General features: G+C 42.6%; 1 protein-coding gene across 2 annotated transcripts; it reads left to right on the forward strand.

Annotated features, from left to right (window-relative positions):
* Positions 1-17,681: 17,681 nt before the first annotated feature.
* Positions 17,682-117,631, forward strand: LOC137882471 (junction plakoglobin-like). Of its 2 annotated transcripts, none has more exons than XM_068724799.1 (17): positions 17,682-17,926; positions 69,966-70,020; positions 71,073-71,306; positions 82,956-83,209; positions 83,292-83,530; positions 87,785-87,986; positions 88,078-88,222; positions 88,414-88,517; positions 91,232-91,351; positions 92,963-93,181; positions 102,992-103,144; positions 103,445-103,564; positions 104,354-104,504; positions 105,842-105,963; positions 108,169-108,211; positions 114,982-115,121; positions 116,357-117,631. In XM_068724799.1, the coding sequence occupies exons 2-16, from the start codon at positions 70,005-70,007 to the stop codon at positions 115,116-115,118; spliced, it is 2,259 nt and encodes a 752-aa protein (XP_068580900.1). In that variant the 5' UTR covers positions 17,682-17,926; positions 69,966-70,004; the 3' UTR covers positions 115,119-115,121; positions 116,357-117,631. The 2 variants fall into 2 exon arrangements, with proteins under 2 accessions (XP_068580900.1, XP_068580901.1); XM_068724800.1 differs by lacking the exon at positions 17,682-17,926 and adding an exon at positions 17,938-18,134.
* The last annotated feature ends 9,612 nt before the right edge of the window (positions 117,632-127,243 follow it).

Raw genomic sequence — 127,243 nt, forward strand, 5'->3', positions numbered from 1 at the left:
GTCATAAAAACAACATCATACCAACAGTCAAACATGGTGGTGGTAGTGTGATGGTCTGGGGCTGCTTTGCAGCTTCAGGACCTGGACGACTTGCCTTAATTGATGGAACCCTGAATTCTGCTCTCTACCAGAAGATCCTGAAGGAGAATGTCGAGCCATCAGTTCGTGACCTCAAACTCAAGCGCACTTGTGTTGTGCAGCAGGACAATGATCTGAAACACACCAGCAAGTCCACCTCTGAATGGCTCAAAAAAGCAAAATGAATGTTCTGGAGTGGCCTAGTCAAAGTCTGGACTTAAATCTGATTGAGATGCTGTGCCATGACCTTCAACAAGCGGTTTCTGCTCCAAAACCATCCAATGTGGCTGAATTAAAACAATTCTGCAAATAACAGTGGGCCAGAACTCCTCCACAGCGACGTGAAAGACTCGTCAGTTATCGCAAACGCTGGATTGGAATTGTTGCCCCCAAGGGTGGTAAAACCAGTTATTAGGTTTAGGGGGCAATTACTTTTTCACATATGGCCAAGTAGGTTTGGATAGCTTTTCTCCCTTAATGAATTTAATCATTTAAAATCTGCATTTTGTATTTACTATATAATAAGAAACCAGGAAGGGGGCAAATACTTTTTCACAGCACTGTAACTGTAACTTTGGGTTGGACGGAAAACAAGCATATTTCCCTAGAAATGTTTCTCCTGGTAGATCTTCAGCACAACAGCCTACGGAATCTTCCAAGCTGCTTTGAACTGTGTACAGACTACCATGACTCATTTCAGCTGCTCTCCAAACTGTTCTCACACGTGAAAGATTAGCTAAAAAGAGACCTGGTCGAATCCCTGATATTTCAGCATTTTAACCGAAAACTGCTTTTCTTTTCTGCAGCACCTTGCTGAGGAATAGAAGCTGGGATTTCCTCTCAGCAGCAAACACTTCAGCTTCTATTCCCTGGAATTACACAGAATGAAGGCTACACACACACACACACAGACATTATATATATGTATATATATGTCTGTGTGTGTCTGTGTGTGTCTGTGTGTGTGCATCTTGTGTTTGATATTTCCAAATATCTGCAACAACTGCTATTGGATGAATTACCATTAAGTTTGGTTCAGATAGTCACGGTTCCCAGAGGATGAATCCTAATGACTTGCATGCAGGGGTGAAAGTAGGTAAGAAACAACCGTCTCAACCAAATCTTAATGTATTTCTTCATTATCATTTTAGTATTTAGTGAGTGTATGCTGCGTCTTTGTCTGTGTCCTTCAGAATGACGGACTAGTGTGAGTCACATTTTAGATTAAGACGCATGGCTAACAAGCATTTGTGTGCTTTTGACTGAGGTTTCCATGACCCCAATAAAGTGGTATTTAATAATTAGGATTTGAAAAAAACACTTATTAAAATGTACACAGAAAACAATGATCATTATGAACAAATTGATTGATTAAGTCATGAACAATTAGAGCGACAGAATAAAACATCTATGAGATATGACAACAAGCCTGTGCTCTGCCCCGTTCCCCAGAGCTGACCCACGTCCTGCTTCAACTCTACTATTATACAGTTATAACTCCTTCTGTTTTGTCTTACCACTAGTGCAGTGCCCGTTCTGAGGAGCGGGTGGCCGCTTGGAACAATAGTGCCCGTTTGGAGTAGGCTGATTGTTCGACCACCAGAAAGGCTGCTTGCATTGTTGCTGGGAACCCACCACTCATTGCTCACTGACTCCAGGGAAGTGAAGGAGAGTCTGGTTGTAACGTTAGTACATCTAACAGCCAAAGGTAACCGCAGTCAATGGCTACGTCCAGACAGCAGGCAAATCCGATCTCTGACACAGACCGTCAGCACTGTTATTTGCTAGTGATAAGATTTGTGTGTTCAGACATCACCAACCTATCTGCATGGGATTCTGTGGTAACGACGTAGGCCTCTGTAACTACAAAGCTATGATGATGACCGTCTTTCTAATGAGGAAGCATTCGCCTTAGAAACAACGCGCTGTCAAGTTGCGGTGCTGGTGCGATAGAGGAGCTCTGCGCCGCAACATGACAGCACTGGTAGGAGGAATGTAATCATTGTGAGGGGGAAGCAGCAGAAAGTGAAAGCAGAGTGAAAGACTTCTCTTCCCTTGTTCTCCATAGTGCTCTGCTAGCATCATGGACTCTACTCAGCACTTTGAACTGCAGTTTGAGCATCCAGAGCGTCCGGACAGATGGATTTGAGATGGCAGTCTGATCAATGCCGAAGAACTGCAGTCTGTAAAGCCCCGCTGCGGAAAGTGGGCTTGACTCAGTACAAAGTTTATTAATATTGAACATGTAATGTGTCAAAACTGCACCAAATTTGAATTGACGTAGGATTCCCTTGTGTCCCCATCAATACACCCGCCAAGTCTGAAGTAAATCAGATGAATGTTTCTTCAGACATGCAAAGGACACACATATGTATAGTCAGATGTCCGGTTCAACGGTACCGCTGAAGCAACTTGTAGAAATAGATTTCCTGTTAGTTGGATGTCATTTCAGTTATCTAATAGTTTTCATTAGGGTTCATTTCTTTCACGTTTTCTGTAATGTCTTCCCTTCTCATTTCACATAGCTGTGGATGGGAGTCAGCTCGTTGCCTGAGGTGTGTGTCATGGCTTATGTTTTCTGCGTACCTCGGTCTGCCTCTCTCCCAGGTCAGTGTGTTCTCTCTGCTGCTGCTGTGCAGCCAAGTGACACACGTTTTGAAGTGTGACTCTTTTTTGCTCCAGCAGGATTATTTTTAACTGTAATTACTGAGCTCTCAGCTCTGGAACACAGCCTCTGTAGATAACAAGAACATGAAGGTGCTTGCAAAATGTCACATTCTTCATCTTTAGATAGCATAATACAATTGTCAAATGCATTGCAATATCTTGACAATCACTGTCAAGGAATAAGAGCAATTCAATTCAATGTTCAAGTCAATTTATTTTGTACAGCCCACAAATCACAAATTCTCCTCAGAGGGCTTTACAATCTGTACACATGTGACATCCTCTGACCTTTGACCCTCACATCGGAACAGGAAGAACTCCCCCCCCAAAAAAACCTTTAACGGGGAGAAAAGGGAAGAAACCTTAGGGAGAGCAACAGAGGAGGGATCCCTCTCCCAGGATGAACAGAAGTGTGATAGATGTCATGTGTACAGAATGAACAATATGTTACAACACATTCATTGGACATGACCGAAATAGCATGGAGGTAATGCCTGCTACAATATTTAGTGCTAGTGTTTCTCTAAATTAGGAACACATTCCCCATGAGCACCTTGTTTGAGACTATCCTCACCAGAAGAAGACAACAGTTTGCAGTTTAACAATAAAAAAAAATATGCTTACTTTTTCCTGACAAGCGACCTCTTGTGGTTATGTGAAATATTAATTTTGTCTCTGTAAAGCAAAGGCTAAAGCAGTGTTACACTATAGCATGGGAAATCTAGTATTTGTGAACCCAGATGTAAAAGAGCCAGAGCTGTATGTTAAGTATAAAAGTGTCAGGCCATACTGGTAATAGTACCAGACATCTCATGGTTAACCAATGGGAGCTGATACATAGAAACATAACAACGGTCACAATGGGGAATAGGTATGTAATTCAAAGCCACTGTACCAGGTGAGGATCACTTTTGACATCAAGCTGATGATAGCGTTAATGAATGGACACACAGCTCTCTGACCCCTTAGACTTGTGGGATCGACCCAGCCCACTGCCCCCTTTACTGGAGGTGGGTCCGAGCTGGCCGGGTTGTCTAAGTGTGCTTTGACACTGGGCACTATGAGGCGTCACACTAGGATCCAGTCGATTTGACCAAAAAGTTTAGTCTCCTTCTGGTTTCTTGTGGTAAATGGACTCTTTTCTAGTCTTCCGACCACTAAAAGCTCTTTAACACTACATGGCTGCTGATTTAAGGACGACCCTGCTCTACCACTGAGCCACAGTCGCCCACTGCACCTGTGCATTATTGTCTCTTTCGTGTCCCCTTCTGTCCCGTTGCCCTGTTCCAAGTAGACTTCTTTAGTCGTTGGGACACAGGTGATGTGTTTGTTGCAGTACCACATCTAGGCCACTGGGATAAACAGGCTGTTATCACCTCTTTATGGCCAATACATCTCTGACCTATCCTCAGTAGGGAGATCAGAGGTCAGCTTCCCTGCCACAAATAGAAAGTGAGTATTGTGACCGAGGAAACTAGAGCAATGATTGTTGTTGTCAAAGGCCAAAGGCCAAATGTAATTGGAAGATCTCCCTACTGCTATGTAACAACAGAAAAGTAATTTACCATTCCTGCTGCTGCTGAACGTTTTCAGCTGTCTTCACCTTCTAGTTGGTCAGCGTCCTCGGCTCCCAGCTCCATCAGGAAGACAGGCTCTGTAAATAATGAGAGGATAAAGGCAGCTCTGAGAGTAGAGAGGTCCCCTATGAGCAGCAACACTGCTACTAATTCACTCTATTCCATTCATTGAAGATCTGCCAACAACTGCAATGGAGAATAAGTACAGGCGGTCCATAGCTTAACAGGATTGAGTTTTGGATCTTTGAAGTTTATATCATGGTCATCCACTACAGTAAGCAATGCAGTGTCTCATCCTTACTCAGGACTTGATTTGGCAAATGTGTTTTAAAAATCCATGGACTGCATTTTAGCTGAATGCTTTTAGTGTGAAGGGGCAGCAGTTTGGACATAACTGTAGAGTGAGATCAGTTCATAGTACATAGTAACATAGATGATGTTTTTCAGTGCATCTTTTGTGCATGTCTTGTCAATTGTAGTCAATTTGGATCACCTTATTTTACACCTTATTCTTATTTTAGACACTTTATATTTGCACTCTTCCACTAGCAATACAAAGCTAAAATATGCAAAACCTCTCTAAACAAGTTGCATATCTTATGATTATAAACTGATCATGATTATTATGCGTTGATCGTCCAGATGTCTATTTCTCTTTTTCTTTAGTAAATGGTTGAAAACAGACAGATGTCTCACTGTAAGACTGACCTGACCTGAGTTGCATCTCTTCAGACGCTCCGCCATACTGAAGATGTCTGAATGTGACACCACTGGATATTAAATAATAGGCTCCACCAGTTTGAGTTGTGTTGTCATTCATGCAACTCCAGTAATTAAATGCTTGTCTGCTGCAGGTAGAGAATGTCCACACTTTCCATATGGACAACAGTATGACTTAGTAAAGCTAAACAATTGGAAGTGGAAAAGTATTTTTCCTGCACTTAGACCATGGCCCAGACTCCTGGGAATTGTTTTCATATTGAACCATTTTGCAGATTATGTCCAGAAGGAAAGATTAGATTTAGTATTAGGGATGCCCCAGTTTGTGCCTCTCATGTATTTCATTCTTCTTCATTCTCTCACCATTTTATTCCAATCATAGAACTAAGTATATAGCCATAAAGACGGCGCCATAAAGACAGCAACAACATCAAAGATACAGCTACAAGCGGTCAGTCCTGGTTCCAGCTCTTTTCACTCAACAGAAGGAAGCAGCTCAACTGCCAAAATCAAAGCCGCAGCAAGTGAGTTTCAGGCTTCACAAAGTTGAGCGAAGTCACGTCAGCTGATTTCATTCTGTCTAAAGGAATGAGACCAATCACACCCTTGTTTCATCATCCCAATGTATGCAGCCAGTTTGAGCACTCAAAGTCCACCCAGTCATGTGTCTGTTGGGAAGATGTTTCAACAGCTTAATTCAAAACACCCTGAAGGTTTGGTGATGGCGACAAACTGTCATTGATTTACAGCTAGATTAGCAGTAGGCCCATGATCGGATCTAGTGGCACACACTTGTGTTCCAGTATTGAGCGACTTCAAAGTAGTTTACCATACCTGGTTCAACATTAGTTGAACCAGGTAGTCAACAGCGGTTGTTGACTTTGAACTAGTTTTGGGCTGAGCCTCGCCCTTTTCAAGTCCATTGGTCAATCTCTTGAAAACTGAATAAAATGTAAACAGGCTTTTGAGAACTTGTGATTAACTTAGTGCAATAAAACAGAAATGTTCCGCAATCATGTTTTGAGGAGTTATTACAGTGCCACCAGGTGGCCGATCGGAGTCATATTTCTTGAGAAGCACTTGCACATCATTTCAAGTCTTTGGGCCAAGTTTCATGTTACTACCGCATTACACCACACAGGAATTTGAGTCGTGTAATAAGAAAATGAATACATATAATATAATTAAAAAGCCTCCTCCCAGCACGGGGAACATGAAGAGCAACAGGAAGCAGAACTTTCTGTGCATAACATGATTGTTTAATGTTATGCACCATCCACCTAGTCAAATTACTTGTATGTGCAACATACTTTGGCAAATAAACGATTCTGATTCTGATTCTGAAAAACAGTAGAACAATAAAACAGCAGCAATGTCTACTATACGGTAGACTTGCAGAGCAGCAATAAGACACAAGTCAAATACGATAATCATAATGTTGATCCTCATAAAAATGTTCTGCTAGCTAGTTTCACAACAGTCATGCTAATGCTGACGTACTTGTAGGCCACCTAGAAGCTCTGACAGGTCAGAGAACACGCCCAACATGTCAAACTAAAGATCTGATTGGTTGAAGACTATGACAATCAACAATATCGTCCCCATTTACTTAAACTGTAAAGAGATTGAAATTCTGAAGGCCTCCGGGCTGATTTTTAAAACTGCACAAATTAAACTATATCAGCCGGGCCGCTAGCCGACTTACCGGGCTTAATCTTCTTCATCAAGCGGCTTCTCCTCTCGTCTCATGACTCCCCTGCTCCGTTTCCCTCCTTATCTTTTGTTCACCTCCCTGATGAGGAGATCAGGATCAGGTGTGTCTCTTCCCACACCTGCTCTCAATGCTCTCCTGAAGGAGTGGGTGGAGCCTTCTGGCTGGAATGTAGGTTCCAGCCACTACCCTGCCCCTCAGGCCTTTACACTGTGCAGGTGTTTGTTAATATTAATACATTTTATTTGTATAGCACTTTAAAGGTACTGCAAAGGCATTTTACATGGTAAAAACAGAAACAAAATAAACAATTACAATATAAACAAGACAGAAAGACGATATTATAACAGGAAGAGACAAAACAAAAACATACATAATAGCATCACAGGTTAAAAGCAGATTTAAATAGTTGAGTTTTATGTGCAGTTTTGAAAGTGGCAAGTGACGGAGAATGTCTGAGGTGTTGGGGGAGGGAGTTCCAGAGGGAGGGGGCAGCGATGGAGAAGGCCCTGTCCCCCCAGGTCTGATGCTTGGACAGAGTAGGGGGGGTAAGGAGGTTGGCAGCGTTGGATCTGAGGTTGCAGTTTGGGAGCATGTCGATGCAGGAGGTCTAAAGGTATGAAGGGGCGAGGTTGTGAAGGGCTTTGTATGTGATGAGGAGAATCTTGAACTGGATTCTTTGCTGTATGGGGAGCCAGTGGAGGTTCTGAAGGACTGGGGTGATGTGGTCTCTGGTGGAGTGGGAGAGCAGACGGGCAGCTGAGTTCTGGATGTATTGTAGGTTGTTGATGATTTTGGTTGGTGAGCCGTACAGGATGCTGTTGCAGTAGTCCAGTCGAGAGGTGATGAAGGCGTGGATTAGTGTTTCAGTGGTAGTGGAGGAGAGGGAGGGGCGGAGACAGGCAATGTTAAACAGGTAACACAGAGAGAAAACACCTTCATCAGAAACACTTCATCGCTTGACTGGGTGGTTGGGTTGGACCAGGTTGGCCAGCCACTTGCTCTTACAGCAATGATGCGAAGCCGTCACCCAATGTTCGTGGCTAGCTCCGTGGGGAGAGCCTTGCGCCTGTCAGCTCATCTGTCGGCAGTGAATCCTGATGGTCTGCCCAGCTGCTTCAATGTGAAGCGTCGTGAAAGCCTCCGCTTGGGGCCGCATCTCTTCCGTAGGCAAGCGAGCGTATAACCAACTAGCGGCCTGCGGGGGTTAGCCGCTAGCTGGCCCAATGTAGAGAGCACTGAGGCAGCTTTCACTGCTGGGAGGAAGGTCCAGCGGCAAGATAGCCGATCCGGTAGCCAATACACACATTGCTAGACCCCAACATTATCTTGATCTCTACTATTTCCAATTGTTGACTTCTCGAAGAAAAATTGGAGCAGAACTATGGTTGCACGGCTAATATATGTAACAAGTGCAGACATGAAGGGGCCAGTGCAGGGCTTAAAAAAACTTCTCACAGCTGTGCATGTAAGCGCGAATGAACCAAATATCATCAGCTCTTAGAGGGCAAAGCCTATAGATATGATATAGAGCATCCAGTATATTCTGTTTCTAGTGGGAGTTAGCAGCTAGTATGAAATCAGACCCGGGTACATACACCAAAATCATGGTTGTCTGGGAGAACTCTTGGGGTGAATAGTGCAGTCTAAATGACACAGTATCAGTTTATAGTTACAGCACTCAGGCCATGTTCACACTACTACGTTTCCATTTGAAAACACATATCTTTTGCTACGTTTACACTGAGCGTCCACACCAGGCCAGAGTATCAGGGCACTGAAAACGGATAAGTTTGAAAACGCTCCATAGGACAGATAAGTTTGAAAACTCCGGAGTCTCCTAGTAGTATGGACGACGTGAACGCATAAGTTTGAAAACGATGACGTAGAAACACGTGTTTGCTACTTGATTGGTTCTTAGCAGTCACAACGTGTCCTTCCCTGATTCGTCACGCCCCTATCATGTGACATTTTCCCGGAAAATCACAAACAACAGCCTTGATTATTGATCGACTACCAGGTTAATTTAACAAGGACAACTGATTACAGGCGTTGCTGACCTTGTTGTTTTTACTAGCAGCTGTTGTCCAGTTAAAGTCTGGATTTTTGCGGCGGAAGCAGCTGTTATTGGAGCGATTAGTGAGCGGCGTGACCAGCGGCGTTGTCAGACCTACTGAGTGGACGTCTGACGTCACGGTTATCCGCTTTGAGGAGGACGGACACAAAACAGAGGACTTTCCTTTCCTATTGACCCATAATCTAGTAAACTTTTATGTGTAAGCATTCATTTTAAAGTACATTTTATGTGTGTGAGACAGAGAGCTAGAGCAAAGCAAGGACCTGCATGTCCAGTGTACGTGAATAGCCATATTCGTTTTCAGGCTTGCTAGTATGGATGGAGATCGTTTCAAAAACTGTGTTGAAATGCCGTGTGGACGGAGATCGTTTTCATTTAATACTATAAGTGTGGATGTAGCCTCAGTCTCACTCACCATGAAGTTTGATGCTTTTTGTTGGCAGCTATACAGACAGAGCCCGCCCCAAATCGACTTCTGTGTTTTCCTTGTGTCATTGTCAAAGTGTTTGATGTAAAAACCATCCAGATGGCAATCTGCTGCATCCTCAGAGAACCATATCTCTTTGAAGCAGAAAAGACTGGCTTGTCAGGAGTCCGAGTCGAACTTTGTGAAAATCCTTGAAAAGTCTTGTTTTGATGTGAGTGATGGCAGGTAAAGATAGTCAGCTGCCCCTAACGTAGTGGCCCATTTCTGCAGTAAACACCCAAACCTTTCAATCCAGCGTATGTCTTACTGGTTACGCTGTGCTGAATTTGAATGACAAGCGCTTTTGACATATGTAAAGTATTGGTTGGGACAATTCAACAGCACTTTGATATTGGTAGGAGCATGTCCTCTTCTCCATACCCAAATATACACCTATTCTCAAAAGTCTCAAAAACTAGATTTTGGACCACTAAGAAAGATCCACAAGTACAATGAAAAGACTTATTTTGCACTTTGTTGTGCAAATTCACGAACAGATTTACAATTGAACTAATTACCAAATAAACGAACACACTGGACACAGGGCTTGTTTAAGCCTGTGGGGGTCACGGATCCCTTTCATAAACCTTGTAATCCAGCATGGAACAACAGTGTGACTTAGTAAAACTGATAAATCCAACAATGAATATCTTCTGGGATTAGTTATCCATTGATCTGTGTTGAAAGGAGGCGCTGTTGTTTTTAGAGGCGCTGTTGTTTTTAGGCACAATGTATCACACGATGCATTGGGTGAAGTCCGTCGACAAAAAGGAAGCTGTGCGGTTGTGTGCATAACAGTGCTGATCTCAGAGCACAATGGCATAACATGACATTCACCCCATCCTGGTATCATGTAGATCTGTGCAGTTAGGGCCGCAACCAGAATAATGAGTAGCAGAATATATAACGTGTAGATTGTCCTTTCACACGTGGATAGTATTGTAAGGCCCAGGTACATTGAGCAATCCAAAAATATATGCATAGGTGTTATTTAGTTTTTATACATTTTATTTGTCTGCTTGATATGCAAATGTTCAGGAAGTGACATCTGAACAAAACCATCCCGAGACAAATAATCAATATATTTGGAAGAGCACATCTTTGGCGAGGATGTTTGTGCTCATGGGATCAACTGTTCATTTCTTTATATTTTATTTGTACTTTTCAAAAATGGCATCAAGGCTTGAATGCAGCACAGAAGAATCTCCTGCACTTATTCTGGAAAGTGTACATGAAGGAGAACCAGGAGCAGAGAATGTTCTCACTAATGAAGCTTATCAAGAGGGAATTGATCCTACATGTTCACATGTATAGTTTTTTTATATGTTAGTACATTTGGTCAGATCATTTGGGCGGAGAGAGTGTTTTATGATTTTATTCAAGGTATACAGTTCAGTGAGTGGGGTTGGACAATCTGAGTGTCTCCATAAAGGGATGGAGTAGAGTACACTACAGGTTTCAGTGTGGGGGGTTGGGGGACATCAAGCAATCTTAGCCATTGTCCTCATTTCATATGAAATGATTGTGCATTACTGAGGTTATACATGCATTATTAGAAAAGGAGACCAAGCAAAAAGCAACAAGATTCTATATGAAATTGATAAGAAAATGTCTGGTGTCCATTGAGCAGTTTTTGTCTTTTGGTGGCCTCTGGACTTAAACTATATAATGTAACAATCTAGGAATATCCAGAGTGACTCTCTGGATAAAAGCATGTAAATACCTGCATTGCTAATGCTAAATGATGGTGAGATTGCTGTGAAGTAGGCTGGTGCTTTCTGAAGCAGTCACTTATCAACCTTTTAACAAAATCGCTGCATGTTGTAGAAGCTTTTATCTAAAGCCTGTGCAGTGCAGTGAGTGCAGTCAGTCAGTGGAAATCCAACCTCTAATCCAACCACTAAAACGCTGTCTTCATCCAACCACTGAAGAACCAGCAGCCCTCAGGAAAGGAAGAGATCCGTGGAGTCTTTGGTACAATTACTGTGAACCAAACAAAGAGTGGCTGAGAAGTCGGTCTGCGGTGGAGGTTCTGTCCTGGCTCTAGGAATATTATGCAGCGTTACGTCAAACCACTACTTTGGACTGAAATTAATTAAAAATAAGAAATGGATTATGATATTTTGTTGTGCCAAAAGCAACTCACTCCATATAATAGAAGCATACTAAATGCACAATCCCTTTCATGGCGTTTGCATGAATTCAAATGACCTGGATAATCAACAGTTAAAACACGGTGACACTTATTTTAGAATGCTTTACAGAACAGAAAGATAACTGGAACACCAACATGTCTGTGTTCATTACACAGACAAGAAGCAGAGCAAGATTGGCTCACGTGCATCTTATCACAGACAGAGATGAGAGACGACATTACAGCCATTACGTATGCACATCTAGCGATGCACGCTCAACTTGTGTTGGACTCATATTAGACAGCTGTCACAGATTCATGTCTGGTCGTCCGTTATCACACACTCCGTCTGCGCAGTTCATCCACTTCACTGATGAACCGTTTAGGTTTTCCTCTCTTTGGTCATTTGCACACATCTGTCTCACTCGCCCACACCAGGCTCACCTTTTATTTCTCTCTCTCTCACTCCGTTAAATGACCTTTTACCATGAATACAAACCCCTACATTTGAATTATTTTTTATAATTTAAGAGCTGCAGCAAATCACGGAACATGGTCTACTGCACAGCAGCAGTGTCTCTGCCCACACTACAGTTAAACGGTATGGATGCTGTAGCCTTTTAGTCTCTTTAGTCAGTGAAAATTCATCATCACTGATGGTGTTTATAGTGGAGGTGCTGCAGCCCCTCTCCACAACTATGTGTCGTATGTATTTACATGCTGTATTAACAGAAATGAACATGTATCTCTAACCCTGTGTGCCTTTGATAATTGTTCCACTGTCTCTTAGTATATGTACGTAAAAAGTGAGTATTTATATCCCTACACACTATGCGGACTTCTGCAGCCGGGCTGTCGACCAAACCCAATGTGTGAATACGCTGCTTTTACCTGTGGCATGTTTTACTGGACGTCTTTGAAATTGGGCTCTCTTTTTTCTTCTGCCCTGTTTTACAAACTGCAAACATGTCATTGATTGATTGAAAACCAACCAGGAGGCTGTGAATGGTGATGAGCTGCTGCTGCTGCTGCTGTACTGGACCACACCAGTGAGCTGTTCCAGGTGTCAGGTGTGAGTGTGACCCTGTCTCTACAATAGTAGACCATCCGTTCTTTGAGCATACTGATCTCGGTGTGGTGCTGTTCTACTTGTGCGCCTCTATACCACTGAGCAGCCGTCTGCCTGCCTGCACGCGGTGTGCTTGTGTAACAGCTCACGGCTCCACATTCTTTCTGCTTGCGCACGTGTAAATGAGATGGCGCTGAGAGGACAGTTAATTAATAGCAGACAGTCACGGAGACTTCGCACATCCTTTTCAATCACTTGGCTACAATTGCTTCTCCGTGTTTCTGCTTCACGATCATTCGCTCTCTGGAAGCGCGCTGCGGGCGGACAGCGACAGAGATCCTCTATGCTCGAGAGGAAGGCTCACTCGGTGAGGCAGGGACGCTGTAGAGAAGTGATGGAGCGGAAGTCAGACTGTGGCGTCAGCAGGAAGGTTGTTCCACAGGAGGGACACGATAGGAAAAGAGCCTGCCTTCTTATTAGAGGACAGACAGGGGCCCTGTATTCTCAGACCGGATAGTCCTGATTGGACTGTAAGGTTTCAGAGATCACAGGTGAGACAGGTGCAACTGTGCAGGTCATCAGGAAGCAGTTTAACCCGAGACTGAACCACAAGTAACCCTGAATTCAGGGAGCGCAGCTCTCTAGTAGGATAATATTGTACTATAAGCTCCTTAAGATATGATAGTGCCTGACCAATGAGGGCTTTGTAGGTAAACCAGCTTAGTGCGGTTCCTTTAATGCCAATCAAATGTTCTAGTCTCCGTAACAGGATGTAATGGTCAATGGTGTCGAATTTGTAAACATCTTTGGTCACTTTTAGATGATTTCGACATTGTGGATGAAGTCTTTGAATTTGATGGGCTTCTTTCAGGTTCTTTCCATAATGTTGTTATTATAATACCAACAAGCTCTTTTACTGGACATAATGATACATTGATGCTGCTCACTTGCCCTCGCAGCTCATTTCAAGGCTGTCGTCCACAGTGTTCTCCCTCAATACTGACACTTTCAGAAAATGTCCCTATTAGTCACTTAGACACAAGAACAACCGAAAAATCCATTTGGTGTCCCTTGTGTGGTAAAAGTTTGACATTTCTGAACACGGCATGTTTCATATAATAATACAAACATGTTCTGCCGTCTGCTTTTCTCTCTTTATATGTCAGCTCTTGGCCAAATTCTCCCCAGTCATGGAATTCATTTCCACTGCTATACTGAATGTGATCAAACCACCAACTTTGTGGTTATAAAACGACCCGCTTTACCCACTGAGTCACAGCCGCCGCAACTGGAAAAGGATGTCACAAAATGTCCTGTTATAAGTTATTATAACTCCGGTTGTAACTTATGATAAAAACTGAGCTGCTGGTCCGTCCTGCTCGACATAGACACCAGTTTGATGGAGTTACAGTAACTCTACAGCTCTGAGATTTCTCTCAGTTTGGTGTTCTTTGATCATACTCTCTCTTTGGATCAGCAAATTGGGTCTTTTCTGTCCTGATCCTGATCCTAAAGCAGAGATACTTTGTTCCAGATCCAGGCTTGATTGTTGTAATGTTGTTGTCATGGCCTGCCTCCTGCTAGGGCTACACATCTTCAAATGGTTCAGAATGTAGGACTAGGACACACCAGTTTTAGCCTCCCTTCGTGTCGGATCAGACTTTAAAAAGTAGGATGGGAGCCAGAGCCTTCAGCTATCAAGCTCCTCTCCTGTGGAACCAGCTTCCAGCTTCAGTCCGGGGGGCAGACACCCTCGTCACATTTAAGAGTAGGCTGAAGACTTTCCTCTTTGATAACGCTCATAGTTAGGGCTGGCTCAGGTTTATAGTTAGGGCTGGCTCAGGTTTATAGTTAGGGCTGGCTCAGGTTTATAGTTAGGGCTGGCTCAGGTTTATAGTTAGGGCTGGCTCAGGTTTATAGTTAGGGCTGGCTCAGGTTTATAGTTAGGACTGGCTCAGGTTTATAGTTAGGACTGGCTCAGGTTTGTAGTTAGGGCTGGCTCAGGTTTATAGTTAGGGCTGGCTCAGGTTTATAGTTAGGGCTGGCTCAGGTTTATAGTTAGGACTGGCTCAGGTTTGTAGTTAGGGCTGGCTCAGGTTTATAGTTAGGGCTGGCTCAGGTTTATAGTTAGGGCTGGCTCAGTTGTATAGTTAGGGCTGGCTCAGGTTTATAGTTAGGGCTGGCTCAGTTGTATAGTTAGGGCTGGCTCAGGTTTATAGTTAGGGCTGGCTCAGTTGTATAGTTAGGGCTGGCTCAGGTTTATAGTTAGGGCTGGTTCAGGTTTATAGTTAGGGCTGGCTCAGGTTTATAGCTAGGACTGGCTCAGGTTTATAGTTAGGGCTGGCTCAGGTTTATAGTTAGGGCTGGCTCAGGTTTATAGTTAGGGCTGGCTCAGGTTTATAGTTAGGACTGGCTCAGGTTTGTAGTTAGGGCTGGCTCAGGTTTATAGTTAGGGCTGGCTCAGGTTTATAGTTAGGGCTGGCTCAGGTTTATAGTTAGGGCTGGCTCAGGTTTATAGTTAGGACTGGCTCAGGTTTATAGTTAGGGCTGGCTCAGGTTTATAGTTAGGGCTGGCTCAGTTGTATAGTTAGGGCTGGCTCAGGTTTATAGTTAGGGCTGGTTCAGGTTTATAGTTAGGGCTGGCTCAGTTGTATAGTTAGGGCTGGCTCAGGTTTATAGTTAGGGCTGGTTCAGGTTTATAGTTAGGGCTGGCTCAGGTTTATAGTTAGGGCTGGTTCAGGTTTATAGTTAGGGCTGGCTCAGGTTTATAGTTAGGGCTGGTTCAGGTTTATAGTTAGGGCTGGCTCAGTTGTATAGTTAGGGCTGGCTCAGGTTTATAGTTAGGGCTGGTTCAGGTTTATAGTTAGGGCTGGCTCAGGTTTATAGTTAGGGCTGGTTCAGGTTTATAGCTAGGACTGGCTCAGGTTTATAGTTAGGGCTGGCTCAGGTTTATAGTTAGGGCTGGTTCAGGTTTATAGTTAGGGCTGGTTCAGGTTTATAGTTATGGCTGGCTCAGGTTTGTAGTTAGGGCTGATTCAGGTTTATAGTTATGGCTGGCTCAGGTTTGTAGTTAGGGCTGTCTCATGTTTATAGTTAGGGCTGGCTCAGGGTTATAGTTAGGGCTGGCTCAGGGTTATAGTTAGGGCTGGCTCAGGGTTATAGTTAGGGCTAGTTCAGGTTTATAGTTAGGACTGGTTCAGGTTTATAGTTAGGACTGGCTCAGATTTGTCTTAGACCAGCCCCTAGATAAGCTGCTATAGGCCTAGACTGCCGGTGGACTTGCTAGGATACACTGAGTTCATCTCTCCTCTTCTCTCTCTCCTTCTGTATGAATTCATATCTCATTAATGCTCATTACTAATTTTGCTTCTTCCCCGGAGTCTTTGTGCTTTCTCTCCTCACAGGTTTCCATGGATCGTGGTTATATCTGGACCGTGGTCCTGCCTCCTGCTGTGGTTCTGCCTGACACCTACTGCTACTATCTCTATTATTAGTAGTATTATTAGTTATTGCCGATACCATTACTGCTTTTGTTATCATTGTTATTTTACTCCACTTCTGCTGTTATTATTAGTAGTCGTAGCTTTTCCATCATTATTATGCTTACTACTCTCATTATATGAATAATTTCTGTCATATGCATTGAATGTTGTGTTCATTCTGGAGACATGACATCTGTTGCACTTCTGTCCATCCCTAAGGTTTCTTTTTTCTCCCCATTAAAGTTTTTTTGGGGGGAGTTCTTCCTGTTCTGATGTGAGGGTCAAAGGTCAGAGGATGTCACATGTGCACAGATTGTAAAGCCCTCTGAGGCAAATTTGTGATTTTCTGCTATGCAAACAAAATTGAATTGAAATTGAATTCATTGGGATTTAATATATGAATATTTCACTACTGACTCTACAGAAGTAGTTTGAGTTAAGGAACTAATTTTACATCAAATCAAATCTATTTTTCTGCAAAACAAAATAAAGAAAATCTAGAGCCATATATTAAATGAATGCATTAAAAACCTTAAAGTTGAAATGAAATAAAACAACAAGTAATTCATGATTGTATAATTAGTTATTGAACGCACTGAGCATGCAGCAAACCAACGCAGATGTCGTCTGACCACAAGCTGAAGGTAGAAGTGTTTTTAAACTAGCTCAAATCAAGCTATCTGATTGGCTCATGTGATATAAAACGCTGCTTTGACGCGTCACAGCAGAACGACGCCCTTTAGCTGTGATATAATCACACCTCGACGTATTACTGAGTTACATCTGTTCCAAATGGGCACATCTAAGAGAAACAAAAAAGCTTCTGTTCAGTGGCACTAGGTAGAAAGTGCACGCTGTTGAGCAGTTACGAAGCAAGCACACACCATATGATCGTCTCGTCACCTGATCAAACAGAGACTTGACATTGGACAATTCGAGCTAACTTCTAACAGAAGGTGCGTCTCCTGGAGCTGCCTCTACTCTCGGTGAAGCAGCCTCCTGGTGGAGGGGACCATGAGGTCAGGGTGCATTTCACTGTGTCGTCTCTGCCGCTGTGGATTCAATCCAATAATCAAACTCAAACATACCAAAATTGTACACGGGCCATGGATGTATCACTTACAAGCTTTCTACGTCCTCTCATGTCGGACTGAGGACGGATTGGACGCTGCACTGTCTCCATCCTTCTTTCAGTAGAAATATTTTGAATGTTTTAAACTAAAATTCTGTCCAGATTGACACATTGCACCTTTAATCGGTCCACATAGAGAAACAATAAAAGAGATCCTCACACACAGAGAACAGGCTAAGGTCTGCATTAACCAGACAGGACCGGGGCTGCATCCTGTGACAGTTACCCTGAACACAACAGCCAACGCTTGTTGCACAGTTAAACATTCCAGAGGTAGTGTTGCAATGCAACATAAACCCTGATATCTGGTTTTGGAAACTTAACAAAAGAAACGTCTAACCCAGAACATGTTTTTGGAGAGGCAGTGAGTCATTGCAGGTGATACAATAGAAACTGGAATTGTCCTTTCCTAGTGAACACCTGGAGCTGATCAGGTACCACTGCGTTGCTTGGCAGCAGTGACCGAGAGGGAGGCGTGGAAACCACTTGTCTCGCCATCAGAGTGAGACCTCCTCACATCCCCTCCTCTCCAGTGACGCTGAAGCAGCCGAGCCGCCGGTCCGCTCCCCTCACTCCGCCCGGCTGGCTGCGTGCTGCACTCCGCGTTTAACGGGAGACATAGCGAGACACAGAGGGCACACACACACACACACACACACACACACACATACACACACACACACACACACGCACACACCGGTGACCGGACCACAGCAGCGGATCTGCACCGGAACTGTGCGGACTGTGGATTTAAGCAGAGGGAAGACGGACGAGTTGAAGCCGTCACTGCTGCGACAGGGAGCCGTGAACAAGGTAACCAACCCGATGTTTTTACGCATGGTAACCAGATAACGAGCTCGGTCACCACAACGACGTGGTAAATACAAGAGGCGCGTGAAGAGTGACCTGCAGTGGGTGGTCCTCATCAGACAGCATCCACGGCCGTCATTAGAAATACAGTCTGTGAACTGCATCCTCTCTGTCCTCCTGAAACTTCACCAGTCTGATGCTCCTCTCCAGGGTGAGGGCTACACACACACACACACACACACACACACACACACAGCAGCGAGCTGCATTCATGGTTTGACCATCAAACCATCGCATCCACAAAGAGATTTTTTTAGGGAGCTGGAAATGTGTGCCGCTATAGGTGTAATAATGTGTGTATTAAATATATAAATATGGAAAATAACATCCTGCAATGCTCAGGGCTTTGGCGTCCCTGCATCTTGCACGTGTGTATGTGTGTGTGTGTGTGTGTGTGTTTGTGTGTGTATGTGTGTATGTGTGTGTGTGTGTGTGTGTGTATGTGTGTGTGTGTGTGTGTGTGTGTTTGTGTGTGTATGTGTGTGTGTGTGTGTGTGTGTGTGTGTGTGTGTGTGTGTGTATGTGTGTGTGTGTGTGTGTGTGTGTGTGTGTGTGTGTGTGTGTATGTGTGTGTGTGTGTGTGTGTGTGTGTGTGTGTGTGTGTGTGTTTGGAATGAGACTGTTTGGAAACACATTGTGCGGTTTGTTGGCTTTCCATGTCGCCTCCTGTCTCAGTGTGTTCTGCCCCTGCATGACACATTCCTCTCTCTCTCTCTCACGCACACACACACACACACACACACACACACACACACACACACACACAAAACAAACAAATCTTCCACGTAAAATCAACATTTCTGCTCAAAATCCCTTGATTTCTTTCTCTCTTTGCACATGTACGTTCACATGCGTCTGTGTGTGTGTGTGTGTGTGTGTGTGTGTGTGTGTGTGTGTGTGTTTTCCTGCGGGCAGCAGAAGCGTCTCATTCCCAACAGATGTTGAGGATGAAGCTGAGAGATGCATCTGTAGTGAGATAGAAAGAGTCTTGTCATGTAATTGCCACCAGATATGTCACACACACACACACACACACACACACACACACACACACACACACATATTTCCACAGTGTCTCTGCCTTTCTGCTTTTGACTCCACATTCTTTGGCTGTGAACTAGCGGGTGTAGCAGCCAGAGAGCTTGCCAAGTGTGTGAGTGTGAGCAGCGGTGCATGTGATTGGGTGGATGCACTCTTTGCTCTTCTTGTTCAATATAGTGTGTTCTGCTCACTGTGAACCTGTGTGTGTGTGTGTGTGTGTGTGTGTGTGTGTGTGTATGACCAACGGTGACCAATGGGGTGCTTGACCACTTCCACCTGTAACACACCTTATTCACATGAATTACCTTTCATATTCTTATTGCTGTTAATTAATTAAGAAACAGTCTCAGGAGTTGTCACCTGTTCGTCCAACAGACTCCGCTGGCGCCGGTCCTCCTGCAGGTTTCTGCTTGTGTGTGTGTGTGTGTGTGTGTGTGTGTGTGTGTGTGTGTGTGTGTGTGTGTGTGTGAGAGATAGTAGATTTATCCCCTTCCTAACCATCTCATCAGGTGAAGCCTGTTTTTTCTCTGAGGGGACTTCAGCTTTCAGGCTCTGTTTGAAAACGCTGACATGATAAAGATTCATTGCTGATATGACGTTAAAGGTGGAGAATGGCTGGATGGACAGCAACATACTGGAGACATTGTTCTGTTGAGAGTTCATAGAATGAAGCAACTCCCTTTGTACAGTTGTGCCACCATTGTATTGTGTGTGCTGTCGTTTGTACATGTGAGGTAGTGTTGTCACCACTAAAGCTGTGTTGACAAGACTGGAGATAAGACACGTATCATGACACAGCGGTTATGATTCAACATACTGCGATATATAGCAATATTGTAAGCAAGGAGATATATTTATACATTCAAAGAGTGCAATCAGAACAGTGAGATCTGCATTTGCATTCAGCAAGGTAACATCCAACATCAGAGCACTACTTTCTGTGTAATCTGAGCCGCCGTCTGCCACCAACCTCTGCATGGAAACTACTCATTTAAAGTCCACCTTACACCCTGTTCTTACACCCTTAGTCATGACACCAAAATGATGAATTTGATAACCTACCTAAATATCTCAGCCCTGATACTGAAACAGTAAGTACCACAGCAAAAACCTATCAATACAAGAAGTATTGTACCATAGTGTGTTCAAACATTTTAATATCCAATCAGGACTGAAGAAACTTCATTAAGATCAGCTACACGTTCTCATGTCACACTGCTGCTTGTGACCGGTTCAATCCTAGCAGAGAGAAAAATGAGCAAATCCGTCCGCTGGTTCAATCTTCTCTGTGGGAGGAGAGATGCTGATGTGCATCTGGTGGGATGCAGAAGGTCAGTAGTTTGATCCCTGCCAACGGCAAAGTCGAGCTTTAGGGTAAGGGTGTTAAAAAGGGACAAAACAGTGGGGATGGTCAGCAAATAAAACAGTTAACAGTGATTTATTGTAAAGAGTAACTACAGTAACTTAGTAGGTAGACTATGGTTGGTAGGAATGCTAATGTGTATAACACTACCAGAAATAAACTAGATGGTTATATGATGGTTCACAGCTGTATACTGTTGCACATCTGTCTTTGTCTCTTCAGCTGTGTGGACTACATGTGCTTTAGAGAAGCAGCTGGACAGCCTGAACTTCATGGTCCACACTAGCATTGAACATGCTGCTCACATTCGAGCTCCTCTGAGAGCATTAAAGTTCTAATGAGATAATTTCGTCTGTTTTTGGTATCATTCTGCTCATTCAAACATCTTCTCTGTTGACTGTAATGTAATGTAATGTTGATGAAGTTACTATTTGCTGACATGTTTGTTTGTTTTTAATTTTTTTTTCAAATTTTGCAAATTTGACTAGATTGTGACCTTTGACCACTTAGTGTATCAGCAGCTCATCATGTAAAAATGTACAGCTATTTTTGCACTAATACTATCTTTATGAAATTATCTTTACTATCATAATCTGTAAAGCTTGTTTTTAAAATATATATAATCAGAAATAATAAAGGTTCCAAACAACCTGCAGATTACAGACTTTTATTTTATTACAAAAATAAATTAAATTGTCAAAGAAAACTGTCTTAAATAATAATAAATAAATACTAAGGAATAAATACAGAAAAAAACAAAACAATAAAATGTCCCTCATTGCCCCCCCTCGTGTTTCTTCTTCAATTCCTCCCCCACTCCACAGTTTTCCCGCCGACAGATGTGCAGTATGCCACACCGCAAAGGCGAGTGTAGCCAGCATTTTGGGCTGACCACACTTACTGCAGATATACTGCATCGTGGGCTGGCAGCACTGCCTTTCTGATGACGCTACAGATCCAAGTGGTCGCTGGGTGGAGATGGCATCCACCAGGTGACTGGCATTGGGCCAGTTTGCAGGGTCCAAGTTCAGTCCAAGAAGACAGCTAAAAGAGTCATGCAGAGCAAAGTGGGGGATAATATACAGCAGATATTTACTAAAGGAAACATTCATGTTTGAAAAGAGTCTTACCTTTGGAGACTCTCCTTGCCAGGACAGGAGGTTGTCCTTCCCCTTCGTTGCCTTGAACCACCCCTGAGGTTGCCTCTCCACGTATCTGGGAGGGTAGACAACTCACTATTTGTCCTGCTCTGGAATCGCTTGCCAGGACAAAAATGAGTCTTGGTACAAGTCTCTTAATTGCATCCCCGTTTCCCTCACTTGCATCTTTTCCTTGCGAGCCATGCGAGGAGAGAGGAAACAAGGACATATGTTTTAGGAGAAATGAGACGTCCTTTCCTCAGTTGCGTCACTAGAAGCGACGTCTGTTTCTGATGAAGTCAGATCAGCTGACCATAGCTGGATCAGCTGTCAGTCGGCTTTAACACAGCTGGAGAGACTTTTGAGGAGTTTGTGTCTGCACACATGATCACTGTACATTTTTACGAATAAAGACACGTCATCACTGCCAGAGTAGAGATGTTTTCTTTCAACTTCATTGAGTATTCATACCGTGTTCTTTGGAATTTATACTGTGTTCTGTGTCCTGTTTATAAGCGCAGGACTGATTTCTACCGATGGAATGCATCGGCTTTCAATGCATTGTCTTATTCATGAATAAGAGGGGACTAATACTTAGTCCTGAACCTCAGGGGCCTCAGGAGGGGCATCTTGGTCAGGGGCGGCCGGACCGGACGGCTCAGACAGTCAGCTAGATCACCTGACTGGGTTGCTGCTGTGTTGGTAGATGGGGAAATCGGGCTTGAAGATGGTAGGGTCCTCAACATCTTCCACGATACCCTCACTCTCCTCCACGAGCGACTCGATGGCAGCAGCCTCCTAGCTGACATTCTTAAGCACTCACTACGTCTGCTGGTACAGGTACTCTACGCCAATGAGCTCCCCTGTCATACAGCAAACATAAAGCAAAGGATTTAGTATTTGCTCATTTTACTCTCAGTTATAATGTTGAAATAAAGTGTTTTCTTATCACATACCTGTATACTCAGCAGACTTGGGGAAGTCCTTAACCATCTGAAGACCAAGCACTCTTTGGTGAAGGACGTGCTTGAGGTGGCCACTGTAGGAGTTGAGAGGTCCCACCTGTCCCTCAGCTGCAAACGGTGGTGGTGCAGCTTCTGCTGTGCGGTCCTCGCTCCACCTCATCCAGTCTATCAACCAGGAACGCCGGAAAGTGCTTGGCATTAGCTCGTGGAGACTTCGGTTCTGTGAAGGTGTCGAGGAGCTCCTGGATGAGGAGTGCCAATTGCTCTGGCCAACGGGTCCTCCAGCGACAGTGGATCCTCCACTCCTCCCTGGAGCTCTTCTGGATCACCTCTGTGACAGTAAGGCCAACCATCCCATGTTTCGCCTCCAGATGGGACCGCTTAGCCTCAGTGAGACGGTGGGCATTTCCGGGGTCGACCTCGAAAATGCACTGAGACAGCTGCCTCATGAGGTGGGGTACAGCTCGTGGCTCTTTGTGGTGACACGTCGTCGAGCACAAGCCCAGTAACTGCTCGCACATGCCGAGGTACTGGATCGCTCTCCGCATCCAGGCATCTGAGTGTTGCTCTCGCAGGGTGTTGTACAGCCGATTTGCACTGTTGCCAAGAGTGCGAGACCTCAGCTGCACAACCAACCTCATGTCACAGGACAGCCTAGAACCACAACACAAATGTTATGTACAGCTTTGTCACCACAGAAATACATCAAACAGGATGTTCAATACAAACAAATAATAAAGATATTCATTTAATTTCTTACTTGTACGTAAGTACAACTGGAAATTGGCATCTGTAGGTGTGGGACAGCTGCCTTATGATCCCCTGTGACCACCTTTTCCATACATCGACGGAACTCCAGATACTCAATGACCGCGAGGTACCAGCCATCGATGTCCAGAACACCCGACATGCAAAGAAGGGGTCAGGCGATGCGGGAGGCAGGTTGTAGACCGGCCGGGATTGGGGGGGTTCCACCAGAGATTCAGCTCACTGATGAGCTGAGACCTCCCCCTGCTGTCCCTGGTAATCAGCACCCGACCGATCCACCGCTGCTGCTCGACTCAGGCAGCAACTGGTGAGACAACAACACAAACATCCGGGACATTTTAATATCTAAGGACAGCACTTCATTAGGAAGGGCAGCAGTGACACCTGAGGCCTCATATTTTAGACAGACAGCCTTACCTCAGCACCGCCAGCAGGTGGTGGGGGAGGCAGGAAGGCTTGACCTGGCCACTCCTCCTGTTCCTCCATGGCGACGACCTGGCACGCTGCAGGCGGCGTCGGTGTTGCAGCTGCAAGCGACGGTGAGGGAGCTGGTGACTGCAGGCTGAACCGTGACGAGGGCTGCTGGAAGTTTTATCAGGTCGTCTTGGTCCAGCACGGCGTCCAGCAGCTCCTCATCTGTGGGCTCGTCCAGCACAGCAGAGACACCAGGCCCCTGATGTGGTGCTGCTGAGGTTGTGGTGGCAGGAGATGCTTGTGGCAGGAGCTAAAGAGGGGCCTGTACATCTGAGGCTTAAAGAGAAATAAAATGTTTCAGTAAGATGAAAGGATGAGATTCTTGTGTTAATATTGAGAGACAGACACACACACACATTGAGCCAAGCTGCATATAAAAACTACAGGAGCACAGAAGGTGGTTTTAAAGAGAGAAAATGATGACAACAGATTAGACGTGTTGATTAGACATGTTGAGTGAGTGATGCAGGCAGCAGAGTTACTGAGGTGACTGGGGAAAGCATGGTGAAGAAAATGTTACTCTACAGATTAGTGAGTTAACAGGTGGGTTAATGATCGGATATTTGCGCCAGGCAGACATCAGATAGTTTTTAATTCAACCCAAACGGTCGTCTCCTTTCCTCCTCTGATTATAGAAACATTTTAAAGTAAAAAAAGGGTCAACAATGAATTTAAGTCTTTCTGTTATTAACAAATTGTTACCTGAATATAACTCTACTTTTTACATACACTTCTCCAAATCAACTACCGCCTTGACCAGCTCTTCATCTGAAGGCTCCTCAGACCTGGAGGAGGACAGAGCTGGTCTGAAGGGGCTGAAGTGGGAGGCTGTAATCACACGATGACAAAAAAGAAACAGTGAACTCAGGAATTTCAATAAAGTAGAACTAACTCTGTATATAATTTAGGCTGAACTATGTTGGGGCCACCATCTTCTGCATTTCCACCACAGACAGAGAACACCGCCCAGAGCCAACGGTTGTCTAAGTGCTGAACCAAGAGGCCAGCACTTATAAGAATAAATGACATGTTCTGCTATGAGACAACATTTGTTGTGCTATGAGACAACACTACAAATACTAACATTTCTTCAGGATGGTCATCCAGGTACATCAAAGTCAAAAAGCTTTACAGTAAAACACGTACTGTGATGCACTCTTGGCTCTCTGGCTTGCGGCTGAGACAGAGGCTGTCCTGCTCCTGCTGCTGCACTGGAGCGAGAATCCAACATGGCGGCTTGAGATTTCACAATTGACACAACGGAGCCATCTGATTGGATGCCAAAAACTTGGATAGGTGATTGGCTCCTCAAAGTTGACACAGAATTTGGAGTTGTCTTATTGGTCCCTCAAAGTTGACACACAATTGAGAATTTGACACAGAAGAATGGGTTCCCGGAGGCGCAATGACAAGCAAATTTGTGAGGTATTTCCACATTTTGATTTGTCCGTGTTTCCCAGAGCTAAATTCCTGGCGTTCCTCGCCGCATCTCGCAGCCACAGTCGCAACACGGTGAGTGCCTCAAGCAAGGAAGTAACACCTTGTCAAGAGGACATAGTGAAAGAGAGGAAACTCTGCACCTAAGATTCCCTGGCAGCCCCATGCGGGAATGGCACATGGGAGAAGTTTGCCTTCAGGACTTTCTGCCAGAAAGAACTACTTATATCCAAAACCATGATATTTTGCTAAACCTAACCAAGTATGTTTGTTGCCTAAGGAGATTTCAGTCAGTATGCCCTGGAGGCAAACTTCCCCCATGTGCGCGATAAGGGGCATGTGAATAAAGGCTTCCTGTGTGCTGTCCTGAGTTATTGCCGGCTACGTACAAAAACAATGAGTCCGACAAACTCAACTTGATACTCAATAATCTATCCAAGGCAGTTATTGGCTGAGCCTCAATTCCAAACTACATCTTTACCCAAGCCAAGGACAGAAGGCAAAGTCTGGCTCAGTTGTCTATTTGCTGTGGCACCCCCTACTGCCTACCAGATAAAGACGGCAGCAAAAGGTGGACAACAAGGGGATTAAAGGTGTCATTCCCACAATAAAGGGCTTAAAGGTGTCCCAACGTGCTCAGGATAACAGATTCGACATGACCAACTTGACACAGTGTGGTTCATCTCACTGCTGATTACAGAGGGATGCTCAGAGTTTGCCAGACAGGCTCACAGTTTTTCTGGGGGTGTGTCTTAGGAGGGGACTGCTTTTGGCCCAAGTCCAGCCCCCAGGCAGAAAGGCAACTTGAGTACCGGTCCGCTCACTGTCTAGGCACTTTTGAGTTTATTCTTTTTGTGGATTAAACAGTCAGATGGAATTAACCGGCACTCTAGACAAATTACAAACACATTGCAAACACACCGCTGTGAAGGTGTCGTTCTGACAACAAGGGGGTCAAATAGTAGGCGGCACAGGTGAGTCAATGTGCTTGCTAAGGCAGCACATATATTAAATTGGACTCGTCCTTAAAATGTTGGGGAGGAATGCTGCAGACGACACCTATGCAATTATAACATTTTACACATGGATGTTAACTGCAACTTGTTCAATCCGGAGAGACAAGTCAGATAAAGAAAAAATAATTGTTTATTATGACCAGATGATATGTGATAATAAAGTCTTCAGAGTCTTTGGCGCTTGGACTCTACAGGGAGATTTGTAATTGAGGGGCGTCTGCCCTGAGCAAGATAAATCCCTCCATGGAGTCCAGACACTGGTGGTGGTGGTTGATGAGGCTGATAGAATGATGAGTTGATGAAGCTGCGAAGATTGGGCGGAGATGGGGAGGTGGAGGGGTGCATAACAGCAACATGAACGTACTGAAGGTAGAGAGACAATTATATTTAAAAAGAGACAGCAACAAGATGATAGGCTAATGATGTCATTGTGTCGTTGTGCTATTGGATAAAGGAGACTAGCTGATCTATACAACTGATATCATGATTGACAGCCCTAAACGATGAGAGCAAGGAAATAATGAGTGTGCATGCATGAGGAGTGATTGTCAGATGTATAAGAAATATACTACGGGCTTAGGCATGCAAGAATCTAATCTTCCTGACTGAACTCACGCTAGAGCTTCATTTGGTGGAGGTTAACAACCATGAGGCTGTGATTCTAGTTTTATTGCCAAAAATAATTCCCTCCAGTGTTTCATTCATTCATTCATTTGTGTTTTTGGCTGAGTTATACCAGAGACTCTCCAGTTAAAACATATCCTCGTGGCTGGAAGTGATGTAACATGAATGTAGTTAACCAATGCTTTTTATGTAAATTGAGCACTGCGTCAGACTGTGTTTAAAAAATGCCTTTTAAATGCTATATTTTTTTCTTAGCAACTGGTCATATGGTGACTTTTACGGCCATTTGGCCTTGTGTGGTCTAATTTGCTTTTAATGAAAACTCAACTCCTGGCATTTGCTCCTGGTGTTCTCCACCACTGGTTTGGAAGAAGGCAATAACAGGAGAAACAAGAGAACCAGCTCTAAAAGTGACTTATTGTGGATCTGATTTATGCCAACGTGAAGAATGCTTCATGTGGATTTCAAAGAGTGACTGATAAATATGTGGAAAAGTAAGCCACAGCAGTCTGCCTAGAGGACACACACTCCCCAGACACTGAGCTCTGTTCAGAAGAACAGACTTCTGGGGACACACATATAGAGGGTTCCTTTATAATATGTGTTCATTAGCTGTAGCTCTGCTTTCATGAGAGAAGTAAACTCAATGTCTTTGTAGCAACACAAGATACTCGGCCTCAAACATATTCCTATTAAGTTGTCTAACATAACTATTATTCATCCAGACAAGCTGTCTAAGAACAAATTCTTATTTATTTATTTCCTGTTTGCAGTAACTGCCGCAGGGGTAGTCGAGGGACAGGGAGAGGTTCCACACACACACACACACACACACACACACACACACACACACACACACACACACACACACTCACACACACACACACACACACACACACACACACACACACACACAGGCTGATTTGACAGGTGAAGAACAGCACATTTTCCGCACTGGTGACGCTGCAGCTACGGGGCTGTATGCAGCAAACCTCTCAGAAACATCAGAGGTAACAAGGTTTGGCTTTGGTTGCATACATTACGAATTGTGTTCTCTTGTTTCAGGGAACGTGTGGAGAAAACCATTTTACGGTGCATTCTCTTGCTTCTCTATTGAGGCTTGGCTTTGTGACCTCTGCAGTGTTTCCCCTACCATTATATTAGGGGGGTGCCCCGCCCCCCCCTTGATGGTCAATTTAATTTTGTTTCATTTTATTTTCTATATAGCGCCAGATCACAACAGAAGTCATTTAAGGTTCCCTTTCCTATAGAACGGGTCTATACCTTGTTCTTTTATTAAACAATAGCCTTATGTTATTTATCTTATTTACAGTCTCTACATGGTCGTGCGTTTCCGAGTATTTTTTCCAGTTTAATCATCATAGTGTGTAATAAAGTGTTACTGCTGCTGTTCCTTTTCAAGTAAAAAGTCCCCGAATATCCACGCAGAGTGTCAGTGATCAGATATAAAGCAGTAGTGAGTTCACGTGAACGGAGCGTGTTAAAAGCATTTAACGGTGATAGTCATGGCGAGAGAAGGAACTTGAGAAGCCCCCGTTTAAGTCACAAGTTTGGGAGCATTTAGTCTTCACCGTAACTTATAATGACGGGATGAGGGTGGTGGACAGAACCGTTACAGTATGTAGGCGTTGTTTAAAGAGAAAGACATACGACAACGGCAATACATCGGACTTGATGCTGTAGAGACTGGCTGTTTCTTTCTTTTATTGATCAAAGGACGAGGGTGTCAGCGTACCTCATGGTGCACTTAAACTGAACAGAGTTGAGTATTCTTGTTTCTTATGTAAGACTATAGCCCAAAGTTCTTTGCTTTAAGTGTCCTTGAAGTTCTGTAATTAACAAATGGAAAGCAAAGTTATATTTGTCACCTCCCCTTTTCTTTGCCGATCCGAACCGTGAGGTTTGTGATCCGTTGCACCCCTAATGTCGCGTTAACTACCTGAAAAGCAGACAACAATATCTGCGTTTTTTAAACGGCCTGCAAGGAGACCATCTTGCAGCCTAGCCTGCATGCGGATCTCGATAAATGGGCCAGACGTTTCTGACTTCCCATATCGAGAGGCTTTGGAAATATTCTTCCAGAAGCCCAGAAAGATACACTGCAGTGACAAAAGCTGCACACTTTGTGGATAATTGTCATAAAAAGAAAAGCTGTAAACCTAGGGGAAACACTGCTCTGTGATACTTTTCCCCTTCACTTCACATTGTCACAGTTGTCTCTGTATTCACAGCTGAGACAAGTCCTTAACTCTGCTGTCCATCATGGTTAACTGCCCATGAATCTGAGTGAAATAATAGCAAACAAGATGCTCCTCATAACTAAGAATGATCACGTGTTTAAGTTTTTATCAGTAACAAAGTACTCAAGTGATCCGTGTCTGTACATCCAAACATGAACTGCTAACAGCTAATTTGATCTATATATATATATATATATATATATATATATATATATATATATATATATATACACTGTATATATCTTTTAGTCTGATTTAGTCTTTTTGAGGCTCTCACCAAGAATGCTGCTCCACTCATCAGACTAGTTTGGATGGTGTGACTTAATCTGCTTGGTGATACATGTATGCACATTAAGGAGATTGATTGAAATCCCACATTTGATTTAACAGTAATATTAATGGGATACTTTTTATATTAAAATAGGGAGAAACCAAGCAGATCTAAGTAAAACCAGACATTCAGCATCCCCATATAACCCGAACAGGAGGATTCTTTGTTCCATAACCACATTTACCTGATGACTCGACTGTGAGACAGGCAATAGCATCAAGGTCCTTATATTGAATTGTTGAATAGGCGACTATTCTGGGTCACCCCTTGGCCATATTTAACAAGTGACTACCAGAGCGGCACATCTCTACATAGAGACCCCAAAACCATAGTCTAACTTCAGCCAATGGTTGGCAGTGTAATGGACAGAAGAAACATAACTTTACTGACAGTGCTCTTTCAATCTGCATATCACAAATCACCACAATAGCTAACAGAACCGTGTAAGTCCCGGATGGTTGCATAAGGCTAGCACCAGAAGCTTTGGAGAGGTTGGATTCACATCTCCTGGAAATCCTGCAGCCAAAAATGCTGAGTCGCCTGCAGTGTCATGGTGCCACCACCTGACATGAGATTTACAAACTGGTCTCCAGAAAACCAGAAACAACTAGAAAGAGAGTGAAAACTAAACAACTTTTCACTTTGTTCCATTAACGAGTAAATGTAATTTGTTACTTCTTCCCACAAATTTACTTGCATCTTATTGTTTGCTGATCTGTAACATGTTAAAGAAAATGTACTTCATTACTTTCCACCAGTGATTAATACCATACTCTCCCCCAAAAAAGGGTGCGACCAAATCATGTGCTGGTGCAACCAACTGAGGAAATGGAAGAAGTGAGTCTGGAGCTCTGGTTGTTTCTTCTTTTCCTGTGACATTGATACGTCACTTCTTTCCAATATGGTGGAGCCCCAGAGGGCGATTCACCGTACCGCCGAGTGCCTCCATCTACTCTACACCTTACAACACAAAGCACATACAGACACTTTAAATAGGCAGCCAGACAGTCCCATATGTCATGAAAATACACACACACACACACACACACACACACACACACACACACACACACACACACATACAGACATAATATCCACCGATACACACTGCCTATATTTCATTGAGAATAATAGTTTCTCTTGAGAAATGTGAAACTTTACTTCACACACACACACACACACACACACACACACACACTTTGTGCTGCCTGTTATCAGGTCGGAGGCAGCCTGTGAATCAGTGTGTGTGCTTGCAGGCTTGGCAGAGCGACCCACAGAATCTGGCTCTGTGGTATTCTGTTATCTCGCCAAGCTAGAAATTGGCATGAATCTCACCTAAAATGTATTCTAACGTTTCACTTTGTGACACCAGTTTCATCTTTCACTCCTTCAGCTGGTCTTTAGTTATCCCCCAACACAAACTCCTACTTTATCAGCTGCTAATGTCTCTCACACAGACCTCTGTGTCGTTAAGCTGGCAGGGATCTCAAGAACACCTTGTCAAAGACAGTGTTGCTGAAGAGACTTTCTAACAGCCTATGTTGAGGTTGAAGAAGGGTCTCTGCATAGTTCTTGTGCCGGTGGTGGCGCTCTCACACGTTCACCAGACGCAGACGCAGTGATGTAGTTCAGTTTAATTCCATTCTAATTTATTTGTTTAGATCAAAATCACTAATTTGCCTCAGAGGTCTTTACAATCTGTAGGTCAGACGACATCCTCTGTCCTTGGAACCTCGCATCGGAACAGGAACAAGAAACATCAGAACGACAGACAGACACTGCTCAGACCTCCTGAAACCTGAGACACTGAAGTCCACGGTTGCACTCTGAAACGTAAAGTCATGAAATAATATGGAATGTAAATACCCAAGTCAATTACAGGTACTTTTAAAGTACAGTACTTAAGTAAACACAGTTAGATACTTCCCACCACTCATGTCTCTCGAGAGGAAAAAAACCCCCCAATCATTTCAATACAAAACCAGTTGCCAAACCAGGCAAAAGAGGGTCAGACTGCTTAATAAAGTCGTTCACTTCGACTGACATATGATGAAGAGAATATAAAACATATAATACACTACACTACAGACTTAATACACACCTATTCAGAACCTTCAATCACATTCTCAGTCTTCATTCAGTGTCCACCAAAATACAGGAGAATGTCATGAGATGAGATGCAGTTAAAGGTTCCCACCTTTGAGCTTAGATTCTCTTCACAATATGTGCAGATGAAACCAGGATCAGCTACAAATGCTCTTTTACGTTCTTCGTTGTCTTGAGAATATTACAGCAGTCGGCTCTTCTTAGTGGCCGTTGTCCCTCTCTGATGTGAAGGTGTGTTCCTGTGTGTGGAAGAAAGGGATCAGTAAAGGAAGCACAATTGGAGGCTGGCTGGCCGAGGAGCTCGCCTTGAGTTGGCCTCAGCAGGCAGCCCACAAATAGTTTTCACCAAGTCCTTCGTCAGGGAAGTTGTGTTGTATGAGGTTGGTCCAGAGAGGAAGCTAATGTGGAGGCCGTCTGTGTAACGAGGCTCAGAAAGACAGGGCAACAGGTGTAGGCTCTCTCTCAACAGAGTCGACCAACGACGCTAAAACGCATGAGCACTTCATAAGCCCCGCCCACCAGCAGACTGTTTTCAGTGTCTTTTTAAATGCTTTTGTGTGCAACAGTGAAAGTATTGCATTGATTTTGTTCCCCACTGCAAAATATCCTGAAACAAGGGTTTGGCTGATATCTAACAAAAAGTTCTCCTACAAATGTCCAGCAGCATCAAGGACCAGTGTACCGCCTGTCTTCTGTTACTGATCTCTGAGTTTACAAAGTATGTGTAGTGACAATATGTAGCCTTACTTATTCAGGTCACTTTCATGCACTGCTGAATGTTACATGTGCGTAAGGCTTCAGTTTCAGTCCGTGCAATCTCCACACTCACCTTCATGGTAAGCTGACAGACTTAGTGAAGTTAGGGTCCAGGACCCGAGTCTGGCTACGTGTTTCAAATAAGGTGTTAACAAAGAGAATATACAAAATATATACATGGATATGAGATGCATTGAATTGTATTCACCAGAGGTATAAAATGTGTTGCTTTATAATAATAGTAATAATAATACCACACTATCGTGTGGGAACTGTTGCTGGAGAAAGCTAAATTCCTGACAAAGACTGATACGTTTGACTTCTCTGACGACATACATGCCATGTTTATTCTATACATTTTAAAGTGGATGATTCAACATTTTCCCATGATCTAGTGTAAAAAAAAGGGACCAGATATTGCAATAAAGCATAATATTGAATCATAATACTCGTAGAATTGAAATACTCCAAAAATATCTTCGTGAACTTGATACTAATAATTAATACCTGCTGTTTCCTCACAATATACTGACTCTACATAGACTTATATGTGTATATATATATATATATATATATATATATATATATATATATATATATATATATATATAGTATAGTATATATACATATATGTCACATGTGTAACTCATATTAGATAACTGCAGTACTAACAGGCAAAGCTTCAAACATAACAATGTGTGGCTGTATTATTAATCAGCATCACAGGATCATCATGATGACTTATATGTCATATATATTATATATGTCAGTTGTTAGCTTGTTTTGTTTTAATTGCTCAAACATCCCTACAGATGTTTGTATGTTTGCAAAAATATCTACACAATTCGTTTGTGGATAAGCATTAATAATTCTACACGGAGAATAAAGAACTGAGTCAAATCCATTGCTAAATGTATTATTATTATTAATATTTAGTTTTTGCAGCTTTTTACTGTGATCTCTATGGTAACTCTTATAAATATATCTTTTGAGGATTACATGACATTCTGCTGTAGTCATTTTGGAAGACAAGATTAAGTGATGTCATCAACATGTGTATGTGAGGTACTAATGACTCAAACACTGACAGCATCCGTGTTTACAGCGTCACATGCTAAGCAACATCAGTGTATAAGAAGAGAGGAACGATGTGAGTTTAGGCAAACGAGACACACACACACACACACACACACACACACACACACACACACAGATCGCTGGAGAGTGTAGATTTAGGAGTGGCATCTCTACAACCACTACATTGATTTTCATGTCGGCTCGTAAAACATCCTGCAGCATTACTCTTCTGGCTGTCCTCTGTGAGGAACAGGCCGCTCTGTCACAGCTGCTGCTGCCGGGCCCAGTTTACACATCTGACACCTTTCAGGTACAACATGAAACAGATTATTCTGTTATTGAAAATGTTTGGTCATGATGGTTGAGACTAAATTACAAAGCTGGCAGAGGTATATATATATATATATATATATATATATATATATATAATTCTAATTCAAGTCAAATGCCTTGATGTAAATGTGAGTGTACCAGCGGTTGTCAGTGCTGGAACCAAAGCACAGACTAGACAGCAGATTGAGCAGAAAGGGATGAAAGTCCAAAAATGGAAAGGACCAATAAGCAGGTTACAAAAAACCCCACATAAACTAACCGGACCACATACACAGGTGGGCAGACACGAGGGCGGGCTGACAGCTGATTGGTAAACAAAGGGAACAAAGCAAGCCCTGTTCTCCGTGTGAGGCGCCTCACATGTTAACATGTAGTCCCTTTCAATGGAACTCTGTCGCCTGCTGTTTGGGGAGTTGTGAACTCAGTCGTCGTATTCTGGTTCAGACCAAGATAACCGGTCCGAGACCATGCGGCTATCACGAGCGGTTTGAGATTCTTGTTTCCAAGACGACCCTTGAGCAGTTTGATTGCGGTGGGAACATAATGTGAACCAAGAGGCAGGCTTCCTGTGGGGGCTGTAGTTGGTTGACAGGGTTCACGTGAGTACAGAGGACTGACTGGATGAGACAGAATATGCTGGATAAAGTTGATCAAGTCATTGGAGATGAACTGGAGGAGAAGGCTCGGTGTGCTCAGTAGATCAGTGAGTCAAAGACAAAAAGGTCCTCCCTGATAATCATGTTATGCAGCGCCCTGTCTGAGTCCACTGTCTCCTCCATCTCTCTCACATTCTTTTACAACTTCGTAGTCTCAACGCACGAGTCGTACTAAAGGCGATGGCGTTGCACACAGAGTGATCGGAGTACTTTCACTCCAACACACCTGCCCAATCATTGCATCAACTTGTCTGCTTGAGTGGGAAAGGAGTACTTGACAAATGTGTTTGCTCTGCTCACTGCACCCAGACCAGCTAAGACATTCTGATGACCTTATGTAACTTCCACTATTGGCACAGACCCAGTCTCACTCAGTGATCACAGAGATCCCATTGCATTGAAGATTTGGAGAAAACCCAGACAGCATGGTTTATTTTTTTAACTAAATCCTACCATATTGACTATTCAATATCCACATCCAAACGTCTTAATACTGACAAATATTGCTGTTGGAATTACGCTTTGGCTTTGTCTCAGTGATTGACACCTTCTCCACCTGGTATCACATCCAAACCCAAATCAGTGGTGAACCGTCCGACAAGCGGAATCCTTTGACCTCTCTGCTCAGTTGTTTTAGGGGTCGATCACACCGAGACGCGGCGCAAGAGGCACGGCCGCTTCAGAAACGCCCCTTGGCAAAGTGAGTCGGGCAAAACAGCTGATTAGCTGGTGGAGCGGCCAACTGATCACATGTAAATAGCCTTATTCGAGATGAGCCAGTCCTGATCAGTATCGATCATTGGCGGTTGGCGCACAATGCATGCTGGGTAGATTTGTGTCCGACTTGATCCCGACTTGCTCTGACGTCGTCAACACGTGGGCCACGATGACCTCACGAGAGTGAGGCGGCCGCAGATTTTAGAGCCAGGCACCGCAGTTGCTCTCCACCTGACTGCATGACCCAATGCATGATGGGAAATGCCTGGCTGTTGCCGGATCAAAGAGCTGATTGGCTCTTAGATTTGACAACAAACACCACGTTTTGTAGAAAATCCTATTTTCTGTTTAATTGTAATATTTAATGCTCAATTGGTGGCATGTTGAGCAACAAAGGTTTAATCTAAAAACATATCTGATAATAATAAGGCTTATTTATCAAAAACATATCAAAACGAGCATCAAAGTGTTTCACAGGCAGACATTAAAAGAACAAAGGATAGCATACAATGCAGATACATGCACATTTCCACAGAAATATACAGTATACTTACAAACACATGAATAAATCTGAACGAGGTCTGTAAACCACAAGCAGCCTACAGATCGGCTCTAACAGGAAGTAACTGTTTCTGTGACTTCCTGTTTATTCTTTGAAGGATGCTGAAAACTGTACGACTTGACCTCAGTTTATTTGACCCCCTGCTGCTGCCGCCTGATCTCGTCCACTTTCCAGGCGAGCAGCTCATCTCGAACGAGCCTAATAACTGACAAAAAATGACTCTATGCAGACATGGAGCTCTTGCCATTGCTCTGCTGTTGAATGAGGAGGAGGGGAAAATTATATAGTTCATTGTAATTAACTATCGCTAATATAAATGTCCATTCCTTCCACATCTACCGGCATATAATCAGTGGTAAATCAGTCAGTGGTAAATAGTAAAGCCCGCCTCTTGCTTGATTTGATTGGCTGCCTTGCTCAAGTGTGACACTGACGAGCGATGATACTGCACCCCTCGGTGTGATTGGCCCCGTAGAGACTCCTCGGCTCTGATTGGTTGTTTTTCTTCAGGCGGAGTCTTTTTCATGTCATTAGGAGCACTGAGAGGAGGCACAGGAACCCGATTGTCAGCCTCATGGATGTCATGGAGACAGGATGTAGTGACAGTTTGATCATATATGAAAAAGTTATTTTTATTAAAGTTACCAGTCGTAGCTTTAATGGCATGATGGGAGGGACTGGAATGGAAAAGAAATAGCCCAGTGTTACACTGATATCAAGTAGAGATGACTGTATTAATCTGGTTGTGTGTGCAGTGGTAGTGAATCTGGGGTTAAAGCAGGATGCTCCTCTCCCAGGCTCAGAGCACTCTGATTGGGCGAGAATGAGTCACAGACATGTTTCCTAATCAGCTGACAGGCCACATCAGTGCTCAGTGTGTGTATACAAGCATATGAAGTCATGCCAATATGTGCACATGTCTCTTGCCACCTAAAATGTGAGTGTATGTGTGTGTGCGTCTGGCCATGTGCATGAGTGATCGCCCCTCAGGGCCAGCCGAGTATTGAGGCCAGTTGAAACAGGACGACATCAGAGGTATGCAGATCACATACACCAGCAAGACACTCTTCTCTCTCACACATTTGAATTTCACTACAACCTTCACGGAAAGATTTCTTCCTGGTTGTGCCCAGCTCTCCCTCTTCATTATAATTACATGATGGTTGACTGGTGAACTGCACTGCTGGATATATATATATATATATATATATATATATATATATATATATATATATATATATATATATATATATATTAGTGCTGGGCAACGATTACAATTTTTAATTAATCGCACTATGCGCAAATTTCAGTAATGAATTTAAAAGTAGTGTAGTGCGCACTTTTATTTTAAAAGTACTGCTATATGAACAACAGTACAATAACATTTGGTTTGAATCACTTTAAACAGATCAGGTTATTTTTAACAGCAGTATACTTTACACATTATCAGTTATATTTCTTCACTATCTGTGCTCAGTGTGTGACTTTATTTAAACATTCCACTGCTGTGCAACATGAATAAAATGTTCCACACGTTTCATCAAAAGGTCTGTCTTCTGTTTTCATAACAGTCAGAGCATGTGAACGCAGCTCCCACTGTTCATCAATATAATGCACTGTTACTCCGAGGTGATTATGTTTACCCAGCGATGTCCAGTAGTCTCCAGTGAGAGCAACAGCTGGTGCACGTTGCAACGCCGTCGCTTTTGTAGTCCTCTCCTTTTCATACAACTCTGATGGTGCGTCTCGAGAGGCTCATACGTGCCGTCATTCGTTGATCCTAAGAACGTTCCTCAGACCGACATCTTCCACAATATTAATCGGCCTGCAGCTGCACTGGAAGCAGAGCAACTGAGGAAGACAGGAGCTGTTCAATGAGAAAATAAGCTAATGGGGAATATATATATATATATATATATATATATATATATATTTATGGAACCAGTCCCACGCTTATAGAACATGTTCTCACATGTCAGCTATGTAATCTTTTATTCACATATAACCACAGCTCGGCGTTCACTTCTCAGTCAGACATGTTTGTGTTGTTATTCTGTGGGCTAATAAGCCATTCTACATGGTAATTGATGTGTTTTCAGTAGTAATGAATTATCCAATAGTGAAGACATTCATACACTATAATTCTTTCGAAGCGTTTGCATACTGATAATGTTCTGCTGTATGATTACTGGTGTTGTGCAGCTGTGGAGCCCGCCTGCATAGACAAACTGAACACATTTAGTGATGATGGAAGTACGGATGTTTACGTTATTAAACTGCTGTGTGAAATGAGATTACAGTATTTGGGAAAATTAAGACACAACACATTCTACAATTAGAGCTTGAAGACTGGGTGTTGGATCCTTTATGTAGTTGATACAAAAGAAAAGATTAGGTCAGTACTGACCCTTTTTTTATATATATCATTGACACACAACAGTGTTTGGAAAAATATATCTAAACTTAATTAACTTACCAGCTGACCATCTCAGTCTGACTGTGAATGTAGAGAGAATTACTCTCTTGCTTTTCATTATGAATCAACCCTTAAATGTTTAAATGTTTTGAAATCAGAAGAAATTCAACTAAATCGATACCAAAAGTCTGAAACGTTTTTCTCCAATAATCTACTGAGGGTCAGGGCTCGAGACTAACGGCTTCAGGAAGGCAGAACATTTCCCTGTTAAAGCTACATCAATGCTACATCAATGCTACATCAATGCTGAAGTACAAATCTGGGAGGAGAGCTAGCTAATATTATCTGTTAGCTGTTAGCAGCCAGTGGGCAGAATATTTCTGCTTGGCTAAATAACAGAGCAAATGATAAGTTATGATAAGTTCAAGCTCAATTCGGTAAAAATTTGTATACATTGTTATGAGTGCTCAATTGTAACGTTGTAAGGTTTTGGTGAGGAACTTGAACATTAGGGATTAATAATAAATTGGGTATGGAGAATCCTGGGACCACGGAGTTCACGGCCCCAGGAGGGGGGAGTGCTGTAAATCCGACACAGCTGGAGCCGCTTCTCTTTCTCTTTGCGAGTCAAACTTGAGCCTCTGAGGAGGAATATGGTGGGCCGCCACAGTCAAGGAAATACTAATTATAGAATAGATGCATTTGAGTGGAACATCGTGGTGACGTAAAGAGTTGACGAGGTCGATCTGTTCCGACTGAGAGCCTTCAGTCGGTCGTGACTCCCTCCAGCATCTCGTCCTGTTTCTGCTGTTTCACCTTGAAGCTCTTCAGGTTCATCAATCCAGCCACTCACACTGATAATCGTCATGTTGGCACCTTGCCTGATATGCATGAGGCCTTAAAGCAACAGTCCCCCATCTCCAAAAGCAAAGTGGCGACTACGTTGTCTCAAAGACACTACAGGAGGTTCACAGGGAATCAAGCCTGTGACTCTTCTGACCGACTAAAAAGATTCCTAAAATGTTCCTATGAATGATTTCGCAACAGAGAGTTGCTCATTGCCATTGTTGTTATTGTTGTGTGTGTGTGTGTGTGTGTGTGTGTGTGTGTGTGAGTGTGAGTGTGTGTTAGTGTGTGTGTGTGTGTGGATGTGTGTTAGTGTGTGTGTGTGTGTGTGTGTGTGTGTGTGTGTGTGTGTGTGTGCAGGTGAGAGAGAGAGAGATTTACAGACAGAATCCTCTCTTTGCAATGCTCACTCGTCCTCTGTGAGCCTCAACCTGTGCGTGTGTGTGTGTGTGCGTGTGTGTGTGTGTGTCTGAAGCTTTGTGTGCACTTGGATGTTCACACCTTTTGGTGTGTGTGTGTGAGAGAGAGAGAGAGAGAGAGAGAGAGAGAGAGAGAGAGAGAGAGCGAGAGAGAGAGAGAGAGAGAGAGAGAGAGAGAGAGAGAGAGAGAGAGAGACAGGAGAACTGGGGGCAGGTCTGAATGATAATGAGTTGTGAGGTGTTGGGCTTTACCTTACACACACACACACACACACACACACACACACACACACACACACACACACACAGTGATAGCTGCATTATCCTCTCCCTCCTCTTTTGCATTTCCTCTTCATCCCTCGTCTCTTGTATTCTTTCTCTTTCCCTCTTGTTTTTTCAGATTTCCTCTTATCGTTTCTGTCTCGGAGCTTAGCCCTTTCTTATCTTCAGTCAAGCATGACACACACACACACACGCATTTATACAGTATAAACACATGCATACATTTCTCTTGGATGCACACACTGCTCACTGTGTGTGTGTGCGTGCGCATGTTCTCCTGTCAGATTGGCCTGCTCTAGATTTGCTGTGTGCCCAAACCACATACTGTACACAGTCCACCTCTCTCTGTCATGCAGTCCTTATCGCTGCCTCTACTTACAGTTTTATGTGTCTGTATATGTGGGTGTGTGTGTGTGTGTGTGTGTGTGTGTGTGTGTGTTTGTGTGTGTGTGTATGGTGGGGTGGTGGGGGGTTGTAGAATAGGAGTGAAGGGGGGATAAAGATGGAGACAGAAAGAAGGGAGGAAGGAGAGGAGAGAGATAGCCAGCGGGGCAGGATGGATATGTGTGTGTGTGTGTGTGTGTGTGTGTGTGTGTGTGTGTGTGTGTGTGTGTGTGTGTGCGTGTGTTTGTGTGTGTGTGTGCGGTGGTAGTGTTAGGAAGTGCAGCCAAGTGTAAAGAAATAATCTTGACAAAGCCTGGAAATGCTGCAGCTCAGCAGTGGCCAGAGCCAACACACAGCTGTACTGTTTGTATCTCAGTGGCTTACCTTAATGAGTGTGCTCGGCATAGTTTTATTTCTTAGTTCTTATCAGATAACAACAAAGAATACCGTTAATCATCATGTTTTATCCACGTGCTCTCAAACTTGTGCTTCAGCTGAACTTCGACGCTACCGGCAGCCATTTTCTCCAGACTGTCCGATCTAGTGAGGCGGTTCAAGTTCAGGCTCAGATCACATCTAAATACAACGCAAGTGTACCAACGTGGTTGAAAATCAGTTGTAAAACAGACAAATAGAAGACTCAGTTCTTACCTACTCCCATCATTGGCTCTGGAATTTTTTTAATTTGATCTATTTTTTTTACCACTTGCCTAATGGGGCAAGTCAGTTGCAAAATGTACTATTGTGACGTGGCATTCAACTTGCTCTGGGCAAGCGGGATCCTCATTGTTGAACCCTGCCTTGTGTTGAATTATAAACCATAATGCCATGAAGACATCCTCTCCTGAGTCAGGGCCAGATAAACAGATATTTCCACAGAAAAGTTCAGAAATTTGCCCCAAAAAGGCAAAAGTCATGGATGAGCTCAAAGCTATTGTACAGGTTGTTGTATGTGTACTTACAGAAGTTAACTTGTGGAGTTATCTGTTAACAACGAAACACATATTGTGTATCCCTGAGGTGTAACAAACACTGCCTGCAGTTCTTCTTTGCAAATCTGATTTTTTAAAAACATCTGAAATTGTGCATCATTGATATCCTTTTTCACCAGGTCGCTGCCTCGGTTGGCACGATGCTGCGTTTCTTCACCTTTTTTCCACCTGTTGTTCAGCCGCATAACGTGACTCCAATGGCAGGAATGTGCACTGTTTCGACCAGATACTTGGAAGCATAAAAAACAATACCTCCAAAAGCACCTGGAAATCATGGCTCATTATTGATGATTTGTTAACAACGCTGTGCAGTCAGTGTTGAGAAGAGAGAGGGTTTTGAAGAGAGCAGTTTAACGTATACAATTATACAGCAGTGAGGGGATTCTTCCTCACCTCTCCCTCTTATTGTCGTAACTACTCGCCCCTTTCCCTCCTTCCATTTCTCCTCCTCTCTTTCTTGATTACACCTGTCATCTTTCATTCTCCTCTTATTTCCTACATCTTCCTACCCAGACATTTTCACTTGTTGTCTGCTCTCCTGTCCTCAGTGTATCAGGATGACCAGACGTTGTCGTGGTTGACCTCTTACTACAATAGATAATGTGTTTGGATTTGGTACCTTCCCACTAGTCCTGTGTTAAGATTATTCAGATCATACCACAGGCAAAATCAAACAAATATAGAGCAGTGTGGAGATGGTCAGTCGTTGGTTGGTTGTTTGGTTTACCCAGAGTAACTATCCTGAGTCAACACATCCTCACTCCCGACTGGTCAAATGCAGACGCTCTGTAGGTCAGTTGTCCCACACTTCAAACTATGACGCTCCCTCTAGTCCATTTGGACGTGTCTGGGACAACATGTCAGTATTCACGCCAAAATCCGCATGAGTAGAGGCACATTCACAAAAACAGGACTCAACTCAACAATCAGCACTGACAAAAAAATATAATGTATTCATTTGCAACTTGTATTTGAGACAGGGCATTGCTTTTCCAATAGCATTTTCAATAGAAACTTGGATTGTTGAAAGGCACTTCAAACTTTATTTCTATGTTATTTTTTGTCAAAGCCTCAGGGAGCCGCAACCGAGGGGCTGAAGAGCCGACCCCTGTACTAAGACATGTCATTAAGATCTGTTTTAATGTTGGAAAGAGGTGGGATGGAGCTGCGGTTTGACGATCCAATAAGCTCACCAGGAAGACGAAGTGTGCAATGCAAAGTACAGGTACTTGTATAGGGAGAAATCCGACTAGTCGGTATGGAGCACCGGCCCAGTTCAAGCACTGATCCAGAGTCTGATGTCAAACCACCACCCATGTGTAAAAGAAGGAGCTACCGCAGAGTGGTTCAAACTGGCTGCAGGCTGCACAGTGGAAATGAACAACAAAGTCCATGAAGTAGCGCTGGAGAGAGAGAGAGAGAGAGAGAGAGAGAGACGGAGAGAGACGGAGAGAGAGAGAGCCTGGAGAGGAGAGAGAGAGAGACAGAGAGCCTGGAGAGGAGAGAGCGAGAGGGGGGGATGATGATCTTTCTCATAGAGGGAGGGAGAGATGAGGGGAATGACAGAGCGAGCAACATGATTAGATGTTTGTAGATGGAGGAGGGAAGAGAGAGAGAGAGGAAATGATGTGCTGTTATGTGAGAGCACATCACACTAAATAGGCCTCAGAAAAATACTAAGCTTCTGTGTGTGTGTGTGTGTGTGTGTGTGTGTGTGTGTGATGGGCATGTAGGAGGACAGAAATGCCTGTCCTCTTTTTTTACCCTCACACGCTCGTCTCCCTCTTGTTATCTCCTTTCTCTTCAGCTTCTCCTTCTCTTTTCATGCTCTTCCTCACCTCTCCCTCTTATTGTTGTAACTACTCGCCCCTTTCCCTCCTTCTATTTCTCCTCCTCTCTTTCTTGATTACACCTGTCATCTTTCATTCTCTTATTTCCTACATCTTCCTACCCTGACATTTTCACATGTTGTCTGCTCTCCTGTCCTCAGTGTGTCAGGATGACCAGACGTTGTTGTGGTTGACCTCTTACTACGATAGATAGGTGTGTTTGGTTTTGGTACCTTCCCACTAGCCCTGTGTTAAGATTATTCTCAAGTAATCAGATCATACCACAGGCAAAATCAAACAAATATAGAGCAGTGAGGAGATGGTTTGGTTTACCCAGAGCAGGGGTCGGCAACCCGCGGCTCCGGAGCCTCATGCGGCTCTTCGGCCCCTCTGTTGCTGCTCCCTGAGGCTACATCCACACTAATACGATTTCCTTTTTAAAACGGAATGATCTCCGTCCAGACTAAAACGCCTGAAAACGAATATCACATGACTCTTCACGTACACTGGGGGTGCCGGTGTAAACAGGAAGTAGATTGGTTGCTTAGTTAAAAAAATAGGACAGAGTAATAAAGTAGTATTGATACTTAAGATCTTCCTCTATGAACTCAAACAGACACATTTTATGGAAAGTTTCATTTTTCAGACTCAGTTACAATGCTGCAGGTGTTGCTATATCTGTCTCTCTCACATCACATTTACTTTAAAATGAACATGTACACATAAAGGTTTACTAGATTATGGGTCAATAAATGAGGTCAACACGCGTCTCTCACTCGTAGCTCTGCTGGTGGCTGAAGTCTCTGTCGTTCTGAAGAGCAATCGATGTTCAGTTCCTTTATAGTTTATGTGTGTGGACTTCACAATAGTTGAGAAACAATAATAAGAAAAGGAAAGTCCTCCGTTTTGTGTCCGTCCTCCTCAAAGCTGCTAAAGCACTTTCTCAACTGCTGCAGCACATACACACAATGTCAAGAATTGTCTTTTGTCTTGTTCTATAATTTCATAAATACAAAACTATATTTTTTGTATGTATAATATAACTATATATACAACTTTATAAGCTGTGATATCAAAAAGCTTTTGTGACTTGAGACAAATTTTATTTAGTGACAAATAGGGCAAAACGGCTCTTTGGATGGTAAAGGTTGCCGACCCTTGACCCAGAGTAACTATCCTGAGTCAACACATCCTCACTCCCAACTGGTCAAATGCAGGTCAGTTGTCCCACACTTCAAACTATGACGCTCCCTCTAGTCCATTAGGACGTGTCTGGGACAACATGTCAGTATTCACGCCAAAATCCGCATGAGTAGAGGCATATTCATAAAAACAGGACTCAACTCAACAATCAGCGCTTACAAAAGAATATAATGTATTCATTTGCAACTTGTATTTGAGACAGGGCATTGCTTTTCCAATAGAATTTTCAATAGAAACTTGGATTGTTTCAGGTTTCATTAATTTGCTCTTCTCTGTTCCCCCAAGTTAATCTATTTTGCCAATATGGTAAAAAAAGAAAACCCTTGAAATGAGCAGTTTAGATGCAGACAGCGGCTCAGGTCACACAGAAAGTAGTGCTCTGATGTTGGATGTTACATGGATTCATTTGAATGTTTTGATTAACATTCTACTTTCCAGGATAGTGTTCACTGCTTTATCTGGTGTACAGTGGTTCCTCATTCATTGATTGATCACGGCATTCATTCATTTATCAGTGTGTTGGGTAGAAGTGTTAGAGTCGCTGTTCACGATCCAGGAACCTGCGTCACCTCCAGATGATGTTGGTGACTCTGACGTGGCAGAGCTTATTTTGTCATTGTCACGTCGTCATTATTTGTATTCTAGCATTTATTTGTCAAATGAAGCTCTAGCGTAAGTTCAGACAGGAAGACTCTCCCCTCATGCTTTGGCTCGAGGGCCTTTCACCCATACGGCTCCCTCACTAGCAGCACACACTCTATTCCGGCTGTCACTGTCAGAGGCCTCATAGACTCTATCAGCTGTTTAACAGCTGGGTCGCCCCCAGCCAATAGCGCTTAGGCACACCCTCTTCGTTAGCCTATCAGCTTGCTGCCATCTCCTTTTAAAGGTGCCGTAACCCCGCCTCCAGCGTTCTGCCGCTGTTTCATGTTCATTGTTTGTAGGAAGTTTGAGCTTAAGGTAAATGTATGTATGTACATGACTTCAAACCTAAAATACTACAAACCATTTTACAAACATTTTAGCAGCAATTCTAAGGCTTTTTGGCTTGCGTGTCTACTGAAGACTACCAAATTGTCAATTCATAGTCAGTAACTGCACAAAAAACAAGGGGAGTAATTCAATGGCAAACTTTTCTTTCTCTCTCCAGTGTTTTTTTCTACCACTAGCTGGTCCTCTTCACAGGGTGTCAGCCTGCATGTGTGTGTGTGTGTGTGTGTGTGTGTGTGTGTGTGTGAGAAGGCTCATGTACATAATCGTTCCACTCGGCTGTTTCTCCTAAGCTAGACAAACACAGATAAGACCTGAAACAAACACACACTTGGTTCAGTGCACCGGAGGCTTGTGCATCTATTTCTCTCTTCCTCCAGAAGCCTTGATGTGTTTTCTTGTCCTCTCTCTCTTTCATCCCTTCTTCTATCCACCATTCCCCCACTTTTTGTTACGTTAACTCTGCTGTCTCCAACCCTCTCATCCAGCTCTTCTCTCCTTATCGTCCTCCTCTCCCTCCCTTCCTCCCTCCCTTACCTCCCTTGTTTTCTCCTTCCTCACTTGCTTTAATCTGTAACCTTCATCACCACACATCTCTCTTTCTGTGCTGTTCACTTTTTAATCTTTCTAGTGAAAGACTAATTGAAAAAAGAAGACAGTGGGAGAAACCATGGGAGGGGAAAATCGAAAATGTGTGCAGTAGTATACGTTTTATATTCCAAATACAGAGAGAAAAAAACGGAAACATATACAAAAAGAGCTTCTGGCATAACTCAAAACGTATGGAGGAAGGAGATGGAGGTGAAGTGTGACAAAAGACAAGAGCAGATTAACTGGGAGGAAGATAGATGAAGAGATCAAAAAGAGGAAAGGAGGGAGAGGAGCTGAGACAAATGGAGAGAGGTTTAGAGTCATTGTGTTCAGTAAAGCAAACCCAGCATTAAACCTGCAGTGAGGGGGAGAGAGGAGGAGAAGATGAGTCACAGGACCTGAGTGTTCCAGAAAGAACCTTAGAACAGTAATTTGGTCCTAGCCCAGTAAGTGATATAGACCAGCATAGCAATGGGTTTTGAAGTTGGCGGGGCACAGAGTTTTAGATGTCATACAGTGTTCCCCACAGGCTGTGGTGGGTGTACCTTGTGCTCCCCCCCGGAGTTTAACTTTCAAGTTGAATGCCTCAATCTTGTGTTCTTTATGTGACCATAAACACATAGATATGAATGGTGATGACACAAAGCCTGGTAAACAAGACAAGGTCCGTGTCAGGACGGGTCGTGGGTTTGTCACATGGCGTTGACACACTGAGGACTGTCCACACCGGTTGACAGTCTTTCAGTCTGAGATCAACGGATGGATCATCTAGTCAAGACCATGTTTGGACAAGTATACCCTTACTCTATATTATTGAGACGATAAAAGGCTCATGCTTCACAGCAACAGGTGCAACATATCATCTGAGTCCTGATGAGAGGAGCAAAGCATCATCAGCCCTTCAGAAATACAAAGACATCTCAACACCTTCACATGGCTTTGCCTAAGGCTGGGTATTGTTTCAAAAATTGCAATACCAGTACGAACACCAGTACTTTTAAGTGATACCTGTACTAAGCGAGCACGTCATTTGATACTCATCGCCATTGCCGTAACCTCTTCCACCTTCCCCTCTCCCGAACATAGAGCCGGTTTTGTCTTCCTAAGGGGGGACGGGGGACCTTTACAGGTCAACAGTCTACAACACATAGAAGTAGTGCACACATCACCTGGAAGCTGAATCCTCCTGCATGTCCAGGTGAGCCAGGCCAGTGTGGATGATAGTGCTGAGGGAGTAAACCATTATCTGGATCTGCTAACCCAGCCGAATAATCTGTATCTGTGTCTGTGGGTGACAAGTGGAGAGCAGGGCCGCCTTTCAATCAGAGGGTCGGTGGTTCGATCCCCAGCTCCTGCTCTGCTAGTCTCATGTCAATGTGTCCTTGAGCAAGACACTTAACCCCAAAATAGCTAACAAGGCCATAACCAAAAATTGTTATGGCCTTGCTGATGTAGTTAAACTAAGAAGTAAGACCATATAAATAATTGAATCCAAACCAAACCTTAATCAGAGTGGTGGCAGATCAGAAAACACTCGTTTCTGTATCTGGGAATTGTTTTGGTATTAGAACGACATCCTGCCCATGCGGGCGCCAGATCAGAAAACGCTTTTGTTGTGTGTTTTCAAAGATTGACAGCACCAAAAGGAAGCAGCGAGTTTAGAGAGATTAAGAACTCTATATACGTAGGGCAACAGCAGTCGTAACCCTTTCACTTCATCACTGGTGGCTTGTATTGTGGTGGCAGAGATACAACTCCAGTGGGGACAGTCATGAACGCTCCTGCTTTTGTAAACCAATGACGGCTTCACCTCCTCCTGCAGTGAACATGAAGGCTGTGTTTTCATTGTTAACAGGATGTCTGGCATAGTTACACATGCTTGTGGCAGTTTGAATTGACAGTCCTTGGCTCAAAGCTCAGTTGGTTTAAATTGGTTGTTTCTGCCAGTCATCCCTTTGTCTTTTCAGACATCACTATTAATGCTGAGTTGATTTGATGGCAGAAGGGGTTCTGCACCTCTAAGGTGGCTGCTAAGAAGCTACTGTAAACACGATAGCATCCATTCAGTGACGATAAAGTGTTATCAGCTTTGCGACCTGTTCTGACCGATAAGGCCTTCATCCTGACTCTCTGCCTCCTGCTGTGTATGTAAGCAGAGCTGAACCTGCACATTTAGCTATGCACTGCAGGTGATCTCAAAGTCATCCACAGACTGGCCATCCAACTCGCTGTATGTGATCTGTGTGTGTGTGTGTGTGTGTGTGTGTGTGTGACGGCATGGATTGCCCTGTGTGGGTGTATAATTATAATTATAACAGGCACGAATAAGAGAGACAGAAGAATGGCAAAAGCAATGAAGACCATGAGTGAGGGATGACGGGAAAGTGGAAGAGACCCAAACAGAGAAAGCTAACGATGAGCAGAGACAGAGACAGATGGAGAAGAACCAGGCTGAGGGAACAGGGTGAGATGAGACATGACAGTAAGAGACAGACTCAAACGCCTGGTGATTAATCACCACAGATGGAAGTCGTGGGAATCAAATGACTATCATTTCTAAAGTATTACAATGAATTCTCAAATATAACCAGTGTTCTAATCATGGAAGAGTCTAAAATAAGAAGGCCGTGAACATTGAGTGGAAAGAGTAAACGATGTATATATTAGAAGTCATGTCATAATCACAAATCTGCAGATTTTTCCCCAGAAATATTGTTTTCATTCAATAATTAATACTAATATCTTCCACTTTTCTGTTTCCTTTTTCAGTCATAAGTTGCTGCCAATGAAACTCAAGCAGAAACAAATGTTTTCTCATTAAAAGCCAACTGATGGGAGTGATTATGTCCTTTGAGAAATTAGATTGAGTTTGGTGGAATTTATGCTGTGCAAATGAATGTTATGCTTTATGGAGGCATCAGGTAAACATGAAAGCAGTTCAACAGCAAATAAAAACGATGAGCAGGTCAGAAAACCACAAACACACGTTTTACTGAAAAGTGATTCAATTCAAAAAGTTTCAAATAAAGGCCAGGCCCTCTGTACTGAGGTTGATGGAGGCCCAAGCCAACGTTTGAGAAGTTACTCATGTAATTCATGGAGCCGTGCAAGTCACTGCGTCTTCCACAATATTGTCCTGCTTCAGAATAAAAGCCTTGACAATAGGAAGTGTTTTTCCCCTTTGACATGTTCTATACGTACAGACATTGAAACTCTAGTAATGTTGCTATGATGTCAATATACTGTCAATATTTCACTGTCAATTTTTTGCTGTGAACCAACATAAATAGAGGCGAGCCGAAATCACTCGAGGAGACGCAGGTGACACATGTAATTATATTAATATTAATTAGACAATAGCACTTGAGATGAGTAATCTATAAAGAAAAAATAGTTGAAAATAGCATTTTTATATTGTTAAATGTATTAAATGAAAGCAGTGCTCCTCACATGTGGCTTTGACTTACAACAGGACATTTAGCCCACTCCATAGAAAACACAGAGATGTTATCGTGTATGGCAGAGATACAGTATGTCCACAAAGCCCCGCCCCACTGACCCCCTTCTGTTGCACTACACACAGAACACGCTACCTCCTGCATTGACACAAATACAAACCTGCAGGTAAATCATGCAGAATCATCCAATATGGACGTAATTCGACTGGGTACTGGGCGAGAAAAGGAAGAGCTCTCCATGAAATGACATGTGGTCTCTTGCACCAGCTGGCCAAGGGCCCCCCTGAACTAAAGGGACCTGCCAAGATGTCCACGTCGGCCCCTTCTTCTCTCTCATACTGCAGTGTGAATGCAGTATGAGATTTGATGACAACAAGAAGAAAATACAATAACATCAAAGCCTTTAAATCCTGTGTTCACACTCACATCGCACGAGTCTAGTAAAAAAAATTGCAGTAACACTTCCTTTGCTATTCAAGGATCATCTATGTCACTATGCAACACAACAAAACACAGTTATAGTCCTGTTACGCTATAAAAGAAATTGGATTTGAATGTAACTTATAATCACATTGTAATGCATTATAACTGGGAGTTATGCTACAATAAAATATCAATGAATGAGCAGCAGTAATGAAGTATTATGAGCCGTATGGTATAGAGAGAGTGCTGCTGTGATTCTATAGAGAGTTGAGGTTCACCACTGTTGCTGGCTTCGTTATCCGTCCTTTGGCCAGAGAGCAGCTTACTTGCATTTTGTTTGACAGGAGGAAGGTTTTTGTCTGCCGTCCATGGAGTCTAATGTTAATAAAAGCATTAACTAAAGCATTAGTTTTCCCCTGTTGTGTCATTTATCAGTTCATCTCTGCAGGGAACGCCATCAAAACACGCTCCTCTGTATTTATGAAAAGTCATCAAACGATCGTCACATTCATTTCACATCTTCAGCTGTCACCAAGACAGCGCGGCTGCGGTTGCATTCTGACGTGTTTGATTGGACAGCCCCGTGATGACATCATGACAGCGGAGAAGTTTGATGAGAACTGGGACAGAAGTTGCTGAGAAAATGAGTGTTTTTTTTTTCTTTCTGGCGCATCAGTCGTCCCTCTCCCTCTCTTTTCTTCTCTGTCTTTCCCTGCAGTGCTAATAGTGCCGGATTATCCATAGTGAAGATGAAAAGGGTTTCATTTCCCTCTGAGCTTCTTCTTCTTCTGTGTGTGTGTGTGTGTGTGTGTGTGTGTGTGTGTGTGTGCGTGTGCGTGTGTGTGTGTGTGTGTGTGTGTGTGTGTGTGTGTGTGTGTGTGCGTGTGCGTGTGCTAAGAAGGGTTATTGTGGTACATTGTTGTAGATGAAAATAGCAGCCAGACAAAGTGAGTAATTATCTGCTCTTTCTCTCTGTCTTGCTGTCTGTCTGGTTTCTATCTCTCTTCATCTTCCTGTCTTCTTGTCTCACCTACGTTGTCCCTTCTCTCTTTTTTTCAGACGCATTTAGCAGTCTCATTTGAAAACTTGTCAAAATGACGCGCTGTCAAACGAAGGAAGAAGTCCATCCCACACCAAACTTCCTGGACTTTACTTCTTCTTTGTCCTCTTTCGGGTGGTAAACTGCACAACTGTGCATCCCTACAACATCTGATAAGAAATGGGACGGATACGAGGATAGTTGTTCCCACACAAATCTTGATGACAGGCATTCATCACGCGTGCAGTATTCCAAGAGGTGGTGCGTGAAAAAGCAGTCATACTGCTTACCGAGCACTTTTTGAGACAAACCTGGTCCTAAACACAAAGCTGTAGCTCTTTCTGGGTTTCTTTTGCTAGTGAAACAACTGGGTAAATATTGGGTATCGCTTCCGTCTTCTGATAGAATAAAGATGATAAAAAAGAGGTCGTCTTTGGGGACTGCATAGTTCTCTGCAATGAATCAGTTGTATTAATTCAAACACATTGACTGTACACACAGTTCCCACCTCATGAGGTCCATCCAGCTAAAACTAATGCAGACTAATTCAACAGTCCTGCAATAAATCCTCCCTCATGAAGTTTGTAATGTATTTTGTTTGTTTCTCTTTTAGAGTTTGCCGATTGCGGCTAAGATTTTATCAGACCATCTCACACAGAACAACATGCATTGATCACTGTCATCGTCAGTGTGTAGGGGCCCTGAGTGCCGACATCCCTTCTTTATCTTTTGGTTATTGCTTGTCTCTGATCTCTCACTTATTTTCTCACTTTGTTTCTCACTCTGTCAATAGCTTTGTCTCTTTCCTACCAATTTTCCTTTCCACCTCCATCTCTGTCTGTCTGTCTCTGGGGCTGCTGTCTATATTCAGACAGGCTGAGTGCTTGACTTGCCACGTGTTCTTCTGCAGATAGGCGTTAATGGGATTCCTCATTCTCCTCAGTGATCAGCCGGCCTCAGAAAAACACACAGACTCACCCATACAAGTGACTTCACCCACTGATTTGTTTACTACTGTTTCCAAGACTGGATTTTGGCCGTAGCCATCTTGTTGTGTGACCATAATTGGACAAAAGGGTGGAGCTGGGGAAGAGAAAGGCCCGGCGGGGCCAGGTACCTTTAGAAGCTAACGCTTCACCCGTGATTAAGTTTAGCTGCGTTTTTAATTGGGATGCTAATTTTGGCTAGTGGAAAACAAAGGCTTGTTTGGAATGTAGTAACTGAATAAAATGAACAGCCAACTCCTTAAAGTGTTTTTAGTTCAACCGAACACCGAACAACCGCTTAATAACGAATCTGCCCTTCTTTGCATGACCTGCACCGCAGCATTGTTCTTGACAAAAAGACAATCAATAGTTTTCTTCATGTAGCATTAGCGGAGTGTTTTTAGGTTGTGATTGTGCTAAAGTAGAAGTACAGGGCGGTTTCACCAGTGGTGGGTCACCAGGGCCAGCGAGGCCTTCTCTGCTGGCCTAGTTGTTGATTGTCATAGTCTACAACCAATCAGATCTTTAGTTTGACTTGTAGGGCTTATTCTTTGACGTGTCAGAGCTTCTAGCTGGCCTACAAGTGGTTGTAGAAGCTGTACCTGGAGGGTCTTAGGACCCAGGGGAATGTAGGTGAAGGAAGCAGGAGGAGATGGAAGACACGCCACACAAACAGCTGTTCACCGCTCGCTGCCGGCCGGTTCATGTGTTAAAAATGTCCGCTTAATAATTAAGATAAAATCATTTTCGGCGTTAATTAGTTAATGCGTTAACGCGGAAAAAAAATACCGTGATATACCTGCTGGAGCTGTTGTTGGTTGTTGTTGGTTGAAGATGAGATACCGTGAAACCGGTATAATCTTACAAAATACTGTGATATACATCTTTGGTCATACTGCCCAGCCCTAAGTAAGAGTTAAAGCTTAAAGATATGTAAGACGTTTTTACATGACATTACATTTTTTAGCGTTTTGGCATGTTTGGCGGTGACAATCCCAACATCTACTGCCCCTGTGGAGCAAACATTTTCAGCCCTCAAACACATTAAAACGTATTCAAGAAGTACAACTGGGGAGACTCCACTGTCATCACTGAATCTAGAAGGACCTCTTGCTGGAACTGAACTGCACCGATGTTCTGTACAACCGTGGTATTGAACTCTTTGTAATCAAAGAAAGGAGGATGGACTTTGTCTTTAAGTGAACAGCAGCTTTGGTAAGTGAACTGCTTTTGTGTTTTTACATCTGCAGTAGCGTTACTACTGTGTTCATTTATGTATCGTGTCGTTTTTGTGATATGGTTAATATTGTTCCCTGTTGTGAATAATATTTGACTGGTGCTCTTTAGTGTGCGGTGGAATTTGTGTTTCAGCACCGCAGTTTTGCTGGAATGTGCAGAGGCCTGTTGAATCGTGTTATTTGGGTTCTATGTTATTCTTCCTGCTTTGTTGTCATTTAAATATGAGTGACTGGTTCTTGTGAGTTTGTTCTTGTCATTGGGTGAATTACATTGATTTTGACTATATGCATTGGCTGTTAATGACGAAGCATCCCGCCATGCTGGAGCATAATGAGGTTATTAGGAGGCGGTTCAACTGTAGAAGGACAGCACTGAAGACCCGCCACTGGGTTTCACACATGCATTACTATGATACACACACACTGACCTGTGTGTCTGTGTGTTACATAGCCAGTAGTCTCGTATTGGCAGACCTATCTCCAGAAAGACACTTTGTGAGGCCACAGTGTGCGGACTGAGATGCATCTGTAGAATCCTATTGGAATCACATTTCATACCACTTGCAAATGTGGTTTGGATCCAATTTGCACTATCTGAACGCATCATAACTCAATCGTGTTGATTTCGACATGGATTTGTTGTTGCCATAAAAGTTGACCTCTGTGTAAAAAGTCTTTAGTCTTGTTAAATGCTGCTGCAGAGATTTCCTGTATTTGTATTGGTAGCCAGTTCCTAAACAAAGCCTCATCTTCTACTCCTCTTCATAAACAGAAGCACTTTTTCTTCTTCAGTATTACACTGATAGCATCCCCATCGTCCTAATGGCCTCATCCGTCATCATAACAGTCTCCAGTCTGCTCCTCACCATCGGCTAACGATTAGCTAACTTCCTCTCCTCCGGCTGCTTTCATCGATTAACCTGAACGACCATTCGCTTTTAATTAAAGGCATATTTCCAGTGTTAACACCAGTGGTTTGCATTTTGAGATGGTTAAAGACTTTTGTACATTTCCAGTTCTTTCACATGTGTTTGACGAGTGTTCTCTCAACTCTGTTGAATCATGTACTAAATGATAATGCTGCAACACAAATGCTGTCTGGTTATAACATGATTAAATTAAGAAGTAATTAACTAATCTAACTTTAAAGCAAATCAGTCTGTCTGTCTGTCTGTCTGTCACACTGATCACCTGATCTACTTCACACTTGGCGGGTGTATTACTGAGGAGTCGAGGACGCTGTGTTGAATTTGGTGCAATTTGGACATGAGACACATTTAAAATGAATAAACTTTGAGTGAACAAGCGACAGCGCTCTGTGCAGCAGCAGGGGGCGGGGCTTGTCATGGACGTTGAAGATGTTGAAGTGGAGGCTTTGGCCTGGTGGTGGTGCTAAAGGAAACTAAAAGGTTCATTATTATCATGACTCAGCATCTTATAGTTATGAGATCCATAACCATATGATGATGATGATGATGACTTTGTACCTTATAGTTACAAGAAAATACCTCACAATGAAGGAGATGTGTGTCTCAGGACTGAAACCGCCTCATAATTACAAGGTCCTTTCTCAAGATATAAGAAAACCACCTTATAATTCTGAGGTGTGAATATTACAATTATTAAATCCATTGTAGGTTTGACATCTTTATTATTTCAAGTTTGATCTTGTAATTATCACATCCAAATCTTATAATTACGTATAATTGCACATAATGACATTTGTGTCTCGTACTTGAGAGACGTTTATGTCATAATAATTGAATCTGTAACCATAGAAACAAGACTTCTTCCCAAGAACAACGACGACGTCAGTCATTTCAGAAATTGCACCAAAAGTGACAAAGCCTTCTAGCAGCTGTAGTATAAGGTGACGTTGTCATAGCGATAAAGTCTGCATGGGGGGGGGGGGGGGCTTAAACACCTGAGAGGCTGCTGCTTCTTTCACGTTACTAAAACAACCGACTACATCACTTCTTATGGCTTGATTAGATCCAATGATATGATAACAAGCGCTGTCACCAACAGACTTCAATGCAAAGTTTGACGTATGATATTAATTATCATAAGAGCCACTTCAAACATCGTCATTACTGATGATGAGCTCCAGTGATCGACCAGCTGAGCTGTCGGACGACCTGTCAACGACGATCCTCGCTCCTCTTCATCTTACAGGGATTGGCTGGGTGGGATGACGAAGCGCCTTCGCTCGTCTTCACTTCACATCCGTACAGCTACACACCAGCTCATCCGGTGGAGGCGTGCGGCGCACTGGTGGACTCTCTCCTGCGTTCTGTCAGAGCCCCTCCCCTGTCTTGTTTCCAAAGCTAAAGGTCACTATCTTACAGAGAGTCTGCCCTGGAAGCTGCTCAATTTCCTTTACAGGAAGGAACTCAGGCAGGAACTTTATTTAAATCACTGCCGTCGTCGAATAACAACACACTGAAGGCCCATCATCTTAGGAAGGCCAGTCATTACGTTAGTGTTGGGAGAAGTGTGAAATGGTACAGTGTGCATTTAGGCTGATTTTTACCATAAAACTATTCAACTTTAAAGGTGTGTATTGCAGTGAAATTCCTCTTTTTAACAGGAGGGCATGAGATCACACACTGTGAGGGACAACACAATAAAGTGCAGTACTTGTATTCATTCACAGCAAGTGCAGGTAGTGCAACGTATCCTCATATATGATATCTCAATACAAGTTACTCCTTCATTTTCCTACAAAAGTCCAGCAACACGTGTCGATTTCTGCCCGTTCCATGAATACAGTCGTTTCAAAATACACAGGACACACAACTAACATCGGAGGTGCCGTTACTGAAGTACGCAAGTCACATGACAACTGAACCCATCCACCTCCCCTCCTTTCCTGTGTGGGCTTTCGTGGTCTTCATACTTCCTCGTTCATGATTAAGTGGATAACTTAATATACGACTTACAGTGCATTCTTTTTCATTGCTGTAGCTATGGATGCTGGGTGAGACCAGCCTATTTAGAGACGGGTAGACTCAACTGTTCCATCCTTTTGGAGGAAGTGGTTTGCGGTGCTTTAGACCTATTTTTACAGCAGGCTTATAGAACCGGGTTCGGATGGGAGATTATGGCATATTGTTGCGGCTCGAAAGGTTCCATGTTCACCTGTTGTCTTGATAAATCAGTGTAGCATACAGTTCCATCAGGTCAACAGCAGCCTTGTCATACTCACCAATCTACTGCCCTTGCCTTCTCTTTGAGCAGAAATGCTGTTTGCCATCACTTATTAATTCCAGTTGCTTCACAGTTTTGATCACTGTCAATGAAACTCAACACTTCCTGCTTATTATAACACACAATCCATATGTACAGGACGGCTTTTATTGGAAAAGTCGGCGTCATTTTCAGAGTCTTTTGCTTTTGTCATCAGTTCACTTTTTTTTTTACTGGAGTTATGTGAAGTTGAATTATTATCATTATTATTATAAGTGACCTTTGGAGGAGCCGGTAGATGGACTTTGTTGTCTTTGGACAGAGTAAAATATATGCTAAATATTCACAGGCATTTGATATATAATGAAAGCTGCAAGGCTGAAGTCGTAGAGCAGCCTCTTCCCTGCGCCCGGATCCTAATGAGTTTATCTGTGATCCGCTCTCATTGCTGTATTTAGAAGTTTCCTCCTGAAAACAGCCAAGTGGTGTTTAATTGGTGGGACGAGTTGCCCTGAGGTTTCAGCTGCAGGAGCAGGGTTTTGATGTTGACATTCCTATTGATGTGAATGATGATAGATCCTCCTGCAGAGGATCTGAGGTCTGCTGGGAGAGGCTGTCTGCACTGATATGCATGCACACACACACACACACACACACACACACACACACACACACACACACACACACACAAAGTAAACAGGATGCACCCTGTGGTAAGTTCAATTTAACCATCCGTAAAAGCAGGGCAGTTTCTTAGTGTTTATGGAGAGTTTTAATAGACTCCTAATTAACTCACTGAATATTAGACTTTCAGTGTGTGTGTGTGTGTGTGTGTGTGTGTGTGTGCCTTTCTCTGCAGTGTAGATGTACCTCAGAATTACATTTATGGGCCCTCTCCCCCTAAATGGGGGCATCTTGAGGCCGATGTCTTCACGCATTAGGCACCGCCTCTTGTGCCCGGCTGCAAGCCTGTAATTGGCGCATGAACGGGACCACTTCAGTTCTTACTCACGCACTCAGAGAATGGTCACACATGCGGTCTGGAGCCCTGACCTCACTTGCCCTTCGCCCTCATTCTTTTCTTCCATCCCACTTCTCACTCTCTCTTTGTACAATCCTCCAGTCTTCTGTTTCATCCCTTTTCCTTTCGTCATCCCTTTCTCGCCTCCTTCTGTCCTTTCTCACACTCCATGATTCAGCTTGATGACTGCACTTTTGTTTGAATTAAAGGAATCTTGTAGCACTTGAGGTTTCACCTCATTCTCATCTGTATTACTCTGTAGTGAATAATGCGTCCCAGTGGAGACGAATGTCCCTCAAGTCATGGTTTAGTCATGGTTGTGGCTTTACTTTAAAGATCTCTGCTGGAGTTTCTAAGGCTGAGCAGACCCTCAATAGCACTGTGTTGGACTTTGACTACAGGCACTGACTCCATGACGGTAATGTAGAGCTCTGGCAAAGTATAATGCTGACAATCATTACAATCCTACCAGTTGCATATCACTAGGTGTGTCCTCCACTCAGAATTTGCCTTGGTTAACTTTTCTCTATTGGCGACTGATCGTTGAAACGTGTCTGTTTTTTCTTGCTCATTGATCCGTTTGATTTATGCATCTATGTATCTATAGAACATTAGTCAAAACAACTAAATCGCTTAGCTGTCATTTTGAGAATAATGGACAGCGCTGTTTGTTGTGTGTGTGAGTGTGTGTGTGTGTGTGTCTCTCTGTGTGTGTGTGTGTGTGTGTGTGTGTGTGTGTGTGTGTGTGTGTGTAGTACTTAAACAATGTGGAAATCAATAGAGACACGGTTTCTTATCCTGCTGCTTTTTGGTCCTAATCCCATTTTCCACATTGTAGCATTCCACAGACAGAAGGACAGGACAGGGAAGAGCAGGGCCAGTCAGCAGGAGAGAGACAAAGCTGCAAACAGCTGATTCTGTTTGATGTCGTATTGAGTGCTCCGATTAATAAATGGGAGTCTTTTCTTTGATTTAGAAATAGCCATGTTGTTATTTACCAAGGAACCTTTGTTCTGTCTCCACATTTTCCTGTCACTGCGACTATTCAGCTGTGAGATTGGCAGTTGAATCAGACTCCGCAGATCGAATGGTTGACTCTTCCTTTTACACCCTTTACAAGTCATTGTTGGAAAATGAATGTTGTATGGTTATGATTAAGGTTTGGTTCACTATTTGAGTCCGATGAAATGAATTATATGGGAGAATCTTCTTTTCTTCATCGTACCTTTGAATTTATTTCCCTGCTACCATCTTTTAGTTTCCCTTCAGTAATTCCCTCATCTCTTTAATCCTTTACACGACATTCATTTGGCAGACGCTTATCCCAAGCAATTTACAACAAGTCTGCAGCATAGCTACCCTTCCATTATATTTGTTCATGTTCTTCCCATTTATTTTCTTCCGTCAACGTTTCCTTTCACAGAGTCTCTTCTCTGTCTGCATTTTTCTTGTCAAATTCTCGATCTGTTCCTCTCCCATGTACCTTCTGCTTCATGCCCCCATGTCTCGCTGACATTTAATCAGTCTGGTATTTTGCTGCCCTTAATATTTCAGCCACATTTATGATGAAGACTGTTTTCATCTGTCAGTCAAATGAGGAAAATCTCTCCGCGTGAATATTTTCTCTCCTGATGGAAAATGAAAGAGGCTGGCCTTGTGCTGAGAAACGCCGCCCCGCGACCTGAAACTGTCACAGGTTTGATCTTCTTAAGACGCTAAAATACAGGCCAGGCAATCGTTTATGGCTCATCATCACATTCTTATCTCCAGTTGCCATGATAGCTTGAAAACGGCGTGTTGTTGAGTTCTAATGACTTCTTTAGTCATGGATGAAACATGCTACTGTACTGCCTTCGATTTAAAAAGTACCACCGTCAGACTGGTTTATAAATTGATATGACACTTACAATGTATTAACATGCAACATACAATACAATAGAATATTGTCCCACCATGAGAAAATGGGATGATTACCATTACAGAGGAGGTGAGGAATGAAATGTTCACTGTGCTCTTCTGTAATGTAACTTTGGGTTCTGGTTCTGGTTCTGGACAGCAGTTGAACCAAAGAGACATCACAGGACATGGTCTGTACTAGACATTGTTTTTCAGCTGGACAAAGAGAAAGGGGCAGTAGTTCAGTCGTTTGGGACTTGGCTTGAGAACCAGAGGTTCAAGTCCTTGGACTGGTGGCTGAAGAGGCACTGCCAGGTGCCCTAACTCATCATTAGGACATCTTTCAACATTGATGCATGTGTGTGTGTGTGTGTGTGTGTGTGTGTGTGTGTGTGTGTGCGCGCGCCAGTTTATGATATAGATGAGGTGAATTGGAGTCAAAAATCGTACTCCTTCTCAGACTCCAAACTTCCCAAGGATATCATAATCTCCAATGTCCATCGCAAACAAACATCCCAAAATCTGCTGACAAGTAATAGAAAAAGGATGCGTCACAAAGCTTAAGTTTGCTTCAGTATCAAAGATATCTAGTGACTACATCACAAACAGATGCTGCCCATAGCTAATTCAGCAAACTTTGACTAGCAATATGTAAAGCATTATGTGCCATAGACAAGAGGCTCGAAGAGAAGATCAGGAGCTGCCTGTCATTGACGTTACAACGGGCCATTTGTTGAGCTTGTATTTGGTCTTGTTCTGCCGATTTTCATACAGAAGTCATATTTATCACTGAGCTGATTAAGAATGCATAACACAGAATGACAAGCATCTCTTCCCATGTAACAAAAACTCAGATCTATTTTAAAATATAAGGAGGACAGGACAGGATTTAAATCACAGGCCAGTTCAGAAAAACAGCAGATAATTGCAGCTGTCATTATTACTGGGTGGGGGTGAAACATGACCCACATACATGATCTGAAAAGGATTCAAACCAATGACCAGCACAGCTGATGTTACCACACCCAGAGAAATACAGCTTCAATCTCACCGACAATAACAGTAAGGTGTTCTTTACAGATGCAGATTTCACAGATTACTGTAGACACAGAAACGTTGCTAATATTAATGGCTTATTGTCAGGGAAGTTCAGGACAGGACCCGATAGCAAGACCACAAGACACGATTCAGGTACAGAACAGACTTTATTTACTCTGGACAGAAGGCAGGACCGATGGTGTGGTTTTCCGTGGACCGACACCGGAAGCAGGCAAACTAGTAGGTGCAGAGTTGGAAGACGGTATGGACTGACGCCCCAGGACTGCAGGCCCAGGGTTGATATACTGCCAGGAGGATCATTAGTGGGATCAGGATCAGGTAAGTCAGCCTGCGGGAGGCAATCGGCTGGAGTGTCCGGAGTCTGGAGGCAGAGGAAGAACACCGAACACATGGCACCCAATAAGAACACAAGGGAACGACGAAACACATGAGGGGAGGAGATCAGGGAAACAGAGGTTAACGCACAACGGGTCTGACAGGGATCCTGACACGTACAACTACTTTTCAAAGCATTATTTAACGGTGTGATAACCATTACTGAAGCTATTAGTGACATCATACAAACCAACCCTGTCTCTAAATGTTCCCATATGTTCCCATTAAACAAAAATGCTTTTTCAAAATCATTTTTATGACACACCCTCCAACCTCCCTGAGTGATGTTGATTAGACACATAAATGTGATGAATCCAGGTGTTTCCCTCAAAACTTAATTGACGATGTAGTTTTGCAGACCAGGATGTACAAACCCTTTATAAATGTAGAAGTGGTATTAAAAATGGATGAATAAATGTAATATTCATTGTGAACAAAACTAAAGTTGTTTAAAAGTTGAGTTCTTTGTTGATCCATATCAGTTGTGATGCAGAAAAGTATCTGTCATCTTCAATAACAATCTTAACATGATGAGCAGATTATTATCATTATAACTATTATTATTATTGCTTGTTTGCATGGGTCATGTTTACTTTTGTGAGTGAGTGAGTGAGTGAGTGTGAACCCAGTCATGGCTGCATGCTCAAGGACCTCCTATGGTTGAAGTGATTCACACTTTCTCAGAACACCTTGTATTGCCTGTTTTATAGCCTGTAACAGTTTGTAGGGTGTTTGGCTAGTCGCTAACAGCTAACAGCTAACAGAACTCCCAGCACACACACTGCTGTACCTCTCAGCCACTCAGCCACTATGTAGTCAGAGGGACTTTGAGTCACTTGCCTGTATTCATCGCTGCTTGTTTTTGAGGCTAAACACCTTACATCCCATTAGTGTCGAGGTATTTGGTCATGAATTGATAGTTTGAAATTGATCACAATTCTTCCTGAGGGGAACATGAAGGGGTCTACCATATTTCAAGGCACTTGTTGAGACATTTTAGACTTCAAGCCTCTCCACTTGTACTTTCTGAAGCATGGTTCATTTATTACATTCAGGGGGGCGTTTAAAGTGACTTACAGCACATTAGACATTGAACAGCAGAAAATAAGAAAAAGAATAAATAAAGATATGCGCAGCATATATTGTTATAAAGCAGCTTTGTAGGTGTTTTAACTTTTGCACAAGTTCCTTTTTAACACAGGAGACGTTGTGTGAGCAGTTAGTCTACACAGGCTGCATTCAGGAACAGTACATATTGAGTATGAGTCACCATGTTGTCTGATTCACTGCAGTATGTTGACAGCCGTCTCACCAGCACACACACGCCTGAAACAAAACTTCACAAACACAGTGAGAGCTGTACACAGCCAAGTGAAATACTGCAATAGGGCTGACTGTGTGTGTGTGTGTGTGTGTGTGTGTGTGTGTGTGTGTGTGTGTGTGTGCCATCAGAGGCAGACTGTTATTTGACTTTGAAGCCTGTGCAGATGACTCACACAAACAAACAGTAGGTGTAATGGGTCGTCACAATGGAGCTGACAGGGTCAATGATAAGTGACAAGTCAAATCTCTCACTGTCTGCTTTTCCTCCTCCTCTCTGTTGGCTTCCCTCCTGTCTGATCAAATTGGACTCCGCTGAGTGTGTGAGTGAGTGTGTGTGTGTGTGTGTGTGTGTGTGTGTGTGTGTGTGTGTGCTCCTGTGGGTCTTATGAGAGGCAGAACAGAACAGAGAGATATTTTGACCTTGAAGAAAACAGAGAGGAAATAAGCTTTGTCAATTGCTGGCTGAAATAAATTGGGCCTGTCTGAATGAAAACATCAATCTAGCGAGCGCTGGTTATTCAGATCTCAGGCAGGGAAGAGTCATAGTATTCCTGAAGAGGGAGCAGAGATAGTGTTGCTTTTCGTATCACACAGTGATGCAACATTGCTTTGCTCTCGGTTGTATTAGCTCCACTCATTGGTACATCGGTATAACAATGTACTCACACATTGTTGAGAGATCTCGAAAACATGACGACTTAAGGTAACTTCACATATAATTCCTTCTTAAGAATGAAATAAGATTCTTTAAAAATGGTCACATATAGCCTGGCTTGCATATTTTGATGCTGGAGGTGGTAGGGTAGCGAATTCATCCAATCAGGAGTTGGATGAAAATAGCACCTGATTGGGCCAAATAAAGAACACACTGATTTGTGATTAGCTGCTTTGTGGGCAAAGAGAGAAAGTGAGAGAAATCATCTTGAATTGTTAACAAACTGGATGGAGAAAGCAAGCTTACAGCTGTAATTGGGGGAACTGAAGAAAGTGTTTGGGAACCACTGGTTTATAATCATGACTGGGGGGAAAACTGGGAAGGCAGTCCATCAGGCAAACAAATCCAAAGGGGCAGGCCGGAAATCCAGAAGTCTAAAATCAGGCAGAAGGTCGGACATGCAGATACGGGTTCCAGGAATCAGAAGCTCAAAAGCAAATGCCAAGAAACAACAAAGAAAAACGGATTTTACGGTTTGGCAGGGGATGAATGGAAGTGGTCTGGTAAATGAACTGAGTGGCTGATGAGGGAATGAGATGGGGTGGGTGAGAATGTTCAAGTGACTGCAGAGCAGATGAGGGAAGTGGGAAAAGGTGTGTAGATGAGTGTGGCACTCAGGTGATGGGAAGAAGAGTCAATGGGCTTCTGGTGGATGGATGGCAAATGGCAGTGGAGGAGCCTGGAGAATAGGGAATGCAGCTGGAGAGGAGGGACAGAGAGAGACTGTGACATTTTGTAGTTTTAGTCCTGAGACTCCGCCAAGGAGTAGAGAATCCAACATTTATCAACCAGCGGCTTCCAGCGTGCACTTGCTGGTTTGCAGCTGCCTGGGGAGCAATGGATGAGCTTTACCGACTCAAAGTCAAACTGAAAACTGGCTTGCCTTGGAGGGTGTGGAAGTTACTTGCTGATAGAGATTGGTAGAAATATGCCAAAGTATCAGTACTATCAAGATATGTCTTGTTTTGAGTATCAATATTAACATCAATAGGGCAAAAATCCAAGAGTGTGACTCTGCATCACATTCTGTATAGATAAAGTGGCCACCACATTAGTTCAAAGGCAACATGTTTAGTTGTAGTTAGAGTATTAAAAATGTTCCATCCAATACTTCATTTCTGTGTGGGCCAAAGTGTCAGAGCAAAGGACCGACCCACATGGTCAATGAGCTCTCGGTAGTTGCAGGACAACGGAGATTTTGGAAACAAGCTTCCTTCATAGGAGATCTGGCTCAACCTTGGGGACATTGTGAGGGATGCAGATGTTTGCCGAAGCTTTCAGTAGAACCGCTGCTCCATTGTGTCGAAAGGAACCAGTTGAGGTGCTTTGGGGTTTTGATTAGGATGCCCACTTGACGCATATTTCTCCAGAGGTTTTACAGGTATGTCCAACTGGAGGGAAAATCCAGGGAAGACTCACAACATACTGGACATATTATATTTTCCATTTTGCTTGGGAATGCTTGAGGATCCCCCAAAAAGTCTTTGGTGGTGTGGCAAGGACAAAGGACTTTAGGGCTACTCTAATTAGTCGGCTGCCACTATGGCCAAGACACAAATGTAAGTGGTGTATGAAGATATTCAGACATTTCTACTTCCTTATTTTTTGCAGAATCTATGGGCTGCGGGACCATCACAGCAGTGCCTTTCTCTTTCTTCTTATCATTTTCCCACCACTAAGGCACTTTTACAGCACATGCCAGGCATCATAAAAATGGCGGGAGATCTGAGAGATCTTGCAATGCAGGCAGAAAGACCTGCACCTGCTTGCAGCCTCTTAAGCGGAAACGTCTACCAGCAGGAGCCGCTGGCAAGATGTCATCCACTGTGGCCTTGCTACCAGAGCTTTAACCTTTCACGGAGGAGTTTTTTCAGACCCCGGAAAACTAAGAGCAGCAAACAGACAATTTTGACTTCTTCTCCTTGGCTCTAGACGAGAGCTGTGAAACCACGACACAGCCCAGTTACTCATCTTTGTACGTGGGATAATGAAAGACTTTGAGATAATGGAGGAACTGGCAGCAATGCAGTCGACGAAAGAAACAACAACGAGGAGTGATTTGTTCAAGGAGGTAAATGCTTTCTTAGACAAGCTGGGACTGAAATGGGACAAACTGGCAAGTGTTACAACCGATGGTTGTCCAAATCCAAATGGCTCCCTGTAGCATTTAGGATCCACTTTAAAATGCTCATTCTCACTTACAGAGCACTACACGATCAGACTCCTACATATGTGACTGAACTACTTCACCCATAGTCACCCGCTCAGGTCAAACATGTTAAATGATCTGTCCATCCCACGCGCTCGCCTTCAGACCCGTGGTCAGAACAGTTAATTAAGATTCTTCTCCCTTCACACTGATGTTCAGCTTGAACTCATTGACCTGCAGTCTGATACACTACTGGCAGAGCTCAGTATAACTGCTGGATTGTTATTACATTTTTTTCTCGAAGAGGAGAACTTTCTACACACGAGGAGATCTGCTTAGAAGTTCCTCATGTGGCCCTGTGGGACAATGAATTGTCCACCCTTGCTCCGCATTAACTGTGTGGAGCTGTCCACGATCCATATTCGTCTGCGTGGCTGAGCTGTACTAATAACACACAGATGCACATACACACGCGTGGACCTTTTTAGTAAATAATCACAGGAGCATATGTATGTATGTCTTTTCCTTTGAGTCTCCTCCTACACACAGTCACACCACACACACACACACACACACACACACACACACACACACACACACTTTTATTCCCATCACTCCTGTCATCCTCTGACTCTTCCCTTTGACTCCCTCTTTCTTCATCTTCTTTCACTCCATCATCAGCTCAGTTGTTCCCTCACCTTTCTCTTGTGTTCTCATTTTCTTCCTCTCTCCTCCACGTACTCTGCTTTCCGGAGTTTAAACACCATAGGGGGAAACGCTCCAACATCCAGCGACAAAACTTTCCATGACGTTTTAACTCCACATGTATCCTACAGAGTCTGCTCAGTTATAATTAGGCAGGGACTCCAACAAACATATGGAGGCACAGAGCAATTTACACCACACTGACTGCTCAGGAGGCCATGCAGACTACTGCTATGGAAGATTGGCTGTTTAAATTAGGTGAGGAAAAAGGTGCTTGGAAGAAACATTAAAGGTTTTGTAAATGCAAGTAGGAAAAAAAACAACTTATAGTTGTGAAAGTGAGGTCCAGGGACATTTTCTACAGAAACACTCTTTCTTTTTATCCCTCGGTTGTCTGTCCGTCGGTACGTCGCATTCTCGTGAAGGAGATATTTCAGGAAATCCTGGAAGGAATTTCTTCAATTTGGCACAAACATCCCCTTGGACTCAAAGATGACCATAACTCAATATTTCATATGGTAATTACGACCATTTCACACAAACGTCTAATAAGATAAAATGATAAAGGGGTGTTTTTTTTTGGACAAACATGGATGTAACTTGACACATCATCTGCCAACACATCCACCCTGCTAAACAGACTTATTCTATATATTAAATTAAAGTTTACCTGCACCAGTGCTGTGAGTTGCTGTCCACTTGACAGATCGTCGAGTGCTGCTGCTGCTGCATTGAATGTGATACCACTAAAGGTACCAGCATGTGAGGTCACGAGGACTATGATGCAATGGCCAAGACAGGGTCAAATGGTAGCATCCAACACATGACAGGACAACAGTATGAGGAATTAGAATATTACTCAACAAATGAATGAATAAGTAGAAGACATCAACAGGAGGCCATCATGCAATAGAATCGCGTCACTACGACGCCAAGTCAGGCCGGTGTGTAGAGTGGGCTGGGTTAATGACCCATCTGCCACTTCTTACCCACATACTCCTGATGGCCGGGCTCGGACTGCACACCTCTTTGAGGGAGGGAAGGAGGAAGAAAGAGGGGATGACGTTCAGCCAAGGGCCCTAATTCAATTTAACCGGGGCTGCTGAGGAAAGACCCATGGTGCTTTTTTGTGATCCTACTTTACACCTGAGAATGTTCATGACTGCATCTATTGTGACTATATTACTGTGACAAATCTGACCACAGACAGACAAGCAACTGGCAAAGACCGCTTCTGTGGTAGTTCATACAGAAGTTGCATCCAGGACGACATTTGTTCCATGATGACGCTCAAGGTCTTTATGCCAACTGAGCCTGCTTATTGTGGTTTGTGATGAGGTCAGCAATGACCAGGGCACTTTGCTTGAATGAGGCCGGCGTGATCCTGCTTAAGGACTTCATGCTTTTCGCTGCTATGGAAAACTTCTGAACATGTCATGAATGACCGTGCCTTTTGGCATTAAGTACTCCCTTTGCTTGATTGAAAATCAAACCATAAAACATAATAAAACTTCACGGTGTACTCATGTTAAATAACGTAACAGCAGCATGAACTCAAGAATGTATTTTCTAATTATGCCAATTTCATGGAAATGTAGGATAAAAAAAATGAAGTGAAGACATTTTGGTCAGACGTGGATGTAATCTGATTCAACCATGAAGCTGTAATTCTTGCTGTCCAAAGGGAATTAGGTATTCCCAAATTGAGAGAAAAGTGATTCGGAGATCTTCAGGAACTAGCTGGAATGAAAATATGTCGAGGTAATTCGACTCAACCGTTTTGCCGAGTGTAGGTTGATATTACATCAGTAGTCATCAAAACAGCTGCTGTCATCATCGATGCTAATGAGGAGCTTGCTTTCTGCAGCCTACTTCTATTGATTAACCAACAGCCTTCAGACACAAGAGGTCAGTGTTCATTGAATCAGCTGTATTTACTGTATGCTGTTGAAGGCAGCTGCTGCTGTGCCCCACAGGCACAACATGTGTTGTAATTGAGAGTATTGATTTTATGTGGAGCGATGGTGTTTTTAGATAAGGTACATCCACGACACTGGGGAGATATGAAGACTCATTAAAGCTAGCGAGCAAACACCGTCCACTGGTGTACTGCTGAGCCTTTCCTGAGCTGGATGTGGTGATGAGTGAAAGGGGGGGGACATACTGGCTGACTTGATGGGCCACAGTGGTGCCAAAACTTGCACTTTCTGTACATTGTCACTCATTGCAAACACATCAAATACACATAACAGGATAGTTCCACTGAAATATTATAATATGGGTTGAAAGTGAATTTGGAGAACATCATTTTGAATAGCCAACATACACAGAGCAACATCAGCATCCATTTGGAGTTGTGTTTGTGTTCACCTGATGAAAGGAAGCAGGGTTGCCAGGTCTATGTGGGTGGCTGTGTCCGGTCCATGCCAGTGTGTCCTTGGGCAACACACTTAACCCCAACTTGCTCTTGAGGAGATCAGCGTATGGATGGGCGTGAATGGGTGAATGACATGTAGGCAACAAAACAACGTAGCTAGGTATAGGAAAAGGTCATGGTTTGGGTTCAAATAAGTACAGAAGTGCTGTTACTGAGGTACGCAAGGTACATGACAAATAAATCAAATATTTGCTGTTTTTATACTTCCTCGTTCATTAATACATGGATAACATACAACATTATTTTTGGGGATATCTACGAATTACGGCGCATTCTTTTATTGTAGGTATAGCTACGAACACTGGATGAGAGCAGCCTGTCACATGACATCTGTGTACATCCTGGTAGAGGCAGGGCTCTGTTGCTCTCACTGAGGTCTCTTTCTTTTTGCTGATGAAAGGTTTTTTGGGAGGAGTTTTTCCTTTTCTGATGTACAGATTGTAAAGCCCTCTGAGGCAAATTTGTGAGTTTGCAGTAATTTGGATCAATTCTGACTTTTTGAGAGTAAAATGTTTGAAAGAGTTACTTTTCTGACCAGGACCACAACTGTATACGAGAGCAGTAAACACGCTATTGTCATGTCATTCCCATTTTGTGCACAAAAAAGGATGTTTTGTTAGTAATGATTCAGCTGTCTTGAATATTTTGGGGATTAGCAGCTTGGAAAATTTAAAATAGAAATAGCTAATTTGGGTAAAATTGAACTGCTGTTGCAGTAGCTAAAATATTGTGCTTCAATACCTACTGCCAAAACGAAAATACTAATCAATCAGTTTGACATCTTGATCTGTCCTAGGTCATAATGAGGTGTCATCAAATACAGCTCGACTGGTGGATGTGCTGTACTTTAGTGTAGCAATATCTCATGTGCATTCTCATAAACACAAACACTTCATCTCGATCTGAGCGTTAGTGCGAATTCCCAGCAGGCAGTTGGGTCTATGAAGGGTTCCTGGCAGGGAAGATGAGACACTGTGACCTTTCACCAGCCGTGGCCTCTGGGAGTTAGATAAAGGTGCTCTCTGGAGTTTTATATGCTTCACAACATTGACATTTCTGTATCTTGCTGCTGCTCCCCAGGCAGTTTTTGGCTTTATGGAAAGAAATTATTTATTATCACAACAGCAATAAATGCAGAGAGGGTATTTACAACCTATACTAACGAAAAACGTACACTTTGAGAAGAATGAAAAGATCACTAACATGAATGTGGACTCATTAGAGACGTGGTGGACATCAGAATCAGAATCAGCTTTATTGGCCATGTATGCTTACAAGGAATTTGACTCCAGTTTGTCATTGCTCTCCACGTACATACACAGAATTTACAATAAACAGGAAAGATGTAAGCATAAACATTTAACAAATATCTACAGTATAAATATAAATATATATTCAAAAAGTAGGTAAGGAAAGAAGCTGGTCCTGGTTCTGGTGGTTTTTGTGTACAGAGCTCTGTAGCTCCTACCAGAGGGGAGGAGTTGAACAGCTTGTGTCCAGGGTGTGAAGGGTCTGCAGTGATCTTTACAGCCCGTTTCCTGACTCTGGAGGTCTACAAGTCCAGGATGGAGGGCAGGCTAGAACCAATGATTCTCTCTGAAGACCTGACAGTCCATTGTAGTCTGTTCCTGTCCTGTTTGGTGGTTGATCCAAACCACACAGTGATAGAGGAGCAGAGTACAGACTGGATGATGATGGAGTAGAACAGGATCAGCAGCTCCTGAGACAGGTTGAACTTCCTGAGCTGGAGCAGGAAGTACAACCTCTGCTGGGCCTTTTTCCTGATGGTGTCAATGTTTGGGGCCCACTTCAGGTCCTGGGTGATTGTGGATCCCAGAAACCTGAAGGTCTCCACAGCGGACACAGTGTTGTTGAGAATGGTGAGGGGTGGAAGTGTTGGGGGGCTCCTCCTGAAGTCCACTGTCATCTCCACAGTTTTGAGCTTGTTTAACTTCAGGTTGTTCTGACCGCACCAGAGGACCAGCTGTTCAACCTCCCGTCTGTACACAGACTCATCACCGTCCCTGATGAGGCCGATGACCGTTGTGTCGTCTGTGAACTTCAGGAGTTTGACAGACGGGTCCTCTGAGGTGCAGTCGTTGGTGTAGAGGGAGAAGAGCAGTGGGGAGAGCACACATCCCTGGGGGGCGCCAGTGCTGATAGGTGGTTACTGAAGGCTCATAAGTTTGATCCATGCAAAAGCTAATGTTCCTCTGACTAAACCCTCTGATGAACTGTGCAGTGGTGTATTTTCGGAGGAATGTGAGACGAACTAATTCCTTAATGCTTTGCAGAATATGGTGATTAAAGCCTTAATCCTGCAGAGAGGATTAGTTGAATCTGATAAGCAATCCTGTTTGCAAAACTAATGTGTCCCCTCTTGCTCTGCAGGTCAGAGGTCAGTGAAGGCAGCGGTACCAGTGGGTGGAGATGATGTCCATGCAAAGTAAGTGATCTGTCACCACGGCAGCCAGCTCTTTGCTGTCTGCTGATATCAGCTGTATACATCTCCAGCACATAAACACAGTCACAAACGTGAAACGTCCAATGTTCATTCACTCCCAAACTGCTCACTGTGTTAAGTGAAGGTGACAATGACTGGTTGAACCATCTTTTGGATGACTGAGGGTGTTGATGCTGCGGCACCTGATTGATCCTCACACAACTCTACTTTCAAACTCTGAGTTTGAAAGTAGAAATCCTCATGACACTACAGACACCATATGGTTTCTTTGACACTCATTTGCATATTCAGTTTTCTGATCGTTTGTCATTTTTGTGTAGTTTAAGTAGATAGACATATCTGGTATTTTACTGCTCTGACGCCCAATAATATTATTACTGAATGTCCTAGTACCCTGACAAACATTAGAAGAATACATAAGCATACTTTAAGTTGTTCCAATTTAGCACAAAAAAATATACTAAATACATTTCAAATTGTCCATAACTACTATTTAATCACAACTAAAATCTATTTAGTACAAAATCAGTTGTTCCAAAATAGCACTCTTTAAGCATACTGATGATTAGTAGGGCTTCAAGTATACTCGAGTATACTCAAGTATGCTAAGATTAAATATATTTAGCATATTTATTTTTCACCTGGGCAATGTGGAAGGCTGCTCAACTTTAGTGTTGTCCTCACTATACTTGAAACAGGAGGTGTTCAGCCTTGAGGCGATTGTATTTAAAAGCTGACCAGAAAGCTACGAGCATCATATTTCTAATCAAAAGTTAAAATACAAAAAACGAGCAAAAAAAAAAGGTGTGTTTTTGCCTTTGGTTCAATATCATTAGTATTAGTCACATTTCTATTACTATGACTGCTTTTATTATCATCAACATTCTACTATATCCACTACTGTTATTACTAGTGATCATTGTCTAATATTATTTCTGGTATTATTAATGCTACAACTGCTATTACTACTCATTATTACGACTGTGTTGTATTTGTATTCGTATGATGTCCTTCACTCTGTACTGTGCCTGCAGTGAGTGAGGCGGACAGTGTGGTGAAGGTGGCAGAATGGCAGCAGACCTACTACGCCTCAGACTCTGGAATCCAATCAGGAGCCACCACAATCCTGGACGATGAGAGCAGCACTGAGTACAGCGGCTGTAAGAAGTACAGCGGTAGTACTATAACCAGTACTACCGCTGTCCCTGCTACTGCCGCCACTGTGGGAGGAGGAAACCCAGCAGCTGGTGGTCTAGAGAGCCCCACAGGTGAGACTTTATGCAGTGCTTTAACTGAGCGAGGTCAAGAAGCACTTGGCTTCAGTAGTTCATGTTTTGGGGTTTATTTGATTTATTTCTGTCATTCTTTTGCACAGAGTTTCATCATCATATTCTTCCTCTGTCTGCATTATTGTGTGTCTATGTTGCTCTTTCTTCTGTATTCATGGCTCAGTGTTTATTTAAGATGCGTATGAAATATTGATCAGTATCTAACATCATTAGCACCTTTAGCTTGTTGTGAGTAAATGGAGGTACGATTACTTGTTTTGCTTCATCAGAAGAAACACAATTTTTCTGACATTCATCTGTACACCCGAGGGTCCCCCATTTGGACGCAGAGTACATCAAAACTTAGAGAGTTTTGTGTTAAAAGTAACTGGCAGAGAACCCACGAAGAACGAATATAATGATGTTATAGTTCTGCAGAAACCTCAGCGTCCTGGGAACAACATGAACTAGGTCACTTCTACATGAGACAAACACATCTCCCATCAGCCAAGCAAACAAATAACAAAATATCATAAATCATACTCGATATGACTGGGACAGACCGGAGAAAACAGCTGCTACACTCCGTTAGCAACGTGCTACCTACGAACATGCAGCATGTCCGCCTGACGGAGATTACGGACATATCTTCCATTTCTCTCTCCGGTAAACCATCGCAGAGATATTCAGCTTCGAACACAAAAAGTCACACAGCTTTCATCGAATATTGTACTTACTTTTGGTCGAATCTCAGCGAAAAAATGGAATATCTCCGTACTTCCACTGCATGTTTGTCCAGCTGCTGGTGCTCCGTGTGAATCCGTTCGATTCGTGTCTCTCCGACACTCCTCGGCTTCTTGGGAGGGTTGGAAGCTCAGCAAATTAGATTTCAGAGATGGGACGTTTTTGAGCTTTATTGGCTAATAGTGCTGTCAATCATCTAGCTTTCAATTCCAGGCAATTCTATTGGCTCCTACGGTTCGAAGGATGCCTCAATGGTGAAAATCGGAGAAAGGGGGGCTGAGATACAGCCCTGAACAGAGAGAGTGGCTGAATCTGAAGCAGTATTTGACCTTAAACTAAACAACTAAAAAGGGCTTAGAAAGAGCTTAAAACACTCAAAAAAGGTCCAATCTTCTGTCTTTTGATTCATTGAACATCAGGAGTGATACATAGAAGTGATATAGAGTGTTTTTGAATTTAAAAAATACTTTTTTATTCAAATATTGGAATATTTAATCAGTTTTCTAATTTTATATGCTCTATATTTTATAAATGTTTCACTGTATCTATGTATAACTGTGTATATAGAGCTTATATCAGTTGTTCTAAGAGCTCATCATATTTAAAATCTTGGATTTCCATACTTTCCAAAAAACAATATCCTGAAATTGCTGTTTTTCCAGGGCGAGCTTTTGAATTTTCCAAGTTCTGCTGTGTTCCATCCTTATCTTATGTGAACCTGTAACATGTATTCTGATAGTTCCATGATGTTTCTCATCTCAAAAATATATACTTTTTTTTTTTATTTATTTTTTTATTTAATTATACACTTAATTAGGTATTTCTTATCTTTATTCTAGCTGAGGCCTGCAAATAGGCCTCATTTGTAACACCAACTTCCATGGTGTGAGATAATCTATCACAGTAAATATGAAGACACTTTGTTCTACCCTCATTCACTCTGTTACACTCTGCTTCTCACCAATCACCTGACGCTCATGGGAGGAAATAAAAGTCTCCTCTAGGAAATAAGCCCAGGCAAACTCTCCCACTTGGGCTGTTAGTTGAGAGAGCTAGCTGTTTCAAGCTCAGTTGACACAGCGGTGCTGGCACTTTCAAAGCAAATACATATGCAAAATACAAATATATTGGCGTACATTAAAAAATGTCAACTGAATGTGAACAGTAATATGTGGGCTGTAAAAGCTATGGGCCTTAATTGTCACATCTTAGGTCAGGGGGGGGGCAATTATGTTTTCTAAGGGGCCACATGAGAGACAGGGACTGTTACTCCACCTCTTTATAAAGAGCAGTACATTGTATGGTTCTGATGAACTGTGAGTGGTAAGAGTAAATATTATGATCAGTGGTGGAATGTAACTAAGTATATTTACTTAAGTACTGTACTTAAGTACAAATTCAAGGTACTTTACGTGAGTATTTCCATTTTATTCAACTGTATACTTCCAGTCCACTACATCTCAGAGGTAAATATTGTACTTTTTACTCCATTACTTTTGTCTGGCAGCTTTAGTTACTAGTTACTTTCACCATTATCATTGAAACCTTTCCTAACTCCCCAAACTGAACAACAGAGTATAAAGGAGTTAAAATGAGCTCCACCTGAAACATCTGCTGCAGGAACAATGATCCAAACAATATACATAGTAAAATCCATATATCATAGTAAAACACTGACAGGGATCATGTTTCTGATAGATTAGTACTTGTATTACTATTGTTTGTAGTCCAATGACCTCATGTTCTGTTTGTCAGGTCAGTGAAGGATGAACTGAAGTCAGGTTGAATGTGTGAGGTGAGATGTGAAGGACAGCTGACAGCTGATGTCAGTGAGAGAGGATCTGGATCTGGATCAGTTCAACTCCATCACGGAGGTTTGTTCACATATGGAGGTCGATCCAAAGAGAACCAACATCTTCTGAGCGTGTTGCTTTAGCAGCTTAGCTACAAAGCCTCAGATGTCCGTGTCGCTCTGCATCAGTCAAGTTTTAGTATTTCTCCGTGTGTTTCGTCTCGTAATGGAGATTCAAGTTGTAATCCCTAAACTAAGCACACAGTTTTACCTTTGACTTCAGTAAATAAAACTCTACACTCTGTGTCAATCTTTCTTTTTTTAACATAGACTGACATTTTTTAAAGGGTTAACAGCTAACTCACATCTCCCGTAAACTCAACAACAGTCTCCTTCAAAATAAAAGCAAAGCAGCTGTATTCCGTGCATGATGCACACTTATTTACGTTTTATGTCTAATTTCCCATTGACATCCCACCCCGATCTGTCTTAGGTGGTACTTTCCTTCCCTAGTGAACTGCCACAATGGTGGAAAAGTTAATATGTTGTAAGCTATAAGCTCAGATGGGGACCTCTAATGGACTGTATGGGTAATACTCTCCTCCAACCAAGAGCATTGCTTTAGCATAGCCTAAGTGAGTGCTGCGTCGGTGAGCAAACAGATCCACTTCTGCTCACCCAGTAATGTCGATCAACGCCATAAACGTTTAACATTGCAGCTGTTCCAGACTGCGGCATCCATCTGTGATCCAACAGAGGGGCTTGCAGCCTGCATATGTCAGGCATAATCCCCAGATACTCCACTTGTAAATGTAAATGGGCTTTACAGCGCTTTTCAAGTCTTTCCGACCACTCAAAGCGCTTTCACACTACTTGTCATCATTCACCCATTCACACACTGATGGAAGGGGCTACTATCACATTCACACACCGGAGGCACACAGCTACGGATCGAACCGCCGACCCTCTGATTAAAGGACGACCCTGCTCTCCACTTAGCCACAGTCGCCCCAACTTGTTGGTGTTCCTGTTGAACATGAACCCTGACTTGATTAGTTGTAAGATCAACTGGGCTGTGTGGAACATGACCTATTCTCTAGATTTAGCCATGACGATGAGGTCTTAGAGATCAGGGAAGACTCTCATGCCTTACTCTCACAGCAGCTGGAGAGCACATCTGCAGAAAGTGCGGGGGACCAGGGCGTAGCCGAACAAAAGTCTGTGTACTTGGAGGCTATCCTTTGGAAGGAAAAACGCAAGAACATCCTGTTTTGAAGCCACCTCGATCTGAAAGTATGAACCTTTAAGTAGACAGTGGTGAACCAATCACCCAGCTAAACCAGTTCTTGTAACCGCTTGATGGTTAACATTCAGAACATCTTGCAGGCAATGCAATGGTTTTAGAATGCAAAGATCCAACGCGGGTCTGAAAAATCCGACAAACCCTGATGTCTGCTGTGAGTGAGGACAGCAGACAGCATGTTTCTGTAGCAGTTCTGCCGAGGGGCAATCCATCCCCTTCTGACGCCCTTGACCGTAGGAGGAATGCTGTAGAGCTAGAGAAAATAACCCAGTCTCAGGTATTGGCTCTCTGACCAGCCGTCTTACTATGGAAGCAGGAGGGCCGAGAGGCCATCTTCGAGAAAGGGAATGCCAGGATAAGATGTCTCCTTGTGACCCTGCACCCTGAGGAAGTCCATCAAACCGGCAAGCGGGGCTATCGTCTTTAGTGGCTGATGCCAAGATGCTTGACACACTGTCAGATGTCTGGTAGAGGGGGCAAAACTAAAGCCGCTTGGACTGGGTGAGTCAGGGTTTAAAAAGCATGGTGTCGACAGTTCACTGCCCTGTGGGGAAGCGGGATGGGGGTCATTGGTTGCCCAACACACCCCACCGCAGTAGTCATCACAAGCTGGAAGTCAAGGCGAAGTGATGGTGGCGGTGAGCTTCTGTGTCTTGATTGGCCGTCTACGCTCATGCAAGTTTTCAGTGGGCGAACGCATGCTTATGGGTTGAGGAAAGTATTTCCCATTGTGTCCAATAGAGGGAAAATAGAAATTTATTTATAAAGCGCTTTTCACAGACATAAGTCACAAAGTGCTTAACAGGAGTGGAATTACAAGATTTGGTTACAAATAACAATAACACAAAGTGTTTGTAGCTGTGCATCAGTCAGGGGTGTGGCCATGGGAGGCGTCTGGTCTGACAGGGATTCTGACACCACCTCCTAATAACCTCATTATGACGCCACAGCTACAGGTTATTAGGGGTGTAACAATACTCAATACAGTACGAGGCTCACGGTTCGGTACGCATTACAAATCGAACAATACGTTTGAATAAAACTTTTGCATTTGCAAAATGCAGAAGCATCACCGCTCAACATGGCAACCCACCTGACGTAACAGGCAACATGCTGTCTCACCACGGAAGAACAACATTGTACTTTGGTGAGGCACGTGTGTTCTGGGAGGCAGGCGCGCTACGCTAGACTAGCTTAGCAGGAAAACCAAAAACAGCACACGCGCTACAAACTCTCCCCGCAGCGTTTAGGCAGCTGTTCCCTACTGATTCAAACAGGACTAAAGGAACTGCCACTCCCCATTTCGCCAGACCATAATTCCTGCTTTGTTAAAGAAAACAAAAGCCCAAACAAAGAATCAAATGTCCAAAGGACCCGCTCCTGCTCTGACAACAGACGGCCGAACTGTGGCGCCACTGTATTGTATTGAACCAAAACGAGAATTTTGTGAACTGCTACACCCCTATTTGTTTCATGTAAAAATGAAGCTCAACACTTACAACTACACTAACTGCAGAGTGCAGATACATGAATACGCGCATGACGGGATTCTGCGTCATTAACGGACGATGCACATAGTCAAAATCAATCCAGCAAAACTGCGACACGATAAAAAAGTTAACGCAGTAGTAAACGCTACTGCAGATGTAAAAAAAAAGCAGTTCACTTACCAAAGCTGCTGTTCACTTAAAGACAAAGTCCATCCTCCTTTCTTTGATTACAAAGAGTTTGATACCACGGTTGTTGGAGTCGCTTTAAGTTCTTGTTCATTACTTTTTTGGTGACCAGTAAAATACCTTGTTTTCAACTTCACCTCGTCTCCAGTGTCGGTCTCTGCTCTTGAGTCTTTGCTTTGCCCAAGAATCGTGACACATAGAGGCAAAATCGGATTGGATGAAAGCTCTACTTAAAACAAGCTGTGCTGGAAGCAGAGCAACAGAGGAAGACAAGAGCTGTGCAATGAGAAAATAAGCTAACGGGGAAAAATATTTAGAATACATGTAGTGTATTTATGAAAAATAATTCAATTATAAAATAACTATAACTGGTATTGGGTCTTGTTCACACCGGCATTATCATGTGATGATATTGTATGTTTTTTAAAGATTTCCTTTTGGTGGTCTTTATTTTGAGAGTGTATTGAGATGATCTGAAACCAATTGCTGCCTGGGATGTAACTTAATATGTTAAGCCTGAAGAAAATATAACACTTGAGAAATATAAGCTCCTTATAGTTAATGTGCTTATAGCTGCAGTATGGTGGTCCAGTCATATCTACACACTGCCAGTATACGGTAAACATAAAAACACATCATGTTTATCCTCTTTTACATGCAATTAATGAGCATTTTCATGTCAGTGCTGCATTATGTTACACTCTGTCACCCAAAGAGAATAATGCGTCAACCTAAAAGATAATCTCACAACAATATATGATGTTTTGCACTGAATTCTCACTTCTTTTCCTTTGTGTTTGAAACATCTTTGTCCGCCAGCAGGACCGCTGAGTCCAAGCTGCGCTTGATACTTTAAAAATATTTATTTTAAAATTGCACTCCATCATTTTATTATCACACAAATGTGGCCTCCTCAATCACCAAATTTCACCAAATGATCTTTTTATTGCAGTTGGATTTCATGCCAGAGGTGTTGGGTGGGGTTGACGTCAGGCGTCTTGCAGGACAGTGAAAAGGCTTTTTACACCCTAGTACAGAACAACAGGTTTACTTATTCTTGGAGTGAAGATGCAGGTTCTGTGCCAACAAACATTTGGATGTTTTATCTGGCCAACCACCTGATTTTCCATGCAATACTGTTCAGTTTGTAGTACCATTAGAAATTGTGCTGTAAGAAGAAGGAGTATTTCTCCTCGCATGGGAACTGAACAAATTCATACAAGTTTAAAGATAAAACAAATTGTTTGCTCTTTCTAAGTCCTGGTGGGATTATCCGTGATAACAAGGCTTTGCTGTGCCTCTTATCCATCATTGTTGAATCCAACATACCTGCTAGTGAGGCAACATACGACATTTCCACCACAGCCATCATGGATGATCTTCCAATCTCTTAAATGCACCTCTAGGAAACACCAGTGTATCCTTTGCGGACATTTTGTTCAGCATGAGCTGAGCACAGCTGCTGACGTCAAATGATTATATCAATGAGTACATTCTCTTGCATTCAGCACACATTTTCTGTATTTCATGTCGTCATATAGATTGACAATGCAGCTGTGACACACGTCATATTTAATGGACTTTCAAATTAAGGCCCGACAAAAATGTCTAGTTTTTTCTCTTCCTCAGAGGAAAGGTAGGAATTGAGGACGCATGTTCAAAAGCACCCTGTTTGCTTCTCTTCCTAGACACTTTTTTGAGCGTGCTGTCAGAAATCTCAGCTTTTCAAACATCTGCTCTGCAAGTTCAGCATCTTCATGTTGTCCCTTTATGAGTGAATATCGTCTTAATGATCACGCTCCCACCTTTCTTTCGTTATAGGTTACAAAACCACTGCTGTTTCATGCTGTCTGTACATGACTGATTGGGGAATTTGATTTCCCAATTCATGTAATAACTCAGCATTATGTTATAGCTTAACAAAATGCATACATTTTGTAATTTTAATTTTGTAAAAAACAACTCAGATGTAATATGAAGTACATTTCCTATCATCTTGTAATACATTATAACATATTGCAGTGGTATTACAAAATGCAGATGTTGAACTTTTTTCATGAAAATGTAATAATTCATGCATTATGAAAAAAAACAAACTAAGATAGCTTAGAACAATGATGTTTATTCTTTGCGTTTAAAACTACATGAAGCATCACACAAAGCTTTGACATCATGCACTCAAGATTATGCTAATTTTGACTTTTGACAAAATGGTTGCTCAACAAAAGACCAATATGAAACAGTAAATTCTTTCAAATTCTCTCAATGCCCTATCACGGTATATTTAGGCAAAGAATATGTACCAGCGTGGTCAATTACACTATAGATGAAGATTTAGACTATTAATTATTGTCTTCAACCAGCGTGGCGCCCGTTTAGGACATGGCTGTTTAGAGAAAAACAGAAAACATGGCATACTCGGAGAGCACCCGCTGCTACACAAAGTGCTGTTGCTTGTTTATTCAAAGGTTATTTACATTTTATGTGTCGCATGTTCAAATTGCACCAACTTCGACACTGCATGTCCTTGGATCCCCAACAATACATCACAATCCAAGTGTGAAGTAGAACGGTGGGTCTCGACATACAAGATAGAAACATAGACAGACAGACAGATGGACAGATGGACAGAGATTCCTTGCTTTATAATAAGTTGATTGAAAATTCATCCAGACTGAAATAGGTGTGGCCGATATGGATAGATTTGTCTGGACCCACAGAATCCAGGAAAAGTTTCTGAGTTTCACGATTTAAAAGTTACAGGCCAAACTGTAAAGTGCGTTGTCATAGCACCACCATCTAGTCAAATTTCACAAAATTTGACACTTCACGTTCTTGGGTCCCCAGCAAAACACAGATCGGCTAAACGGTTCTCGAGGCACGCGTAGGACACACCCACAGCCAGAGATTCCTTGCTTCATAGTTAGAATAAGTTTGAATACTGAATTTACTGTAAGTTCTTAAGTGAAAGTCAACCAGGTTAGCAAGTGATCGTTGCTCATTGCTAACCAATGCATGGTGATTGGCATAAAGGTTTGAGCTCATTTTTGATCTTGTCATGTTAGCTAATCTACAGTAAACTCCAACTCCAGGCAATTGATACAAAACATTACGTTATAAGTTTCTTTCTAAGAACAATGAATACATTATGGTGTGCACTGGCGTACTGGAGGTATTGTTAATGGTCAGTTAGCTTAGCTCAGTCGCTAACGAGAAATGAAATCCACAAAGTTTACTCACAAGATATTTGTACCATTGAGTTCATAATCATAACTGTTGGCAAACCATTAATCTTTTTTGTTTTTACTCCAACAGAGGAGGTTAAATCAAAGTGAATGGTGCACCGGTGGAACAACTAAGCTATAATAGCATCCTCTCTGGCATAGCTCTCTGGCTCTCCGTCCCCTCAAAGGTCAACACTGACAAGATAAATAGTTTTTTGCCAACAGTGTAAAAATGTAAACAAACGTTCACACAATTGTCTTTGCACGTATCATTAACACTGATTAGTATCACCTATTGAAATGTATTATTTAAATGCTGGTGTGTAACCTATAGGTTAGCATAAAATTGTATTTACTACAGCCACTGCAGTTCACTAAATAATCCAATGTGGCAAAGGGGTTTTTGAAAGAGATTAATTTCTGCTAGCCTAACCAATTAAAGTAGTTAAAGGTAGGCCTGTTAACTGAGGCAACCTGTGGGGAAATGTGTCAGGAGGCAGACTCAAGAAACTTAGCCACAGGAATGTTATTCTCAAAGAAGACTACTCAACACAGTATCAAGCTTTCAAAGCAGAAATATTGTGGCAAGATGTTTTGATGCCTGGTTTCACCACGCCAAAGATCACATGACCAGCCCAAAATAAGCCTCTATGGCAATGGTAACACGTGCAGATATGGGGGCTGGTAGCTCCCATAAACGTCACTACATTTATAACAAAAACACCCTCATCAACATGTGAAAAGAAAGTGCGAGGATTGATTTAGTGCAGTGGAATCGCAGGAAAATCCCCGCTCTACACGCCACCGAAAGTGACGCACGCATACATGGAATTTGACTCCGGCTTACACATTAATAATATTGTTTTGTTAAGTTGTTTTGTTTGTTTATGTAGCAACATGGGAATACAAACTGAATTTCGTTGCAAAACCCTGTTGTACAATGACAATAAAGAGGCTCGTAGACTTGTTACGACACACCCGTGTTCTTGCCACAGAATATAAAAAAAACGTAGCTGTAAAAGTGATCAGTCTTTACAATACAAAATGTTGCTTCATATGGATTCAGTGTTTTAGAAAGCTTTGTTTCCCCCATCGCTAATTCAGAAAGCTTTGTTTCTTTTCAACAGAACAGTCTTGATGAAATAAAAAAGGGTTATCAAAGGCACCGGGTATAGTAAAAAAACAAAATGTCTTCCTTTTGCATGAAGAATAAAGTCTATGAGATTCAGACCTAATATGTTCACCTTATTTGGTTTCAGAGAGGATCTGAGAGGGGTAGCAATGTTCCAGGGTGGAGTCTATGAGCTCCGCCTGTACGTATCTCGTGAGTTTCCTATCTGCTCGAGCGCTCTTATGTATGGACGCAGAGGTGGTTGTCCGTGACTTCAGCAGGTGGCAGCAAAAGCTCCTAACATCTCTTTGATGAGTGCTTATTTTTGTCTCCTCCGTGTCATCGGTGTGATTCACATTACGGTCCAACATGAAGGCATTTGGCAAAAGTTTGTGCTAGGCAGCAAGGTCGTACTTTTCCTCGAGAAGGCCGCACATCTTTCACTTGATGTTTGATGTCGAGGTTGTCTCCCGGTCTGATTGTTTCAGAGCGTCTCCCGGCAGGACTTTCAGGACCAGTTTGACCTATACATGGTGACATGGTTTTCATCAACAGCAGATCTGTAAACTCCGCTGCGGGTTCCACGGCCAAGTTCACAGTTTCAAGGACAGAGATGTCCTGCAAGCTAGGAAAGGTCTAAAAGTCATATAGGTCATATATGTGTTGTCAGGTTAGGCCTATATTGATGAATCTGAATGCAGCCTAAAAAGGGTTGTCACTTTTGGTTAATTTTGTTTTTGATAGCCCGACATCCATTAATTGGTACCAAACCAGTTCATTTTTCATAAATGACACATAAGAGCAAGATCACCTACGGACAACATGCCCTTCATTTTCCTCCTTCACAATCACCCTCTCAGGCTAAGACGAGTAAGGTTAAATTCACAACCTTCATAAACTGTCATCAGCTCTGAGATGATTAAATCATCTATGAAGCACTTATTCCTCCTTAGGCATGACTACAAAATACCTCTAATGATGATAGAACCTGAGGCTCAACAGGAAATATCACTTTACCACCCAGTTAGCGTACACAATAATCATCCTCAGGTTCAACAGCAGATGGTTCTATTCTGCTCAGTTAATTTTGGCAATTATCTCACTGCTTCATTTTGTAAATCTTAAATATATGAATGCATACTTATCACCCTAATTAACTACATCAAGTTCTGCATTCAATACTGTTTAGGAACTAAAAAGCATTTCAGAGGTGAGTGATGAGTGGGTTTCCAGAAGAATGTTCCTCAAATATCTATTTTGAAATGAAACTGAAAAAGTGCTACCTACAAAAGCAGCATGGCGATGTATGTAGGCTTAACTATCTCCACACACATGAAATGGATTGCCATTGAATTCCATTGTATTATAAGAATGTTGGTGATCCTCGGATTCTTGTGCTACCCTGAGGTTAACATTTTTGGTTCAGAGTGAAGTATCTCTCGAACTATTGGAAGGATTAGCATGAAAACGTATAGACATCCATGTTCCCCTCAGGATGACTTTGGTATCCTCCCAAGTTTCAGTGGTCCAATATTTGGTTTATGACCAAATACATAAACAAATAATGGCATTCAGATAAGTCTCAGCTGTACTTTATGTGTATTGCTAATTAGCAAATGTCACTATGCTAAAACAATGAACTCAGCATATTGGCATGTTATGTAGCATGCTAACATTAGCACTTAGCTCAAAGCCCCAGCTTTACCGAGCTGCTAACATGGTGCTGCTTGAAGTGAGCCATCCTACTGATCAGTCACCTTCTATTATTTTCTTATTCTCTCTCTATCTCCCTATGACAGATTTAGACAATCAGTACTCACTAACCCGGGCTCAGCGTGTCAGGGCCGCCATGTTCCCAGAGACTCTGGTGGAGGGGGAGGAGGCCATGCCCGTCCAGTCAGATCCTTCACAGCAGAGCAACGTGCAACGTCTGGCCGAACCTTCCCAGCTGCTAAAGACGGCTATAGTTCACCTGATAAACTACCAGGACGACGCAGAGCTGGCCACCAGGGCGGTACCAGAGCTCACCAAGCTGCTGGCGGACGAAGATCCGGTATGTTGCTGTCAAACTGAATAATTAAGAATTCACTAAATGAGCTGTCAGACACACACATTCTATTTTCTCTACTCTCTAGATTGTGGTGAACAAGGCGGCCATGATAGTTAACCAGCTGACCCGTAAAGAGGCCAGTCGCCGGGTGCTGGTGCAATCTCCAACAATGGTGGGAGCTGTGGTGCGCGCCATGACGACGGCAGTTGACATGGAGACGGCCCGTTGTGCGGCCAGCGTGCTGCACAGCCTGTCGCACCAAAAAGAGGGGCTGTTGGCGATATTCAAGTCTGGAGGGATACCAGCACTGGTCCGCATGCTAAGGTAGAAATACTTACAACTTTGCCTCAGTGGGTCTGAACATGCTGTTATTAAATTGAAAATAGACGATCATGTTACTTGGGAGTATAAATATGTCTCTGCCAACTACAGGAACAAGGAGTTACAGTAGCTCTTTAGCAGAGGCTCAGAGTGGGGCAACAGATTTTCATGTGGCGAGCTATTGAAAGCTTTCCATCTCCATTGTGGCAACAACCAGAGGCCAACTGACAATTGTAACAGATGAGGCAAACATGCAAGTCTTAAATTTTAGCACCGAATGCAGACCTTTCCAACCCCCAGGCAGGGCTGCGGAGTTAATCTCTTACACTGAGGCTTAACAGAGGAGGATACGTCACACTCATAATTGATTTGGATAATTCAGAAGTTAAATGAAAGAGAATTGAATAAAGAATCAGAACTAACAGAGCTTCACAGAGAGCAGCCTGTTTGGTGTGTGTCCATTCATGCCATCAATATTCAGCATGTCTCCTTCCGTCCCTCTTCACCTCTACCTGATTCTACACACTCTCACACACCAGTGAGGTACTGGGCAGCAATCTAGTTAGACACAGGGAATAGGTATTATCACCAGATATTTCTTATTTTTCCATATCTTTGAGTAGGCTTTTTTATTGCTCTTTTCGTCTCTCATTTTGTTAACTGTCTTTGAATGTATTTATACATGTCTGATGCTTTATACATTCTCTTTCATATCTAATTTGTATAGTATACACAACTGCAAACCATAAGTATACTCCAAATTGAATATAATTTCAAAGTAAAGCGTTTACATCCCCGAGGGGCAATTTGGCTTCCAAAGAGCAGTCAATAGCAGTACTAAGCACAAAAATTTCTGAAAATTGCAATCCATCCATCATTATCCTCTTCAGGGTTGCGGGGGGGGGGCTGGAACCGATCTCAGCTGATCCAAAGGCAGGGCTCATTCTGGAAAGATTGCCAGACTATCACAGGGCTAAACAGAGAGAACCAATCACACTCACATTCACACCTACGGGCAATTTAGAGTCATCCATTGGGGAAGAGGAAGACGGAGGACCCGAAGAGAAGCTGTCACGGGGAGAACATGCAAACTCCAAGGATTGAACCTTGGCCTTTCTTGCTGTGAGGCGACAGTGCTAGCTACCACACCACCGAGCAGCCCCTGAATGCAATCCAAACAACATATTAATACAGTACATACACAAATAAACCAACCCTGTCTCCCAAATGATGTTCTCAATTAGCTACACTTCAGTCTCAACTATGTTTGAACAGGATTTAAACAGTATCAGCAGATCAAATAATAACTGGCAGACAGTACAGAAAGTGCTCGATCACCCTCGGGTATTAAATGCTCACTAATGTACTCCAGCCAAAGCCATGTAAAGCTTTGTAGGTCAAGAGTAAGATTTTAAAATTGATTCTAAAATAAATAGGTAAGCAGTACAGGGAGGCTAAAACTGGGGGATGTAAGAAAAGCGTTTGGTCTTTGTCAAAAGTCTGCACAATCTGAAGTTGAGCTACCTCTCAGGCACTGACGCCGGTAAAAGCATGAATTATTTTGTCTGTATTGCTAAAACATATCATTGGTCTGATCTTGGAAATATACCTGAGTTGCTAGAAATATTGTGTACCAATAGTTTGTGTTTACTACTGGCAGCCCTGTCCCTCCTCCTCATGCCACAGACTGTGATAGGTCTGTGAAACATTTGCTTGTAAAAAACAAACTTAATCTGGGAGAGAATATGTATGTATGTATGTATGTATAACTATGAACACTTTGAAAAGAATTGTCAACATAAAAAAAAAAAATCAGTGTTGGCATGCTCATCATCCTGGATGGAATGCAGTCACCGACTCCCCTTTGATTATGGTAGGAGGATGAGAAAAAAGTCTCCTGCGAGTCAATGAGCATCTCTTTGGTTTTAGATATGTTCAGTTGTAGAAGAGACTGTTCACACCAACTGAACAGCGACATGACTCTGTTCATTATTGTGCAAAAGGCTGACTATGAGAAAGAATGACATTCAACATTACATTTTTACAAACACTGTCGGTGTTATTCACTACACACATCCGGAATAAACACACGTGACCTAAGTAGATGCATTAGTGGAGAGGTCTCAGAGCGATGGGGCTGATGGGGCAAAATACTGGCATTTCAGCATTGTTTTCAATGATCTCCGTCCATACTAGCACGCCATCACATGACTATTCACGGACACTGAGCATGCGGGTGTCGGTCTAAACATAAAGTAGATTGGTTGCTTAATTAAAGAAAATATAACAAGTATAACAGTACTCTTTAATAATAAAAGGTTGTGCTTGAAACTTAAGATCGTCATATATTCTTCCTCTATAAACTCAAACAGACAGATTTCGTGGAAAGAGTTACAAGGCAGCAGGTCTTGCTCTAGCTCTCTCTCTCTCTCACACAACACATCTACTTCAAAATGAACACTTTCAAATCAAAGTTTACTAGATTATTAACACACGTCTCTCACTTATTTCCTCGGTGTCGTTGCTTTCTGTTCTCACTCGTAGCTCTGCTGGTAACTGGAGAGCAACTATGCTTTTGTTCGTTTACAGTTTCTTTGTGAACTTCATAATGGTTGTGCAGAACAAAATAAGAAAAGGAAAGTCCTCCGTTTCCTGTCCGTCGTCCACTTCAAAGCCGCAAACTGTGACTTCAGACGTCCGCACTGTAGGTCTGATAACGTTCTGGACACGCCGCTCGCTAATCGCTCCAATAACAGCTTGACTCCTGCACATGTCGGCAGTAGTAGCATTATAAAATGTAGAACAGCTGCTAGTATAGACAACAAGGTCAGCAATGCCTTTAATCCGTTATCCATATTGAATTAACCTGGTAATCGATCGATAATCAAGGCTGTTGTTTGTTTTCTTCCGGTGGCTTGACTTTCCGTTGTCCACACTACGAGGCATCCCTGGACTTTTCAAACTTACCCGGCTTCGCTAGAGTTTCTAAACTCCTTTGTTTTCGGTGCTCTAAAACTCCAGACTAGTGTGGACACTCAGTGCAAACGTAGCACAAGATATTTCTTTTAAAATGGAAACGTAGTTTCCATTTCCTCCAATGGCCCAAGTGTGGAACTATATAGGAGGAGGGTAACCTCGCTCTCTCTGATCAAAGATGCAAATCAGCACTAAGCACAAAGTAGAGCTGTGGCTCATGGAAATGTCAATAGCTTGCTGCTACTTATGGGCTTTGTACTTGCCTGTGAATATTTTGCATGAAAACTATTCATACCATGAATGGTGATGACAGAAGGAATGGATTTGGTCTATGCTGCCTTTGTCAAGGTTGAACGGACTCATACAGTTTGCCACCTGGTTCGGACAATGGAGCCTCCGTGTTGTTGTTTTACTCATAACCATGAGTATGTTTTGAATATACTTGCTCTGTGATACCTTTATATGTGTGAAAGATCTAAAAAAATCGACCCAAAATAAATTTGTTGCGCTTATGCCACGTAATATTTGCTTTCTGTGTGAACGTATTTATGAGAGAAACAAAAGTTTTAAAAAATATATTGATGTGCGAAATAAACATCCCTGGTGTATGAAGGCTTTTAGACATACAGTATTGGTATTTAGACCTAGTGAGAATTCAGATAATTCAAGTCATTACAATTCAACCTCATTGGAACATGAATGTCTGGCTCAAATGTCATGGCAGTCAATCAAATAGCTCTTCTAATAGATATTTCAGTCTGGACCCACCACCAAGTGGAGGACTGAACATCTACAGATGTCCTACTGAAAAACAACAGCATTGCAATCCCTGGAGCCATCCTGCTAGCATGGCTAAAACATGATTTGTACATTAACCTTATTAATCAAACAGGGTCTCTCAGAGTCTTTTGACTTGCCTTGCTTTAGTGAAAATGCCAAATGCCTGTATGTAAAGGAAGTGTTACCTGAGCAAAAACAGCCAAGGGTTCAAAGGGTTAAAAGACCGGAATGTTTTCTTAATTGGATAAATTACAGGTATAATATATTTCCAAACGATAGCTTTATCAGGTGCTGACATTTCCAAGTTCTCAAACAGAGCTCTCTCTCTCTCTCTCTCTCTCTCTCTTTTTCACATATATCACTTGTGTAAAATGATATATTGGTGGCTGATATAGGTCAGTAAAAGGTCAAAGATAACTTAATACCCCTTGAAATGAATGAATCTCATGAAATCTCTAAATCTTCTAAATTTCTTCTGTCTTCCTCTGTTTCCTAATGCAGTTCACCAGTAGAATCAGTCTTATTTTATGCCATCACAACCCTACACAACCTGCTGCTGCATCAAGAGGGGGCTAAGATGGCGGTGCGTCTTGCTGATGGCCTACAGAGGATGGTTCCCTTACTGAAAAAGAGTAACCCCAAGTTTCTGGCCATCACCACTGATTGTCTGCAGCTCCTGTCCTATGGCAACCAGGAGAGCAAGGTGAGGAGAGGACCTTAACATAGGAGGTAATCCCATTTTTATCCACTTGTTTATTACAGAATTACACATCCTAATTCCTGTTTCTTCTCAGCTGATCATCCTAGCCAATGGGGGCCCAGAGGGTCTGGTGTTCATCACGAGGAACTATAACTATGAGAAGCTGCTGTGGACCACCAGTCGTGTTCTCAAAGTGCTGTCTGTCTGTCCCAGTAACAAGCCAGCAATAGTAGAGGCTGGTATGTCTACATCACCAACCCGTCCTTACTCACGCTAGACGGTACCTCGAGCGTCATAGTTTGAACCTTAGGGCCACATACCAAGCGGCAGTATTTGTAGGAAGTGAGAATGTGTTGACGCCACTGAACATGAATGTAGAACATTCAGTGTAGTGTTCAGTCTATATACATCTGTTTATGTCTGTGTCCAGGTGGTATGCAGGCTTTGGGCCAACATCTTACAGGTTCTAGTCAGCGTCTTATCCAAAACTGTCTGTGGACGCTTCGCAATCTGTCAGATGCTGCAACCAAACAGGTACGTATATATCATACTACTACTACTACTACTACTTCTTCTTTAGGGATGGCTGTGGCTCGGAGGTAGAGAGACATCTTCCAATGAATCCGTCTAGAAAGGCCCAGTCCACCTTCCTCCTGGAGAATATACTTTTAATCCTTGGCACCTTGTTTTCCAATTTAAGGAGGTTATATATTGGTTAACTGAATTAAAATGACTTGGATAAGAACACTGGCAAGCACTAAAACAAGTTTAGTCATCTCCACAGTTGATGTTTAGAGAGATTTATCAGAGATAAATTAAAAGGCAAAGATTCCTGTCGCATCTGTGGCGCACATTTATTAAGGTAAAAAGGAAAGAGGTCATCGGCATAGAAACATAATGTTCCATGCCCACTCTCCAAATGCTTTGGATATCAAGGTTGAATTAAGTGCACAGAGGCCCAATTGCAATTGCAAAACAAAGCAGGGACAATGGACAGCCTTGGTGAGCAGGATATGTTAACTAGAAGTAATTAGACAGGGAATAATTTGTCTGTATACTGGGTGAATAAACTGCCCCAAAACATTGGAAAAGAGAGAAAACTATTTTCTTTATGAAACCTGTTTGATTTTTTGAGATTAATTTACACTTAAACCAAAATGTTCACATCCACATTGAACAGTGCAATAGGACGGTATAATCCACATTGAATGGGGTCCTTGTCTTTTATAAGAAGAAGGAAAATGCATTTGAAAGGGTAAGGGGTAAGAATCCTTCTTATACAGTTCTAGAAATGCTTCTGGAAGAACTGGTGTGTGCTTATCTTTGAATGTCTGATGCAATTATGTTGTATAGTTACAACAGCCTTAACATTCAGCATTTCCATAATGACATTATTAATCTTGTCCTGCTTAGAAACATGATCTAAGTCCTCTGTCTTTTCTCGGTTGTTTTGTGCAACCAGCTACTGGTACTTTGGGGGGGATGGAATGGAAATTTTAATTTTCAATACTGCAAAAATGTCATTTGCTGGTTGTAGGGCATCTATGATTGTATGTTGCAGTTTTTTGTCATGAAGGGGGATAAAAAACAAAACAATGATTGCACCGCACTCTTGCACTTTCTCCACCACACTTTTCACCTGCTTCTCCCAGTCTTATGATTGAGCAGAGGATCTGTAGCAGCTGGCTGGTTTGACAGTTTAGAGCAAACAGAGAGCGGAACGGCAGCCAACTCTGGTGAGCTGGTCAGCAGGGAAGGAGCTGGTCTGGTGCCCGTCTCATTCACTCTGCTTATTTCTGTCAACCTGGCCCTTCCATCAATTTAATGATGGTGACGTCATCATTTAAAAAATGTGACAGAATTGATATCGGTCACTTTTATTGTTGTATACGTAATACAAATGCATACATATGATAATGTTCAGCCCGGTGACACCTTTAATAGAGATCCAAAACATTCTGGTTTCCAAGACAAGAGCAAATGCCTCATTACTTCAAAGTTCAGGTTATGTGAAGCTGTTTATTTTTTTTATTTCCTACAAGAAACTTTAATTTTGTGTTGATTTTAGTGGCCCCTGTGGACAAAAGCAGTAATGTTTCCATGAACACCACCGCCTCGCTGCCATACTCCCTTTAGAAAACCTCTCATTTTACTGCAGCAGGCTCTGACAGTCTGCTCCACTCAGTCCTGGTTCTGGTTCTCCCGTGCCTCTCTTCCCCTCCAGCAGGATTACAGCCTGTGCTTTCAGCAGCATGGAATCTAGCAGCGTGAATCTTCACTGGCCTACCTAAGTACATAAAGTACAAAACATAAATCCTTCTGTAGCACATTACACGTGTGCTGTATTCTAAAAAAAGTGTTTTACATAACAGCTCTAAGACAGAGCACTAAATGCATATGGCATTTTACACTGGATGAATTAGCCTAGTGGACATCATTGCATCTCCAGACAGAACAACAGTGCAGTTGAGTTTCAGCCTGCATACACAGTTGAGTTTCAGCCCAACATTGATGACAACAGAACATATTGGTAGCGAGAGCAACAAGCTAACAGACTGCAGAGTTCCATCTCTTTGCACTGCGAACACAGTGTCTGTACTGTGTAAGCTCCGCCTCCGGTAAAATACAGAGGTCAGAGCAGAGAAACAGACAGTAAATGACAGCAAAATGCAGTAAAGACTTGCACTAAACTGAAATGAAGCCAAACTCCAGAGTGTGCTCTGTCATTCAATCAAGAAATTCCCACACCTCTAGTGGTGTTGGCGTTGATTCCCCCAGCTGAGTTCCAGGTGCTGAAGCTGCTGGAACCACTGCTGCCCCACTGCAGCCTCTCTCCGGCTGCCTTGTCGCCAAAGTTGACATACAGGTCAATCTGGCTAAAGATCCATCTGGATCAGTGGGGACCGGCGGAGCAGTGAGGCGAAGCCCTGCTTCTGGCGGGTGGAGGAGCCACTGCCGGCGGGTGGTGGAGCTCTCCCAACTGCTGAAGGACTGGCTGCTGCGGGGGCCCTGCTGGAGTCTGAGCTGAAGTAGTGTGAACCTGAACCTGCAAATCGTTTTGTCTGATGTCAGAGAGAATCAGAACCAATGGCAGGCATTAAGAACTATATTGAAATGACCAATCTTCTCGCTGATGGTCTTGTTTACTTATGTAGCTCATGTAGAGGCATCAGCACTCCAACACTGCAGTGAGGAGGCCATCACTGATTTGTTCTCTGTCTGTTTGCTCCCCTGGTCTCTCTAAATAGGATGGATTAGATGGTCTGCTGCAGATATTGGTCGCCCAGCTGGGCTCAGATGATGTCAACATGTTGACATGCGCAACTGGCATCCTGTCCAACCTCACCTGTAATAACTCACGCAACAAGGTAACCATTGAGCAATGGAACGTTTCTGCTACATGTGACAGGTGATCATGTGATTCTCAAACCATCGGTTATAATCTGCTGCCATAATACCTAGTCTCACAATCTCACAACCTCATTTTTCAAAGTCAGTTCAAGTCGTAATTTGTCCCCTACAGTGCAATCATCAGTGCGAAATACTCTATCAAGATGTGTACTTTCTATGACATGACTGTGAGATTATATAATGAATCATATGTGTTCTGTAAACTGTTCTGTGGTGATGGAAGTCATCTTCCCTTGACCCAGTTGCTGAGCAAACAGGTCACCACATCTATAGGTTATAGTCAGTCAATAGATAGATAGTAGATAGATGGATGGATGAATAGATGGATGGATAGATAGATAGATAGATAGATAGATAGATAGATAGATAGATAGATAGATAGATAGATAGATAGATAGATAGATAGATGTATACTTTATTTGTTTGTAGCAGCAGCAAACAAAGTTACACAGTAAAATAAAAATATTAATTACGGGAAAAGCACAATATATACAATACAATAAAATTGTATTAAATTAACTAAGTAGGAAAACTAAACTAAACAGCAGTGCTCGTGTTTATTCCTCAGACTCAGAGTGGTGTGGATCCAGTGCTCCAAATACATACAAGATTTAATAGATGCAAGCCAAGGCAATTTACCATATGCACTTTGCAAACACATCAGCAAGGCTATTACTGTTAATAATAAGGCCACTCACACAACAATCACGCACCAACTACGCCCTACAACAGAATCCACACAACACACTGACACACACACACTAACCGACACAGAGACCTGGGCTCTGCCTCTTCTCGCCACAGATTGCTTGATCTGAGCTACCTGTGTCATAATTCTTGTTTTGTATTTTCAGTCCATACATCTCAATCTCAAGGACAAAAAACACCTCAGTATATTTGAAGTCTCTTTCACAACTGCAGGGCCTTCACTGGGCCCGGACTGAGAAATAAAAGATCCACCATTGCCTTTTATTAATGATTAATAATAATAAATGTGTTGATAAAGCTCCAGTCCAGTTTGGACAGGTAACTCATTAATTGGACAGTTTAGGTTGATTCGTCCTGCATCATCAGTACCACACAGATGCATGGAAGACAATCTGATTCTGACAGCAGGTCCACAGCAAGCTCATGTTTCATAAATGACAAGATGCCTTGTTCTGCAATAAATTATAATAACAATTGTGTGGTGGCAACATCTTTTTTTTTTTTACTTTCTAAATGACCAGGTAAAACCATGGTTACCAAAAGATATGGTTTATGTAGACTACTCAGAGAGATTGCTTCCTCGACAGTAGTTTTGAATTCATGCTAAATTCACATATATACTACTGAGTGCCATGCAGATCTTTAAAGCTGGTCACAAGTTGACGTCTATCTGTGTCTTGCTTATTCTTGTGTCATTAGAAATGTGTGTTCTTGCTCCAGTGTTTAGTTACACTCTTCATCTCAGGCAAACTGCAGTTTACATGTCAGTTCATTTATCGTTCCACTCCATCTTTTAACTGAAGCGCCTGCATTCTAGGTGAGCTGTTCTGGTCTATTGTCTTCTGCCTGAAATCCCTCAGACTCTGGTGACTCAGTACGGCGGAGTGGAGGCGCTGATCCACGCCGTGCTTCGTGCCGGGGAAAAGGAGGACGTTGCTGAGCCGGCAGTCTGCGCCCTGCGTCACCTCACCTCTCGCCACCAGGACGCCGAGCTGGCCCAGAATGCCGTGCGGCTGCACTACGGTATCCCAGCTGTCGTCAAGTTGCTGGGGCAGCCGCACTACTGGCCTGTAGTGAAGGTGAATGGAGGCGGTGGTTTGTATACTACTGACATGCAATGGAAGCGTTATTATGAATCACACCGCTCTTCTTGACAAAACCCATCCCGCGTAGCTGGTTGAGGCAGAGGTGATTGGTTAAGGTTAGGTATTAACCTTGACTAGTTAGGGTCAGGACCGTCCATTGGTCAGGGCATAGGACCTGAACTAAACAGGTTACCAGTACCGCTCCAAGCCAGTCCTAGTCCTAGCACTTCAATGCCGCACAGGACGGGTTTCGCTGAGAGGAGCAGTGGGTTTCATAATAATGCACAAATGGAACGAGTAATAGGCATTTGATACTCACACATTGCAGATTAAAAATGTTCAGTTTAGTGTCACAGCCATTACAGTGAGCTCGCATCCACAGCACCAGGGCTCTGCATGGTCCACCGAAATGGAACGGGGCCATAATGAATCAATACCACCTGTGTTCACCCTGCAATAACTTACTGCTGTGAAATGTGCCGATTGAAACAGCCTCAGCGGGACAGGATGAAAGACAAAGAAAGTAAAATGAAGGGGAACGAAGTAAAGAAAGATAATGGCGTTGATGGTGTTTATATGTCAGCTAGTCTGAAGGCAGATGATGAAACACTGAGACAAAAATACAAGACACACACACTAAGTGCAGAAAGAACCAGAGCAGCACCCACAAACAAGCAAACCCACACACTATGACATGCGTCTCCCATCATGCTTCACTTCCAAACACTTCAGCTGTGACAACACCCGCTGGTATGCAGTGTCCCTTGAGAGACAGAGAAAGAGGGAGGGACACACCGAGAGCTCCAGAGACAAAGCTGCTTGTTTAGTTTCACACGGAGACTGAGCGTCACTTAGAAAGCAAGAGAGAGAAAAGACTGAAAAGAAAATGAACAAAGCATACGGGCTGAATCCTGCAAGCACGTGTTGGAGGAAGTGACTAACATACTGACAATACGGCTGTTTCTAGAACCTTACCATGGAGCCTGGAGTGTGCCAACAGAATCAGTAGAGATACGAAACATAGACATTTGACAACATTTTTACTATTACATTTACATTGTAATAATTCAGCTGCCAGACGCATCAGATATTCTTCATTATGAATTAATACAGCTGTCTACACTGACCATGTACCAGCTCACATTGCACCTGTTCTTCTAGGTGTACAACTGCAACCCAAAGTGTCTCTCTAGGCTTCCATCTTAAGCCCTGACAACATGGATTGGTCTGAGAACCCTGCTAGACTCCGTCTGAGCCCAGGGCAGCACTGTGACAGAGCATCCTCTGTTCTCCACACTGACTGTGGATTTATACACTATTTATTCTTTTTCAACTGTTGTTTTTATCATGAGTACTTTCACATGGAACATGAATATTATGCAGCAAAAAAAAACCCAGTGTAAATTAGTTGTAGGACACGGTTGAGTTTCCTGGCCGTTAGCACAGTGAACATAGGCATCAATGTGCAGAACAGACGTATTCAAAGTGTAAAACAACACAGAGGCTCCTTTCAATCTCGACAGAAAGCTATGAATAGATAGTCGTTGAAAAGAACACAATGAATAACAAATGAATGAATAAGTAGAATTCATCAACAGGAGGCCATCTTGCAATGGAACCACACAAGTCAGGCCGGGGTGTAAAGTGGGCTGGGCTAATGGCCCATTCACCACTTCTTACCCACATACTCTAGGTGATCCTACTTTACACCTGAGAATGTTCATGACTGCATCTATTGTGACTATATTACTGTGACAAATCTGACCACAGACAGACAAACAACTGGCAAAGTACTAAAGACCGCTTCTGTGGTAGTTCATACAGAAGTTGCATCCAGGACGACATTTGTTCCATGATGACGCTCAAGGTGAAACCAATACCAGCCGCACACTAAGGCCACTGGTAATGAGTACTTAGCCAAAGTTATAGTAGAATATAATAAAAGATTAAAAAAAGCTTTGATGATCTGAATGATTGTGCCCAGAAAGACATGAATGTAATGTCGAAAGACAGAAAAACAGGTTATCAGAGAGGACAGTGAGCTCAAAGTAGCTGAGAATCAAAAACTCCTCCACAACTTACGTATCTGCATATGTATACAGAATCTGAGCAAGGCACCTTTATGGAGTGAAAGGTGGCGATGGTGACTTTGTGTGGCAGCTAACTGCGTGATGCTAGCGCATGAATCGTGAAGAGGAACGCTCACATTGAGAAATGCTGACGACTGATTTAGGCATGAGAGTGAGGCGTTGGTGCTTCTGCTGCTGGCCCCAGACATGAGAGCTTCTGCGCTCAGACATCTCACACGATGCAGATTACATCAAATCTGGAGTAGAGGGAGACCAGAGGCTGAGAACCACTGACCGTGATGTCCTTCAAAAGCCCACCGATGGACATAAGTCACAACTTCCAGGTCAAAAGAAATACACCGGTACACCGTGGAAGAGCTGCCGTTATGCCAACTGAGCATGCTCATTGTGGTTTGTGATGAGGTCAGCAATGACCAGGGCACTTTGCTTGAATGAGGCCGGCGTGATCCTGCTTAAGGACTTCATGCTTTTAGCTGCTATGGAAAACTTCTGAACATGTCATGAATGGCCGTGCCTTTTGGCATTAAGTACTCCCTTTGCTTGATTGAAAATCAAACCGTAAAACATGAAACCTATATACACACATATACTGTACTATAAGTCTAGTCTTCACACTCCACCATCAAGGTACTATAACTAGCATTTCATTATAAAACCCTGTGTTATAAAATGATAAAAAATGAACCTTCTACTTTGAAAGTCGTAGTTGCATATCTTGATATAGAGCACAGTGTGTAACGTGACGTAATGATGTCATCAGAAGAGTACTGATGATATTTTGCGATAGACAGAAGCCTTAACTTTCAGCTGAAAAAAGAATGAACGCTTCATCGTTGATGTTTTTCTTTATTTGTTGGGTAACTTTTGACAATACACGCGTCTTTAGATCGGTTAGATATTCCACAATTCAATTGTTCAGTTTGTTTCACGGAAACATTGCGTCAAATTGTGAATATTGTAAGGTGATGTCTGTTGCTCATCTGCTAACTTTAACGAACATTAACGATAGTTTCTTTTCTTCTGCATCATGTTGTTGGGTATGTTTGTTTTAGTTATCTTGTTGGCTACAAAATAGAGGTGTCCCTATTTTTGCCTGTTTAGTTTTCACTGCTCCGCAAAATGTGGATTTTAAGAGAATACAGAGAGGTGTTGGTCAGAATGCCAGTTGCTGTAAATCCTTGTGTGTCATAAAATGTTTTCTTGGAGCTAGATCAAGTGATTGATGTGCAATTGATAAGTTAATCGATAACCTAATTTTCATACAAGTGATATGCATACCCCCCCCCCCCCCCCCTCGTTCCTTGTTGGTGTCAGTGCCTGCTTGGTTGTTGCTGTTTGGCTTTGCCTTAAGATGTGATCGATCCATCTCCACTCTCTACTTCTATTGCTTCTGTTTGGTGCATTCCCACAGGTTGATGTTGCTGATTGGGTTTGGCAGTAGTTTCCTAGAAGGCGTCATAGACAGTGATTGGTAAATGACTGCAGCTTGTTGATGATGTTAATGGTGGTCTTCTGAGTTTTTGATCCATGCAGCAGTATGGTTTTAACGTTGGAGTTGAGTGAAATATATTTGGATGTCCAGATCCTGTTTAAAATGTTAAATGCTGTGTTTTTGCCTTTACACCTTCCTCTGCTGCTCCATCCACAGCTATAACACTTCTTAGGTAAGTGAATTCAGTGACCTCTTCGAGTGTCTGATTCTCAGTGGTTACAGGATTACTGCTTTTGTTGTTGATCCGCACGCTTTTGGTTTTCGATCCATTTATTTTGAGCCCAAGTCTAACGGCTGAGACGTGTTCTGCATCTGTTGATGGGTATGTGAGGGTAGTGTGATGCCATCAGCAATGTTGAGGTCTTCAAGATCTTCCGTCAAGCTCCACTATATGCCGGTCTGATTATTGTTGGTTGTTTGGTTCATGACCCAGTCGATACAAAGGAGGAAGAGGAAAGGGGAGAGCAAGTCGCCTTGTCTCGCCCCGGTGAGCACTTCAACCTTCTCTTGTGCTCATCCCTGGTGGAGCACCTGGCACCGCATCCCCTGATCGGTGTTCTTGATGATGCTGATGTATTTTGGGGGGAAACCATAGTGTGCCATGAATTTCCATAGCAACTCATGGTCTATGCTGTGAAAAGCCTTGAAAATCAATGTCAGTAGAGGATTGATCCATTCTTTGAATTGCTCAGTGATGATCTTGAGGGTAGTAATTTGGTCACTGCATGATCTTCCATGGCTGAAACCTGTCTGGTTTTCCCTCAGTTTTCTATCCACTTCGCAGTCTCTCTGCGCAGATAATTGCAGCCAAAGTGATTGAACACTACCTGGCGTTCACAGCAAGACGGTAATTATTACAATCCCTGAGGTCTTCCTTGATTACAATAGCAATGAGTTGTCTCGCCAGTCCGTTGGTATGTTTCCTTCCACGCAAATATTTTAGATAGCTGGCATAGCATGATGGTTGAAGTTTAAACCTCTGCCTGATGGTCTTCTTCACTTCAAATCTGGTTTGGTGGGTCACAGATGATCTCAAGCATGGAAGTGGCTGGTGGGATCGCTACCATCTGAACAATTCTTTTGAGGAGCTCCCGAAAGTGCTCCGTCCACCTTTGATGTTCTTCTCATTAGACAAAGTTGTCCCTGTTCATCACCGATCTTTGTGTACAAAGGTGGAAACCCATAGATTATGAAGCAGCAAACAAGGAGTTGAAGAAAAGTGACAAACGGAACAAAGGGAATTACTTGGTACTTGGTACACAACAAGCTGAAGAAGCAGCTGGGAAAAACAACTTGAAGGAACTCTACCTAACTACCAAAAACTAGCTTTCAAATGTAGACGGACAAACACACAGATCCATGAGTTCAGTGATTGAAGCAATTGAAAGCTTGGGCTATGTTGTGCATTTATGCTGCGGCCCAGGTACTACACTCCTCATACCCCCCCCCCCCCCCCCCCCCCCGACACTCAGCCGGTAGCATCTACTCCAGAGTGTCAGCTGAGTGCAGAGTGGAATTGTTCTTGCAGCTAATTCAGGCCCCAGTCATTTTCTCCTATAGATGACTCCACACAGCCTCTGGACACACACACACACACACACACACACACACACACACACACACACACACACACACATACACACACACACACACACACACACACACACACACACACACACATCTGCACGTAACCAGATTTGCTTTTATAGCCTGAATTTATTCCAGTTGCACTTCACTGTGTGTGTGTGTGTGTGTGTGTGTGTGTGTGTGTGTGTGTGTGTGTGTGTGTCTCAATTTCAGATCTGCTGATCCATAAGACACTAAAAGTCTCTTTACTCTAAGCCTAACATGACTCATAATTTGGTATTCTGATGTACAAATTAAACTTGATGTTTTAGTTAAAATGTCAACTTTCACACTTCATCTGCTCTGTGCACCGCTGCCCCCTGCTGGGTCAGTCTGGCAGGAAAAGCCACATACCATGTGGGGGTAGTTTGGGCTCCGATGCTGTTTAAGGATCTTACAAGACAAGAGCCCGTTTGACCATATATGCATACATGTTCACTATATATATTATTATAATATTTAGTTTCATTTAAAAACAGGCTCAGGGATTTCCTTTAAAAGCGGTTACTCAAACATGAGGTAATAGAACAAAATTCAGCAGTCCAAATGCAGATTTGTTCCTTCATTACCATGAACACAGTGGTGCTCACTCATGTGCTTCTAATTGTTCTTGGACAACAATGGTGCTGGATGGCACAGAGGAAGAAGATACATCAGCCTTGAACACACACGCTGTACTTGTTATACATGTACTTTTGGTGTGGTTCAGAATGCATCATTTAAAAACAATTGTACTAGCACTCATACTTTTACATCTGTGCTTCATCGTTCTTTGTCACTCTATTACAGTGGTCCCCAAACTAAGGCCCGCGGGCCAGATACAGCCCGCCTCCACATTTGGCCCGGCCCCCTGAACAATACCAGAGACGCATTATGATTTTTTTTCAGTCTGGCCACGCAAATCCTAGACTAGCCCCTGTCAAATAGAACGGAACAATGGCGAAAAGGTTAGGTAAGAAAAAAATTGATTCAGAATGCAAGGTATTTAACCTGCAGTGGGCAAACGATTCTTTTTTTGTTCAATGCAAAGAAAAGGCTGTTTGTCTCATCTGTCAAGAGGCGGTGGCGGTATTCAAAGAATACAATCAGCGCCGACACTATGAATCCCGTCACAAAGACAAGTATGATAACTTGCAAGGCCAAATGCGAGCAGACAAACTCTCAAAGCTAAAAAGTGGACTGTTAGCGCAGCAGAATACATTTGTACGCCAAGCTCAGCTGAACCAGTCATCCGTTCGGGCCAGCTTTCGGGTTGCTCAACTGATAGCAAGCAGCGGTAAACCTTTCACTGATGGAGAGTTTGTCAAGAAATGTTTGAATGCCGTCGCGGAAGAGGTGTGTCCCGAGAAGAAAGATGTCTTTAATGCCGTGAGTCTGTCGGCGAGTACAATCACCAGACGCATTGAAGAAATCGGGGGTAATGTATATATGCCCAGCTGCAGCAGAAGACGAATGAATTTGACTTTTTTTCATTAGCACTGGATGAGAGCACGGACGTGCAAGACACAGCGCAGCTGCTCATTTTTATTCGTGGAGTTAGCGCAAACTTTGAGATGTGCGAGGAGCTGGCAGCCCTCCAAAGTCTCAAAGGGACTACAACGGGGGAGGATATTTTCGGCAAAGTATGCCAAACCATGGAAGAGTTGGACCTAGACTGGTCAAAGCTTGCCAGCATCACGACTGACGGGGCTCCTAGTATGGTGGGCGCGTCTCGGGGTCTAATAGGACGCATGAACCGGGAGATGGAAGAACGGGGTCTCACCGCCCCGCTACAAGTCCACTGCCTAATTCACCAGCAAGCACTGTGCTGCAAAGTGTTGAAGTGGGATTCTGTCATGAAGGTTGTGGTGTCATGCATAAACTTCATCAGAGCAAAGGGACTTAAACACAGGCAGTTCCAACAATTCCTGTCTGAACTGGAGTCTGCGCACGGCGATGTGCTGTACTACACAGAGGTCCGATGGTTGAGCCGGGGCAGAGTTTTGAGGCGTTTTTACGAGCTGCTACCCGAAATTAACGCATTTCTTCATTCAAAAGATAAAACGGTCCCAGAGCTGATCGACCCAGAATGGAAATGGCACCTCGCATTTTTAACAGACGTGACAGAAATGCTGAACAGCCTTAACTTGCAGCTACAAGGCCAGGGGAAACTCATTTGCGACATCTATTCTCACATAAAAGCATTTGAGGTGAAACTTGCGCTGCTTTTGGAACAAATGAAAAATCACAACTTCATCCATCTCCCTGCTACCCAAAACCTCTCTGCAGAGAACCCAGCGGTCCCGTTCCCAGCTGAAAAGTGTGTGGAAGCACTGGAAATGCTGAAGGCGGAGTTTGGTGTGCGGTTCCGGCAACTACATGTTAATGCAAAAGAAATCCGTCTTTTCCAGAACCCCTTTCTTGCCGACATCGATGAAGCCCAGCCTTCTTATCAGTTTGAGTTGGCCGAGTTACAGAACTGTGATGTTCTGAAAGACGCATTCAAGCCCAACAGTCTCATTGACTTCTATGCCGCCCTCCCAAACGACACATACCCTAACATAAAAAAACACGCAATGAAGATGTTTACACTTTTTGGCAGCACGTATATCTGCGAGCAAACCTTTTCACACATGAAACACCTGAAAACTCCGATGAGATCAAGATTGACAGATGAACATCTGCATCAGTGTTTGAGACTGGCTGTGACTAAAATGGAACCTGACATTCAACTTCTCACCAGCCAGATGCAGGCCCACAGTTCACACTGATGAACATACATAGGTAAGCTCACTTTTCTGACTTGAATGAGTCATTCTGAGTATAAACAAATTTAATCATAATAAAATCTACTGGGATAAAATCCATCTCCACAACCATACTGGTAGTGAAATGTATTGTGCTGTGTAGGTGCTGTATCACTTAGTTGGGTTTCTCAGCCTGCTTGCTTTGTGGTTTTCACAGGGAAGTTGATGAGAGAGAGCTGCAAACAGCGGTGTCTACAAGCCTACTGGAACCTACAAAAGGATTATAAGGAAGGAACACAAGAACTTTGAGAGACTGCTCATAGGAGTCATTTGAGTAAGAGATTCTGCTCTGACAACTAAGCTAAACTTTTACCTGTTAAGATTGTGCACGGCACAACAGAAAGTTAATGTTAAATGGACTTTTTTTCTGTGAAGATCCCAGAGAGGGTTATTTGGTTATTATTTATTTCATAAATAGTGTTATTTATTTCATTAATAGTATTATTATTTATTTCCTGACTTTTTTTCTGTGAAGATCCCGGAAAGGGTTATTAATATTTGGTTATGTGTGACTTTCTGGAAAACAATAAATGTTTACATTTCGGCACCCCTGCGATCGTCACACTTTTTCTGTTACAAACTGACCCCGGCCCCCATCAGAGAAGGGAAAAGTTATGTGGCCCTCACAGGAAAAAGTTTGGGGACCCCTGCTCTATTACCTTGTAGAGTGAAATGGGCTCTTTCCATTTTGTCCCTCTCTCTCTCTCTCACACACACACACACACACACACACACACACACACACACACACACACACACACGCTCTTGTCTCTCAGTCGGACAGCTCTGCCAACTCAGGCAGATTATATTAATGAACTGAGGTGTTGGAGTTTAATGATGTGGAATAGAGAAATGGACAATGTGACTTCATAAGGACGCTTTACAGATCTGGAGTTGGGGAGAGAGAGAGGGAGGAAGAGAGGCAGTAAGGCTTAAGTTGTGCTACTTCTAATTGTTTAAAATGACGTGGTATCATGATGCTAAACCGCTGTGTTCTCTGCCTCTTGGCTGTCTGTTTGTCTGTAATAACACCACCATTACTACAGTAGCAGCGTACAACTGAACACATTTACATTGAGAGTGCAAGATGTTCGGCTTTTCATGTTTTAATGTAACCTTCACTTGAATAGAAATTAAATTGACTATATTTTGACATATGTTCTTGCAAAACCAGTTCAGAAGTAAAGTTATTTTCATACATTGCAGCATTTTTGCAAGATTACGAGTGATCGGTGTATATTTTAAAACACAGGTATTCAATAATGTGTTCCCTCTTCCACGCTGCCTGTTACTACTGTAAAACACATCTGCAGGCCCAGTTCATCATGTGCTGGTCATGGAGAAATTGTCATGACTCATTGTAGCTGCACCACTGGAAACCTGCAAGAAGGTGCGGCTACACTATTCTGTTACTGTAGGTCCTGGAGACTTAGATCAATACCTGACACTGAACAGCTAGGCTGTGGTACAAAACCCTGGTACTCTTGCAATGTCCCCGCAGGGCCGGCCCCCTGGTACCAGCCAGGTCAGGTCTGAGGGCTTGTTTACATAATAACTTATCTTATTAACTTACCTGACTTTGAGAAATGTACTATGTATGATATAGCTGGCAGTCGGAACAGCTGTCTCCTCAGCACTGAGCGAGAGGACCGTCCAATAGTCTTTTCCATCCCTGGGGTTTGCTTTGATGCGATGCTGTTTGCTGAAGTTCATTTGGAGACATCACATGTACAGTTGCCTTTCAAGCTGACCCAAATAGATGCCGGAGTCTCCCGTTGAGAACGATCTTTGACCTCTGCCCTCTCCTCAGGCTACAGTTGGTCTGATCCGGAACCTGGCGCTGTGCCCGGCCAATCAGGCACCACTGAGGGAGGCCGGTGCCATTCCACGATTGGTCAACCTACTGCTGAAGGCTCACCAGGACACACAGAGACATGCCTCCTCCGCACAGCAGACATACCAGGTCTGGACCACGCAAACACAAACACACACACACACACACACACACACACACACACACACACACACACACACACAGAAGTGATGTGTGCCCGAACATGTATTGCACTAATGGCAAGCACCCAGAACCTCGTCAGTCCTGCTGTGTTTTTAGTTCTGTTAGCTGTTAGCTCTGTTAGCCAAACACACCAAAGGGCTGACTTTGTAGTCAACACTCAGGTAGTCATTCATGCATACAGGTCCTTGAAGGGCTCTTCCCTTAGTGCTTTCTTTGACATCTCTCTGCTTCCGTCTCTGTTCCCAGGATGGCGTTCGTATGGAGGAAATAGTAGAGGGCTGCACAGGAGCGCTTCACATTCTTGCCAGAGACCCCATGAACAGAGGAGAGATTGCCAGCATGCAGACCATACCTCTGTTTGTACAGGTATACTCTCATCAGGCTGCACAAACTCCAGACACAGACGACACGATATCAGCGTCACAAACCCGCTGCTGAATTGTATTCTTTCATTGGTGTCCTGAACAGTTTGCAGTGGGTACTGAAAGTTGTTTGAGGGATAGAGGAGGCGATAGAAAGCTCCCATTGGTGGAAATCAATCTTCATCAGATTCCAGACCTGCTATTTGTGATGGATTAGAAGACAAGCAATAAGCAAAGTTGATGACGAAGATGATGATCCCAATGATCCCAATTCAGCCAAACACTTTACGCCGAAAATTTAAATACATACATTTAAATCAAATTATAATAGTTGTTATATCGGGCAAATATTCAGCAATGTTTGAAATGTTTAAACTACAGTTATAACCTCCTCACAGCACCATTGATGCGTCGCTGTTCAGACTCTACCACTGTTGCCAGAGCTGCAGCAGGTTGCCAGATTACCAAGTATTCCCCTTATCTTGCATTTTCATTCTCATAAAAATAGCCCACTTTTTGCAGAAAACACACAGACCTGGCATGTAGGTCTTACCAATAGCACTGTGTGGACTTTAAATGACGAGATCATCTTGAGATCAGTAAGAACAATTCAGCAGCACTTTGATATTATTAAGGACACGACGAGCACCAGCCAAAAAATCAAAGAGGAAGTACCAAATGTTGTGACAGAAAACAAACAAAAAGTATGCAAATAACCCGTGTTAAAAATACACGGCAAGTCTGAGATCACAGATCCATGTGTGTGTGTGTGTGTGTGTGTGTGTGTGTTCAGCTGCTGTACTCGTACGTGGAGAACGTGAAGCGAGTGTCAGCGGGCGTCCTGTGTGAGCTGGCCCTGGACAAACAGTCTGCAGAGCTCATCGATGCAGAGGGAGCGTCAGCACCGCTCATGGAGCTGCTGCACTCCAACAACGAGGGGATCGGTACGTCTCTCTCTCTCCGATCCGCTTCACACGCTCCTCCCGACAACCGTCGCCCAGCGTGTGCTGGTCCTATGCAAAGCTAGTTCAGACTAATGCATGTTTATATCTGCTGTAATATAACGGTAACGGATGGACTATCATCCTTTCTTTATCTGACTTGTCTCTCCTGGTTGAAATACATGTTCTTGTGGGCGGGTGAATGTGGTTCTAAAACAAAAAAAAATGATTATAGCATGAAAAATACAACTTGGCAAATTTCTGTAACGACTGATGTGTTTCTACACTAATAAAATGATTTAACTTAAGTAAGGAGAAGCAGATGGAAGCAGCAGATGAATAAAAAGCACTTGACCAAGATGATACAGTTATTAAACCAAATGCACATATTCCACAATCTAGTTTAACATCATATTTGTTCATCCTCTTCATTGCTGCAAAGTATCTTCATTCAAAGGTTCTTATGATATCCTGTGAAAATGCACTCCTCATTTTATCCTAGCAAAGCCTGCAACTCGTTTAAGTAACTCTGGAGGTGGCGTTACGGAAGCGCACAAGTTACCTGACAAAGACATCAGCACTGGCTTCTCACGTCACTGGGGGAACAAACAGCGGCCTCTGGGCTAAAAGATGTCCGGAGGTATTGCTTGGAATGCTGGATGAGAGCAGCCTGATCTCTCACTCGCCCAATTAGCCCTAAAACTCCTCAATTAAATACTTCACACTTATCTTTAAACGGCAATAAAACTGGACTTACTCCTACCGTAACCATAAACAAGAACCGAGTCGGTTAATCCCCCGCAGAAATGTAAAAGAGAAGGTATAAAAGAAGAATCCGTGTCTCACTCTTCAGGCAGAGCTGTAACTGTGTGCTGCCACTGCACAGGTGATAGGTCCCTTTGCCTGGTTAGCTGGTCCAGCTAATCACTTAACCAGCTAATTAAGCTGGAATGGGGGACTCTATTCAGTTCAGGCATACCATGTGATCTGTGTGGAGGAACCGTCACCGTCCTGAGATGAATACATGAAACGTAGTTATATCTCTGTTACGCTGCACATGGCTTTCCATCCTTTGAGCGTTGACGGGAGCTCTTTTAGTTAACTCATCGTGTTGTGTCGTCATACACTACATTCATTTGCATTTTCTTTTGCTGATTTATTTTAAATTTGGCTTATAAATGTGGCTTCATATTGGTTAGTCTAAACACAAAATTCTGTTCATTCTCATGATCACACGTTTGCAAATTCACGGAGGAACTTAACATTCATGCGCTGGGTGAAATGAGTGCTTTTTCCTTTGAATCCGTTTGTAAATGACCGTGTTGTTGCCGTCTCTCCAGCCACCTATGCAGCAGCAGTGCTTTTCCGAATTTCGGAGGACAAGAGTTCAGACTACAGGAAGAGAGTGTCAGTGGAGCTCACGCACTCACTCTTCAAACATGACCCTGCTGCCTGGGAAATGGTAAGAGTCCTGTGAGAGTGTGTGTGTGTGTGTGTGTGTGTGGATGAAGAGATACCGCCATGACACAAACGTTCTACCTCAACACCAACCGAAGAAGACACTGCTAAACGATAGACCCCATAGATCACAATCAATGTGTTTTAACAATTCTACACGAGCGCACCCACTATTTAAAAAAATAAATATTGCTCAGGTCATGTGCATTTTATTTTACTGCACACCTGCAGTTATTTACATTACCATTAAGCTTAGGGAGTACTAGAATATCCTACTCAAGAACAAGAACTTCATAAATGAACTTAGATCAAAGTGAAATTGTAGGTCAGTAAAACTATATCCTGAGTAACTGTTTTTTTAAAAGAAGAAAAAAAAATACATATATATATATATATATATATATATATATATATATATATATATATATATATATATATCATTATTAGCATATATGCATGTTGCATAACATTATGAATTATAATGAACTACTACCTGTGTACATAGCCTTGTTGTTAGCTGTTATTTATTTTTCTAATAAGTACATTGTGAGAGATGAAACTCATTCTGACCCTGATGCTGATTTATAAAGCATATATTAACATAGTCCCTAACCATTAGTGCATATTTAAATCATTATGTTTATAAATGCATGAATAATGTACATCTAAATAAGTTCTTAATAATTTACTAACACTTTATAAAGGATGTTGTTAATCATCTACAACTCCTTAATAATTGTTTTTTAATATATATAATACTTCATTTACAAATGGGGAATCCATCATTTATAAAGTATGAAAACATAATCACCAAACACATAATAGACGGGCTTATTAATCAAGAATAAAACATGTATAACTGTTTATAAACTGTATACTAATGAGTGTTAATGTAGGATCAATGCTTTATAAATGATGAATTAGGTGTTTACTCATACTTAACTAATGCTTCATAGTGTGTAGTTATTATTAAGTGTTACCAATAACTGAACATGAATGGGAAAGGATACAAATGTTCAACTGTGTTAGAAAACTTAATGTAACTCAGGCATGAGCACAACATACATTTCTGGATATCATTCATCTACTGTATGCCACCTACTCTACCCAGCTTATGAAGACAGACCTGCATCCACACTCCCCTTCCACTTCATCTAAACACAGCAGTATGCTAGCATATATAAGCAGTGACCCAGCGCCAATACTGCTACTACAGGTAGTAGAACCATAACTATGTCATGTGGTTAAAACAGACACATTGTTCCTTTATAATAACCATTCATAACCATAATCATCAGTTTGTGTAACTTGAAATTATTCATTTATAAATAATATGTATTATAGCTGATATAGACTGTAAGAATTAAATTTGGTTTACATTAGTAAACTATTTATTAACAGTTTAGTGTTACACATGTTCTAATATTTTTTATAAGGTATATATATGTTAATGATTTCCAAATGAGCTGTGAAACTTTAAGAAATCTGTTTGCAAATCATCTATACACATTATATATGGACCAGACTATTAACAAAGTAGTATCTATCTAAATAATGTTTATACATGATTAACAAGGTATTTATTAACCATTCAACGACTTGAAAATAGTCATACAAATAATATTTTTCGTATTTACAAACCAATTATTAACTTCATTAAAGTGTTTAATGGTCCATAATGTTTACAATTTCTGATTTCTTAAAGGTTTACTTATCATTTTGTGATCATCAAGACATTTTTTAAATTTCATGATTAATAAATACAATTTAATTGTTAACAGTAAAATAACGATGAGGTGTGATTTACTATACATTTAGCATTGGTCATTATGAAGTTTGACGGGTTTGGTCTGAATAAGAAACAGTTCATTTATTTGTCTATGACTCAGCTTTTTCAAAGTTATAAACTGTCTCCAATTTCACTTTTTCATCCACTTGTGTTTTCTTATGTGAGCAATTACAGTTCAGTGGACTGATGTTGGCTAACAATCGTTCTGTTTGGTCAGTAGAATTGGTTGGCCTGTGTGTGTGTGTGTGTGTGTGTGTGTGTGTGTGTGTGTGTGTGTGTGTGTGTGTTTGTCTGTGTGTGTCTCCCCTGTGATAAATACTTCATTGACCTGTCTGCCTGAGAGAGAAACAGTGTTGCCAAAGCGGTGTAAAAGAGCATTGATTATTTTCTTCATCTCTGTCTCTATCTGTTTCTCTCCAGGCCCACACTGCAGTTCCTTTGGAGCATACATACCTAGCCGATGGTAAGTACTTTGAGTGACATGGAAATACTGCCAAATATACATCATATTTCATATTTAAGGGATTGCCGCTCACATACACACACCCCCGCCATCGCGGTCAGAGCCACTGATGGAGCACATCGTGTATCGATAGTCCGCACCGACAGGAGGTAAGAGAGGTGGAAGGGTCAAAGCACCACAGGACCTTCGTTCAGTAGGCCGCTGTTTGTTTGAGTCACCAAAAGTCAACCACGCTCTTTTCTAAAGTGGTTTTGATGCCTACATGCCTACAATTTTGAATTGTTTAGAATTCTTACTGGAGAACTTCAAACGAAAATGAGTCAATGAGAGGAAAACCCAAAATGTAAAGCGAGGATAAATTATCATTTTCTATTTTAAAAACATGATTTGGGGCGTCTGACATTGCTTTGTAGAATTTGTCAATGGCAAAAAATAGAAAAGCGTCATTTTAAAGTGTTACATACAGTTGTGGTCAAAAGTTTACATACACTTGTAAAGAACATAATGTCATGGCTCTCTTGAGTTTCCAGTTATTTCTACAACTCTGATTTTTCTCTGATAGAGTGATTGGAACAGATACTTCTTTGTCACAAAAAACATTCATGAAGTTTGGTTCTTTCATGACTTTATTATGGGTTAACAGAAAAAGTGATCAAATCTGCTGGGTCAAAAATATACATACAGCAACATGAATTAGCAATTTTGGTGACTTAGAAAGTTGTGTCAATGAAATGAGCTTCATAGCATGGCCTCTTAACTTCTTGTGAGTGATTATGAGTGACTACAGCTGGTGACTTCTCTGAGGCCATTTAAATAGGGCTCATTGGATACAAACGCCCACAAACGCTACAATGGGAAAGTCAAAGGAGCTCAGCATGGATCTGAAAAAGCGAATCATTGACTTGAACAAGTCAGGAAAGTCACTTGGAGCCATTTCAAAGCAGCTGCAGGTCCCAAGAGCAACAGTGCAAACAATTGTTTGTAAGTATAAAGTGCATGGCACTGTTTTGTCACTGCCACGTTCGGGAAGAAAATGCAAGCTATCACCTGCTGCTGAGAGAAAATTGGTCAGGAGGGTGAAGAGTCAACCGAGAACCACCAAAAAGCAGATCTGCCAAGAATTAGAAGCTGCTGGAACACAGGTGTCAGTGTCCACAGTCAAGCGTGTTTTGCATCTCCATGGACTGAGAGGCTGCCGTGCAAGAAGGAAGCCCTTGCTCCAAAAGCGGCACCTTAAGGCTCGACTGAAGTTTGCTGCTGATCACATGGACAAAGATAAGACCTTCTGGAGGAAAGTTCTGTGGTCAGACGAAACAAAAATCGAGCTGTTTGGCCACAATGCCCAGCAATATGTTTGGAGGAGAAAAGGTGAGGCCTTTAACCCCAAGAACACCATGCCTACCGTCAAGCACGGTGGTGGTAGTATTATGCTGTGGGGCTGTTTTGCTGCCAATGGAACTGGTGCTTTACAGAGAGTAAATGGGATAATGAAGAAGGAGGATTACCTTCAAATTCTTCAAGATAACCTAAAATCATCAGCCCGAAGGTTGGGTCTTGGGCGCAGTTGGGTGTTCCAACAGGACAATGACCCCAAACACACATCAAAAGTGGTAATGGAATGGCTAAATCAGGCTAGAATTAGGGTTTTAGAATGGCCTTCCCAAAGTCCTGACTTAAATCCCATTGAGAACATGTGGACAATGCTGAAGAAACAAGTCCATGTCAGAAAGCCATCAAATTTAACTGAACTGCACCAATTCTGTCAAGAGGAGTGGTCAAAGATTCAACGAGAAGCTTGCCAGAAGCTTGTGGATGGCTACCAAAAGCGCCTAATTGAAGTGAAAATGGCCAAGGGACATGTAACCAAATATTAGCACTGCTGTATGTATATTTTTGACCCAGCAGATTTGATCACTTTTTCTGTTAACCCATAATAAAGTCATGACAGAACCAAACTTCATGAATGTTTTTTGTGACAAAGAAGTATCTGTTCCAATCACTCTATCAGAGAAAAATCAGAGTTGTACAAATAACTGGAAAACTTAAGAGAGCCATGACATTATGTTCTTTACAAGTGTATGTAAACTTTTGACCACAACTGTAGGTCCTATAGGTCCAAGGCCCTTTGGTGAGTGTTGCCTCGAAGATGATGTCATCTACGACGATCAGCTGAAAATCCTGTTTCAACCCGAGGAGGCAGAGAAAAGGACCTTTTACCGAAGAGTGAGTCGAGCAGAGCAGCAGCAGCAGTGGGAGTGAGGCATTTTGTGTTCTCCATCAAAACACCTCGAAGCTTCACAATAGGCGGAGAGAGCCTCAAACACACCATGCTGGCTCATTAGACAGGAGTCCCAGGAGGACACGGAGCTGTCCGCTTAGCAGCAGACACAACAACACTACGTTAAAATAGATCCGGGCATCGACATGCACAACAATCCCCTGCTCACATACAGGGAGATGATATTAGTATTCTGGTCTTCTACCACCTCAACAGCAGGGCAGAACACACACACACACACACGTCATGAGGCAATCATGCAGGTAGGCTCCCTGCTGTTGACAGAATAGACTTGGGCCATGAAGTTGTGTACGTGTGTGTGTGTGTGTGTGTGTGTTTGTGTGTGTGTGTGTGTGTGTGTGTGTGTGTGTGTGTGTGGGCGTGCGTGTGTGTGTGTTAGTGAGAAAGTCGTTATGGAATAGAAGCAGGAGGGATGGTTGGTTAGCTGTACTGAAAGAAAGAGAGAGATCAACATTAGAATAATGTCTATTTTTATTTCATATTGCCATGTCTGCCACTGCGGCTTTCATTTCATATTGCCATTGACAGTGTTGTCACCAATGTCCATTCGGACTTCTGCAAATCACTTGCGGAGCATAGGTCAATCTGACCCAAGCGCCCCCACCGGTGGGGGCGGAGCATGCATCCAAAAATGAATCCACTCATAACGTGCACTCATCAGTAACGAATATAATGATGCCGCATAGCTGCTCAAACTGCAGCTCCTGCGCTACAAAGTCATCTCAGCTGTTTGTACAAACTCCAAACACAACATATGACAAAGCTACGTATAATACCAAGTAACACAATCAATATAGCGCCACCTAGGCAGTCCCACTCGCCACATTTATGCCAATAACGTTTTGAAAAATGAATTCAATGCTAACACCTGTTAGCTCCGGAGATTGCTAGCGAACAGACGGTCGCAGACATTTTTTTCACATTCCGCTACGACACAGCCTTGCAGTTTTACTTACAAAACAAAGCCATCATCATAATCCACATCATCGATCACATCATAAACCAGCTCCTTACTTTGAGATGTTCTGCAGCAAAAAAAAATATGAATCCGTTCATGTTTACTGTCTATCTGCACAACTCATCATCCTCTATGTGGATTCAAAGCTGGCGCTGCCGTCATGTGCCTTGTGTGCTGCTACCGGAAGGGGCGGGGTTATACGTCTCAGCAAATCGGATTTGAGAAATTTGACACTCGGGTAGTTTTTATTTTCTGATTGGCTAACGGATTCTGTCAATCAAAGTCACGCGTCTATGGAAGGTTCATTGGGTCAAATCGGCCCTTCACACAGGCTGAAAGGCCCTGGAAGAAAAAAAACTGGAATTCAGACGATAAAATCCCATGGATGACAAACATTAACAGTCTCAGAGAGGATCCAGGCTCTCAAAATGATGCCAAACTGCTGCATATGGATAGATTGAACACTATTAGTGATAAAAGAAGTGAAATATATAATTATATAGTATATAAAATATATGAAACAGCTGGAACAAGATTACATTTTCGTTGACCTTGTTTGACCTCTCCGTACTAGATCAAGATGTACTAGATAAAGCTTCACTTTATGAAAGTAAAAATGTGTTTAGAGACCCTCAACATATAGTTTTATGATCTGGGAGAGCTGGAAAGCTTGTAGCTACATGATTTCTAATAAAGAAATATCCTGAAATTGCTTTTTTTTCCAGTCAAAAATTAGAATTTTCAATTTGTGCTGTGTGCCATTTTAATTTACTCTTAACCAGTAACATATATACTGATATTTACACATATCAACACATCTCACAAGTGTTAGGGTTATTTTAATACCAAAAGTATTAAAATAGCCCTTACAGTTGCAACGCTACACTCATTATCGTATGGGCATGCTATTTTCGAGCTGAGGGTCTAAAAATCGGTCTAGGGTCCAAAAGGTTTTAACTTAACTCTACTGGGAGGTACTATGTGTCTGCAACTTTGGACAGGATCAGGATCACAGCCATGGAAAACTTCAGAGAGGCAACAGCAACACTGGCAGCAGCATCACTCACCACCAATACATGAGAAAAAGCTGCCTTCACTTCACAGTTCACAGAATTCTCCTGTGATAATGATGTTCTCAGGTGCTGACAGCGAGACGCCTTAGATCCACTCTGGTTTTCAACATATTGACACACAGACCTGCAGCAATAGAACAGGACTATACCCCAAAAAAAGCTAAATCCCTGCAGGTTTTTTTGCACGTAGTATAAATGTGTTATTTTTCGGCCATCATAAAATGGTGTATTTGAATATTTCTGCTCACTGGGGTCCCTAAACAGCGTTGAATTGCATACATTGGGTACGACTGGAGGGCTGAGACTCTTCAATGAGCTTAACCGTGTTCATGTGTTGTTCATAGACTTCTATCATAATGTTTTACATTCTGAACTTGTAACATTCGAATAGCTGCCTAAAACAAAACACAATGTTTATTACAGGTCCATGACTAGAGCAACGTGTTACCACACATTTGAGAAATTGCAATGTGAAAAAAGTAGGAAACATCAAAGTGACATCTGCCATAAATGTGGGCATCAGGACCAATAAAAGCATATTTTAATGGATAGGCTCAAATAAAGCATAATCTGACATTGTCTTTAACCAGGACCATCAGAACCCTGTGAAACATACAGTATGTCAGATGAGGTAGGAACACCTTTTGTGTTTATGTCAGATACATATTTAATCAATATTCAGGTGAATGTAATTATCCAGTCAGACTCGGTATCAGCAGAATATTGAAGGACTCAGATTGGATTGTTTCATTGAGACATCCATAGGATGTACATGAATTATACACATTCAGTGTTTACTTCATGTTTAAACTACTACATATATGCTTGTGTGTACAGACTGTACAGTAGGACACATCAACGATGTGTTATATCAAAACAATGCAATAACTCCAATGAAGAAAGTAGCACAATGCTATTTATAGCAGCCTGTAAATTACCAACCCCAATTAAAAACCTGTGTTAGGAAACAAGCAGAAAGGACTGTGTGGGAGGAAGTGAGTGGTGAGGAGAGAAAGAGGGATAGAGAGGAGAGGAGAGGAGGAAGACAATGAAGGAGCGGAGGAGATACTGAAAAAGGATGCAAGCATGAAGAAAAGAAGAGAGAAGAAGAAAGGGGAGGTCACTAAATGGTTCTTCTTCTCTCATTTCCTCTGTGTACATACTTTGTGCAAATCCCTCCATCTCACCATCTATAATTAATGCTTAATCCTGTGTGTGTGTGTGTGTGTGTGTGTGTGTGTGTGTGTGTGTCGAGATTGAATTGAATACCCTCGTATTGGTCCTATATTTAAAGCTGGTGTCCCTCTTTCCAGACGCTTAAACCACAACAGTAGTGCACACACACACACACACACACACACACACACACACACACACTGTCAGTAGTTGAAGGGGGAGGCCAGTTGATTGTATAGTGTAGTTGGTGGAGCCAAATGAACTCATTTATTCAGAGTTACACCTCATGAAAACCTCCATTCATGCTCCACTCATTCACCCTCAGGCCTATGATTTTTACATTTCGTGTTTGAGTGCCTACAGAATGCTTCACACTGACGGCAATAATTACGGTTCACCGGTCGGCAACTTTTGGTCCTGAAAAGTGAAGTCATTGCTGAAGTGCCTTTAAACCAGGCATCAGGTTAGGGTTATCTAAATTGATAATAACAAGCACTTACTGACTCAAAATTCTCAGAAAACCTTAATTAAATGAGAAGATTGTTTGTCACAGCTGGTGATGTCCTGCCGGCCCCTCCACACTGACGCAGAGTGGCTGCTCTTCACTCCTCTGATCCTGTGTGTGTGTGTGTGTGTGTGTGTGTGTGTGTGTGTGTGTCGCTGGCCTGGCTGTACAGGATGCTGTCCCCACTACTGTAGACCTCCTCTTTGGCCTGACTGAGCTGCTTGACCTCTGCAGTAAACCAGGGTTTATCGTTGTTAGTCGGCACAATCAACGTTCACTTTTAGCTGGAAAATGTCAGATTACACACTTACATGTCTTTTATAACGGAGCATGATGTCAACACTAACTGCTGCATTGTACCTCGTTAGCTTCACACAAAACTAATTTCCTATGCTCTAACTTAATGTAAACGTTTCATCCTGTGCAGCATTAGGATCATTCAACACCTCTGTTGTCATATATCTTAGTAATAATTCAACTATATTTATTGATCGTTCAGTCTGCAGCAGTCAACACCATAACAGTTACAAGCACATTTCTGTTCCAAGAAACCAGGTGGTGACGCAGACATTTCCCATCTCCTGTGAATGCAGCATAAAAAACAACAATTTATGTCTTTTAGCGAGTGAAAGATTTAGTGGCGGCGCATATTCATTCATTCATTTTTAATAAAACATGGAAAATATGCATGTCATGGGAAGTGTATCTGTAAAATATACGTGGCTGATCAGTCTGTGCTCTCCTGCGTCTGTGTTTCAGAGTTAGATGGCTCTTACCCCCCCTATGGCTACACTGACCTGCCTCTGGACAGCCTGCCGCTAGATCCTGACCTCCACGAGCCCTACATCCCTGACATGACCTATGACCCAAGACAGGCCTACCCTGAGCCACTCTAACAGGTACGCACACACACACACACACACACACACACACACACACACACACACACACACACACACACACACACTCACACAGCACTGTGTTGGAATTTTTACTTTTAGAAGTTTTCACTTATTTTCTGTGAAAACTTTTTCTGCCAAACAACTTTCCCCTGTGATCTCTCTGAAAAAAATTAATATAATAAATACAATATTAATAATAAAAATGTTACTAATAAAAATACTATTAAAACTGCTACTACTACTACTGCTAATATAATATAAATAATATTATAATACCGATGATAATAATAGTAATAATAATATATATCATATAGATGATAACAATAATGTTAATAATGTATTTTTATATTGTACTATTGTCAAATACGACAATATAATAAATCAAGTGATAACAGTGACAAAATAATATGTCAGTGTTCATTTGAATTACAAAAGGAACAGCAACATGCTTACGTAATAACTAGTCAAAGTAAGTAATAAGCCTAGAGCGGCACCTTCACAGATCTACCAGTGAAAGGCTGCCTGCTGCTATGATAGACGACACAGTGTATCTTGATGCCACACTGGAAGGATAAGAAGGGCTGTAGCAGCAACTCCTCTAATCATGGCATGGAGGTTAGGTTCTGCTGAGAAGGTTTTACATTTGGCAGTGGATTACGTGGACACCAGCTGTTTTGTTGGGTATTATATAATATCCTCATGTTGTTTTTCCTGACCTCTGGCTGAGTGAGATCGGAGTAATAATCATAAACAATAGTAATAAACCAAGGGTGTTGGTCAAAACAATGTAGTAGTTGTTTGCTGCTATCATAGCACCATCTTCTGGAAAAGGGCAGCAGTGCAGTTTATTTCCTTGTGTGTCACTATGTTCCGACTTAAGATGTCAAGCCTCTCTTCAGAAAAGCCTCTTCCGCTCTGACAGACTGACTGCTGGGAAGTCACAGGCATTTAACTGACATCACACAAGGCACCCGTGACATGACCCCTGTGTGACATCGCCCACTCTGTGTGAACTACCCCACAGAGGTTGAATGTCTGTGGCTCCCCAAGACACATGAAACATGTTGTTTATGAAAGGTGAATTGTTCTCAAGACATCTGTAGCAAAGCGAGGTGCCTTTCACCCAGCACTTTAAAATGTCCTCACATTTTGTATTTCTTCTAATCATTTTGAATCCAGTTGAAGTTAAGTTAAGGATCATGCTTACGAATTGTTGCTGTTTTTTGTTGCAGGATAATGAGACAGAAATGCTGGGGGGAAAAAAAACGAGAGAATCACAGGAAAAGAGACTGGAGGAATGGATGGAGGAAGGAAGATTGGAGTTTTTAATCACAAAGGGAACCAACCCTTTCCAAAGGGTGGGGGAAAATCCCATTTGGCAATCATGAACTATCAAAAGAGGTTGCTTATTAAAAAGAGATTTATTGTTGCTGTAAATGAAATATGTAACTTTGTTATAATGTTTTTCTGTGGGGGTGCGGTGTCTGAAGTTTTGAGGCATTGTTACACAGGTAACTTTTTGAAGCAATGAAAATAGACAAGAAGGCATTACATTAACAGTGTGGGATGTACGGCAAGCAGGAAGGGCTTAACCAAAGTCAGCTGATCATCCTTATCAAATGTTTTATCATTTCATCTGTAAAGGATTTATTAGTTAGAGAGCATTGGTGTTAAAGTACGATGTTGTGATTTTAGTTTTGATATACAGAGATTTGTTTCCCCACATGTGGATACCTCATTGAAGACATTAGAGTGTAGGACGTTCCTCTACATTAACTGAACTATAACTCCTAGTTTAACCAAATGTTTTACTGACATCACGGAAACATTCACTACCGAATGATGAACCACTCTCAGATCTTTTCTTGCAAAGCGCGCACGTTCACCAGGAATAGATGTTGCGTCGGCATCACTGATCACCATTGCTACCGAATGCTACCCGTGTAACCCGGCCTTTAGCTGCTGTCTTGTAGATGTCTCCTCTGTGTATTTGAACAGTACACATGTCCCAGGGTGTCCACGTGTGTTTTTTTGCATGGTAGTATTGTGTACTCATTGAAATATTCTTCACCTTTACATACGGAGAAAAAAAAGAGACATCCAGGTTTTGCAAGTCAATTTAGATTGCAGCGGCCATTCGGAGGTGAGGAGTTGGACTACAAATCCCACCATGTCCCAGCCTCACTTCCACCGAGTGGGAATTCTGTTCAAATGTCCACGGGAAATGGACTACAAATCCCTTCGGCATCTTTGGGATCAGACTACGAATCCCGTGACTTTCACACATCTCCAGTGGAAATGGACCATAGCCCTCTAATCAGCGTGTGCACACCTGTGTGGATACCATGGAGTACACTGCAGAGTACATTTACAACAGTACTTACACATACAGTAATGGAAAATTACTTTTGTACTAGGGTGGGTTGAACATAGAAATGTGTTGATGACTGTGTGTCACTGTCAGTAGAGGGGTGGGGGCTAGCTCTAATAAAAGATACACAAACTTGCTGCTGCTGTCAGGTTGAATTAAATATGCGTCATCACAGTACGGTCCATGTGGTCAGCATGTCAGTTGCTGTGGTTGGAATGTGAACATCATGAACAGTTGGGTTAAAATACCATCAACAGCAGCCTGAGCCTGTAGCGTTAAGAAAGCACAACTACAATGACTTCAATCAATTAGAGGCAATGTACCAGAACTACACTGTTCCTGAATCTGATCACCTGTTATGGTATACGTTTATTCTGCATCGCATGGAACACTATCCTAATCTGTGGAAGGGTTAAGTTTGTCAAAGGACAATTGTCATTTTAATATGGAAACTCATGAATTCATTTTTACAATGAAAAACAAGTCATTCAGGTATCAAAGACAAAAAGACAAATATAATAAATTCTTCCACAATAAATGGACATTGGCTTTTTTAGATGAGGACATTGTTTTTTTTTTTGTTGAAGATAACATATCTGAACGTTATTTCTGACATCTGGGAACGCGGCAACATCCCTAAAACTACAGTTGGTTCAATGGGGTCAGAAACATGAAGGGTCAGACGATGAGGATGTCTTAACTCATCATCTGATTGCTTATGTTTGTTGCCCCATTGGACTAAATTGTAGTGATGTTGCTGCATTACCAGATCTTAGCAACTGCTTTCAGTAGAACTGATTGCCAGAGCAACTTGAATTAAAGTGAATGTCGCCTTTCCCCGCTGTCATAGAGCCATGTAGTATGTGCTGCAGAGACTGTTGGGCCTGTCACAGTACATTGAGCGTCGGGCTAAGACTGCGGTTAGCCCTGTTAGCCTGGCGCTCTCAGTCAGTTATTTAGTTAAAATGTTGGATACAGCTTACTAAATCCACTCCAGGGTCATCTCCAAATCACCTAAAATCACCCTTAAAGCCACTTTTCACTACAGGAGCTTTTCGTTAAAGGTTCTTGCTCATATTTTCACTTACAAACTAGAATATTTCAGATGATTGTTATTAAGGCAGCAGTGGTACAAATGGTCTGTTGGTGTCTTGTATGTGAAATCACTTTAAAGCTTTTTGGTTTGCTCCACTGCAGGCACCGTGACTGCTTGATTAGTCGTAGTCAACAGCACTACAGCCAACCCCTGAAAATAGCTGAACTTGAGTTGAGTATCACCTTCTGAGCGGAGCCCAAATTTGGTTCCTGAAACTCGCCCCCAAAATGGACAGAGAAGGGCGGAAACACAAGTGGAACCTGTGACAATGGAACGTTTCGTTTAATTCAGTTCCTGCAGTCTCAAAAGGCCCAAAAGCATTTAGGTTGGGCCAGCACAGGTAGGACCATGTACCTCAATAATTCCAACTAAATGGAAAGGAGTTGATAGAGTCATTACGGGCAGCTGGGAAGCAGGCACCCTAAATAGCCAAAGTATCTACACTGTGTATCCACTGCACCCCTGTTAGGAACCATTCCCTTGTTTTGGACTAACAATTTTAGATTTGATTCACGAATGTGCAAAAGTGCATGCAAATATCTTTCTTTCTGGGTTCAAACTGGCAACCCACCTGAAGGTTAGTCAGTACGCTGTGGTCACTAGAGGTGGGCAAAAAGAACCTACGTCTCTTTTTGAAGATCGATGCTAGCGTCAAAAGGAAAACGTTTCTGTCCTCGACAGTCATTAGTATTTCTTTAAAGCTGTCAATGATGGTTGAAGGTAGTTTGTGCCGTTATTTGCACAATTATTGTTCTCAACAAATACATGTTTGTACTTTGTTTAATTTTCATGTTTGCACATTCAATTTACAATAATAAAAAAATGTTTTTTGTTATTTGCCTTCAAAAACTGTCCTGCGTTTTAGAATACATGCGATTAAAGTGACAGTGAGGAACTTTTAACTGGTTGTGAAACAATCTATTTAGTCCTGATCCTCTTTATGAACCAGTCTCAATTTAGTCCTGATCCTCTATCAGACCTCCATCAGTACAGAGACCATCAGAGAGAAGATGGTCTGTTTCAATAGAGTTATTCTTAATGCTCGTCATTGGGGCCACCGGGTCTGATTCTGGTGAAATCAGATGAACTCATGCAGGTTTACCAAAAACTCCTTCAGGTCAGACTCCAGAAGAGACCGGTCCACAGTGGACAGACCCAGATCCTCCAGAAGAGACCGGTCCACAGTGGACAGACCCAGATCCTCCAGAAGAGACCGGTCCACAGTGGACAGACCCAGATCCTCCAGCAGAGATCGGTCCACCGTGAACAGAGCCAGATCTTCCAGCAGAGATCGGTTCACCGTGAACAGAGCCAGATCTTCCAGCAGAGACTGGTCCACCGTGGACAGAACCAGATCCGGCTTCTCTGCAGCCTTGCACCTGCAGACAGAGCCCTTTGGGGAGGAGGAGAGCTCAGCGCCGGCAGCAGTGTCTCCTCCTCCTCCAGAGCCTCTCCTCACTGCTCCGTTAGTCCAGGCTGGGAGCCGACACCACGCTGGTGGAGACGTATTACTGGGCCCCTAGGAGGGCAGGGAGGCACAGGAGAACCAGAAACAAATGAAACGCTTTCTAAACGGAGTTTGGGGCTCTGAAACACTTTTGTCCATGAGAACCTCCAAAATGAAAGTTTCTTCTAGCAGCTTTAAGTAATCAACAGTGGAAAACGACATGGAAGTAGAAATGCCTAAGCCGCTTATAGTTATATAAAGTATTGTATCAATATCTGTGATTCTGGTCCTGTATTACTAACATCAGATCAAAACCAATTTATTGCGCTATGGCCCAACGCTAGTGGTCACAGATCCATTTGTCAGTGTCAGGTATCACAAAACGACAGACAAGAACCCAATAGCACGACACAGAAAACAGTTCAGGTGTAGAAACCGGGTTTAATAACCAGCAGATGTCAAACCAGGTAGTAACCCGCGTGGCAAACAAATCCAGTGGGAGCAGGCAAAAGAGAAGGTCCAAAGTCCAAAAAGGCAGGTCAATACACGGATAATCAGGATCAGAATCGGAATGACAGGTTGCTGGATAGCAAGGGAAACACACTTGACAATCTGGCAGAGAACTGAGGGAAATGGGCCGGTACATATACACTGAGGGGCTGATTGCTGATGAGGAGCAGGTGAGTACGGAGGTGGGGCAGGCCAGGTGAAAATTAAATCAGCAATTAGTGCAGAGCGGGAGGGAGTGGCAGATTCTGAAATGACATGAGAGTTAGTGTGGCAAAACAGGAGACAGACAAATGAAAAACTAAAGCCTGGCTGAAGTTGTGACAGTCAGACCTTAAGTTTGACAACTCGTTACTGATTATTTCATTAACTAGCCGTCACTCCGACAGTTAAATAAATGTACTGTGTCTTTACCACCACAACATCATCATTGGGAATGCTGCTCTTTTTGTTGGTACACTGTTATGACTGTGTGTTTGTGTGGTACTTGAACAACAGCTGATGATTGAACTGCTTGGAGGAGAAGGTGAAGCTAATTAGAGTGCAGCAGGAGTTTCAGCTGGTTCTGTTCATAAAGAAGAAAATCCTCACAATGCACTACTTATAATTGATAAAGATTATTGATCGTGTATGTAAATTAAACTCCTATGTACATTATTGTACTGTAAACTGTAAAATGTGAGGATTGCATTTTTATCATTCATTTGGATGTGACATGTACAGTTGTGGTCAAAAGTTTACATACACTTGTAAAGAACATAATGTCATGGCTCTCTTGAGTTTCCAGTTATTTCTACAACTCTGATTTTTCTCTGATAGAGTGATTGGAACAGATACTTCTTTGTCACAAAAAACATTCATGAAATTTGGTTCTTTCATGACTTTATTATGGGTTAACAGAAAAAGTGATCAAATCTGCTGGGTCAAAAATATACATACAGCAACATGAATTAGCAATTTTGGTGACTTAGAAAGTTGTGTCAATGAAATGAGCTTCATAGCATGGCCTCTTAACTTCTTGTGAGTGATTATGAGTGACTACAGCTGGTGACTTCTCTGAGGCCATTTAAATAGGGCTCATTGGATACAAACGCCCACAAACGCTACAATGGGAAAGTCAAAGGAGCTCAGCATGGATCTGAAAAAGCGAATCATTGACTTGAACAAGTCAGGAAAGTCACTTGGAGCCATTTCAAAGCAGCTGCAGGTTCCAAGAGCAACAGTGCAAACAATTGTTTGTAAGTATAAAGTGCATGGCACTGTTTTGTCACTGCCACGATCAGGAAGAAAACGCAAGCTATCACCTGCTGCTGAGAGAAAATTGGTCAGGAGGGTGAAGAGTCAACCGAGAACCACCAAAAAGCAGATCTGCCAAGAATTAGAAGCTGCTGGAACACAGGTGTCAGTGTCCACAGTCAAGCGTGTTTTGCATCTCCATGGACTGAGAGGCTGCCGTGCAAGAAGGAAGCCCTTGCTCCAAAAGCGGCACCTTAAGGCTCGACTGAAGTTTGCTGCTGATCACGTGGACAAAGATAAGACCTTCTGGAGGAAAGTTCTGTGGTCAGACGAAACAAAAATCGAGCTGTTTGGCCACAATGCCCAGCAATATGTTTGGAGGAGAAAAGGTGAGGCCTTTAACCCCAAGAACACCATGCCTACCGTCAAGCACGGTGGTGGTAGTATTATGCTGTGGGGCTGTTTTGCTGCCAATGGAACTGGTGCTTTACAGAGAGTAAATGGGATAATGAAGAAGGAGGATTACCTTCAAATTCTTCAAGATAACCTAAAATCATCAGCCCGAAGGTTGGGTCTTGGGCGCAGTTGGGTGTTCCAACAGGACAATGACCCCAAACACACATCAAAAGTGGTAATGGAATGGCTAAATCAGGCTAGAATTAGGGTTTTAGAATGGCCTTCCCAAAGTCCTGACTTAAATCCCATTGAGAACATGTGGACAATGCTGAAGAAACAAGTCCATGTCAGAAAGCCATCAAATTTAACTGAACTGCACCAATTCTGTCAAGAGGAGTGGTCAAAGATTCAACGAGAAGCTTGCCAGAAGCTTGTGGATGGCTACCAAAAGCGCCTAATTGAAGTGAAAATGGCCAAGGGACATGTAACCAAATATTAGCACTGCTGTATGTATATTTTTGACCCAGCAGATTTGATCACTTTTTCTGTTAACCCATAATAAAGTCATGAAAGAACCAAACTTCATGAATGTTTTTTGTGACAAAGAAGTATCTGTTCCAATCACTCTATCAGAGAAAAATCAGAGTTGTAGAAATAACTGGAAACTCAAGAGAGCCATGACATTATGTTCTTTACAAGTGTATGTAAACTTTTGACCACAACTGTATGTATATTTAACTATATGGTAAAATGCTAACTTTCACCTGTACAGGTGGGAAAAAAGGATGTGATGATAATCTGACATGTAACGTATTGAACAGGAAACAGAGGGAGGGGTGAATGGTGAAGAGATAGATCTTGTGATGACAATCATTTTCTGCCTGCTTGTTGTCTTGTTTAACAGGAAGTGGAGTGTTCTGGAGACAGGCTGGAAAGACTGTGGACAGAAAGCGTCTTAATTATCTTAATAATGTAGTCCCTTGTAGTCAGACTCAAGGCTGATGCCCCCTACAGGTCCTTCCAGGGGACACAGTGAATGGTTCTAAACACTCACACCCAGTTCCCACCTGGTAACATACAAGCTATATCTCACACATGTTTCAGTAGCAATGAGATGGGTCGGTATATGGGCTTCAGATGGATACAAATGATGTTTGTACAGTTTGACAACATTCTTTAGAAGAAAATCCTGCTATCTCAAACTATCTGTCAAACAGAGAGACGAGCTCCTCCTCTGGGACCAGTGGTAGAAGGCGAGCTAGCATTAATTCTAGCTAGCTTCACTGCTGACCCTGATTACCCTCTTACAATATAAGCAGTGCTCGCCTAGTTTAACGGTCTTTAACTGTCTACGTCTGTCACGTGACCCTCATGCCTTGCAGGTATGGGGGGGGGGGTTACAAACCACTGTTGCTCATGATTCATGTTCAGTAGAGTTCACTTTTTTTCCGAAGCTAAGAGGTTGCATCACTGGGCTGACAGCGGGGCTCTCAGTCAGCAGTGAGGAGCTCCTGAAAGCAACTGATTCATTCATTCATTCAGTGCTTCTGAAAAGTGGACTCTAGTTTCAAGTCTTCTTCAATACAGCATGATGTTCATTTAGTGCATTATGGTCCAAAGCAGGGTATGATTTAGGGCGGGGCTACACGTTGATTGACAGATTGCAACCACAGCGTTGTCCAGTCTGAGTTGTCTGTGGTTTTTGTTTTACAACTCCAACACTTTCACCGTGTGTTTTTACTTCATGAAAGCTGAATGTAACATTTTAGTCACGGTTGTCAAGGAATCCAGGAGGAGGAATCGATGAGGGCCCCTTGAACGTGGGTTGAGAACTTGTCAAGTGCTGATCAGAGGTCTCTCTCACCACAGAGTATGGCAAGTTCAAACTTATCTTCTTGGGAGTTCAAATTTGGTAAGTGGAAATTGAGGATCTAAATTTGTAAGAATGGAATGATGCAGCATTTCAATTTGTACATATGGAGTAAAATAATTAGCATGGGACGTTGGATAATGTGGAAATGATAGGATATTGTGGCTAGCTTCATATTTGTATTTTTACAAGTTTAAGTTAAAATACAAGTAAAATTAAGAATTACACTGAGAGTCTGTGCAATAAAAAGTGAAAATCAGATGTGAAGACAGGAGAGGCTCCAGAGCTTGTCATGTGAAGTGCCTTGTTGCTCTTGTTTCCCATTCCCTACACTCACATCCCAACCTGCTCTCACTCCCCACTCATCAAATACAGATGCTTTGCCCTCAGCGTCTGACACCCATGTGTCAAGGCACCTTTTAGTGACTGTATGCGACTCGCTGAGCTTTCAACTAACTAACTAACTCCAACGTTAACCCACCGGCATTATTAGACCATAAGAGCCACTGACGTAGTAAAAAGAATGAGACTGTCCACATAGAGCAGGTGGGAGGGGACGGTCAAACAAACACAGGACGTTCCTCAAGGAGACTGCTGTTCCTGGTAGACATGTTGTCACATGACTTGTTAGTCGTTCATCAGCCCCGTGAGTAACGTGAGTCGCTATAGTCACGTGACTCGTTAGTCACTCAGTAGCCAATGCGTGTCATGAAGCTTTGTTTGTACTCGCTCTGTAGTGCGAGCCTCTGCAGACGAGCTCCGAGGATGAACGGATGATTTATTTATACTCTATAGGCTGTGTGCTGCATTATTCTACTTAACGCCAGAGGGCGTACAAACAAAATGAAAATGAAGTGTCAAAAAGACCACGAGTGTAACCCAGAGATATGCCCATAGACTGTAGGGGTAACTGGTAAAAGCCACAAACTAAGCTCCACAATGACGAGGAGGAGTTGTATTTATCTGTAAACACATATCTCATATTCATGGACTACTTTAGTGTCTTTGTACAAACCCTGTATAATCTCTAAATAGAGCTTTTATCAGTGAACTATTTGTGACAGTCACGTGATCGCCCCCGCGGCAAGTTCCAAAAGTTCAGAGGTGCACGACCAAGCGCCCAACGTGCCGGCCGTGATAACACCATTTTCTAGCAGTCAGTCGAGTTAACGTCAACCGCGCTCTTTTCTCAAACCTGACTAAGTGGCTTTGCTGCCTAAACCTAAGTCCTTGTGAAGATGGATGAAGACATTATACATGAAACGAGCGTATGTTGACACGGCGTAAATGATTAAGAACTTGTTTAGATGTACATCAATCAATCAATCAATCAAACTACTAAACCTCATGTTGGTTAAAACCAAGATGATGACATTTTCAGAGTCATTAAGCCGACAAATAAAGTCATACATAAGATTTCTTAAAACAGTTTAGAAAGTATTGACTCGTGCAGAACATTTCCCTAGCACTACTCCATCTCGGTCTCTTTAGTAATGTTGTCATGGCGTCATTAGAAGCTACTTGACGTCTCTGTAAGCTTGTTTTTTGCAGTGTGCAGTGCAGAGTGGTGTCCAATATGCTCCGAACAGACACATCTTCACTCCATCTGTACACAAACCAAACTTGGAAATGTCCTCATCATCGGTCATGTGTTCTGTTATATAATAAAGAAGATATGGTGCTTCATCACAGACACCAATATTGTTACCAGACAATTTGAAGTCAGGGCAGTTTAGACATTTGTCCTCTCTGGTTCGACAGATCAAGATAGCACTGTTACTGGCGTTGTATGATGTCATGTTCCACACCATAGACGGCACAAATAGTATGTGTACAGTCTATATACATATAGTAAGGAGCCGCTGAAGACCAGCACTACATGGACTAAACATCACAAGGTCATCAGCATACATGATATAGTTGACCACAGTATTACCAATCATGCACCCAGTGTTATTATTATTATTTTTCATGCATTTATATATATATATATATATATGATTTGGATATGCACTAATGGTTAGGGACTATGTTAATATATGCTTTATAAACACACATTAATACTGCAATTCATGATTAATTCAGGTAGTTACTCGTCATTAGTTAAGTATTTTTTGTGACCTCATCTAAAGTGAAGACTATACACTATAGAAATTGATAACAGACATGCTTTTTGCAAAAAATGTAATCTGTTCATCAGAAATATATTGAACACTGCAGAGTATATTGTTATGACATTTTTTGTGGATTTTCATGGTACCCAGAGGCTGATTCTGATTGACTGATTCCATATTTTGCCACAATTGATCCTTCCCTTTGTTTGTAGCGACTGTTGCTAGCATGGAGCCCACACTGTCACTAACTACACTCCTTGAATAAATAGCAATGAAGTGATTTCAGAGAGAAGAAGACAGAAGGGTCGTCAATAAGCGTGAGAAGGAAATATCAAGAATGTCATTCCTCCTGATATGAGTTTAAAAAATGCACCTGTAGATGTGAGTTATGCCACTATGAGCAGTAATGACCAAAATACTAAATGACAGCATTATGAATCCATATTTTTGACGATCTTCTTGAAACCATTGATGAAAGTCTATGGAGCCGAGCCTGTCAGACCCTGGTCAGAGCTGGAGCATGCTATGACATGGTCTGTACTAATCCAGACACTCCGTGACCTTTCCTGTAGGACCACCCTCGTATCACTATACCAACTCTACAAACAAGATACGATATCAACTTTTTCATCTCACTAGGAATAACAAATACTTCAACATGTTGTTAAGTCTGAACTCTCATGTTGTCGTTTCACAGTGATCCCCGTTAGGGTCCATGCTTGATTGTTTCACATCCAGATCAATCTGAAGAGAATGTCGACCTTCATCTGCAGAAGAAATATCTCAACTATTTCTTGTCTGCAGTCCTGGCCGTCTGTGTGTATTCAAAGTGAGTCAGCTGATACACTTCAAAGGCTTCAGTGAGACACTAGGATGTCTAATCTATGGACAGATTGCAAGTCCATGTGATGTACTTCTATGTCCACAAGATGGTGCACAAGAACCAGCTGAAAGCAAACCTCTGCAAAGATGCACTGAATGCATGTATTGCTTTGAAAATCAATCAGGCCAAGAAGGATGTGTTAGAAATGCTTGTGATTGTCTAGATCAGGGGCCACATACAGCAGAATACGACCAAACAA

Source organism: Cebidichthys violaceus, unplaced genomic scaffold, assembly GCF_023349555.1.
Source record: "Cebidichthys violaceus isolate CVI_PGR_0920_01 unplaced genomic scaffold, fCebVio1.0.p SCAF_32, whole genome shotgun sequence".
Lineage (NCBI taxonomy): Eukaryota > Metazoa > Chordata > Actinopteri > Perciformes > Stichaeidae > Cebidichthys > Cebidichthys violaceus.

What these genes read in the sequence shown, in the direction of transcription:
- LOC137882471 (XM_068724799.1), top strand. An exon ending in CCATACCTCTGTTTGTACAG is followed by an intron (nt 103,565 to 104,353) that starts GTATACTCTCAT and finishes GTGTGTGTTCAG; the next exon opens with CTGCTGTACTCGTACGTGGA. An exon ending in CTCCAACAACGAGGGGATCG is followed by an intron (nt 104,505 to 105,841) that starts GTACGTCTCTCT and finishes CCGTCTCTCCAG; the next exon opens with CCACCTATGCAGCAGCAGTG.